Here is a 132709-nt window from a genome sequence, read left to right as displayed (position 1 = left end):
AATGGAGCTTGTAACTCAAAGATCGACAGCTCAACTCTCACACCACCAGGAAATATATGGGTGGGGAAAGTGAAACAGGACTTCCTCCGCAATCATTTCTCTGATTGGGACCCTCGCTCCAGTTACAAACTCATGAGATTGGTGGTCACAGAGCGCAGAGAATTAGTGAAGTAGTACAAGCAGGGTCTTCTGAAAAGGAAGCATTATGCTATGCAAACCTTCTGGGTTTAAAAGGCAAGAGAAAGAGTTTACCTGCTTGTTGAAAGGAAAAAGAAATAATTGTCAACATTAGATTTTCCTGGCTTTCTAGTTCCTTTTCACAGTGCTTGATTTTGCTGTGTGGATGTGTCTGAAGCAGATGTCTGAAGGAGAAAGAGTTCACACATACCACATAGCAAACAATGTGTCATAAATATTGACATCTCATTGTGACAGCTGCAAACTCCTAAGTTCCTGTCTGTATCCCATCAACAAACATAGACAAACAGACACTTGCACACACACAAACACGCTTTTGTGTCAACAGACAATTCTGAGCTGTGTTGAAAGCATGTACAGTAGTAAGAGCAACACTCTGTCATCTAGGGAAAATACTGACTGCCACAAAGAGATGTTGGATTTGCTTTCTGAGACCTGTTTGAGCTATCTGCTACTCCTGGAGCTCACCGTGCCACGCATATGGAGCAAAATATAGTGCAGGATATAAACAGAATGATATTTGCATCATGATGAGAATGTTGTAAAAATATTTTAATAGCACGTAAGGAAGGCAAAAGCTGTTTAATGACACAAAAACTACAGTATCGTGTTTGCTGTTTATAAATGTTTATCTATTCAGTGTCTTGCTACGTAGAGACAAGTAGTAATATTTAACTTAGATGCTGCTTCAACGTGGGTTATTAAAGGTCTGTAACACACAGACAAAGACCGTGTTAAAGGTGAGTGATGCCTGGATGGCAGCTCAGTCTCATTAACAACTGGAATCGGCTTGAAGTTACTGAGAGCATTCGGTACAGCTGTTAGTGGGCCAATCACTTCCTCCACCTCTAATGTAATTAGTGTGGAAATCCTCAGCTTGGCCCGGCCTTTTGTTGTTTGATAAATGTGATTAGATAAAATATACGCTAAGACCTCACCTGGTATAAAAAAAAATGTGACAACAAAGTCATAGTCATTAACTAAATGGCTGACAATGCACTGACCTCTTCTCTTTGAACTGAGGTTAAAATTGCATTAATATTTGTGTACCACTATTATGCTGAGGTATCAGTCATTACCAGACTGTAGTCAGGTAGGAATTTGGCAACATCTAATAGTATTTTCATGATCCCAGCTGTCCTGTATTTGTGTCTAATTGTAACTAGAGGCATGTATTTATCCATTTATTTATTTTTCCATTTGGCTCATCCCGTAAGTTCAGGGTCACCACAGCGGATCATGTTGATTTGGCACATTTTTGTGCAGGATGCCCTTCCTGACACAAACCCTCCCAAATTTCTACCAGTCTTGGGACTGGTACTTGGCACTGCACAGCTGGAGGATGAGGATGGGCAGTGGGGGTTAAGTGTCCTGCCCAGCGACCATTTGACATGTGGTTGGGGAGAGCGGGGTGCGAACCTCCTACCCTATGGTCGGTTGGGCTGCCGCTCTATCTACTGAGCCACTGCCACCCCAACCACAAGCATGTATTTGTTTAGGCTAAAATGACACCATATAATAATATCACATGATAATGACGTACTGAACCCACTAGCATGTGGAGCAGGCAATTTCAATTATCACAGAAAAAGGGGAGTTGTTAGGTGGTGGTATACATAAATACAAGGAAAATATATAACAGATGTAGAAGGTCCTCTGACTTTGACTCTTTTTTTTTTTTAGGAATGACAGTTAAATCTCTGGTTCCAATGGTAGACAGACAGAGCTATTGGGGTGTTTACTTCCATGGGTTAACTGAGCGAGATGAAAGCATAAAATAAAGGGAATGATTACACATTAGATAATTTCAATTTTGAAATGTATGACCATTTACATAAAGGTGTGGGACTGACTCCAAGTCAAGTGGTTAAAACACTATTTATGTAAATAAATGTATGAGTCACCTAAAACATGAGCCAAACTTGTACGGGGAGCAGAACGGTCTAGTCTATACTCTGTATACCATGTAACACCACATGGGTTTGAATGTCTTTTCAGGAAACACATGGAAAACCACACTGGTAGCTAATGTATCTTTTGTCTATAAATGACTGCCAACAAGGGGGGTTATTTTCCTCTGAATGACATTCTTCTTATGTGTATGTGCCAAATCCAGCAGTGATATGATACATTCAAAGCTGTTCCTAAGGATTAATTTGACTGGGTGGATAAACCTGACTGTGCAGTTGCACTGATAGCCAGCAGTGATTTTGGAAGGTGTGTGAGGAATGAACTCAAAATGATCCCCAATGTATGATAGTACAGTTACATTAGATCGGATAAAACGCTGTGCAGGATTAAGCTGGCAAATAGGTTTTTTGTATATATAGGCTTTATTGTACCACTATACAATTGACATGTGTGTCATTTCTTTATTAATGCATTTTTCTATATAGTCCAGATATTTGCTACATGGTGGAATTAGGAAAACAGCATGCAAAGAATCTAAGAGCTGTGGAAAATGTTTTGTTCCAATCAGCCAGCGATCAAAAATTATTGAGTGAGACAGAATTGACCAGATTTGGACCTCAATCCACACCCACTCCAGAACCACCACCATCCAGTCCTTAGAGCAACATGGGCCAGTGGTCTTCCAGTTAAATACACTTGGAGTCCCTAACAACTATTTACAAATTGTTGTCAGTTTAAATTAGTCTGTGACAGTCAAATTCCTCATTTTAACTTAAAATATTTAGTGAGAAATGCCCTCCAATGAATGATGATTAGGGAAAAGTGAAATCATCAAAACACAGATTGAAGTAATTATGGATGAGCGTTAAATCATAAGATAAATTAATGGGTAAACAAATACATTGACTATCAATTGAATCCCAATGGCCACATTAATCAGAGTATTAGTCAAATTGTGTGCAGGAAAATGCTTTATGGAGTCTTTCACTTAAAGCTGAAATTATGCGTTTAATAATGTGATATAGTGGCAGGCAGCCCGGTGCTGGACTGGTTAGGTCCCTGGGTCAAATGCTCTAGCTTGCTGTGGCCTTTCTGTGTGGAGGTTGCATGTTCTCCCCGTGCTTACGTCGGCTTCCTACTCCACTTTCCTCCCACAATGCAAAGACTTGCATGTTAGGTTAATTGGTGACTCTAAATTACCCACAGGTGTGAATGTTAGTGTGAATGGTTGTCTGTCTGTGTCTCTGTGTTTTGGCCCTGAGATTGACTGGAGACCCTGCCCAGCCTCTTGCCCAATGACAACTGGGAAAGGCTCCAGCCCCCCACAACCCTGAACAGGATACAATAATAGATGGATGGATGGATAGTGGCTTACACACTTATTGTAGGTGGACGCAGGAGTGCAATGCAGTCCAGTTTGCTGGTTTCCTTCTCACTCTCTGATGGAGGGCGATAGCAAAGAGGTCTGATCATTTTCTAGTTGTAGTGTTTTTTAATTTAACTTGGACTTGGTTCACTTGCTCGTGGGTTAAGCCACTGACTAAACCGTTGTAGATGATCTCGTTTAAGCAGGGTTAACAGTAAACCTTTGCACGGAGATATTGGGATTAGTCTCAGCCCTAATGGAACTAGCTTGTCAGGCAAAACACTGAAACTTAAAGATATACAGAGTAAAAAATAATCAGAGCGTATGACCAAATCTTCGAGAGCACAAAGTCAAACATTATTTCCTTTAAAAATCAATTTGTGTTCTTTTTTTCAATGATGTTCATCAGCAGACATAAATTACACTGGGTACTAGGAACGTGGGCTCTTCATAAATTCCTGCTTTTGCAGTTTTGAAAAGAGAGAATTGCACACCCATTTTCCTTAGACATTTAGCATTCTGCAAAGTAACACTCAAGGATGCCAACACCGTCGGCATCAAAAGACTGAGACTGGGAATGTTGAATAGTCTCATATGAGACACATCATTTCAATTCTCCACGAATAATGTGCATAACAAGAGTGATGGATAATTCTCCTTCTCCTGGAAATCTTTCACAGGAAGATACTAAGTCAGACCTAGGATTTAACCAATCCAGCAGCAAGAAGATGAAAGAGGAGGAGACAGAAGGACAAAACATCATAACAGAGTTGTAACGCTTTACAAATTTGGAATTTATATAAATATAAATTCATGATTTTTGTTCAGAGACGTCTCTCTTAAAAAGAGACGTAACAAATAAACAAAAAAACTGATTAGATTTGATCAATGAGTGTGGTACTGTTTATCCAAATCAGCATTTTACTGCCCACATTGTATTTAATGCTTGAGAAAGGAGTAGTTAAAGGAATATGTCAACTTTAAATGTCATTCATCTTTAATCAAACATTTAGTACAGACAAGTGTATTAACTATAATCCTCATCTTCACTGTAAAGTCTGTAAATCCCTAAAGCATTTGTACTACAAAGCAAACATCCCACCATTTCTATACCGTTTTACACACTTAAAAGTAAAACAGTACCTTTTGTGAAGAGTTGAAGGTAAAGCTGGAGTCATGAAATACTGAAAATCAGGTTGGGAGGTATTTGACACAAATATTTCGCAGATGTATTTAGCCTCTTCACATTTTGGTCAATAAGATTCTCTGAGTCCGAAACTCAAGCCACAAACTTCTACTGATTGATTTTAGCAAAGAGTGACTGTCTTTCCTCATACCAGACCTACGGTATGTGGGCGTAAATGGTTGGAGGAATTACTTGTATCGAAACATATTTTTTAAATCAGAGGTTTGTCCATTTTAGAGAATGCACGTTTCCTCTGTCCAGTGAGCAGTAATAAATTCTTTTTTTTAACTTATCCATTACTTTCCAACAGACTTTTCAAACAGGCTCCAAACAGATATTTCAGCACCTTATTCACTAAAGGCCAAGGCAGTTTTTCCAGATAACCTTGTGGGTTTACTACACATTTGCATATCAGATTATTTGTCCCTTTGTTAGTCAAGGCACTCGCACAAATTAAAAAAATAGTTCTGTTACTGCTGCTTAAAGAATATTTCAAATTATGATTAACTGCATGAAGTCTTTTCATCCCATAATTTGATAAGCTGTTATGGGTGGTTTTATATCAAAAACAAATTAAACTCACTTTTTTGAACTCTGTTGGCCTCCCACACACTGTGATATCTGACCAGGTAGCAGAATCAATCTCTATTGACAGCTTTGGAATAATATTGGCCCCGAATCCTTATTTTTAACTTTAATGAGACACGTCTGCAGCCACATTTCCTCTGGCGCACACATCATGATTTCATGCAAGTACAATATTATGTTTGCTCATTCCATTCTCTCCGTGTCATATTTCTGCTCTTGAGTTAGTAAAAGTTACAACGAAGAGACTTGGTGTACATGGTGTCTAATTCCAACATTTTCTGTAGACACTCAGCATGGTGTACACCTCAAATCATGTGCAGCTCTCTGTGCCCCCCCCCACCACGACTTTAGTGGCAGTAACAATCGATTTATATGATCCATCCTGCTCACATGCCTCGCTGCAGAACCAGTCTTCATCACCTGGAGGTGTACGTTCTGGGTTTGTGCATGACAGATGAAAGCCAGGGACCTCCACAGAAATTGCTGCAGCATTGCACCATAACCACCGACTCTCTTCGAAATTAGAAAATTGCAGAGGTGATTTACGAGACAAACTAATTGTTGTTTCATTACTTAAATTACATGTTTCATCACTGAGAAGCATCTTCATTTGATCGCTTTTGTTTTCAACTCCAAAATCTACAATTGTTAAAAATGAAATAGATTGCTCCTCGTGGTTTTGCTGCTGCAGATTTGATGTCATGTATTTCTGAAGTCTTACATTGCAGTTGCAGGCCACTTTTCAGTGTTCTTACCGGAATGTTCTTGTGTTCATTGATTGGAAGGTACACACAGCAAATTTTCACAGAATCAAAAGTGATTTAAATTCTCTGAAGTCCCAGTCATGTTGGATGCTATCCTCAATGTCAAGTGAATTATGGTAGCAATATCATTTTGGAGTACTTAAAAGTGTTTTTATCCCAGGTGATTTTTCTATCCCCAGCCATCAGCGAGACTGTGTGTCTGTGTGTGCACAAGTGCTTGAAGGTAGTAATAATTTATCTGTTTACCCGCTGGAGGATAATTTCTTTCTGGAGCTCCACTAGAAGATCCAAAAGCCTCTCCAAATGAGGAACAGGAGTTGCACTGTTGCATCTGGCATGAAAACAGTGGACCATGTGCTCAACGCTCACGCCATCTCCACAGCAGAGGACAGGTTGCTGAACATTATGGACGACCAGCATGAATCTCTGGCGTCCATCAGTGATTTCCAGGACTCCGGCTGTGCTACTAGGGTTTGACAAGACCACACTGAAGCTGTTCTGTTCTCAGTTTTCTCAAGGTTGATTCACCTACTGTAGGGTATGTTGTCAGGGTGAATGGCTTTTTCCAATGGATGCATCTACTGTAGCTCAGCCATTATTTACGTTTTAAATTTAAACCACAAAACAGACTGTGAGTAGGTTACATAACTTCACAGACCAAAATGAATTAAAAACTGGATGCAATAATGGCTCTGGAGTGGCAGATGAATTGATTAATAAAAGTGAAAGCAAACAGCTGATTGGCCAAAAAGCATCAATATCTGGCAAAGAGCTGTGGTCGCTACTGCAGTCTGATAGAACCACACCAATTTAGTCCCAATGATGAAAGCAGTGGAGTTTTTGACTGTGCATTCATAACTTGTCTTCCTAAGACTTAACTTTGATTAATATGTATTTAAGTGTGAATTCCAAATGTTTTTGTAGAAATTCTTTAAATCTTTATGCTAATCAAATTGTTTTGGCAACAAAGCCATGCTGCCTCCACACATGTCCTTAAGGCCCATAGGTAGCGTGTCCCTACCTTCTACAGAACGGTTTGTTGAAAAAGCCCCCCACATGAGGAAGAAGACATCTAAACCCAACAAATCCCCCTTGAGCAAGCCATTGGCAACAGATGAGAGGAAAAACTCCCTTTAATGGAAGAAACCTCCAGCAGAACCAGGCTCAGGGTGGGCGGCCATCTGCCTTGACCGTTCGGGTGACTGGAAAGTAGAGACAGATATTTGTCACATGATTTATTGCAACAAAGCCACAAAAAGTTGGTTTGCACTGGTCCTCAACTCACATGTGGGAAGGTCCTCTGCCCTGTTGAGCCATCCATGCATCCCAACCACTTCCAAGGTGACTGTGTGATGGTTACTACAGCTGCTAAATGACTTAGCTAGTTATATTTTACAGGACAGGCTCCAGAATTGCCTTGATGACATTATTTGCACAAACACTAAGAGTTCTCATGTGGTTGAACCTGTTCTAAAGCCAATCTCCAGTAACTTTAACCATTTTTAATTTGCAAGTAAGCCATTCTCACAGATTCTTTGACTGCCTGTTTCGTTATAAGACAAAAAAAGCCTTTCACCTCAGTATATTACAATTTTGAAACACTTAGTGACACAGTATTATCCTGAAACTGAGAGACAGTTTTTATTGTGTTGCATAAGCCCATTAGGTAACTAAATGGCTTGTTTGTTTTACACCTAAAACCCAATAACTGAGGCATGAAACTAAGCAGTAATATCTGAATTTCACTGCCCACAATAGATCTAACACTGCAGTATTAATTTGTTTAAATGTTCAATTAAAATGCATGTTTTGCTTTTGTTGTTGCATTTGGAACCCACACAAACATACACCATGCAGTGTCTGTGTAAAACCTGAGTCAATAAAATTGGAGAGAAAATGCAAATAGATGAGAGTAAGATTGTACAAAGCAAATCTGTTCTGCAGACCCAGCTGCATGGATGCTTTGCAACATAGGACAGAACGTATTTATTGCCACAATTGTGTTTTTTATGAGAATGTCAGTGCTTAGAGCAAAAAAAAAACAAAAAACGATTCCTATGCTTTTATTGCATGTGTGGATACATTTTGGTGGATGCAGGGCGACATACAGTAAATATGCATGGGCAAACCTGTCTCTGAATAAAAGGTAGTGTAAGGGTAAACATTTGGGTGCAGGCAACAGGAAAGAATGTAAGCTGACAATTGTGAAAGCTAGGGCTACTCTCGTTAGGTATTCCCTGCAACACTCAGGAGAACTTAGATGGTCTAAGCTCAGAGCGGTAGTGCATTTTCAAGAGAAGCATCTGTCATAAGCTTTACATCTTTGTGCCACTGTGGCCCACTGAGCAACATCTCTGCACCACAGTTTGATCCATGGTCATCCGTCCCCCTCCTTTCAACTCCCAGTCCATTTTCCCCCTCCTCCTTTGCGCACCTGCCCCTCCAATCATGAATGATCCTGGTTGAATGTGACTTCACCAAGGCCAGTATCAAATGCATTACTCCTAGGGTCAGAGCCAGGGGAGTTTTGGTTGGACAGATATCGGCTTCAAGTAATATAGTGTGTTTTTCACAGCACAGCAGCTTCTTGAAAATAAGAAGACCTTGCAGTTGTTCGTGGAAGATAGCAGATTTTTAAAACTGAAAGGCAATGTAAGTCATGGATCCACTGTGACATTTAATTATCCCTTTGAAAAATATCACAGTAAGTAAAGCACTTTGTCCTCATAGAATGACATGACTGGTGTATTTTTATATTTCACATTTTGAACACATATACCATATGCTTGGTTTTAAGACCACATTCCTATTCTGCATAATTGTCAGGTGTACCCTTTAGATAATACTGTATGACCTTTAGCACACTGGCATGCCTTACTGTCTGGGTAATCTAACTCATCAACATTAAAATAATTTCCAGGTGGGGGGCTGATAAAGTTTACCTAGCTTTGATGATACCACAAGGGCAGCAGCAATTTGCAGATACAAATCGGAAAATGATTTTTCATTCACAGTCATCTCTGGGTATTTGCAAATGCCTGAGGGGATGCGGAGGAAAAATATGATCATATGCCATATTCTGCACTTCAGTCAGTTTTTAATTGAGGGAAAACTGGCATTTAATTAACAATTGACCAAAAGGAAATGAGTTTTATTGATTTGTTTGCTAAGGGACAACATTCATCTATGCATGTGCAGCTCACTAGTTCAGTCCTTGGAGGGAACAGACAGAGACTGTGTTGTTTATCAGCAAATATTGTATCAAACACTTTGAATTCTATGGTGAACATTCAGTATGCAAACGGGTGCATTGAGGGAGGGGAATGAGGGGTCTAAAGAATTGGTAAAATTACATTTAATTTAGAGTCTTAATATTGTGACATCTACTTGGAAAACCATGTCCCACAAATTCAAATAGTGCTGTTATTGAAAATGCATCAGAAATGCATTCAGAGTTGACTATGTGAAGGCCCTTTGCCCTATTTAAAAAGTGCATCTGAGTTATATAGATGTCCTCAAATTGCAGTGCAATTTCAAATTAACCAGATGAAACACCCTTTCTTAAAAAATGTAATTATTATCTGATAGAGAAGCATGATCACATTCTCCTAATTTTTAAATTATCTGTGTCTGATAGCATTTCTCAAACCATATGGTCAGCAATAGCTGCGAGGATTCAAGGTCACAGATGTCCCAATAAGCTTGGGACTTGTCTTGGACAGTTTAGACTGGTTCCATGTTGACTGCAGCCACAGCTATGATATGGTAATGTATTATGATGGGAATTAGATTCATTTTATTTGTTTTTCTTTTTAACCTGGAACTAAATGAATGCATTTTAAGTAGGACTGAGAGGAAACCTAGCAACAGTGGGAGAGAGAAACAGAAATTGTTTGAGCAAATAAAGCAATGAAAATGTTTTCTTTAATAGACCTCTGTCTCCCCCATTAGGAGCTTGTAGGCTCATTTTTCATTTTATTGCATATGAAGTTGTGTTTTGAATGAAAAAGACTATTTAATGTAAAACGGCTAAAACTGTATTGTATAAAAATGTATTGTATTACTCAAATGATGTTTAATTAAGTGTTTTAGGTTTAAATACCTCTTTTAATAAATGTTCAACTCCTGTGTATATTGTAGTGCATAACAAATATAGATTTAATGTAGTTTATGTGTGTCTAGGTGAAGGTGAAGCCGCACAGCTGCAACAGTGTGAAAGCACAGGGCAAAGCTGCAGACCATAAACATTTGGTAAAACAGCTGCAATTCCAACTGTGTTTTAACTTCTGGGTAAAAGGGTTGAACAGTAGAGAAACCACTTTATTGCTTTTCCTACTGGGTGGGCATGGTGGGCAAATCAACAAATAGATTTTTGATTGCTGAATTTCAACAAACACACACGTGCAGACACACACACACTCACTTCAGAACTTCTTGTTAGAAGGCTGCTGGGTGGGTGGTAGGGATGGTTCATTCCAGATCTCCTCGCTAGCAGAGCTGCGTGGGTGGAGGAGCATGTCTGGAGTATGAAAACAGTGCCAAGGTTGTAGCTCATAACACTGGGTAAACACATGGCAGTGACACACAAGTGCTCATGCTCCTACACACACACATATGCACACATGGGGACAAAAACTGCCCCCCCCAGCATAAACACACACACAATTAGCTCATACACACCTTGCCTTGTTCACCTTTATAACTGCCTTGAACACCTCCATCCCACCTCAGGTCTGATCATCTCTATCAAAATTAACTTACCAGCCCATGGCCCCAAACCTCCTGTTTATCCTTCCTTTAATTTCCTTTATCACCTCTCAATCTCTGCTCTGTCTGAAGTGCTTTGAGCTACAGCTACAAGTAAAAGCGTTGTGTACTAGAATAGACCTGAAGTGATAATAAACCTCTCTTAGTGTTTTTTTCATTTTCCTACTTTGCATTTCGTGACATAATTGTGTTGTCTGTTGCTCAATATTAAGTAGAAACACCCAAAGTAGCACAAGAATAAATACATCAAATTAGAAGCAAGTAAAATGACTGATCTTGTGTCTTTTTCCTGATAGATCTTGAGCTTGTGTTGCCTGCTGATTAGATTGACAGAGATATTCTGACTTGGACTCACTGAACTGGTTTCAAAGCAGCCTGTGTGTGTGTGCACGAGCGCACACAGTGTCTGTCTTTAATGTATGAGTGTGTGTGTTTGCACAAATGAGCAGTTCAGTCATTCATCATGGTTTCATTCCTCAGCACCATAAATAATGTCAGTGCACATGCATCTACATTATGTGTTGTCTCTCAGTGCAGGACTGCAGTGCAGCTTAAGAGATCTCTATCCATTGTGAATGAAAATTAATTAATTAAACTGAATAAATTTGCTGCACCAAATGGTATGCAACTGGATCCAACTAAGGAGGAAATAGATTCCAAGAATGTGAATCTTCTTTAGTCAGTCAGAGTCATAGTTATATGCAAAGCTACAAAACATGTGCATTTCAATTGAATTTTATGTAAAGAATAGTGAAAAAAGTAAAGGGATCAATAGAAACTTTAATTCCAACGATACTGTAGCACTAATAAAAAAACACAGTTAGCATTATTAAAAGAAGACCTCGCTATTTTCCCCTCAAATGCAGGTGTTTGTCACTGAGACCAGACAAAGATTGGAAGCAAGGATGCAGAGTTCCTATATTTTCTTAACAAAGAGCAACCTGTATCTGAAATCTGAAAGCAGTTGGAGTTCAGTGTGAACATCATTTGCTCCAAAGGCTTCAAACAAGACAACCAGTGTTGCTGTAAAATCGGGATAAAGAAAGGGCAGGCAGATGATTTCACATTACACTATTCTGACATGTTTGGTTTTAATTTAAAGAAAAGGGACAAAAAAAATATGGTTGGAGTTCAAGAATGCCCAACAGATGGACATTAGCGATGCGGCTCTAGCCCCTAGCAATCGTAATTAAGTTGCGTAATTGCACAGATAATGATTCAGACTGCCTTCAAGTCAAAACAGTCCGTGACACACAGCAGACAGCAGGAGACTTTGTCATCTGCCTGGCCTAGTGCAAATGTCATTCTGCTAAAAAATAAAAAAAATATGTTTAGTGGTGTCTGCAACTAATGATTCAAGACTTTAAAGAAGTCGGGGCAGATTTAGTTGTTAGGCTGGTGGATGATACAGTCCTCACAGTTAGTATTGCAGCTTTTCACCAGAGAAAGCCATCCGCATAAATCTGAAAGTTTATACCTCTGTATGCAACTCTGAGTTAGTATTACAGATCAGAGATACCAGTGTAACAAAACTTACTGAGAGCAGTCAAGGAGGGTAACAGCTACTTTATGGACACTTGGCTTGTACAAAACAACAAAATAGTCACGGTACCAAAGAGCCAAGACCCTAAAACCACTTTAGAGATGAGGACTTAGTACTTGTAGAGCTGTCAAATAGAGATTTGTTTACTGCAGTTCAATTTGCTGGCAGTTTAAAATAAATATATTGCAGTGCATTGAGAAACTGTGCAGTTTAGACTTACTTTACTTCACTTTGGTTCCCTTTTTGATTCCACCATAGATGTCAAGGCAGCTGCAACCTGTTCTGGCAAAAGATCCAGTAAATCTTTGCCTGGATCTGACATTTGTTAAACAGACAGAGTGGCACAGATAAAACATCTGAACTCCTGATTTAATTATTGATGATGTCAAATTTGAAATGTGTGTGGTGGAGAGTGGTGCGGGGAGGTCACCAGCACATTGGCTGCAACTTCGAGGCTGCAGAATAACCACAAATCCATCAAAGGCAACCACCAAGATAACTTGGAAAATAACTCTTCAAATCGAAACGGGATTTTGGTTTACAGTAAAACTCCGGTCAAAGAGTTGATGTACTGCGGATGGAGAGATTCCCAAAAGGCTGGTTGCTCACAGCTTACACCCTCATCTTTGTGATGGAAATATCCATTGAAATATGCAAGCACTCATTCTTAGCTCTTAAAATAATTTGGCTGCGATCACCACGTTACATGTGGCTCAGAACACATCCAGCCAAAAAGCCACTCAAAACCTAAAGCTAAACAATAAATGGACGATGCAATGCCCAGAAACGTAGCCCACGGCTTTGCTGGTGCAGGGAGCAGGAACTCATGTGTTCGTGTGTGTGTGTGTGTGTGTGTGTATATCTCTGTTTACTAATATACATTAATTTTCTGATGGGTTCCGTGTAGGCTGTTTGTTGTTAATGGCATTACTATATCTCATTTGCAAGTACACCTGTTGTGGTGCCAGACTCTTGTCAGTGTAGGCGTAAAATCTTTTACTTTCCTGCCCACCAGTCATCAGTCGAAGTGCATATGATTGCTGTACAATTTGTTCAATCATCAAACCAGGATCTGTTGCCATCTCAGCCAAATGTTTCCTGGTGTGAGTCATATCCCATCTTGATGAGTTCAGCCTAACTCGTTGTTATGGAACTTGACTATTGAACAGTGATTATGTGATGAACAAGAAAAACGACAGTATGTTATTCTGATGTTAACTCAGTGTTGAGGAAAAACAGAACACACCCTGCCATCCAGAATATCTTAGTATCCACAATGCATGCAGCAAATGGTGCTATTCTTATGTTTTCTAGCAAGCACTAAATCAGTGACCGTACATCCTGTCTTTGGAGACTCCACTGAGTACACATTTGTTGTGTTGGCTTCAGACAGAGGGCGTATCAGGACACCGATGACAGAAATTCCTCATAATGAAACTCATGCAAGACGTTCTATGTGTGTTCGCCATACTGTATACAGGAGGGGGACAGACGCCACCAGGATTCCAACTTCTTCTATGTTCCTGGCTATTTAAGTTTTTCTAGATTCATATTTTTTACATGAATTTCGAAGCTTCATAACTGTTAACAACTTTATTACAGCTCCAAAAACAGTCTCATCAGTGTTTTTATCACTAAAAGTTAGGAATTCATTAAATATGTTCCAGTTTAGTCATGAAGTAAGACAACAAATGGTGTGTGGTGTGTGGACAGATTCGTTAATCAGTTTTTATTCTAATTAGGTTTTATTCTAATAAGTAATTAGTCAGGTTTAAAGTTAAGAATACAACATTGCTTACCTATTTCTGTAGTTATACATTTACTTGTATCCTTAATATTCTTTATTCAAAAGGTAAAAAAAAAAAAAGAAATGGTCTTTGCTTTTGTGCATCATTTTGCAATTACGCAGTATAAATGCAAAATGTTGCACAAAAACAAAGAGTATTTCATTGAGGCATAAGATGATCTCAATTTATCAGTAATTGTTTTTCACTCTTCTCTGTTAAATGGAAATCTTTTCTTTAAGTGTATAGTGTTAAATTTAAGTTATGTGTGGTAATTTTTGGTGAAACAAGTGGATCAGGCAACCAATTCATTAGAGAGGGAGAATACCTAAGTTCTGTGTTTCTGCCGACACAAGACAAATCTTAATTCCAACCGTTCGTTTCATATCTATAGGTGAATGAAAAGATGGAGTTTGCACACAGATATCATTTAATACTCTTTGTGAACAAAAACAGTGGGTATTGGGCTACAACATAAGTGAGCGCTGACATGGGGTTATACTAATGATGCAGTGCCTGCGGCATACTGACAGGTTTGCTGTAGGGGGCCAGGCCTGAACACCAGGCTGTTGATGCTTGCTGCTGACAGATATTGACTTCATCTGAAGCGAGGTCTTGTGTGGCTGTGTTGGTGATTACCATGTACCGCTCGTTGACATGTGGAGTGTGTAGGCATATTTAGGGGTTTGAGGCCCCACACCACGACACTCTGAAGTAGTCTTACGAGGTAAATATGTCTTAGTTAGAATTTCCTCCATCTACATGCTATGTCTGGATTATATCTTCTCATTTCTTTCAGAGCTGTCTGTCTGCAATTTATTGCCCATCCCCTACACTTTTCTACTCCCACTCATGCTAAGCTTGCATGAGCGTACTCCCTGTTTTTTTGCTTTCCTTGACTATCCAATTAGTGAACAACCTCTCACCAACTGTTAGTAATTGCGTGAGTAATTGCAGTCCAATACTGTAACAGGGCTCTCCTACACAATTAACCATCATACTGAAATTGAGCTTCTCTGGACCAAAGTGCTGTACATTCACACTCATATATATATATACACACACATAGCAGCCAGCAACCTGTAGTGTGGTTGTCTAACCAATGGGAACAATTTGGTGAAGTGTCATACTCAAAGACTCTCCATGGACAGCAAGAAATGGCCTTTCAGGTTAGCCCTGCAGTTAGAGGACATACAGGGTAATACACTAGCAGCTGAACCACAGCAGCTTTACACACCTTTACACAGAGCATATGTGTAAAGCATGCTCTGTCAACATTGCAGACATCCTGTCTTTCCACACAGACTTTGATATAAATAAAGCACTTGTCTGAAAGTCTGGCAGTCATTCAGATGATGCTGCACAAATAGATGTTGTAACTGTTTGACAATCTAAAGCCAGAGTGCCAGTCAGAGACATGTCTAACAACTAGGTAATGTTATTAGCAGAGTCACATCCCCACAAGAGATTCATTGATTTGAGACGTATACGTTTCACACACCTACCATTTCATCCAACCAACAGAAATACTTGCAAATACTCACTAGGAAAATACTGCATGTCCCAGCAGTGGTAAATGGACTGCACTTATTTAGCACTTTTCTTCCATAACAGACAAAGTGCTTTGCAGTAAAATTTGCCTCTCATTCAACCATTTACACATACGCACGCCCACACACACACACATACACGGCCATGCAAGACGCTGCCCTGCTCACTAAGAGCAACTTAGGGGTTCAGTGTCTTGCCCAAGGACACTTCAATGTCTCCTGCTTGTTCATATAACTACAAACATCAGGCATTCTTTTTTTTTTCCCACTTCCACTTCCACTTCTGTTCAGCCAGTCTTTTCACTTAAAAATTGCCCTAATGTGTTCAAAATGAATAACCTAAATGTATTTCTTTATTTTATTGCAGATAATCTCAGGACCTAAAATAATTTAGATGAAAAAGGTTTGTAACTATTTTTGCCGTGCCTGCATGTTGTATACATAGCTGCTGTGCTGAATAAAGTAAATAGCCTAAATGAGGTGTTTAGTTCAATTAATGAGAGGACGTGCAATGTTACTGATTGAAAGATAGGGAAGAATGTCCTCCAAGTAACAATTTCCATTATTGTTATAGACATTTAATTCACTATTGAGTTCGGTCGTGTTATTAGGTAGGAATGACATGTAGCTAACTAACTACTGCACAATTGTTTATAGTGCTCTGATATCAAAATGATCAGAGTGAATACATACAGTAAATGCAACATACAAACTTTGAGTCTGCTGTGGATCTACTGAGGTCATTCTCCATCTCTTCCCTTAAACTGTACTTCTTGTCTGCTCAGTACATCCACATGTCCAAAAAAATAAATTAATAAATGTTGCTTCCTGATGAAGCAAATCAGATACAGTATGTTATGCTGAAGTTAGGGTCTGTTGAGGAGAGACATCAATAAATACAATACGATATCACAGAGAAAATATGTCTGTTCCGTGTCCGTACACGCATGTTAAAATGTAAACAGCTAACAGGTTACATAACATGACCAATCCAATCCAAAAAGTAAATGACTAAAAAAGTAGGGTTGTGTAGTCTTGTTAACTTCCAGGTCCACGCTTCCTGCTGTGGGACAGCTCTTTATTTAATTCCAAAGGTAAAGTCAGGACTTGTGATAACGACTTCTTCTCCATATAGAATAGCTTTGGGGCCTCTCAACATTGATGCTTCCTTGACACTGACAAGTTTGCATAATAAATGCATGCTAGTTTTTCCAAAGTGAACACTGTAACATCAGTAATAACACCTTTTCTCTCAGTTTAGTAGAGTGGAGTTGTCATAAAAAAGCCATAGAGCTAGGAGCTAAGTATTGTCTTCATTATCAATTATTACATTACTGCAGCTATTAATCTATTAAAGATATTCTCTGTAATCTCAGTTAGTTTGTGAAACATTAGCTTTGGCTCATTTCTTGAAAGAACTGTCATTCTAATAACTGTTTGCACATTTGTCAGAACACTTCATGCAAACAGCACAACACCAAAATTCATTAGCAGAAAGACTTTTAGCTTTTTTAAAAGTAAATCGTTAACTCAACTAATAAGTCAGCCCTGTCAAAATGAACTGTTCCATTAACACTGTCAAAGTTTGAGTTCTCAAAATGTTTGTCAGAAAGACAATGGATCTCTCGCATTTCCTTTGTTGTGTGGAGACTCTTAAATACATAAATTTAACACCGTACACATGAATACAACAGAGAGAAAAACAGAACAGTAATGCAGCACTTTAATATTACAGTAAATGTACTGTCTGTCAATTAAAGACATGCACATCGCATAGAAACTCAAAATCACAATATACAAAATTACAGAGCTACATCAAACTCTCAAGTCTCAAAGCATCAGCTCCCTCCTGACTGTTTTTTATCCACCTCACACCTGATATTCTCCCTGGTAATACAACAAGGGAAGATTTGTCTGGGGTGCCATATGTGGTGAACAACTGCTTTTTGTAGGAAAATAATAAGCAATGTTGTTATGCTGTTTGGAACAAGCTAAATATTGTGGAGAATGTCAATATTGGTTTGGAAACATCGTCATTTGAAAATTGAATCCAAACTATGAAAAAAAAAACTTCAGTTGGTGTCTGAGTGTTAATAAGACGCAGTTCAGTCCACTGATTTCTTTCTTTGTAATCCACCAAGGAATATTTATAATATTACCCATTATATCTGTCATCATAAACACAGTCTCTACAGTGACCATAAAGTTGGATTACAGTAACACATCTAACACATTATCATAAAAAAACCTAAGTAAGGGCCGTGACACCTGGCTGATGAGGGGTGAGTGTCTGTCAGACGACTTTTTAAAATGTGTCACATCGTCGACACTAGCCTCTCGTTTTGGCGAGAGAGATCAGTCGTTGTTCCGCTTTAGCGAATCAGTGCACGAGAAGAGACCACAGTGTTAACAATGGCGGTAAAATCTGTAAGTTTACTGCTAACGAATAACAGAAAATGTAGCCATATGTATTTGGTGAACAACAGAATCCAAAAGATCAATATAAATATTGTGAGGAGAATGGTTGTTTTTTTTTCTGATTTTTATTCCATTTCCTGCACAATCTCTCCTGCACAACAATAGAAAGATAATATAAATATGCTTATTATGTGATGAACCTGCCTCAGATCTCATGCCTCCACAACGTACCCAGCGATAACAAAATAGAGAAATTAATGGGATTTTTATGCAAATGAGGCACGAGAGATATCATTTCGGAGACATACACAAAGGGTATTAAATGATAAGAGGTCAGATACTGGGGCCAAATATCATACGCAGCAAAGCTCTCTAAGGATTCAGTCTGTGATCTGAGCTCCACTCCCAGCTGTGGCTAAATGACAGTTGTGAACCAATACTGGGGTGGTGAACCATGAATGAAAGGTGCCCTGTGTAACTGTGAAAATTCCAGCCTTTGTCACATGAGGAAGTGTCCTGACAACATATATTCATGGCCACGGTGCTGTGGATTAATGACTTACAACAACTATATATTCATGCACAATGATGACAGTGACAAGATAATTGCAAAGATGTAATTGAAAGTTCAATTATTAAAAGAAAAGAACAGTAAAAAGCTCAAATCAGGCCAAAAAGAACATATAGTCAGTGCTGATGGTAAAGGTCAGCTGAGGCAGAGATTCAATTACTCTGCAGGAAAACCTTTAAAGTGGAACCAATGTATTGCGCAGTACGTGACTGTACTGCTCACTGTAGACCAGCATGATCTTGAATGAAATAAGAACTGCAAATATACTCGAAAACACTCAAAACACACAAACTCAAGAGTTTTTCTTTCCAGTTCCCACTTCAGAGAGAATTTTGTGTCTAGCATCTCAGCTCACCTCGGGGATTACAATAGTGTGCAGTCAAAGTAAACAAGTGCACTGTAGCATCTTAGATCCCAGGCAGACAGTAAGGAAGACAGACAGACAGACAGACAGACAGACAGACAGACAGACAGACAGACAGACAGACAGACAGACAGACAGACAGACAGACAGACAGACAGATAGATAGATAGATAGATAGATAGATAGATAGATAGATAGATAGATAGATAGATAGATAGATAGATAGATAGATAGATAGATAGATAGTGCTGGAGTTTGTATGTGACAAAGTAAGCAACTAAAACAAATAATAAAAGTCCTTTAAAAATCAAACTGAAAAACTGTCTGAGATTGCCATGATTACAATTTTATATCTCAACCTCAACACAAAATAAAGGATTTTTGAAGGGTAAATACAGAACTGTATGTGGGACTGCAGATAGGAAGAAATGACAGATAATCTGCTTGCAAAGGAAACCGAGTTGACATATTTATCTGGAGTTCATAAATAAATAGAAGTAGTGGCTGAAATGAAATAAGCAGATACAAAGGTGTAAAACTGTGTGAGTGGAAAAATGAATTTACTGTTTTGATTAGTTTTTACTGTTAGGATTGAAGGTGGTGCAAAAACCTCAACGGTGGCAGGTTGTGAAACATATACAAGGCCTTTGTCATCATATCATTCATCTGTTTAGAAGTCCTGATCTGGAGCAGTGTCACGTCCCACCAGTATGCCCTGATTTTATCACTTACCACTGCTTGAGGACAATACACAACAGTGCAGATTAGCAGAGTTAAAAAAAAAATCCAATTAATCAGGAGTTTAGTGGGAAAGAGTTTCAATTTAATCTCCCAGAGGAGGATGCTTCATGTACCTCAGTGAAGCATGTCAGAGTTCGGGGGTTTAAGGGATTGTGGCACAGGCTTACTGCGTCTGGACAGGGACAGTTATTGAGTGCAGTCGTCCTTGGGGTCGGACAAGGGCTTACGTGCTAGTGATGAGAGTGACAATGGCAGTTGTCCCTGATTGTCTCCTACGCTGTATGTTTTGTGAGAGAAATTAAAGGAAGCAAAATGACGGTAAGGAAGAGTATGGAAGAACGCATTCAACTAATGCTGAAACTAGTAGTATCCATTGAATTCAATTAGTGCTTTGAAGGGATTAATCAAATAATCAGTCAACAGAAAATGAATAGAGATTTTTTTTTTAATGTAATAATTAACTGTTTAACCATCAGACTTGCATTTCTCTTCATGTGGGAGACTTCTTTGCTTTTCATAATTTCATATTTTGGGGCTTCGGTCTGTTGGTCGGTCAGACAAAAGAAGCAGGAAAATGTTGACTCAGCAATGGAAATTGTCATCTGGCTTTTTATTTGTTTTAAGTATGATCAGTCTCTCTGAAAGTCAATGGCATCAAACCTAGAATAAGACCAAAGTCTTCATCCACATAAAAGGCGGATTGCTCCCCCCCATTGCCCAGCTGGGAATTAATTGTTCCCCCTTATGAGGAATTTAAGTATCATGCTCGTGGGTAAGACTGATCGATAGCAGACCTTATTTTTTCCTTGCAGTCAGCAAACAACTGCTTGGCTGGACTCCTGGTAGTGCTGATTAAGATGCTATATCCATGCATATTTTTGTCATTATATGCTTAAAATCTTTACTGCACAATTCACTTCTGCACTGTGGCTGCGAAGGGCACAGTCATGAATTTTTGTTACACAAGTTATCAAAATTCTGCTCGTGTCAGTCCATCAGGTTAATTAATTCATGGCTGATGAAAGGACCATACCCATATGTTCACCTGTAGAAGCAAATCTATCCAAATGCAGATCAGATTGGACTCCACAGATTCTTTCCTGCTGTTGAATTTATAATCAATAGGTGACATCATGTGACACTTAATGTGCTACTTCAGTAGCATGTATAAGTAACATATTGAATTGTGTATATCCTGTGCATTAGAGGGGATTTCATTCTTGACCATTTATAAAAATCATTCAAGATATATTTGGAATATTTGGCATTGCAAAACATATTTTCCCTGGCCTTTTAAAAACTGAAGAAACATATTATGCCCTGTTGCAAATCAGTTATAAAAGCATTGATCACTGTGCTTGGGCACATGGGCAGGTGCGGGGGGCACACAAGGGGGCGCTCAAGCTCCCTTTGCAAAGGCCTGAGCTCCCCCCTAAGCACCCCTTGATATATTCTTTTCATTGTATAAGAAAATGTAATTTATTTTTAAATTATTTCAAATTTCACATTTTATAAAAGCAACTCTAACTACTTAATTCCTGTGAAAATAAACGCACAGTTCAGTAATGTAAAACAGAATCAACCCCAAACGAGTCACCGTGTCTCGATTGGTTGCTTCCCGCCTGGCCGTTTGTAATGGATAATAAGCTGCGCTCTTGGTTAGTGCAGTTTGATCCCTCTGTGTCTGCCTGTCATTCGGGGATGTGCACCGGTGGCAGCAGCGGTTGAATTGTCCCGTGACATCACCACACAGCCAGAGCTGCTCGGATTCTTTCAGCACTGGAGCACTCGCAGCTCTCGCTCCTGTGGTTTGTAGCTAATTTATGACGTTATTTCTGCACGGTGAATAAACTTTTCTGTACACAGATCCACGGTTTCTACAGAAAAGAAAAAGCAGCCTTGCCATACTGTCTGGCAGTACGGCATTAGTAGAATCACTGTTGCTAAAAGTTGTCATATTTAGTTGTTTTTGGGGGGGGAAATGTTGAGCTCCTGTTTTTACTAATTAAGCTCCCCCTTAAATCCCCCCCAGTCACTGTTTTGTGGTGCCGCCACTGCTGCGACAGACACATACCAAACTAGCCTGATCTTACTGACAGCGTTCGTAAAACTCTCGGCTCAGACCCTCTCTCCTTTTCGAGAGAGCGTCTGAGCCGAGAGTTTTACTTTTTCACCATCAAAATTCCTCTTTGTACTTTTTTGCAGCTGAATGTTTTGCTTAATTGCTTTTCTCCTCTCACCATTGTGTTTGTTATTAGCTCTTTTTCTTTTACACTTGAGACTGAGATCTTTGACTCAGACATTTCTAACTTGGATGCACAAACACAATTACTCGTGAGTAAAAGCAACTGAACCAACCAATGTATATTTCCTGTGTGAGTGCAACTATAGTTGATAACCTTTAAATAATATTGTTTTACATTTTTCCTTGTACCATCATAGTATAACTGTACTTATTGTTACTTACTCGTTTTTACTTTCTTTTACTTTGAGGCCAGTGGGTGAATAATGTCTGTCTTCATGCCATGCATACAATGCTCTTTTGAGCCTGTTCAGGATTCAGAGGGTCTGAGCCTGCCCCCAACGCACCGCCCAGCTGTGAATGGAAATTCTGGACAGATGTTGGACAAGTCAACTCAGGTCTACAAATACATATACATGAACATCACTGTAGTGTAGACTGGAATGGAGTTGTGGGTGTAGAAAATAGGGTAAGGAAATGATTTGAAATGGTCTTCAACAATGCATTGTGATTTTTTATTTGCTTCAGTATATTTGCTTTTTGCTTATTGAAAATTCTTCCAGACAAATTCTAACACATGCAAATTGAACAAATCTAAATGCACACGCACACACACACATATGTGTGTGTGTGTGTGTGTGTGTGTGTGTGTGTGCATTTAGACTTTTTTCCTGTGCTATATCTATGTCTGTTTGTGCTTGGAAACCTTAACAGGGCAGCTCCTTGGAGCCCTGCATTTCAGGCAAGGGATTTTCGCTGGCTCTGCAGCAGGCACACAGTCATGATTGAGTGGTTTTTCTTGGATCAATAATCCTGGACTATGCAATATCAAGGACAACAACAGATTCCTAGATCTCTGCCATCCTTCAACAACTGCATCAAGCATTTTATTGTGGAGACAGGGTCCCACGGTTAAGCAACGGACACGATGCACAGTCACGATTAAGCACTACACCCAGAGAGTCGAGGCAGCAGTGGTAAAACAAGTTCTCATTAGTCACCCATTCCCTATTCTGCTATCGCGCCCGGAGCTGCTCTCCATGCACATGCTTTGAATATATCCACACACCACGTACACAACCGTGCAGAAGTTAAAACACCAATTCGAATTCTAATTCAAAAAATATATTTGAATTGTATTTGATTTCATTTTAATGCCGTGTTTTATGAGACCACTGGACATATTCGGAATAATTAGACAGAGCTCTTAATACTTTGTATGTTTGCAATCTGCTTTGTTGTAGCCTTGTAGCTGGTCTTTCTGACTACCTAACTGGCTGGTTGGGATGGATTTTATGCAAGGAGCGTGGGAGGTTTACATATTATCAAACTGCCGTCATGGCCTCCAGTTCATCTACTTGCTTGTTTATCTGTTTTTCCCTTGCCATTACTGTAATTAGGTCTTTGTACTGAAAGCCACAGCAGTCATAACAGGAGTGCAGAACAGCATGTGGAGACAGAATGATGGTAAATAGGACAAAAGCAAAACGGATTATGTGTACAGTTAGGGCTGGAGAGATCATAATTTTTCAGATCAATTGCAATTCTCTTTTGAACAATTCAAAATCGATACATTTAGACATTAATCTTTACTGCGCCAGTTCTCAATAAAAGTGTTTTATCTGAATATTGCGTGCGTAAAGTTGTTATGCAGTGCAGTCAGGGCTGTATGGTGTGTAAAATGGCGACTTTGTGGAAAGCTAGTTAATACAAACTGTATAAAAGCATAAGTTTAAACCTAAAAGTATAGTAGATGATGTATTACAGCAGTGCTTTAAACTGTTATGTCCTGTCAACGCTAACACTGCAGACGAATTAACAGTGGTGAGCAGACCCAGTTACTGTCCTGCCTGGGCTCAAAGTGATCATTAAAGTCGATATGCTGACCGTCGCTGAAGCATCTTCCACTGATAGTTCATGTGTAAGTGTATGGGAGAGAATTTATTCATATAAATATTTAACATTTTCTATATGTAGGCCAAAAAACATATGCAATGTTTTGGTCATTTGCATTTGAAATCAAATCCATATTCCTCAGGTTTTTACCCAGAAAATGTTTACTATTTAGTCTGTAATGTGAACCAAACATCATTTTTCTATTGAAGAAAACAACAGCACTTGATGAAAGGAGAAAAAAACTAATTCTGAGATTCTGAGAAGTGCTTAATGCGATGTAGGTATTTATCTGATGTAAGTAAATCATCATGAATCAAGTGAAATCGAATAGCGACTCACTCTCAAATCGGGAGATCAGTGCCAATATCCAGCCCCATGTACAGCACAGTCTCTAAAGAGAAATAAGTCAGGGCTCTGGCAGCAGTGAATGCTGTAATTGTTCCTTTCAAAGAGCCTCTGCCTTGCCAGGACACAATGGAATGACCTTTTTGTGATTGCAAACCTCTATTAGAGGTGATCCACTGTGGTCAAAGCCACGGCCTTCTCCTTTATGCTGCAATGCCCTGGTGTAGTTCTAATTATGTAATTCAAGAGTTTTTTACAGCACTGATATTTTCTTGTTTATTGTAGGGGGCAGCAATCTACGTTATTTCAACTGGTACAAGACTCAGTTTTGTTTTTTGCTGTTCATGCTGTGTCCTTGTATGAGTCATTTTTTTTGGTGTGGAAGAACACACTCCCTTGGCCGTCAGCTCGGATATTCACCATCTGGCTGTTCTTTGAAAGAGTGACAGTTTTTCGACACGGTTGTTTGAATTACTAATTTGCTGTGGAAGTCATTCTGTGATGTCGGGGTCCAAAGGAAATGCAATTTTAATGCATAACTGCGGCACTAAATGTGTGAATCTTTGCCACTATGTGTTTTGGGGGCTGTGCACATGAGTTATTGTCTGAGCTGTGTTTACAACTCGCAAATTAATGAACCATTTGACAGATCAACTTTACCAGCAGATTATGAGGCTTAAAATACATTTACTGAGTATATCTGCGACACTGTAATCAGTTTAACCCTAAAATGTTGTTACAAGAAAGTGCAGCACCTCAATCATCCAAAAGTATAAAAATAATGCCTACATTTTTATTATCTATAGGTACAACACACACAGTACAGTACCAGACAACACTCTAGCAAGGTTGAGACAGTGTTGCACATTCACTTTCACTTTTCCCAGCCAGTGAAAGCATTCGTGAGCCAATATGCTAAGGATGTTGAGCTGTTAAGTTTGCCAACACGTCTTGGCCTACACCGAACACCAGATGCCACCTACAGAAACTGCTAAATCAATGACATGGTGCAGTTAACTGAAGGTAGATATGGAGAGAAAAGTATTGTTTGCGCAAAGCTATGACTAACTTCACCGGACAGACCGTGTCCAACAACATGTCCAACAAGGCCCTGTCGAATGTGGTGCCACCTCTGTCAAAGTCTACACGCTATGAGAATGAATGCATTGCGATGAGTCAACGAGGCTGTTCGAGAGGCTCCTCCTTCTGCAGCAGTGAAATGCATCCTTTGTTGCCAAACTCTGAAGGGCACAAATGATGTTTCATTCTCAGGCCTGAATAGTCCGTTCTTCACTGGTCACTTCGGTGATTTTCTACGCAGTAGACTAGAAGTAGAAGTAGAAATATAATGCAAAAAATGTGGAGAATAAGAGGAATCTCAGGGAGCCTCAATAGCTTTATAAACCATGTGAGGACATTTTAGATAAAACCTTGAATCCAAATGGATGGATAGCAATTAAATGGTGCAGAGCATTTCTTTAGAGGTCTTGAGATTTTATTTATTTATTTCATGTCACTGACACAATCCATTTAATAAAAAATATGTAAAAATACGTGACAGTAATAATGATATATTTGTCTTCTAAAATTACATCTTCTGAAATGCATGTTGGTGTGTCCTGGCACAGCAAAATGCTGTATTCTGAGGCTTATCTGAGGTTTTACTTGAATTCAATGTGACCATTACAAATGCTGTGTTCAGAACTGCAGAAACTGACAACCCCAAATAATAATCCATTTACACGACATAAGTGCTTATTTTGGTTATGCAGATAAAAGTGCTGAAAGTAAACTGTTGGCAGACTGATGCCAAGCAACGAGCTATAAACGGAGCAGCAACAGATCCTGTGTGGAGCAAACAAGTCTAATTATAAATGAGCATAAGCTTCTGCTTCCATAGGATAAAATAACTCCACAACCTTTTTGCCCACAGAAAATAAGCTGGTTTGCATGACTAACATTGAAACATATGATATTTTATAACAATGTATAAATGTTGATGCAATGTAAATCTGTATGGCAGAGCTTGAAAACGGAGCATACTGTACCTGTCTGCTAATCACACAGTCAATCAAACTGTCAGTGTCTCAGCCCACTCCAGGATGAGTCCAGCTGTTGCTGCTTTCTGAGCCAGCGAAAACTTACTCTCCATTTCAACAATCAGGAGGTGCTTCGATTTCACAGCTACATACTGAACGTCATGAAAGGTCACAGAAGCTGTTACATTCGAACAGCTCCTCCTTGCAGCTGAGAAATGTGGATGAATCAACACCAGCCTAGATGACTGATGGAGTGAAGTGCAGTAGTGACAGTGATAACCTATGCTGTATGCCAATAAGTAGTTTCTCTCATAATGTGAAAAATTATTTGACCATCCCTGACCAAGCCAGGGCTCTTCAGTATGGTAGCCAACCTGAAACTGTTCAAAGGAAAGCTAGCTGCCTCCAGCTGCTTATATATATATATATATACACCAAGAAAACTGTTGATTTGTTAGGAAGCTTTGACACAGTCCCTCTGTTTGGGACGGTCCTGTTGAAGTCTCAGTTGTACAGGTTCTTTACAATCAGTATAGGCCTTGTATCTACTGTGTAACTATTTACATTCCCAGTGGCCGCCCTTACTGAGGTAAAGGTGCAGCAATATGCATAATTCACAAGGAAGTGGGGGTGGAGCCCATCACAGAAGGTTTTTATGAATAATGCAAATTTTATATAAAAACGGCTTGCTGGAGGACAGAGAGGGATCTGGACTTTTTGCGAAGTGGATTTAAAAAAAGTCAACAACTTCTGATGAATTAAATGTCACAGACTTGTTTTTAATGGACTCAATATTTCTAAAACTCAGTCAAAAGGTTTTAATATCAACAATTTGATAAAACATGTTCATCTGATATTCTTGTGGAGAAGCCTGCTTTAGTTGAATAGCCATTTGTCAGCGACATAGACGTGTAAAACTGTATCCGTACATGATTAAATGTAGTTTTCGTGTGCTGACAAACACCCATAAATTTCACGATCTGCGTTTGTTCTTACTGAATTGGAAATCGCATAAAATATTGTAATGCACTTTTCATTCGAAGCCATGAGTCTGCCACATTTATGAAACCTGAATTACAAGCTGTCACAGCCGCACACACGGTAAAATACACACCCGCTGGTCAGCAAACCATTGATTTTAGTCAAGACTGTTCTCAGGGCCAAAGCATTAACACACAATTCAAAATCAGAGCTTTGAGCACATGTTTTTTATGTGACACAGGTTAAGAAGAACTACTCAGCTTCTTTTATCAATACTGTCACTACGACATCTCTGTGAACACAGGGGGACGCTCACTTGAATGTATCACCAAATCCAGGAACCATAACGTTCTGTGAACAGGATAAAGGACTGAAATTTACAATTAAGACGCTACATACAAAAAGCAGAAAAAAAAGACACTGAGCTCTTGCATTTGGCTTCACAGTAGCCAGACATTAATATTGCTGATTATGTGTGGTTATATCTCAAATGTGCAGTGCATAAAAATGACCTATGAATATTTCTGAACCACAGACTTAAGAGAGCTGCAGGGAAATGTGGGAGAAATAAAACCCTGAAGCAAAACTGGATAGGCGGCTACAAGAAACTACAAGGCTGTGCTGTCTGAAGGTGTTTCCACATCTGCTGTGTGCAAGAGTCTTTTCACTTACAAATCAAATCAAATAAAAAATCAACAAATTATACTATTTATACAAGGTGGTCAGATATTCTATTTCCCGAGCTCCTATGTATTTGTATTGTGTGTGTATTCTTTGTATACTGTTGCTGCTTATGTGTGAACTCAGTGAATTGTACATCAGTGGATTTGCTGCAAATAGCACGGCTCCCCCCTACTGGCAGTCACCCCTTCTGTTTTCTGCATGTTACGTGAGGAGCATTGATGTAACATTTGCAGACATTGCCCTGGGTTTCTTATTCAGTAGGTATGGGGCCTCTGTAAGTAGCCATCTATCAGAAAATCAGTGCTCCAAAACCAGTTCTAATTGCGCCCAGCATCTCTGGTGGCCTCTGCCAATGCTGCATCAGATTAAGTGTGTATGACCAACCCATTACACTCCAATCCATTGTTTTGTGAGTGCTGGACACCCAGCGAACGTGAGTGTGTTGTTTGTTTTCTACCTTTCACCCCCACTTTGTTTCTTTTTCTCTTTTGTTTGCTCTCTAACTTTGTCAGTCTCCCCACTCTAACTTTTTTCTCCATCCCTTTTTTACTTCAGCTTTGAGCTTGCATACATGAAAGCAGGGCAGCTAGCCAGTCCTGGCTATGCTGAGGGACATGCTTGTTTGTCATGCATGATTCTCAATGGGTGAAGTGAAGAGCAGACAGTGTTGCTGTGGGCAACACAGCCCTTCTTGGGTACGGTGACTTGAGTCACTGGTTACATCTGTATTTAAGTCTGTCATAAGTGCTTTCAAGTGCCATTAGAGATGCTCATTACCACACCGGCAGATTAATTGAGTGTAACTCTTAAACTGCATTAAACTCATTACACAAAACATGTTGAGTGACCAGCCATTGTTCAGACCAACATAATGTCACTTGAAATTACGAGGTCAGACAGTCAATTCTGATGAATTCTGATGAAAATGTATTGAAAATTACGCTCAAGACATTTTTTCTCTTCCTTCTTCTGTAGTCCAACTACTACTGTAAACTATATTGGACCTGTTGTATTTATTTAAAAGTATTGGTAAAAATTCTTTATTATCAGAAAAGAAATTGGAGAGAGAGACTTACAAACTGTCACAGCAGCTTATTCAGTTTCAGCTTCTCAAGGTTTATTTCACTGATAATAACAAACACACAGGCGACAGAAACAACAACATTGAGAAGGTGGGGTTTGCTTCAGCAGCACAAGAGAAAAAATCTTTTGGTTTTTAGCTTTTTTTTCTTTCATCTGCCATTTTGGACTGCAGGGAAAGTAGTATACACTTGGCTTGTCTGGGCGCCTTTGTTGGAAATGGGTGCCTGTATACAGGGTCGATAAGAGCCAATAGGGAAGAACCATACAGTTTGAATAATGACTGGAGAATCCAAACAATTAGCTACAAACTACAGTGGGTTGATTCTCAGTGGGTTCTGCAGTTCCCTACAAATAACATTTCAGTATTACACCGACAGGTAATTACGCAGACATTTATTGACATGTATTTAATGTTAATATCGCTTAATGGATCTTTAATTACACCTCGCCTCCACTAGTCAATCTTCATGTGCAGAAGGTTGTAGCTACCTTCCCTCTGTTCCTATACTTTGATGTCTTTCTGTCACTTTGCCCTTCTTCCCTTCCCTTCTTTGCAGTCCACCCCTCTCTCTCCCCCTCTCTCTATCCCTCCAGCAATATTCCACATCTTTGTAACTCTCACTTTGCATCTTTTAGCGCTCCCTTTGCCCCAGCTTTTCTATCCCCTCTCCTTCTCTTTCTTTGAGCTGTGGCTGTCATGAGATGAAAAGCTAATTTTTTTGTGTGTCTCCCTTTCTCCCTTTTTCCCTTTGCTCGCTACATCACCCTGTCTTTTTGACTGCTTTTCTTCCTTCAGCTCCCTCTGCCCCCTCCCACTTCCACCCTGAATCAAGCAGAGATACAGCCAGGAGCTGTTCAAACAAAATACTAATGGTCTGCTAATGGATCCACACTTTCCATAGCTTTACCTCGTACCTTGCAAATTATAGAGTCTGCTCAGGAGTTTAGACTATGTGGTGAGACAAAGGGGCAGCGGAGAGATATATGCACACATTATAGTTACACCCATTTTTCACAGATTGAACAGGTGCTTTTACCACTGAACTAGACATTAAATGTCAATGAAGACATGTCATAAGAATCTTTGGGTCCTGTTGCTGTTGCCATTCTCCAATAATGGTCCAAAATCTCACCTTGGTGATGGGTTTATGTCCTCAGTTCAGTCATCCCTCTTTATCTGTGTTATTCATTTTGTTTCCCTATTCGATTTTCTTAGACTTTTCCTTTGGCAGATAAAACATCACACAGGAAAGTACTAGTGAACCTGGTTTGGCTGTGTGACACCAGCACATTTCACTTGTTACCAGTTTGGTTTTGTTTTTTACAGTGTACACTGTACCGTGAAGCAAGCTTAAAGTAATGTAAAGCTTTCTCTAGAAAGGAAAGAAAATGAATGAAGAGGCATAAAATGTGAAGAGAGTACTGTGTACTTTTAAATTTTGTGTGCTTTCGGGTATCAGGACTTTCCAAGGTTCTCTGCTAGGCCAGGAAAAGCCCCTGATGATTGAGTGATCTATGCATCCCGATATTCATTTTTAAAACCCAAGTGTAAGTAAGCACTACCTGGGCACAGGCATCATCTAGTTTGTACAATAGTATCTAAGAGTGCTCTTATACCGTCAGTCCCTCCAGCAGCTGCTGAGCCTGCACTGGGGGTGTCCTTTCACTCTCTATATCCTGGAACTCTTGCAAAAAAGATGCACTCTGGGAGCCACTTTCTCGTCGCGGAGCAGCTATGGCATGATTTAAAATCACTCGAGATCACTGTGGTTGTTGTAAAATCAAATATTTATACTGCTAAATGTGGCATAATTTCATGAAAAATACTATTAAAATTACAGCCACATAATCAATGTTCTTTTGATACAGTATGAAAGTCAAGTGCTACTTAATTATTTGATTTGATTTGATTTGATTTAATTGGCATTCAAGAAGAAAAAACACGATGAATTTGTTTAGTATGCATACACATGGTTATGCAGTGTGCAGTTATGCAGCTGCACTCAGTAAAGTTTCATCCAGCTGTATACACAGGACAGTACAGTATAAGGCATTCATGTGTACAAGTACACAAACATTGTTGCTTGTAAGGAATTTGATGCAGCTGAGAGTAAATACAAACCATGCCAATTTGTTTGCTCAGCGATATTCAGTGAATACATTACACAAAGATGAGAATGCAAATCGGGAGTCAATGGAAAAACCATTCAAACCAACCTATCACACTTGAAAATACAAATAGGCAAGACATGTCTCGAAGTGCTGTACGGTCAACATCACAAGAAGAGATGTCAGGAAAAACGCAGTGGGTACAGTGATTCTTGATTAACCTGTCGTAAAATACAGAAGTGTGTGAGCCCAGGTTGTGCTGTGAACAGAAGAAACCTCTTAACCAAGGTGGGTACGCAGTCCTTCGAAAGCCATTTCTCAGCATTATCGATTCATTCCCTGCTTGGTGAACTGAATTAAATTCGATCCAATTTGGTTTCCCACCTTTTCTCCTCAGCAGGACAGGAGACTAATTTGCATGAAGTTGCAATTGAATATAGCGGGCAGAGATGGGGGAAACAGGCGGTTAGACAGGGCAACAAAGCCAAAAAACTAAATCAGGGATGTTTTAATGTCAATCTGTATATAACCTTGTCAAAAAAAAATGTAATTTGTGTTTCAAATTTCCATAATTTTGCAAACATAAATTATACAGCATACGTGCAGCATAATGCTGGTTAGAGCCTTATAACTGGAGGAACTGCAACAGAACCTGATATCAAACGTGAATGGTTGTCCTTGGTAGTCTCATACTGTATGACAGAGGGTTGTCTTGGTAACCTTTGAATTAGCAACATTCCTGTGCCATGGAAAAAGTTCTTTGGCATCCGGTTTCTCAGTCAAACAGAACCTGTCCTAAATTGCACTTCAGCTTTGCTGTTAGGACAGCCTCGGTGTATTATAATGATTTGTGGACACTCCTGCCACATTTCCCTACTTTCAGTAGCACACATCTGGTAAAGCCAGGGGCTCCTGACAGGACAGCAGGCTTATTAATGATTACCTTCAGCAGGTGTCCCATCATACTGTATCCTCTGACCTTTTCCTCTGAAGAAAACAGTCGATGGACTGCAACTGCGCCCAGTCAGACGCCCTTCCTCCTCCTCCTTATGTCCTGCCAACCACGTTAGAAATCCAAACAAAATTAGCGTTGGTCCGCTTTCTTCATTTATATATGGGTTTCAAAAAGTTGGCTGTTAGTCGAGTTGAAGTGCATCATTACTTTCTGGAAAGAGCTGGTTGTTGAGGGTGTAGCTGTGAGAGTGAATTTGTGCTTTTGTTGCTCTCTGAATCTTTTTTTCTCTCTTCTCCTGCAAAGAAAGAAAGACAGATGCTTTTTCAAAATGCTGCATTCTCTGTTTTATGCCATACAATTATGCACAAACATGGGTCAACATATCCCAGGGATGAAAACTCTGAATTGATTACACATCTTGACAAGCACTCCAGCTATGCCATTATCAAATATTGCCTGGAATCCCTCAGCAGTGCTTCAGGGAGAATGAGTAAATTCTCCCTTCATTTTTTAAGACAGTCAACTGGGTTAGCTATCCCCACATCACCTTTATTTTATGCTGACAAAAACAAATTAGTGACAGGTCTTAACGATGCCTCATCTGTTTTGTACCTGTGTGAAAACTGAGGTGTTATCTAACACCTCAGCTCCCTACTGAAGAGCAACACATTACCACAAGAGTTTTTTTTTTTTTTCATTTCTTGTGCTGTGTGTTCAGAAGAGATATCATGGCGTGCCACTAGCCCTATACTGTTTCTGTCTTTGCTCCTGTTTGAAGCTCCTGACAGGCTATAGCCTGAATCTTCCTTCTGGGAAACCAGCAGGACATGCCTCAGACAGAGACCCTTTAAAGGGTTTCAGTGGTTACTGCTCAGAATTAGAGCAGAAGCTCCTACTAGTGTTTCCATTTCAATTATCCAGTCTAACTGAGCTGAGAGTAATTAAGAGGCTTTTACATTCAGATGAAAGGACAATTCTTGTCTTGCTAATTGTGTAAACATCTTATTTGGTTTGATTGATGCATTTTCTTATTACCACCTTACACGCACAATTATACAAAATAAGAACGTGTTCTGTAGTAGTTTACCCTTCTTTGACTAACCTAATATCCAAAAGTGTTGCATTGCATGAATGTATTTTTTGGGATTTTATGTGCTAGACCAACATAAAGGGCTCCATAATTGTGAAGTGGAAGGAAAATGGTTGTTTACAAATAAATATCTAAAAAGTGTGATGTGCACTTGTACTCAGCCCCCTTGAATCAGTAATTTGTAGAACCACCTTTTGCTGCAATTACAGCTGCAAGTCTTTTGGGGTGTGTCTCTACCAGCTTTGCACATCTAGAGAATGAAACTGTTGCCTATTCTTCTTTGCAAAATAGCTCAAGCTCAGTCAGATTGGATGAAGAGGGTCTGCAACAGCATTTTTCAAGTCTTGCCACAGATTCTCAATTGGATTTTGGTCTGACTGGGTCATTCTAACACACGAATATGCTTGTAGCTCTGGCTTGGTGTTTATGGTCCTTGTCATGGTGGAAGGGGAACCTCCTCCCCAGGCTCAAGGCTTTTGCAAACTCTAACAGGTTTTGTTCTAAGATTGCCCTGTATTTGGCTCCATCCATCTACCCATCAACTCTGACCAGCTTCCCTGTGCCCGCTGAAGAAAAGCATCCCCAGAACATGATGCTGCCACCACCATATTTCATGGTGGGGATGATGCGCTCAGGGTGATGTGCAGTGTTAGGCTTCTGTTTCAGGGCCTTGATATTGTTTTTTAGTCAGTGAATGTAATAGGTAACTCTAGAAGAGTGGTAGCAATCTTAGTGTAGGCCTGGGCTTTATCTTTCTCCCAGAGATAGATGACTGCATTGAAAAGTCACTGCTGTAAAAAACACCTATTGTTTTACATATGTAATATACAGCTCTGACAATATTATACTCATATATATTAGAATTATTGGTTAAAACCTGCACAAAATTATGCAATGGGTCAAGTGCCAAACATGGGAATTATGCACTGGCAAACATAGACAGACAATTAGACCCACGCCAACACTGACTGAATGACACTTACTGGTGCATTTGCTTAACAGCTCCACAAACTATGGCCTTTTTGCGGTGTTGAAACAACATCTCCCTGACAATGCATCCACAGCAACTTGTACCTTTTAAGTTTCACAGCAGTTTGTATTTGTTGTAGTGTTATTGCATGGTCATTAAATTATGCTGTAACATGCTCTTGTTATTATATCCAGCCCATGTATGTGCATCTCTGTCCTGAGGGAGTCCACACACAGAAGCTGTCATCTAATTAGGACTAAATCTGATTTCACTAAAAGGCTCCATCATTTAGAAGGTCTTTTAGGGAGCAGGCACTGAGATGCATTACATCTGGGAGACTGTTTGCATTCATTTTCACAGCAGTTAGCACATTCTGCTTCAGCTCTTAAGCAAATCACTTACTGCCTCATATTTGCTTTAGGCAGCTGGCAGATATGGGTAGATGTGGTCTAAAGTCAGAACATTATGAGAGGGGGGTGGACAAAAAAAGGTACAACTCACAGAATAATAGCATTAAAATGTATTTTGAATGGATATTGTGATGACTGTGAACCTAAAGTGCTATGCACTATGTTACACCATTAAGTGACAAAAAGTATTGGTAGGAGGTGTGAATAGTGTTGGGTTAGAGGATGAGATGGTGGATGGACATTTACTTGTATTCTAGACTGGCACTGTAACAAATGCTTTTATCCTGGCTCATGCTATTGGTCCGCATTGATATTTAAATATGTTCCTAACCAAGTTATGTAAATATGCTTAACCATGACTTGAGCCAGCATGTGTTCATTTCCATTACTAGTCCTGCAGATATAGTTTGGGACAGAAGAGATGTATGTCAAATAAATTATGCTGCCGAAACATGCTTAATATTCTACAGCCTTGCTAATATAAGTAACTGCTTTAAAATGAATTAAAAAAAAAAAACACGGTAGTGCAGTCAGCTACATTATGTGCAGCTGTTTAACAGCAATAATTTCCTCTTGGGGATAAATAAATTAATTCTTATTATTATTCATGGAATAATGATGATTGTTTTCCTGTAGTTTATGGAGAAAAACTGCACAAGTTTTTATACCTTTTTAAACAACAAAGCAGCTACAGTCTGAATAACACAATCCTAAATAGATTATTTCCTTGAGCATGCATGTTAGAGCATGTAGTCAGTACATGAGGTGGAAAATTCCGGGCTACTTGTAGTGGAGTAACTTTTCAGGCTTTGTCCAACCCCATTGTATCAAAAAAAGAAATTTTAGAATATCTGAAGAAATCAGTGAAAAGTTATATGAAATTATATAATGGCAGCCTGCTTCCAGTTGTCTCTCTCGCTCTTTTCTTCTCTGTATCCGTCTCTCTTGGTTGTCTCATTTTGACATGAGCCACCGGCCCAATTTATGTAGAGGCCCATCGGGAAAAGTCCCGACCCTCCCGATTGGCCACTTCATCATTGGTTTGAGCCCAGGATGTTTCATTGGGTGCCAGCTGAGCTGAGCCACAGCATCTGTCAGGGAAACTGTTTTGCACAAGGTTTTCTGAGGATAGGTCTAATGAACCAACACCTGTGTGCGCTGGATAGTCTTCTGAAAGTAAAAAGTTGTGTAACATCAACTGTTGGTGATACCATGATGGTGCTTTGCCAAGGAGTGATTTCAGAAGTATCTTTAATTAAGCACAGTCAAGGTAGGCATACTAAGGACCAACCATCGACCTGTTTGTAGCGAGGTACCAGTGCTAACTAGCCACCTGACATCCCTCCCAGACAGACTGACCTGTCCACACTTTTCTGAGACTAATCAGCTTTATGCCACATGTGTGTGTGGGTGAATATTGTAAAAGCAGAAAGTACTAAGAAAAACATGGAAACAAAACAACTCACAGCTCTTCAGTTCTAACACAATGATCAGCAATGAGAAAAGGATGTTCAAATTAAGTCAGATTCTTTACAAAATGTATAATTGGTTTTGCTAATTTGTTCATTTGTTTTATGTCAATTCTGACAGTCTTCACCAAAACAGCAACACCCAGATGTATAATTTGTGTGTCGATGTTAACAAGGCTTCTTTATTTGATCTCACAGTCTCACGTACATGTAGACTAGAAAACGAAATTAATCATTAAACAAAATAAAGTAAAGGAAAATAAATCAATCATTAAATGAACAGGTAACACTACTTTATTCACACTTCAACTAGACGAACAGCCAACGTTTGAAACCCATATATAAATGAAAAAGGCTGAGCAATAAAATGCATGGAGGTACCCATGAACTCTCCAAGATGCTGGAATGTTTTGGGTTAATTTTGCAGAATAATTTCACTACTTATTGCTGATGCAACTTCACCCTGCAGCAACTGCCATGTTTTCATGTTGGGAGGGTAATAGAACTTATGAAACATCACTTGTGCCAGAGAAAATCTGTATCATTTGTAATATTTATATTTTCCTTAATTACTTCTACTTAATACAACACTATCCAGTTTAGGTCCAAACACCTCACTTTGTTTGAGCGGAGAATGGAGTGACAACCTGCTATAAAGTCCGTGAGAGTTTATAATTTAACAATGCTGGTATTCTTAAAAGTCTTTTGACCAGCAGGTGCCTACACCAAAAGAAAAACTGGTGAAGTGAACCTGTTCTACATGTAACTGGCCGGGCTGTTTTAATTTGATCGTGAAAGCTTTTTTTTTCCAATGAACATAAATGCCAAATATCACTACAGGACTATTACTTGCATAAAAAAAAGCTCCTCAAATTATACACTGTATTTATTATGTATATATCAGATATTGCAGTATGCTGTTATTGTGCTTGTCAGTCTCTGTCGGAAAAAGCTTAAAGGTCAATGGTTGAAGGTTTTAGTTTATTATGTCCATTACACTGCAAGTTGGTTTAGATACAGTACCACTCAATTTTAGAATGACTACTGTGTCCACCATTTGAAAGAGAAGCCATAAAATATTACCATCCATCCATTATCTATACAGCTTATAATGCTAAATGTCAAAGCATTGCTGGAGTCTATCAACGTGCACCCTGAACAGGTCACCCGTCTATGACATTGCCAAACATAGAGACACATCCATTCATTTTTATGTTTCAAACATAACAAAATACAAAATAAAAGTGATTAAATAAAGAATCCACACAGCTACAGGAATAGTTTTTTGAAGCTTTGTATTATAATTTCTTTTTCTTTCCACAATTTTGCCCATTAAACTGCACTGACTTGAGTTTTGATTAATGGCAGCAAACATATTCATTCTTTCTCAACATTGACATATTTGTCTATACTTCCATCAATCTTATTTTGACAGTGTTTGGATCTGTTGATGACAGTTTAAAGAAAAAAAACACTGATTTTATTTTTTGACCTTCAAAAAGATGGTTGTGATGAGAGACTGTTTTAGATGCTATGAACAATTAAACTGATTGACTTGGAGCTCAAAAAGGTCAAAATGTCAACGTAGATCAGCTACAAGAAGGTGAATTTATAAAACGTTTTGAGAGGATCAAAGAAAGAAATCAATGTGATTCAGTTTAATAGTAAAATATGAAAAAACATTTTTTTTTTTTGGTATCAGGAGCTGGAAGCCCAGGTATAAATCTGAAACTGTCAAAGGACTGAATTTCTCCAGTGTTATAAAAGATGAACTACCTGTATCAACTGTTACTATCGCAGGTTCTCTGTGAACAGGAAATTTAAAACATGATATTTTATTTTGACTTGCAGAACAAATGCAGATGTTTGTTAATAGCCACAAGAGCATTGTCCATTGTGTGTGTGTATGTGCTTAGATAAAACAGCATGAAGGAAAAAAAAAACAACATGCAGAACTTCTCCTGAGTATCTCAGGGTGAAGGCTGTACAAAGATGGGTAAATCTGTAATATGTAAAAAAAAAATAAATTACAAACATGGTCTGTTATGGTCATTCTGACTCGATACCACTGGAGCAAGTTGTTGCAGTGTTGGCAGTTTCAGGAAAAGACAGGCAGAGAAAAGAGGCTTGGGCAAATTTTCTGAAAGTGAAGTGTACCAGACTCCCATTATGCTCTCAAAAATGTACTTTAAGATATTTTTGTGTTGCTAGTTTGGTTGATTTGGTAACACTTGCAGCGCGTGATGGTTGCATCAATATTTCACACTTTCAACTGGAACAAAATAGGGGGCAGTGGACAGCAATCTGTCTGGAGATTCATTAGAAGCAGAAAATATATAAATATATTCATGCTTGTACAAAAAACACCTCCAACAAAGCAGTTAATGGTAGATCACACTTCAGCTACTGTCTCATTAGCCCCTAATGCAGGCTCCACCATTTGCTCATCTTTAGTGCAGAGACAATTCATTGCATGTAAAGGACCTTTTGGCTGGAGTCCACTAGCACCCACAACAACTAAACAATATGTAGCACTTACACAATATAATAGTATAGGCCAAGCTTCGTTATGACTCATTATAATATAGAAAGATGCTGAACATTTTCGTGCACGTGCGCACGTGCACACATTTTAAAATAAATGTAAAAAATGGCAAACAGACAAGCATCCTGTGTGTGTTATATGTGTAAATTGAGTTGTTTATCAGATTTACTCTTCACTGTGCAGCCCATTTCTAAGAGAACCAGGGATTCAGCTGTTTGTTGATTTTCAAAGCTCTCAGCTGAATACCGGCTCTGGTGGATGGTGTTCTTCATTCTATTTTTTTTTCTCACAAACACTCACACAGTCTCCTATCAAGCTCTTGGAGACAGCTGGTTTTGGGGCCACAGAGAGATTTCCTCTGACTGGATTTTTAAGACTGTCTTTAAGGATTTGCCATCTTCTAACATGACGTTCTCTGACAGCATATTTTTTGGCCGGACCATATCTCTGGTGAGGATGTCGAGAGACACTTTCTACTTCTTGGGGATTCTAGACAAAGCGTTGACTTTGGAGTAGCAGTTGCGAAACACAGGCTGAATCTCTTGCTTTATTTTGCCATGTTGCAGCTGTATGGTCACATGCCAAAAACTATGTACAGTTCAGCAGTTTGACATCACAGTGTTTCTGGTTTATAGTGAAAGAATTTCCTCACATAGAGATTGTAATATCAATGATTTCTAATATGTAATTTAATGTGTCACATTCCTTTGGAGACATTCTGTTTGTAAGAGATCAATAGGAGTGAAAGCATCAGATCTTTTGGTTTGGCTACCATGGTGAAGCTGGTGCTTGAAGACCTGCCAGCACCATAGGATGAGGCCTGACTTATGCCCTCATATTTTATTACCTCTTGATGAGCAGGCCTCTGGTGCTATTAATCAAATGCGACACGGCAGACATATCGTCTTAAGCCTGGGCTCAGTCTCAGCTCCATCATCCATCCCTCAGGCACCAAGCTCCACTCTGCATTTTACCTTGCAAATGATTCTGCAGAAATGCAAAGCAATTTCTGCATTAAACTACTTTTTCATGTTGGCTTATTAACAAGGATGTGCTACCAAGGCCGACACCAAGCATGGCCCATCAATGCCGTGGTACAAGTTATATTTATTGACGTGTTCCTTGAAAGCTGCTCATACGCAGAACTGAAAAGCATATAATTCCATTCAGTGTAAAAGAAGAAACTATGAATTGAGAAGCAGTATCCTACATGAAAAATCCTGTGCAGCTACTTTATAGAGTATCAGAAAAGGGATGAATTTTCTCTAACTGGAATGAAGGACATGAATTTATATTGGAATTCATGTGAATGTATTGTTGTTGCCTTACCTGTACCGTACAGGAAAGGTCAGTGTTCAAGGTGTGCATGGCTCAGATGATGCATGGCCACCTTACATCCCATTCAATGCACCCAAACTGTTGGCCTTCATTGGGCAACTTAATAAGTCGGGCCTTAATTTAGACTTTAATTAATTCTTTTTTATATAGCATTTTCGTCATAGCTCATCCTTTGATTGCTCTTCTCAATACATCTCGCTAACCTCCAAATTACTGACACTTCACCCCTATCTCATTAAGGACCTCCATTCCTCTCTTTTACAATCCAGCATTCAAAAATAATACTTTAATACTTCGAGATTTTAGCTCAAAACTAGTCAAACATTTAAAAGACATTCCTGTGCCAATTGCTGTGTGAAAAATCTCTAAAGTCACATATTAAAAACAACTACACTGTCCTCATTTACCATTAATAACAACCTTTTTAAAAAGGGTAAATGACAAAGCAAATAACAAAAAGGCCTGATGAGTAACAGGTGCTGCCTGCGTAGATACAGTAATTTTATGAAACCAATGTGGTTGTAGCCACTGATATGTAACATTCATGTAGAGTCACCAGGAACCTATCATTTGTTTGATTGCCTTGTTTGATTTATGTTGTATCTCAAAATGCTGTGTTGGACCAGGGGTCTACAAAGGCATTCTGGCATGTGGACAAGAGCTGAAAGCTGCCTGTAATGGGGGGAGTATGTTGTCATAATGAATAGTCATGGAACAGTCACTCAGACATCGACCAGCCCTGACCTGCATGTCACCCCTGACTTCTCTAATTTGTTCCAGCTTAGGAAGATGCTAAGCACTTTGAATCCGTCCCTTACAGGGTACTGTCCCTATGAACCTAAGCATGGTAATTAAAAAAAATGTAATCCAAAAATAGATGACTAATAGTCATAGTGTATTTTTCATACAGTCAAATTTGACATACAGTCAAATTATATGAACTATACTGTACAGAGTAAATCAACAGTGAAATATTAATGTTTCACACTGGCAATACGGATATTTTGCCATTGTGGATTTAAACCCAGTGGCCATGGTATTATTCCTCATGCCAAGATTAAGAATGCTGAGCTTTGTTGTGCATAGATTTCAAAATCCGCTTAATCTCTAACTAGACACATCTAAAACAGACACTGTCTCCCAACCTCACCTCAAACATCATAAAGACATTGCGAATCTAGATTTGATCTGTTTATGTGCTACCTGTAGACAGTTTCTTATAGACTCCACGTCATGAATACATCCCAGTTTTTGCGGTCAGCAACATAAAGTGCAAATTGAAGGCAAACACAAATCACTTCAGGTTTCATCACCTACATCACCCCCTGTCATCCTGCTGCATTAGTTGGTGTGAGAATCGAAAGAATAATGGCTCTATGTTTTATCGCATACAGCTGCCACTACCCGTCAAATGCAAACAGCTGTGGTTGTGTTGGGCTTAAGATAAATGTTTGATTATGGACCAAAGTTCATATTATTGCTTCAAAAGCTGTGGCAGCAAGCCTTTAGTGGTCAATGTTAGCTGAGTATTATGACCCTTAATAATTTGTACATCTGCACACAAAACATGTTCTGTGCTGCTGGATAACACAGAAGCTAAACACGAGATGATAGTTTCAATAAACACTCGAATATGAAACAAAGCCTCCTCTTCATTGACAGTTACTTCCATCAGTAATTATACACATGTTGCTGGGGGTTTAACGTTTAAACATTTAACCTTTACAAATCTAAAATTCATGTGTACTTTTGTTACTTTCTTACCGTTTTATACTTTATTGGAAACAATATCAAATTTGTGCCAACACATTTTTTCAATTGCGCCAGGTCAATTATTTAGTGACATTCAAGTCGGACTGACTGGATACTGTGTATCCTTGTCAGTGTGTAATTATGAAAATATTCATACTATAATTTCCATTTATTTATTTATTTCCAGGTTTTCAAATGTCTTTCCTAAAATGTAGACACATGTGTTTTACAGTTGCTGCACTCCTCCGTTCAGTAAACCAGATTTTTACATACACTTATAATCTATGTCTCCCTTAGCTGACATACTTGTTATATGGCTGTCACTCAGTTTTAAAGTTATGTTTTTTTTGCATTGCTGTGTTATGCTCCTTAGTGGAGTTACGGTAAACCTTAACGTTAGGGTGAAAGAGCATGACTTTAAAAGCAGCCAGAGAGCACCATTGTGGAGTCGAAGAGTTGTAAATGCGTGACATGATGAATGCCTGGTGCCAGTGTTGTGGAAAACGTGATTCCACTTCACACCTAATGGACTGGCAAGTTATTCCCCAGACTGTTAGAGTTCCTAAATGAGTGCCCAGACATTTGGCCGGGCCGACAACACTGCTAACATCAAATTAAAGCTTTAGTATCTATCTGCACTGGCATGGTCCAACAAAGCCTACCAGTATGTTGTCTAACAAAAGTACAAAGTCAACATGTGTTGAAATCAGAATCCCTTGGTTGAGAAAATCTGAAACGTGTAATCTCATACAAACCAAGTAGAAATATGTCTGAATTTGGCAAAGTAGCAGAATTGCTCCAGTTATGCAATAGTTGCAAACCAAATGACAGCAAATACAGTGTGGAGTCTCTCTCCTGTTTGAGGATGATAATATCTCAAAGCTTTAAGCTTCAAACAGAGCCACATTTCATATCTTATCTCTGTGCAATGTGCTTTAAACAAGTAAACATGAACACATGGACAGAGTGAAAAACAGACATTGTAGGAGAGACAGTGAGGAAAAAAACGAAGAGTGGATTCTAACCTTTTCTAAATGCTCTCAAACCTCGAGTATTTAGGCATCACAAACATAGAAGAGAGCATTGGGAAAACAGGGAGGCTGACCTAGTCTGACCTTGCTGGAAATGGGATGACTTTGATATTCCCTGGGCACACAACACAAGGTACTCAGATTAAAAGCCTTTTATTCACCATGACCTTTCCCTTTGCCGTCTTTCCTCTGAGAAATCTTCCCTCCTTCTACCGTCATAGCAGTGACAGGCCATCCCCACCAAAACAAAAGGCCAAGTGCTAGGGTGACACAAAGTCAATAGGAGCCACTCGTTTGCGTTTGAACACATCACACTGTGACCTGTGCGTTACTGTTATTTATACACAGCCACAAGATTAAATCCACCTGGTGGTTTTAATGCTGAGGGGAACAGGGGTCAGCAGGGAAAAATGTTACTGCTGGTTGTGATCGTCAGGCGTCAGAACACAGGCGGTTCATCACAGCTTGCCGCATATGGGGCTGCATAGCTGTGCCCATGCTGACCCCTGTCCACCACAACATTAATAAAAACAGGTGGTTTTATTGTTGTGGTTGATCAGTGCATACAGAACATAGAGGGGGTGGGACGCAGCTTCAGATGGTACATTAAACATTATTGTTTAGTTCATGTTGCATTTACAATTGAATGTAGTTTAGCTGGTTTCATACAGCATATGTGTGTGTGTGTGCACGTGTGTGTGTGCGTATGTGCCTTCATCATGTATTCCTGTGGTGCAAATTGTGCTGATTACATTTTTACATAACTTTAATTAATCAGTTAAACCAGTGATGGTAAATCAGTTTATTCTAAATAAATTACAGCATCTACATTTAACAGTAAATTGTCTATCATCTACAGCGGTGTTCCACTGTTGACACGTCTCATTGTGACATGTAGCTGATTGGGTTCCTGTCTCCATCTTTGTCCCCAGCATTGGTCATTTTCACCTTCTCTTTGTGCACATGACCTCGCACCCTCTATGTGTCATGTCTATGGATGGACTTTTAACTGATGGATTCCTTAATCATATGTTTTGACATTTTATGGTGCTTCTACAACTCCTTTGATGTCAAAGATCTCTGAGACATGTAAAGAGATATGTGGCTGAATGTTGGCTCAAAAAGGTCACATTTCAGAAGCATGATACTATAGGTGTAATTTAATTGCATTACATTATTGCATAATAAAAATATAAACAAGTATGAGACTGTCAAGGAGGTCTTGTCACAATTTTCCTCCATACCAAGGGCACTAATTAACGGATCCAGTCTTTGTGTACAGGCAAATATTTTAGGGTGTATAATTTACAAAGAAAGATGGCAAATAAAAGGAAACTGAGATAAAATAAATATAAGAAACTGCTTTCATTGCTCAGGATTTTTTTTTAATGAAAACGTTAAATGCCAGTCCAGTATCGTTTAGCAGCTTTCGTTTAAAATACATAGAGATTTGACAGTATTTAACAGACTTTTGTTCACTGCCTGGAAACGTCACTGTGTAATGGGTAATTTTCCTTTTATATTGTAATCTCTGTTACCATGGTGTTAAAACATATGAGCAACAATCTGTTCCATTTGCTGCAATACATATGGTGAAGCGTCGCAGCAGGACTTAAATGCTAAATATTGGTCTTCAGAAACAAATCACAAGCAGAGATGCACTCACAAACACATAAAACTGTCATTTCTCTCTTTAGCACAAACACAGGCTTCATCTCTCTTTGGAGTGCAGATAACACATGGACTAAAATCATAATAATTCAATTTGAACGCACATTAACATGTATGTTGTTCCCCCGAATTCATTGCGGCTTTGCTTTTGGCTGGAGGCTTTGTTTGTCATTGTCCAATTGGTTCGTGCCACCCGCTAGTAACTTTATCTCTCAGCCCAGCTTTCCATCCACCATGGCCAATTCCTCTCTCCCTCCACCCACAAAAAACTGTCCTCTTTGCACAAGGGCCCCTCATTCATTCTAATTAAGCCAACTGAAACTAAATAGCAGAAGCTTTGTTTACAAGGGGCTAGCTGTGCTCAGCATTCTGTGCACGCAGGCACTTGTCTTTACAGCCAGTCAGGGGTTTATCTAGAGCTACACTTACTGCTTACACTAATTTACATTTGTGTTTTCCTTTCCACTTATTTCCATATCTGCCACTGTGGGGAGAGGTTGGCTTCACAGAAGAAATTTATCAATTGCATTTAAGCTATAACTAACACTAACACTGTTTCAGCTTCACATGGACACACACTCAGTTCTCAGAGCCTGAATACTGATGCAATAATATCATCACCGGCAAGGAAAACAGACAGAAGAGGTCAATAATGATTCTGGTCTTAACGAAAATAAGTAAAATAACATTGCTGTGGGGGAAAAAAGGCAAGTTCAAAGGAAACATGAAATTATGAAAATCTGCTTGATGACTTTAACCACAAACCGCATGCCACAGTGCATTATGTTCCGGTTTATTTGGATCAAGTCACAGGACTTGATCTGCTAAACTGCAAAGTTTTGTCATCGTCTTCAGCATCATTTCACTTCTGTCAAAAATTTAAATGTGTTCACCTCTGGTTTAAGTGATGCATGATTGAATTCTCTAACAACTCTGTTTCAAGCACTTCTGAACAAGTCTGTATTTCTATGGTATCTAATACTCTATTTCCCCTGTGTGAACATGCTAATGTTGTAACTGCTACTGACAGGTACCGCAAGTGGATTTAGTACAGCTGAATGCAATGTTTTCTTAAACCTATTTATTGTATTGTTACTTTTATCATCATTTTGAGTGGTTAACATATGAAGTCCATGACATGATGCCACAGCATGGCAGGTTTGAGATGATTTACTATTATTCCTCTACCCAACACGATACAATGCAAAGTGTACGTCTGCTGCTCAGCCCTTTTTCAGCAAAAGTGGTGAAGATAAAAAGTGCCTCTTTGAGAGGACAGCACTAGCAGTTAAAGGAGAGAGCTACAGAAGGAGCAGGCTATATTCTATTGTGGCATTTTGTAGAAAGCCAGCCTGGAAAAGAAACAAAACCCAATAGCATTTAACTGTGGCCAATTACACATTTGCTGGATAACCAGGCAAGAAGCTCTAGGAGAAATTATTCAGTGCCCTCAGTGTTACATCAACACTCGATTTTTAAAGGAAAAACATTACTCTTCTAAAATATTAAAAATGAAGGTGAGTTGTGTTGGAGTGGGACTGTGGAACAGCAAAATAAGGATGCAGTCAGCTAACGGTGAGCGGGGTAGCAAATGAGCTACTAAAACCCTTTTTCAGCTTCTGCAAGTGAGACGGTTGCTTACAATATTACCCATTTCTTCAAGAAACAAATGTCAAAGGAACAGGCTATAATAGACTCGGTTTCTCCTAATTAACTAGTGATTAGGTAACTGATTGTGGCTCAATGGGAACAAAGGCGTTATCTTCTTTCCCTCTTTTGGAAAATATTTCTGCACGTTGTTCCCTGTGTAAGAGATAGAACCATTTCCTGTTCCACGACTACATTAAATCAATCAATACATGCAGCAGGCTTGCTTCAGCTCTCACACGAGTGTATCTGTCAGAGCGATAGACCTACCTTTATGGCAGTTTAAAATGCATTGCTTCAGGCACTGCTTTTGGGTAGATCATTTGAGAGAAGAATGTGAAACATTGAGAGGAGCCCCTGAAAACCTGAAACTTTAAGTGAGAGACAAGCAAAGATATGTGGAAATACACCTGCTGTCCATCCACTTCCAGGTGAGGCTCTTTAAGCTTCTGGTAAGTATTTCCCTGATGGCAACCTGTTGGGGGGTTCTTCTTGGGGCCATGCTGGGGGGGGTTGATATCTCTCTCAGCTGGTGCAGAACGCATTCAACAGCTTCAACTGCATTCGGCTTGTCCCTTCAGGGGACGCCACCCAGCCCTTTTACCGAGACAGGCACCAAGGTGGCCCTTGGTGGCTCTGCGGGGCCACCCCTGGTGGGGTGGGATTTGAACCTGCGGCCTTCTGCACCACTGATCCATCAGGCCCCCAAACCATTCATCCACTTGTTAACACAAATATCTATCAGCCAATCATATGACGGCATAAATATTGATAGGTAATTGATAGGGTTTACAGAGGTTCTGAAATTACTGTACATTTGATGCTAGAGGGCAGAGGAGAATGGCCAGACTGATTGGACTTGAAAGGCGAGAGTGACTCAAACAACCACTCCTTACAGTAGAGGGATGCAGAAGATCATCTTTGAATACACAACATGTCAAACCTTGAAGCAGATGGACTACTGCAGCAAATGACCACAACAGGTGAGACATCTGTCAGATGAATCCGAATGAATTCACCAACATTTGACAGCAGAAACCAGTACTCTGATGAGTATTGGTTTCTGCTGCAACAGGCAGATGGTAGTGTCAGAATGTGGAGAACAGCTTAAAGCATGGATCCTTCTTAATGTTTCAGGCTGCTGGTGGTGTAATGCTGTGGTGGTTATTTTCTTAGCACACGTTGGCCCCTGAACATTGTTTAAATGCCAACCTACATGAGCATTGCTGTTGACCATGTCCATTGTTTTATCAAAACAGTGTACCAATCTTCTGATGGCCACTTACAGCAGGATAACATGCCGTGTCACAAAGCTAAAATAATTTCAAACTGTTTGTTTTTTTTAATCATGACAATGAGTTTACTGTACACGACTGGCCTCCACAGTCACCAGATTCCAATCTAATAGAGCGCCTGTGGGATGGGGTGGCAGATGGGGTGAAGATTTGCATTATGGATGTGCAGCCACAAATTTGCCTCAACTGTGGGATGCTATCATGTCAATGTGGATCAAAATCTATAATAAATGTTTCCAGCACCTGTATGCCACAAAAAATTAAAGTAATTCTGAAGGCAGAGGATAGATATTATGTATCTACTAAAGTGGTGAGTGAATGAATTATTATATTTTTGGAAAGAAATTGCCGTCAGAAATATTGCCATTAAAGAACTGCACCTGGACAGAGATACAAATGTACACGTGTAAGACTGTCCCCTGTATCCCCCTATCTATTGAACCTGGCCAGTGTTGATGTACTGTAAAGCTACGTGTTCACACTACAGGCCTCCACTTGTTTTCCACCAATGGATCTTTTTGTGTTAGTTGTTCACATTCATGTTTGCAAGTGAAATGCATCAATTTCCAGTCTGCAGTCCCAAAGAAAAAGACACATGGACACATCTAAATGAAATCTGAGCCCACCTGTGCACAGTGACGACAACAACATCATGTGTGCCACAGTCAAATCAGGCAGTTTCCTCGAAAGCTGCTTGTTTCTGAAATGTTCTTTCTGGTTTGGTTTGACCAGAAGCCTCTTCTGCAATATGCAAGAAAATTTTAACTCCTTCTCTTTGTTTACCGCCATCTCTGTAGTGGAGCTGTTTTCTGTTTTCTGGTTTTCTTTACCAGCATCAAGGACCATCAAGGACCGCAAAAGTGGCCCAGATCGGACTTGAAAGTTTCAACTGGGTTTGTCCACATCTTCATGGATAAAAAGATCAGATCAGAGCAAAAAGACTTTGATAGTGTAGATTATGCCAAAACACACAAACTGGAATACAAAGAGACATCATCTGTGTTTCTTTATTTCCACAAAAGTGACGCTTTAAAAGAGCAATACTTAAGCAATTATTATACTAATAGTACCTGGATGCTTTTTCTATACATATGTCCACTGGCTACTTGCATGTAGTAGAGTGGTACAGGAGCCAAAAGAACAAACATAAAAGAAGAAAAAGCTACGTTATATCACCTCTGAGGTGTTTGAGTCACATGTCAGCTCTAGAGGAGCCTGCATTTTGAAGGAATGGGATTTGCTTTGAGCACACAGCACTGCCTATAAGTTAGAGGATTACCCTGGTCCAGGCTGTGGAAAGTCAGTGAGGTGTGGGCAAGTATATGGGTGCTTGTGAGAGAATGAATGTCTGTGTGTGGGTAAGAGATGGGGAGAGAGGCTGAGCCTGTACACAGTCTTGAAGTGTGTAAACAACCTTGTGTGCAGCACAGCGCCTCAGGGTGTGAATGTCTAAGGGAGCCACGGCTTATTCCGAGTAACTTCAGTTATGCTCACATGTAGCTTTGTGAATTCAACATGCCCTCAAGGCTTCATAGGTACCAGTCACAGATTTGTTAACCTGATTCTAAGAAAACTATTTAAATATAAATGATAATGCAAAATACAAACACTGTGCAAAAATATGAAAGTGGATGAAAACAGTAGAACTGTTTATATGTAGTGAAAACAAGCTACAGGTTTCTGCAGAGCATTGATTCATTAGCTGATTACTGATTGTATTTCTCAGCAAATGTTCTTGATACTTGTCCTTACAATGAGGCTCTTTGTCTTCTTCTGTTCAAAGGCAAGACAATCTGTGCATCCAGAGACAAATTTAAAAAACAAAAAATGTAGCACCATCTGGTGGTGGCCAACAGAAATCCATCAATCACGGTAATTAAATGTAATGGGACATTTCCCCGTAGCCACTCATTATGGAGTGTTACCAGCAAATCTAACACTATAATGAAAGCTATACTGGTACAGTTTATCTTTTTAATTTCATCAGAGTAACTGGTCAACTCCACACTAATGACAGTTTGCTAAGTGTTCATACAGTGCCTCGGGACGTATGAATAAACACACGACCTTCACATAATCAGAGGTTAAGGGTTTGTCGCTCTTTTTAGGGGAGGGTGTGTCCAGCAAAACATCTCATTGTATTAACAGGACAACGGAAGGTGCACTGTACTGTAACACATGAGTAAACCAAAACTACTGTACACAACATGATGACACTGTCTGAGAGGTCAAAGAGGGTAAATGAGGGAGAATGCTAAAAATATAATCACTCACCACATAGTTTCTAGTAGCCTTGGATTCTGTATGGAACATCAGGTCTTTTAATCTTTATCTGAAGTCGCAAAGAAAACAGAAAGTAAGAAATGAGCATGTTTAGTATGTGGACAGATATTGCGATTTTCTACATTGCATCTCATATAGTGATCTCAGTCAAAGTTTCTCATTTTTGGGCAAGCATATAAGCTATCCAAGGCCTTTAACAATGACCATCTGCAGTACATTACTTATTAAACTTATCTTTGTGTGCTGAACAATAAGTTTTTTATTTGTAATGGTCTGGTAACCACTAATATCTTACCGACTCTGCTGCCCTTGAAAGCCTAGCAACACACTATGATGTATACTGTTACGAGACAACTCCTAGGCAACAATAATATACTTTTCCCCAGTTTTCCTTCTGCGTAATACATATTTTACATTGTAGGAAAAAAAATAGAAAGAAATATGAAGCAATAACAACATAGGTCTGATTTCTGTATTTATTCACTTATACACCTAGACTGGGTGAGACCATCAAGAGAAAAAGAAAACATTTCTCCTATACCTACTTACACCTTAGATTTTATAGACCAGGGTTGTGAAGGGGTGTACTTTTGCCCTGAGGTCACTGTTGTATGCTTAATGCACAGGTAACAAACACAGGTAACAAGTGCATATATATATATATATATATATATATATATATATATATATATATATATATAGTCACATGAAGTATTCTGTGCAAGGCCAAATGGTTCCATCATCATTGTTGGAGATGAAGGCAGTTCACAAACATGTATTGTGTTCCTTGGCTCCAGTCCTCAAAACATGATTGCATTTTTTTTTTTTCATATAAAAAGGAAGACTTGAAACCTCAGCAAAGGCTGTGGATTAAGAAAAGCACCATTATTTCCATGATTTCCCCCAACAATAAAGGTTATATATGACTCAGAACATCATTATAGTGTGATGTTTTTGCTTCTATGCGCTCATTGTGTTTCAGGTCAGTATTAAGTCAAGCTCTACTGAATCAGATGAAAATCATAATAAGAACGAATGTTGCATTATCTAACAATTTGAATGGACACAATTTCACAAGAAAGAACAGAAGGCATAAGAAAATTATGACATTAAAAAATTGCTGACATAAAAGTGCACTTCCAGAATATAGCAAATACATTGCTCAAGGACTCCACCTGCAGTATAAGTACCATTCTGAGGTATTTGTACAACACAATCTTTTTACTTACAAACTGTTATTTATTTAACTGTTGCCATTATCATAATTAACTTGCAGATTACAATATATACAACACTATGATGATCTAACCATTACATAGATATACAGGTTCATTCAGGTTCATTTATTCAAGGGTACTGTATATACGTTAAGCTTCTGTTACCCAACCATGCTGCAACATAAAATGCTGCTTAAACATCATGTGGCAACATTTACTCATAATTGCCATAATTATGAACTCACTCATTTAGAAGTAAAAAGGTATTTTACATTGTGGTGTTTCTACCTGCACTCGAGTAAAATAGCTGAACACTTCCACCAGCGATAAAATGTGAGAAGCTCAAGCTGTGTGCAGTTGCCAATCTATGATTTATAAAGATGTAAGCAAGGTAATGATTAATATGGTTATTTAAGCAAATAAAAATGTTTTATTCTTTTTTACTACTTCTTTACCAAGATGCAAAGTGTTAACTTTGACTTTGACACACCGGACTTGATCCAGTTTTTAAATCAGGTTTTAATCCTTTCTCCTATATTGTGATCACCCACTGACAGAGGGATGCATTCCTATGACATACACTTTAACTTTGAGATCCATTGTTATGCTAAACCATGTCTGCCACTTATGTGAAACTTATCTTTGAAGTGAGTGATGCTCTTAGTTGCTAATTTTATGAAAGCTCTCTTTATAATGTCAAACCTAATCAGAGAAGTCGACAGAAAAAGCTGTTACCTTTATGTGACCAGTCAAGTTTTAAAATGTCACAGCGATTTTACATGTAGTAGACTAGACAAAAAATCTGCAGCATGTTTAGAAATATTTTACCAAACCCTTGCAAAACTTGGTATGGTCTTCATTCTCCTACTTTATTCTGATGGGTGTATTATTTCTGGCTCATCACCCTGTGTCAGTGCCCTGCTGCTGTGTTTTTTACTTGGAATATCGCTTGTACTGTGAGATCCTGGTTGTCCCAACACTACTTAATGTTTTATATTTATCCAATATGATGACACAGAGCTTCAAGAAAGACAACAGAAAAACACAAAAATGGTTTGTCATATTCAATTTATTAAGATAAATTCCGACAAAACATATATTTCTGCAGAGACAACACAAATATAAATGACATTGCTACAGTCTCAACAAATGGCCCATTTGAAATGGTAAAAGGCTGCTCACTCTACCACAAAAAATAAAACAGCATTTTATACTTCATAAAATCAAAGCAGACATTCTGACATGTTGTTCAGGCTTCATATTTTTCAGTAAGAATTTGGACACTGTTAATAAACTGAAGGAAGAATCCGCTCACATAAATGCAGGCATACTTTCTATTGTACACCCACACACACAGACACACATATACACTATACATATACTGTGTATATGCTCACAGAGACACAGACACATTTCGTTAACTGTGTGAGAGTCTGAGGAGGAGGAAGCGGTTGTCAGAGATAACGAAGGGGATCTGCAGGGTTAACAAGTGAATAAACTGACAGCCTGTCTGATTTTACTGTCAGTGCTCAGATAGTCACAGGAGCCGGTTTAACAGAGGTACAGAACACCTAACTTTTGAAAAATGTCCAATATTGCAGCTATTTTCCAAAATTAAATAAAAAAAAGTTCACTACTTGCTGCATTTCCACTTTGTTAAGTTGGAAAAACTGCCAGAGTGTTGCATATTTTAGTGGGATGCTTTCCTACGAGACAGTCTTTCAGAATGCACTTCCCCATCACACCCACTGAAGAGAGTACAGTGAATACGATACAATGTCAGGATGTCAGTACTAGCAGAGATATGCTGTGTTTCTGGACTGCAGAGGAATCTTGAGGGAAAAGCAAGAGTCAAACAGGGTTAAAACCAACAATGTACTGTGTATGACAGGTGATGTGACACATTCTGTCTGTGACTACAATGCAATCAAGACTGAGATCTATCTGATAAGTGCCTCGATTAGTAATTGTCCCAGTTCTTCAAATACATAAAAGAATAAAGCAGATTTAAAAATGGTTCAAAGTAAGAATTTAATACAAAACAGTAAAAAAAAAAATATTTACAAGTTTACCTCATCATATTGCACAAATACTCAAGTGGGAATTTGTACTGGCCCTCCTTGTTTTCTGTCTACACAAATACACAAAGAATATCAGACATGCACAGAAAGACGTGCATGTATGCACAGACAGGGAGAAAGAGCGAGAATCAGATATACAACTCATTTTCATACAATGAGGAGAAATTTCACTAATGTAATAGGTCAAAAAACACCATGTTTTTAAGATTAGGTTTGTAGATTAATAAATTATTTAACAATCCAAATTAAAAGGTGAGTTACTATAGAGAATGTGAATATTGTGTTTATGTATTAGTAATACTACATCAAATGCATACAAAGAAAGGTTTTAATATCGTAATGTTCATGCTTGTGTCCATGTAATTAACTATTTACTATGGATCCATATTGATGTTCTGATTGCCCGCTTACATACAGAATTTGACATATGACGGGGTTATTTAAAACAGGTAAAAGAGTGGCAATAAAAACATTAAATACATTTATATTTGTACATTGACACACATAGTGGATTTACGGATCAACCGTCATTTTACAGTTGTAGCCCTCATGGATGTCCCCACCATGCATTTATGCATGTTGGGGACTGTCTAGCATTAGCACTGCAGCGGCTGATGCAGCCTTTCAAATATAGTAAGCAGGAGTTAATGGTTTTAATAACAAATTCATTTCTCTGACTGACACTTGAACTGACACTTTCCATATCATTATCAATGCTGTGTGCCAGCTGAAAATAAACCTAAATATACATTTTTAAAGTTCAGAGCTTTCATGGGATTAAAGCACAAATCATTGACTAAAGCATATTGGATATGGCACATAAAAAAGCAATATTATAGAATTATGAAATATTATAATGTTAAGTCCAAATTAGATGTATTCAGAGCTGGTGATGCAAATGTGTAGGTTCATTTTTTTAAACTGGTGAAAGTTTCGGAAGTTTGCAACTCAGTTTTGGAAAGAAAATTTCTATTATCAAAATTACCATGACTTTGTCAAGATTCACTTATATTCATCTTTCTGATGCATTTTTTCATAAATACAAAGATTACATTTCCTTGGCATTAACAATACTGTTCAATATATAAAATGTATTGCAGAAAATTACAGCCTAACATCAAGATGGCAATTTTTTAAGCACGAGTACGAATCAAGGAAGGTTGTCAAAGTGAATGAATGGGTCTGTGATTCATGACATTCTTTACTAAAAATGTGTAAGCAGGTCATTCAAAGGGAAAATAGTGGAATTCAGCCTCTAGACAGATTATTTTGGGGAAACTCCACCCTTTGGGTAAATCTGTATGAGTTGGGCTTAAGTTTATGTATGAGTATGAGGTCTAAAATGACACATTACTCCAGCTCTGAATACAGCTATACATCTCTGCATACACTACTGTAGATTAATCATACAAATAAACATACTTTTTCTTCTTCTTGATTGGTTTTGCTGTGTAATTAGGAAATAAAGTATATAATATTTCTTGACTGCCAACAAACACTGTAGGAAAACTCTTGAAATGAAAGCCGTGACACAATTGTTGAATATCATTAAAATGGCACCGTAACTTTGTTCCATGAGCTACAAACGACCTAGTGGGTCAGCTACTGTATACAATTCAATTAAAGTGACACAGAGTAAAAAATTACAAAGCCAAAAAAATACATTTATTCACAAGCGAAATCTAGTTTTAAGGTTAAACTTAGTCCCAGACTTCTAAACAATCGGAGGTAGCTGTTAACCATTGACCTTTAACTCCAATTAAGACAAATATCCCTTGAAGTGAGCATTTCTTTGACTTGCTTGAGATTCTAACATGTTGAGCTTTTCAGTCTCAGAGGGGCTTTTGATAACTTTTTGTACTGACCGAGCCAAAAGCCTTTAGTATTTCTGAAGCTTAGATGTGAATACAAAACAGCTTTTCATCTGTTTTTCAAAGTCAGCCTTTTGAGTGATTTGTCTCCTGTCTAACTATTATTGTACTGCCATCACACAAGCACAATTCAGAGAGGAATGTAGTGAATTTCCTGTTAGCTCTTGGGGGATATGGTTTGTTTTTCCTGTCGCTGGGAGCCAATTTTTTTTTCTTGCCCTCTTTAACTTCCTGTCTAGGAGCTTGACGGTACAGAGAGTCGGCAGAGGTTAGCATCATTGATTAGACTTCTGTTATTCATCACCCTGTCCCACCTCCACCCTCACCATTAACAACTCCCAGATCACATCCCTTTCTGCCTTAGTGTGTCAAAGACATGTGTTGTGATTTGCAAATCAGCTTTCAAGAGGACAGTGAGTGGATACATGCTTTTTGTGCATAATTAAAGAAACCAAGGGCCCATAATCCCTACTGATGACTGTGAAGAGGTATGGTGGCCCTGCTGGTGTTGGCAGTTACCATAATCTTATGCCATGCTGCTGGTTGGTGTGCTTTGGGTGCTTCCAATGCTAGCATTGGCGCTGCTGTTCTCAGAGGGGGAAGGGATGGTAGAAACTGGTTGTCGCTTTCCTCCTGAGCAGGGACATCCTAGGGAAAGTGGAGAGCCGTTAAGATGAATACATTAAAGAGTGAAAAAAAAAAAAAAATACAGTAGGGATGTCCTGATGCCACTTTTTCCCCAGAATAAGTACAAGTATTTATACTTGAGTACTTTCCACTACCAAGTACCAATACATTTACTAAACTCTTGTGCTTCTAAAATTAATTGCTGGACACTAAAGCTGATTAGAGACACGTACACACATCAAATAGTAGGGGGGAACCCACCTGAGGACTGACACTAAGATTTTCAAAGGTTGGACAGCTTACACTTAAACACTGTTTCCACCAGCTGTCACAGATTTCTATCTACTACTGAATCAACTTGAGGTTAACCTGGTATCGGTTGTGGTGTCGGAGAATTTTTTAGAGTACACTTACAAAAGGACACTATCAAACCCGTTACCGATGCTAGTATCGGGACATCCCTAGAAAAAATAAAAAAGAAAGAGAACAATTCTTACCAGGAAGACTTGTTGCAGTTGAGCTTATGTCCACTCCAGTTGGGTATCCTGGTTATACAAAATGAGACAATTTCAAATCCAGATAAATCTAAATTTAGGCCTCAGATTCAACCATGAACACTACATTGTTAACTATATATATATATATATGTACCTGTTTTAATTTTTATAAACCACAGTGCTCCAATAAGTAATACTCCAATCAGGAACCCTCCAAATGCAATGCCGAGAACACCGGGTAGGCCAAAATTAAAGCACGGTGGGGCTGGAACACACACATGAAAAACAAAACAAAACAAAAATGTATACAAGCTTCTGGTAAACAACAGCAAACTGCAACAACCACAAGAAGAAATTGATGGCTACCACTCGTACCCAGCACAGTAAGATTATATAATTGTAAAGCAATAAAAACTCTTTCACAGGTAAACTTCTGAAATATTGTGTATGTTGCCAAAATGACACGAGACAGCTGAAATATTATGGTATGTTTCAAATATTTATGTTACAGGTTATGGTGCTATATTGTGTAACAGGGCATCATAGTTCTAGTGCTGAATCTTTTTCCATTTGTTAACTGAAGCAGTACCAGTGTGTTCAGCGATTACAATGCTTTTCGCAGCTTAGTCTCAAGTTCAGGGTCAAGGAACTTTCCTTAAATGCACAAATAAAGTATCTGCTTTCTGTTGTAAAATGACAATAAATATTTTATGAAAAAGAGACATCTCAATGTTCATTGTGATGGACCGTTACTAGCATGTACTTAAATTTCTAGATTTATAATACATTTCTAGATGGACTTGTTGGTACAAAGTCAGGAGTCAATTTAAAGACTGGGTTACTATAGTAATGTAAACAATTTTTTGTTTTTTCATTTTTGCAAGCCTTAGCCTAACTGAAGTAAAAAAGTAAATTCTTTACCCTGTAAATTTTTGTGTTTCAAATTTAATGACACAAATTCTACTTAACGGTCAAGTTTGATGTTCCATTGGCAAGTTCGGTGCTGTTTTGCTGCTTATAAACTGAATAGAAAATATAAAACTCTGAGCCAGCAGCAATAAAATATCACTCTCCTTCAAAGCAGGTCTGAAGGAGTGAGAGAACAGGCAAACACTAAAACTTGCTCAAGGCTCAGACATACAGTACTGTGGCACAAACACACTGTATTAGCCTAGCAAGGACTGGGTCTGGCAAGGCCATTGATGGTATCCTTGAGACAGATGTCAATTCCGCAGAGGCTGTACAATGGATTTTTGACAGTTTTCCCCTTCACTCTGACACCATCAACTCTTCCATCATTTGGAAGGTTCTCCTACAATCTTTAGAGATCCTCCAAGTATCCACAACATTTGGAAAACCTTTGCACGAGTTTTTCTCACTTGCCTGCAAGATCATACGGAAAAGGTGTAAAGCAGCATATTAGTGCCATCCTGCTAAAAAATATTTTCTCACTATCTCGTAAAACTTATAATAACTTTTGTTATTATAATGAGATACATTTTTGATTTTTGCAATATACTTTCACATTATAAAGGGATATTTTTCATGGTATTACATACAACACTTGATTGCCAGATAAAGCAGTGTCTCGTTATTACGAGATACCGAGGCAATATGTTACAGTCACTATGACGTCACGGTGACATCTTGTGGGCGCTGGAGCCAACTGCATTCCAGACAGTCAACGTTGTGTGTTGATCTGTTGGTGAGGAATGTTTCTTAGCCCAAATGGGCCAGAAACATCACAGCAGTTCGAGCAGCCTTTCATTTGAGAGTATTTTTTTCCCCCTGTAATCAGCTGCTGTGTTACTTTGTATAAGTGAGGCTTTGAAAGCAAAGCTGAATAAACAGGAGCGGGAAGGAGAAGATCCAGTGCAGGTGGAAAAGGGGAGACAGACAGGAGGCCTGTGCTGTGACTCCCTGGAGCCATTTCTATGAAAACTATCAAACAGGAAGGACGGCTGAATGGAGCACTCAGTCTAGTGCAGGGAAGACCTGCAATAGAATGCAGTTTGCTAATCCTGCTGATATAACCCTTGTATCTCTGACACTGGCTAACCACATAAACAGAGCTGCCAAACCACAATGTTCCTGTACAAATATTTCCATGGGTGAATGAATGAATGATTTGATGAATAATAAATAAATAAATAACTTGCAAATGATTTAAGTCAAAGCAAAACAGCAAAGGGGAGGGCAAACAGGACACAGAGTCACATGGATATGTATTTTAGTCATCTTCATCTCCACATACTCTAAACAGCAAGGAATAAACTAATGCGTTATAAATTTAACAAAGTCTGGGAAACTTTAGGTGTTTCTCAAGGAATCCACATCTACCTCTGAATTTTCATAGAAATGAATCATCTCTCCAGAGACTTCTTTCGTTTTTATAGACGATATCGTCTCTGCTTGAGTCAGCTGTGTTGAATGGTTCAACATCAGACTCAGTGTTTGGACAGCAACATAGTCAGACTCTCTTGGAAACACAAAGGACTTCACCACCCTCCCCTGAGGGCCATTGCTTCTGATTGTGGCCACAAGGTCACCCTGCAGACCTTCCTAAAGGACGAGGCCCTGCCCCTCAAGTCTTTACTGGCTTCGCAGCATATCCTGAGCTCAGTGCTATGACAACCACCCGCCAGCATTTGCTGTGCACTGAAAGCAACAATAGGTATGGAAATTATAGCAGCAAGCAGCCATTCTTTACAGTACCATGATCCAGTATAGCAATTAAGTCCTGAAGGCATAATGTAAATAGCAATTTAAAGTTTTTGTTTTTCTACTGGGTTTATTGTTATAAACCCAGTATTAACAGTTATCTTCATGGTAAGGGTTGGTCAAAAAAGAAATTTCAAACTCAAGGTCACCATCAAAGTCAGAAAGGTAACAGAAAGGCTGTATAAAAAAATAAAACTATTTCATTCATTTAAAATTGGTCCAATATACATTGTGCTTCAAACCCAAGCCAAGTGAACAATTAAAACGATTAATTGATTAAAAATGAACTCACTTGGTGTTTGCGTACAGGGCTGTATAATTTCCAGATTCTTCTTTACGCTTCCTCCATCCCCACATTGCTATTGAGGTGATATGAATAACTCATCAACACCAACAACAAGAAAACAACATATCAACATAACCGAAAGCTGTTATAAACTGCATTTACAGTACACTTCAGTTTTTCTGATCATGCTGGGAATCAAGGGAAGCCAGGACACATAAAGTGATGATTAAAATGTAATAATCTGTATTTATGACTAACAGTGTGCCATTTATTTTAAGCCCTGTCAAAAACATTTAATGAATTCTTACCTCATTGTGGCAGAGTTGGACAGAGCATTCTAGATCCCACGTGGTGGGTGTCAGCTCCTGGAGCTTATCTAAGAGGAAGATGACTCGAGTGCTGTTGGGACAAGAATTTGGGGAGCAGGCATCTGGAATAAAGGGCAGGTCTTTTTTTACAGGGCATGAGCCCTTGGAGCGCACAGAACAGCTGATCACCTTGATGGTCAAGGCAATAAATCCTAAAGTGTTTCCTGAAATCTATGGGAAACACAAAAACCAATGTTATACATTAACTGCTGGTAGATTCTACTGCTAATCCACATTATCCACCATATATTTAACAATTACTTACCTCTGCATAAATTCTCTTGTTACTCTGCACCTTAGCGTTCAGGGGAAAACGGTAATCTGGAGAGATGTATAGCTGCATGAACAGAGGCATCTGATGAGGTGGATTAGTTGTAATGGGAAAGGGATCTTCTTTGGTTGTTTCTGTAACTGAGAGACAAATAGCTAAATCAATCAATAAATAAATAAACTATCACTTTTAAAATATTTAAAATTGCAGGACAATTGCACAATGTAAATGTAAAATTCTCTGCTCTATAATAGGGCTAACATAGATGGTGAAAAAAGTAATAGTTATTATTATTATTATTATTATTATTATTATTATTATTATTATTATTATTATTATTATTATTATTATCTTCCTTATGCATCCCAATACTCCCATTGTATAACATGTATTATATGTGAACTGTATGACTTATCCTATTGTGTCTGCCAAAAAACAAACTTGTATCTTCCACCATCTTACCTGCAAAGGTGTCTGTTATTTCAAGATCCAGAAATGTAGAGTTCTTTGATACAACTTCAGTGTAACTGGTGAAAGTACTGGCTTTAAGATTTTCCAAAGCCTTCTGTTGCACATCCTCTGCATTGTCACTCTTCAGTGGTACTGTAGGTGGGATTGTGTGTAGGAACAATTTGATGTCATTGTTGGACTGTGGAAATAGGTTAGATTTAATAAATCAGTCAGGAATTAATAAGGGCCATGTAGGGCTCAATAATAAGCAGCATTTACACATAGGAAATGCTATTTGTATGCTATGTATAAAAGCCAATGGTGTTATTTATTAAGCTACTGAATAACACACACTATTGATAATGCAATGCATAGTTGAATCTTTGTTCTCTTAATAAATCCCATATTGTGGAATGAAAAATATTCAAACGTGTGTCTATGTAAATCTGTAAGCTTACAGCCATTCCGATGTGATTTGAACTGACGATGTTCCATGTGGTGCCCTGAGGGCCTCTCAGGAACAGCTGGGTTTTGGCCTCTGTTTTCACATGAAGTGAAACATTTCTGCAGTATGGAGAATAAGAAAAAATGACAAGATCAATTTTGCCAACAAAGATAGCAAAAACAAATCCTATGTACCTATGTGAATCTCAAGGTTTACCGAATGGTATCATTCTCTGGGATGTTTATGATGTGGATGTAAGGTCCATCGCTGGTGTTCTTTTGCTGTGGTGAGCAAGATTTGGGCAAATATTTGCTTGGAGGAATGGGATCACTTTCAATCACCATAAAGCTCTTCTCTGATGGATCTTCATTTGCAAGTATGCAGTCATCAGAGCCAGGTTTGGTTCCTGTAAAACAACAGATTCTTTTTCCATTGTTGTTCATTCATTGCTTGTTAAACAAAAACAACATTACATTAGAACAGTAATAAAATAATAATTTACAATAAAATGTATTTAAAAAGGTCCAAAAATGGACTGGTAGCATTTCTGCCCCTAAGGTGGCATTGGGAAAGCTGCTGAAATAAACAATAGGCAATTACAAAGTATCTTTTAATATGTACTCCGAAGGTATTTTCATTGAGGGTGGTGCTCTGAGAGAATATTTACACCAACAAACTTGAAATTTTAGTTTACAGTATTTTAAATGGTTACCAGCACTGCGTAGCTGTAGCCAAGGGTACAACAGAAGGTAAAATAAATGTGGCAGACACATAAGCACTTTAAATTTCCTTTATAAAAAGGTTTCTGGCACAGAATTGTGGATGTACTTTATGCTCAGCCTTTGACCAAATAATGCAACGCACATTTTCTTTCAAAACACAATACAAGCATGTGATAAATTCTCATCAAAGCCATAGAAACAGGCTAAGTGATGAGAAAGTACTAAGGTCAGTCAAGAATATAGTTCATGGAACACATGGATTTACAGTGGAGAAGAAGTGCAGTATGCCACAAGAGTCATGTGAAAATTATAAAACGTGTTAGAATTTCAGAATTTTTAGAATGTAATGGAAGCAGGTTTAATTTAGGATGACCATTACAGCCCTTGTTGCACAAAGAAAACAAACAGCTACTACAGCTACTTCCAACTCACTCTGTTCTGCAAAAGCAATTCCATGACATACAGTAAATATCACATCACACTGAGACATTAAAGAAACAGCAAGGACATAATTTCTACTCAGCTAGTCAGCACACTTTCAACTTGGCAACACACAATTGCATAGTCATTGAACAGACCTTTCAATCGCCTATGACAAAGCCCACACAAGTACACTTGACATCCAAATACAGGCCAAGGGATACAATGAAATAGTGATACAAACTGTTCTTCTGAGCGAGTAATTTTAATGCCCTTGTGGACTAAGAGTCAATGAAACAAAAGAGTGGAAACACAGGAGATTTAAACAACAAATAATAACAAAAGAGCAAAATGCCACTGACAGACAGAGAAGTTGACCTGTAGCCTACAGAAGGTTCCTATAATTAAAAGACCTCTTGAAGGACAGCCAATCATAATGACAGATTGAACCTTAATTCTTCCAAAATACTGTGAAAGACACTGGACATAAACATTTCTCCATTTCAGCTCACAACAGTTCACTTTTATCTGAATCCATGTCAAAGCTCTGCTTTGGCTCAGATTGCCTTAAGGAGGCTTTGTTAGAAAATAATTGTGCTTGCATCAAGCATCCTGCTGCTACTGAATGCTCACTTTAAATCAAAGCATTTTTATGCTTCTATCTGCAGCATCGTTGACCATGTGTACACGGCCTCCTTTTGCAAATGTTTTATCACATTCAATGACGTTACTGTGTACAATATCGTGAGAGATTGACCGAGCTTTAAAATCAGCAGTAGTGTTTTAACGCAATGTATTTGATATATTTTTACTTATTTCTTTATTTATATGTGTGCATGTCTGTGTTTGAAACTTCTATACATCTTCTAGACATTTTTTTTATCTTGTTATAGAGGATCACGATGTGGTTCCGTGCTTATTTGGCTTGTATCTCACAAATCAATATGGATACACTGGATATCAATCTATGGATGACATGCAGTAATAGAAATCTTTTCTATGAAAATTAAAATGTAAATCTAAGAAAGCAAGGTAGAACATGCAGGCACTGAAAAGGGCTTTTCAGAGTACCATCTTTTCCCTGTGATATCAGATTTTTATGCACATCTTAGATAAGAATAGGCTAGTTATACATTTTCATCGAGTGTTCTGGAAACAACACTGCATCCATTCTTCATTACTGTACTGCAGAGTAACTGCTGAGTTATGTAAGTGGAAGCTGTATGTTGTGCTGGCTGTAATCACCTTCTCTTTTTTAGCACTGAGCTAAGAGGCGATTTCGATTAGGTTAATAAAATATAAGCCAGATTAGACGAGCAATTCTCACCTTCTGTCAGTGAGATGGTTTTCGCATTTTGGATTGTGGTGAATGAAGTCACACCCCCAAACTTTTTTCTTGCCCAATCGACCAGCTGTTCATCTTGAGTGGGAATGTCTTTCATGTTGAACATTTTGTTGTTATCATAATTATAGAGGGTTACTGCGGAGTCTGGAATCTGGAATGAAAAAAATGTATTCCATTAATTGCAAATTGCAAATGAACAGAGTGATGTCCTAAAAATGAGTTATGAAGCATCATTCATTTCTACAATAACACAAAACTAATTGAGTCATCTTTATGCCTATTTATATTTACTTCATGTCTGCTCTGATTTTTTCATATTGTTTGCCCACCCCTCTCATTTGCCTTTAATAGATTTTTTAACCCTCCACTCAAATCTCCCTCAATCTCCCTCTATTCTCTTAGCAGGGTTCTGTTAAAAAAGAAATGTTTATTATGGTTAAGTGTCCACGAGCCCAGTTGCACAACCCCGTTGGAGCCAAGGTCTTTCCTTCACTTCCTGACTGGGGCCAGGAAATGGGACCTTTTTTAGCTTTGTGCGTCACCGCAGTCGGCTGGAATCTGGCTCCATACAAGGTATAAATATATACATCCATGCCATCGACTAGACACTGCTGTTTCCTTGTCTGAGAAATAATAGAGTTTACATCAAGCTTTGCATGAATTTGTAAGGCAGGGGAAAGTTTTAGGAAAACAAGGGCACAAATCTACAGTAGGCTTTGAGACAGACATGTGATGTGATCAATAACCATTTAGGAAAGAAAATGTGTTGCTGTTTTATTTTGGTCTTAACCTTCAGTTGATTTGAATTTACTCTGATTTGTTCTTCTCTTCTACTGCGTTCTAAAGGCTGAAAAGGAAAACAAAGTGAAGTACGAGCACTGCACCTCTTCATTTTGTAAATACTTATGCCCACTGACAGTCAAGAGAGGCTCATTTTGGTGAGGGATACTTTTGTTGCACATTACTGTTAGATCTTCAAAGAAATATATTTATATTTCAGAAATGTTTTCTTTCAAGTAACATGGTAAAGTCAAATCTTTTAAATGCCATGTGTTCTTGTGTTATGATTTTATTATTTCATGTATTTATTTTAAGCTTTTAAATGCATAACACATGGACAGTGTGATACATCCTTACTGGATTCTGACTCAACATCTACTCAGTTTTCTTTTGTCTTTTGTTTCTGTTCATCATTGTGTACGTCAATAGGGATTTTGGACTAGAGGTGAAGCCAGTTCATAGCATATTACCCAACACAAAAGCAGAAAGTAGTGGGATGAGTAATTTTAGAAAAAAAAAACAATTTTATGATGTTTATCAAATATGAATGCATATGTTTAAATTATGAAAATCTCCCTTATTGACTTGACTTATATGTGTCACTATTTGTGAGGCAGAAAAAAAAGGTGAAAGCCAAGGAAGACTGGGGGAGTCAACAGTCTTTCAACATGAATATTTGATTGACGGCAGATCAAAAATAGCGTGGATGGAAAACTACAAAAATAAAAGAAGAAAAAACTGTCACGTCAGAGGCAGGCAGACAGGGGAAGGCCTAAAAAGCAGGACGGGAAGAACAAGGGAAATAACAGGGGTAATCACTTTAATGATTACCATAGAGTTTGACTCAGATTAGTCTCAGTGGAATCAGTTTGATATTCTGCAGGCTCACTGATAAGTTCAAGGAATTCAAGGATGTTTTGAGGGAAAAAGGAATGTCTATGTACTGCAGATTACAGAATGTTGTGATGATGCCTTTTTTCCCCATCCACCTGATGGAAAGAATGTATGAGCTTCAGATGCTAGGCTTCATCTTTTAACTTCAATGATCAATAACAATCGATTATCAGGAAATATAAGTCCATTAAGTATATTGCTATATAATATATACAAACTGCATATGTGACCTGTAATGTAACTGTTCTTGCAACTAACGATCTGCTATAAGATATACTGAAAAGTAAAAAGAACTTTTTTAATGCTTTAAAGACACCAATTTTGCTGTCGCTATGTTTTTAAGCAACTCTGTGTACTCTGATCAGCTGCAGGAGGCCAACAAGTGCTGTGATAACGCGCCAAGCTGTCAAGCTAGTGACGTACTTTGTCAGACATAGAACAGATGCTGTTCCTCTTACACTGCAATCTGCGGTAAAACACTATTATCCCCAAGTGATACTGCTCATCCCACAAAAACATCCTGTAGTCACAGGCAATGCTGTCCAGGCTCTTGACAGGACATGATACAGGATGTGGTACCACACTGCTGTCAGCATATCAGTAACATGACATTCCTGTAAACATGTCATCACTGTGATTGGTCAGCTGTGCTATTTCTTTTTTATGAATTAGCCTGTTAACTCTATCTGCAAATCATTTAGACCACTGCTGACAAGACACTTTGAACTTCTGGACCAGTAGTTTCAGTACATTTTGCAGTATGAGAGTATTATGCAGTATGTCGTACTGTTTTACTTATAACAGTATTTTTCCTCTATTTGATGTGATACTCAAGAAGCTGAATACAAGCCGTTTGAACAGTTTGTGAAAGTTAGAATTTTCAATTTCATGCGATCATTAATTTTCAAGTGCATTCCATCTGACCCCTTCATTGCTGAAAACAAATTTCTCAGATTTTATAGTGTAAATCATAGAAACACACACAAAAAAATTCCCTCATACAAAACTAACTGGGAGGCATCTATAGGAAACGTTGATGCTCTCTAAACATGATTAAAGAACTTCACAGCTGAGGCTGTCCATAATGCAGTTGGCTGTAGACAAGAGCTAAGTAAATTTGGAGAAACTACACAAATGTATTGCATAATATAGACACATGAAAATGCAGTAGATCAGTAAAACTTTACAGCCAGTGTAGCACATCTATCCATCCTGCCCCAGAAAAATACTAAGTGTAACTCTATAAATAAAGAAACAGTACTTACATAAAAGTTTACATTAGTGCTGCCGTTGTATAAACAAAAAGCCTTTTTTGACGATGTGATGATGAGATTCATTTGCCTGGAACTGACCACCTGAAGAGAGAGTATTGCGTCCTAAGAAGAAACACAAGCAAAGCACTTTTTATTAAAAATGTTCACATCAGAACATAAATTGAAAATGACAAATTGTAGCTTAGTTACTTTTGATGTTATCCTAAATATATACAGTTTTACATCAGCAGTGCTTTTATGCGCACCCTCCATTTCTATTGTTCAGTGTTTTAAGTGATTGAGTTGAAGGAGGAGAAGTTAGGCATTGATGTAAATCTCTAAATGTAACGCTGAGATTGATTAGGAAGACAAACAAATGAAGTAATATAAATGTCCATTCACACTATGAAGCTATAGTGTGAGTGGATATTTATCTTGGTTAGTGTTACCACAAACGGCAAAATTGAAAAGAGAAACCCTAAATCATAAAAGGTCGGATAATATCAACTTTTTGTTTGTTTGGACAATAAGTTAGCCCCAAAATAGTTACAATAAATAGTATTATCAGAGATGGATTGTTACATGTAACATAATTATTGGGACAGGCCTATTGATATTACCTATCTTTCTTTAGAATCAGTAAATGTTGACAGTAAAAATATTGTGTCATTATGTCATGTGAAGAAAAATAAGTAACGACTGAATTGATAATAATAAAATAATAACTACAATAAAGAATAAGCCCAATAAAAATATTCTGCTAATATTTGTCACTTTACTGCAGAGATAAAAAAATTAAAAACATCATGAATATGTTATTTATGCATTTAAAGTGTGACAAAAAAATATGACATCTTTGTAACCTTTGTAAACCTACATACGCATATAGAGCCAACAAAATTAATAATTACAGTACTATAATGTTTCCAAATCTGAAAAGAAATTTGACCTTAAGTCAGCATTTTTTTTCTACACCGTTCCCAAATTGCAAGGCTCCCAATCTGCCATGGAGTTTCATTAGATATACCTTCAATTGATGGAGTAGGGTGACAGGTTGCTAGCAGCACACAGTTTAAAAATAATCCCAACTGTAGTTCAATTCTGCACAAGTTTGATACCATTTCTCCCCAATTCCAGAAATCAGCAGGGAATATGACAATTATCCTTGCATTTGCACCTATGAAATGTCAACACATGCATCTCTGCAGAAAAAGAAGTGCCAGTCTTTTGAGGAAGGTTCATATATAGACAGAATGGAGGCTGTCTTAGCTGTCTGTCTCAATTCTGATACAGATATTAATGAGGTCATGCAGTTTTGAGTGTTATTACATCTTTTTGCAGTCAAAAACAAGTTTAAATGGTGAAAAACAGATAAAGGCCATCAAATTGTATAATTACATATTTGCAAGATCTGCATACTGTACTTCAATTTATGATTAATGTCTTATGGTAAATGTAGCATTAAAACTTTAGTATAAAAATAGGTAGTAATAAAAATAACACCAAAAAATCTACTGTGCTCCATCGTGTACAGTACAGTGTTTTTACTATCACTTTATTTATTTCTTATAAATTACAATCTGCTGCTCCTGAGGGTTATAAAGTATGCCGCATATAAGAACTTACTAACATAATTTATCACATAATGTAATACTTCATTAAGCATATTTTCAGCTGAGGGGAACACAATGCTGATATGATTTGCTAATCACCACTACAGTCAGTCTGCAAATCAGCTTTAATTACCCTGCTCCACATTTGTGTGGGGTAACGCTAGTAACAGTGAGTTTGAAGGATGGAAGTGGTGGCAAGTAAACCTTTCCCGTAGAAGCCTGAATTTTACAACATTTATTCTAGACTGATTTAATGCTAATAAATCTGAGTTGTAATTACTTTTACTTCTGTAATAGCCCCAGAACATCTGAGTTTAGAAAGTGAAAGAGTCATGAAATCAGTTCAATTGTATGACTCAATGCATTTGAAATATACAACAGTTTTTAAAAAGCGTAGAAATATCTCTCCAGCGTGAGGATTCTGAGGGAATTTCAGATTCATAAATATACATTTCTGGGTTCATCCATTTGTGATGCCATTTGATGGCAAATACTTTATTCTCTTATGTCATGTTTATTTGAAGCGTTTTCAATTGTTTTCAGAGCAGGGCTTGTTGAGGAGACAATGATCATGGTGGGAAAACATTGTGAATCTTTAATATTAAATTCATTTATTTTCAACCTGATGTTGCAGAACGAGAGACAGGGAATTGTGATGAGCTGAGGCCTGAGCTATGAACATTCTCAGATCCATTCTGAACAAATTAGGTCTAAAGAGACCACCAACAAACTGTCTATAAGTAAAACATAAAATGATTTGAAATAGAGACTTGCATGCAAAGTGCAAAGAAATGAGAAATCTGTTTTGCACACGCATATATACATGCACCATGTCATTAGGGTCTTGTACACTGTAAGTTTTTCATAATGGCTGCTGCACCTTATAAATGTGTTCACAAACTTTTTGAAACGCTGCAACTCACACATTGTTGGAAAACAAAAAAGAAGTAAATATGATACAATCAGACGGACTGATGAAAATTACAATAGATTGGAAATCACATTTCTCATCCTTTTAAATAAACACTGCGTATTACGCATATGACCTGTGCTGACAAAGATGGAAAAGGTTGCACATTATTGGAAAAAACATTACATTGCAATATTTTGTGTTTCTGTAATATACATTTTCACCAAATGACTTGAATAGCTCAATTTGGAAACAGTTGATCATTCAGGATGATCAACGTGATGTTTGTAGTTAATGTGAAATGACCCGCGCTTTGCAGGGTCCTTGAATGCCTCACTACAGTGGTACAACAGGAGAGTCGGTGCCTACCATAGTCATGGGAAAAAACAACAGGTAAACAAAGTATTCGCCTCTCACGTGTGATTACGATACTTATGTTCACTTTCTTTATTTTCAAATGGATACATTTTATTGACTGACCATTCACTGGAAAATTGCACTTTTGTAGCACGTCCATGCACAACATTGGGTATGCAACTCATTAGAGTTTACCAAACACATAAGCAGGTGAGCACCATGACTCCTCTTCTGAGTTGATTTTGGAGCGAAAAATAAGGTAGATTAATACATTAGTTAACAAATCATCAGCACTGCTTATATGTGTCCCTTTTATTGCTTGTGTTTAGTTTGATAAACTGGTCAGTGTGATGGTTGTTCACTGAGCATCCAGTATCAGCATCATGTATCAAACATCCCCAAAACTGGTTAGACCGATTTCTCTTGTTGATAACTTAGAGAAAAAGAGAAATAAACAAGGAATCTCTGACTTTTGTTTGTTTTCATTTCTTGTTTCCTGTTTTGTACTTTTATTTGGTAGCACCTTTGTCCCATTGCCTGTCTGTCCATTGGGCAATTTACTCACTAATTAGGTTTGATTGTTTTCACCTAGTCCTGTTTATTTAAACTCAGTTCTCCCCACACTTGGCTGTCAGTTTGTCTGTTATGTTAGGGAACCTAGCCGCTGTTTGTTTGTCCCCGTGTGTTGGTCTAAGGTTTTGTGTTATTTTCCGTCATACCTTGGTTTGTAGTTTTTCAGTTAAAGAAACCCTGTTATTATTTATCCCTCCTTTGCCATCACTGCGTCCTGGGTCTTATAAACCACACCCTTTTACAACCAATGAAAGTGGTGGACTCAAAAGTCCCAAAGCAAAAACATTTCTCAAAAGCAGCACTGCTTTAGTTTTATGCATAATACAGTGGATTATTCCTAAAATGTACAGCAGTTATACAGTACAACCTCGTATCGAGTCAGGTAGGCACTTCACTACATGTCATACTGCACATGGTGGTGTATGTGACAAATGAAATTTGAATTTGCAGTAAGCATATTGTAAATGTTAATTCATGTTGTTTGCAGAGAGTAAAAGTGGATCAAATGCTACATTAATTAGTCTGAGTATTTTCAATGCCTGTGAATATTCCACAGAAAATATAACAGCATGGACAGCGGGAAGGAGTGTAAAATAATAAGAGAGAAATGTGTTTAATGGAAAGGGTGATTAATGGGCTGACAGATGGGTGTTCGCTGGGACATGGGAAAAGGTGATCAAGAAATATGAGATACTGCTGTATGTATAGTCTCCGTGTGTGTGTCTATGCATATATATATGTGAACTTTCCATTTTCAGCAATAGTTATGATAGTAGGAATATGGCTGGATAACATGAGGTACACGGTTTCTTCCCAGAAGTACCACTGTGTTTTTACCTGATGTACTTTTACTTTTAGTAAATTAATGAATGGCATTTCCTGTGAAGTTCACCTTGCTTCATACAGAGATAACTTAGAATAAATAGCGTTTTCCTTAAAGAATCATTTTAATGAACTTCATTGTCTCTCTGTCCCTCTCTCTTTTCCTCCCTTCATCCTTTTTGACTTACATTCTTTCATTTTGAACTCTGAATCGTGACTAGTGTTGACCCTGATCACTCACCTTTGCTTCTTTTGTTCCTGAGCTTTCAAGATACAATTGTTTCCCTCTTCAGATATTTTTTTTCTCGAGAGCTTTTTTTGAAGGGCCTTTGCTGCTGGAGTTTCCAGTTATTCTTTTGGCTCTCTCCCTTAACTTCAGTTGGCTCCGTTGGTCTTGTCTCGGCCTCGTGCCAAGACCCAGACTACCCAAGCAAATGTGTGACATCAATAGACCCTGTACAAGCAGCTCCTCCTTATGAATTCTCTTGGCCTGAGCAGCCCCTTGATGCTCCCTTTCTGTCAAACTGTGAGACTCAACTGTCTCTGGCAGGTTGTAAATCAGTATGAAAACAAAGGGATGAGGAAGAAGGTGATAAAATTTAAAGGACAAATGGGACACAGGAGGCAAACATCCCTTCTGACTGGACAATTTGGCAAGAGACGAAGACGCTCCTATTCCACTGTGTTTACGAGTCAAGAGCAGTTACAGGGTCTGTTTTAAGATGCCCACTTTCTTTCATTTGATAAAACAATCACTCATAGTTCGAGGGACATGATATTCTAACTCTGTATAGTGTCCACTTCATCACAGACCCCAAAACAAATTTCCCTACAATTAACAACAATTTTCAGTAAATTGTTAAAATGTTAAATTTTTCTGACATAAATTATTCCCACATAGCATAAAATAGTATGTCTGGTTTTACTCTTCAGGCCTAATAAAGATGACTGAGAGGAGCAATTCCCTCCTAATATAGTTTAAATCTGTTCTATCATCAAAAAGCGTTCTGATTTTCAGTCCATTAAATATACTGTAACACTTCAGTCCATTAAATGAGACTAAAGACTTGGCAAAAGAGTTCAACTACATTTATGCCAGTAACTCAGGCAACCTTCTGCTTGTACAATGTATGGAAAAGCATCTTGTCTCGGCATCTGTCATGGTAACCAGCCTTGCAGCTAAGACAGCGATGTTAATGTGCCTTTATGTTTGATAAAAAATTTCAATCCTGACAAGTCTAAAACATGGTGAAAGTTTCCTTTAAGAAAATACATCTGAGAGGCTTCTAAGACATTAAACATTTCCACAAAACAAGCTATTTGAAAAGTACAGTACAAAGAAAAGCAAGAACTAACAGAAAAAGCAAACAAACAGAATTTACTGATAAAGAAATAAGTAATGTAAGCTGACCAGCAGTGTTGGACAGTTAAAAATGGAAGCTGGTACAGCAATAACAACATAAAGATTAAAAGTTTTCTGGAGTTACTTCTCAGTGTCCTTTCCTAAAGCTAAAAGTTTTAAAATCGAAATGACCCACTACACTTTCTGCAATTATGGTTTGTGTTTGTTTTGCTGAAAAATGATTTTTTTAAATACACAGCCAAACTTGCAGCCCTGGGTTGTGATAAAAGCCTGTTTAGTGTAAAGAAAATTGTGACATGTCACATGTTGGGAAAACCCTGTTGGTCTGCTATATCTGGCATCCGTTAATGGTTAGCTGGTTACTTTGCTGATAAAAGCTGGACATTAATTATGTGTGTGTTTATATTTTTTACTGTGGGAACAAAGTTTTGGGGCTTATTTATTTCAGGATCAGGGTTAGAGTTTGTACGATACTGAACAAGAGGTTTTTTAAATTATTAATGAGTCCAGCCAACTAACCAACTGTGATACCCTTCCTGCTTCACCGGCCTACTTAGTCACTCCTCATTTGCAGTTAGCTTCAGTACATATAGACAGTCAAGCCTTTACATTTCTTTGCTTCACCACAGCAAACTGTGGTCAAAGGGAAGAGCCAGCTTGACTCTTTATAAATGAAATCACTATCCCTACCCACACTCCTAAAACCGATTAATTACCTTCTGTATGTTGTTTGTTTGCCTGTACACACACAGAAATGTAAAGCAATGTCATCCATTTGGCATAGGTCAGCCTTATCGTTTGGCTTCTTTTACAATTGCTGTGTTGCACCTGTACAAATAATGGAAAAATCGAATTCACTGTTCCAATCTGGGTGACAAATTTAATCACCAGAGAAGCTTGTAATGCATACAACCAGAGCATGTGTGCATCGCATAGACTGTCATAAGCCTTGTTTATTATCGGCGTGACTACAAATAATGTACTGTCAACTGATAAAGGATAAAGAATTCTTAGATGAGAAGAGAGGCATGAACAGGTCATGATATGCACTGGTTTTAAATGAGCAGTAAGCTGTGATGTCAAGGGAAACAGCTCAGTTTTCATTTGCCATATGTCTCCATCTCTATGAAATTATCAAATATATTTAACCCCTTTACATTTACATAATCAGGTGTAGTTGCTAAACATCTAAATTGTATATCCTTACCGTCGAAGGAAAGTTCAAGTTAAGGATGTGAACCTCTGCATTGTCCTTTGTGGTGAAGTTGGTCCAACAGCCACTTAGCTTCTCTCTCACAACTACATATGAGTTTTTATTCTTCTCCTCAGGAACGCATGTCTGACTTGGGTCTAAAAGAAAACCAAGTAGAAATTGTTAAATGGTGTCAACAGTATACAGTACAGTCAGGTCACTGTAAAAGGCATTAATGGTAATAACAGCATTAATATGAAGCTTCATTCACTAGTTTTATGTGTCAAATGCACAATCCTTTGGTTGGTCCTTTCCATAAAGTCAGGTTCCAACCTCAGCTGCCTCTTTTGCCCCCCAAATTTTTATTCGCAACAATCCTGTTATATTTAAGCATGAGCAGCACATGAATGAAGACCTACTGCATATATGTGAAAGACAAAAAGCAATTATTTAACAGATAGATGACCCCAGCAATGTTACAGATTCCTTGTCTGAAACGGGCAAAATTTGTTATTAGTCATTGTGAAAGCTTCTCCCTGGTCTCAGAGTATGGATGTTAAATGTGTGGGTAAGACTACATTGCTGGTTCACGTTTATCAGACGTGTCAGGGAACCGGGCTACATTCATCCATCAAGCCCGCTCACTCTGCTCTCTCCTATGAGCCTGCTGTTTAACCTGGGGATCCATGTCTCAGGAGGCTGAATTAATTGAGCTGAGGCTGTGCGGTCATGAATGAGGTGAGGTATAAATGCCTGGAGTTTGACCTGGGCTGTGTGTGTGTGTGTGTGTTCTATTGTGTTATATTAGAGTGAGTAGGCATGTGCACATGCTCACTTAAATCTGCCTGAAGGTATTGAAAAACAATTCTCCACCAAAGGTCATCTTTCCTGAGGAAGAACAGTGAAGACAGAATGTAATGCAGAGGGCCAGATGTGTTTTCCAACTCGCCCAGGCACCTCTGTCCCGGCCTATCTCTCACATTTTGCTGACTTGCTGTCTGACTGGGGCATTATGGAAGTTCTCTGGCTTTTCAGTCTTGATTCAAACTAACATGGCTGATAGAGTCTGTAATCTGGATCTACTCCTCAGGACAAAGTATCAAAGGAACCTATCTTTACTATGGAGTTGGTTCTCATGGAATCAGTCTGAAATCCTCCATGCTATCCATAATCACTATATAAGCAAGATGAATATAACTAATATATGCCATATGCTTTAGCATGCACTTCACATGCACAAGTCATTCCCACATCATCAGGTGCTGATGCCTGTTAGCCAGCAAGTGCAATAGTACAACAGAAAAAACAAATTTAGTAAGCAATGCTGCGTGACATATGATTCCACAGACTTGTATGATGCATTTGGTCCATTTGCCCAACAGACCATAATCCCTCAGAGAGAGAGGATGTGGAGTAAAACAAGTACAAAGAGAAAGAAAGACGAAGGGTTAATAGGAAATTGCAAAGTTTGGAAGGTCATCAGGATGTGCCTCATTTAGAAGTAGCACTAATCAAAGACCTTGGTACTAGCAGTGGAGGGGAATGGACAGACACATAGATAAAATGGGATAGAAAGTGATGACTGCAGTGAACAGCAAAAATTGGAAAATGTCACGTAATCACCTATTTTTCTTGTTGTTGTTGTCACCCCAATGGATTTTCGTTGCTATTATGGACTCAGTCATTTCTTCAATTCATTTGTTTGCTCATATCATCTGTGACCCACATAACTAATAGAAAAACATCCACTTTCAAGATGATCACACTTGCTTTATTTTTTAGAATAATTTTGTTATGCACAATATCTCATAATTGTGTCCCATGGAAAAAAAACATATTAACAAAGTCATAAGTAGTATTTCTACAGTCAAAGACACAATGGGCAGGCTGCATCATTTATTAAACATCACCTTTAATGTTTCTTAGTGTCCTCAGCTCTAGACTGGAGGAACCCTAGAGGTCAGGGCTGGTTTCCTGTTGTTTTGGCCTTTGTGTTACTGTTGTTGCTCAGTATCCACATCCATAAAGTTATGTCTCTCTTGTTCTGCCGTGACAGAGTCAACAGCCCATGACTGTCGCCTGAGAGGTCTCAGTATAAATCACACTCACTGTTGTGTAAGACTGTGTGTGTCTGTGTGTGTGTGTATGTGTGTGTGTGCGTATGCATGTGTCACTAGTCTCTTTTTTTTACGAGTCACCATTAAATATGAAGAACATTTATTTTGTCCTCTTGGCCCTGGAAATGCCAATGGCCTCACTAAGCAGTTTGCCGGTAAATGAGGTATAGAAGAACCATTCCATCTGCTTATAACAGCCCCCCCCTAATTCCTATTCCATGAGCGGACATGTTTATTGATGTTAGTGGCTTCAGTTTAAAAGTTGGCTATGAGAGTAAGAAACCATTACAGAAGCAGAAGCATTCATTTGAATTAATTTTGACAAAGGCAAATATTAAGATCCGATCTTTAGGTTTGCCTTCATTCTTAATGCAAATTAGGGTTAGTATAGTTACAAATGCCATATTAAATGGATATAGGTGAATTTTGTATACCTGAATAGAGTACTGCTAATTACAGTTTTAAAGGCTCAATATGGCCAGATTAAAAGACTGAATAGGCACTTGTATTTAACTGGCAACTTATTTGATGCTTATAAAATTAGGATCAGCAGCCAGAGTATGTAGCAAAAATCAATAATGGTCTTTGTAGAAGCACATTATAGATGTTTGTGCCAATATCTGGAAGCATTCAATAAGTTGATGGAACAAGTTAACATTAACTTATCAAGAATTAGAATCCTGAGCATGTTGAGAAAAATTTAACGAAGCAGTTGTATTTATTGTTATTTTCTGTTGTGCTGCATCAACTTCTATCAACTTATTATTTTTACGTCATTAAAGTATAGCTTATACTGATGAAACAGAGTTTACTCTACAGCTAATTCTGACCAGATAAGCTTTTTTTTTTATTTTTTTTTTTACTGTAGCGGTAATTGTAGTCATTCCAATATTTTGCTGAACAGAGTGAACTAAAAGATTTATGGCCTACAGCTAGCCTGACCTATGACATGCCAGTAATGGGCTGTCTGCAGCATATGTGCATCCAAGTGTTATCTCCATTGTTTCAAGATTTAAATTAAAACACTCTGTAAGGATGTGCAGTAATTAATTCAGGATGCCAACCTGAACCTCCTAAATAAAGTTTCATTGTCCAGAAGGGACTCACATAAATATGCAGAGTGCATTACAGCTAAACTGGGGCCTGTGGCTGTGCTCAGGCATTACTGGAAACTTGTGTGATTTATCATTATCAGTGATCAAAGTAGCTCTACACAGTCCTGACACCTTGTACTTCTGTACTTTGTCTTCTGCCTATTCTCAAAATAGTAACACAAAGGTAGCAAGTCCCTGACATCAACTGTTGTGACCTGCTAATGGGATCATCGATAAATAAAACTTCTCTGAACGACCAAAATGGTGAAACACCACCAACACTACATTATACTAACAGTCTCTAATCCAACTTCAGGGCAGCATTTACCACATTGCTAGACACAATGTTAATATGGTGATAAAAAATGTTCAGTTTCAGCCCATGAAATGTGTTTAAAGCACCTGGTAGAGTTTAATCCTCTTTAGTCCCCTTCATATGGAAACCAAAATTCTCCTGCCAGACTCCCGACTGTCCATCACCATACAAGAAGCAGAAGTACTGTACGTGTAGAAGCACTGTTCAGTTTTCAATGCTATGGCCTTACTTCTTGTTTTAGACTTCTTCTGCAATGTCAGCATCAGAAAAAAAATAAATTAAATAAAATGACCTTTACTAAATGTAACATTGGCAGTAATATGCAGGAAGACTGGAAATCCCCCAATTAGATATTACTTCATGGAAAACCTGCATTTCTTTAATAAGCTACTTAACACCTTAGTGAGCAGAATTTTATACTTGGGTGTAATTTCTATTCCTTTTACAGCTGCTGAATATAATTCCCTTTAACATTTGTCGTAAAGTTACATTTACATTTAGTCATTTAGCAGATGCTTTTATCCAAAAGAAATTACAAGTAAGGTAAAAAAACAAGTCACAATTCAACTTCTCCTCAACTGTGGACCTGGACAATGTTTGTTTGCATAAAACTTTTCCTCATTTAAGGGTTATTTCATTCTTTCATTCATTCATTTCATTCTTTCTTTAGGAGAGGACTCAAAGGTACATTGTAAAGTACTCTGGCCATCCAGGCCCGCTGTCGCATCAGCAGAGATGCCATCGGCCCAAAGTCCATGTACCAACAAAGTGATATTCATGGTCATGATATTCAGGGTCATGGGGTTGCTGTAGCTGATGTCCCTGGGTAAGAAGCAGCGTACACCTTGGACGCATCACCCATCTATTTCAGGGATAACACAGAGAGACGTACAGAGACAGACAACCAATCACACCAACAGTTCGGGCTACTTAGAGTCACCAAATAACCTAAATGTATGCCAGAATTCTCTCTTCTCTCACGTTCTCTCTGTGGTAGCGCACTATATGCAAGCACAGAGAGAACATGTAAACTCCACACAGTACCAGCCAGCCCAGATTCAAACCAGGGACCTTCTAGCTGTGAGGCGGCAACGAAAACAAAAACTTTGTAAAATTGTGATACATTCTATTTTACTTCAATGAAAATGAAAGATCCATTACTAGCAGCCTTTTCACTTACCTCAGGCAAGCAAACATGCAGGCTTCATTTCAAGCCCTGTCTTTCTTGCCCTCAATCATTGTAAGTCACAGTGGAAATAAGCATCATCTGTTTGCCTCTTGTTAGGATAAAAAATAAAGATTTGCAGATAAAGATTTGTGATAAAGAGAATGTCTAGGTTTCAAAGAGCAAGAGACAGAAAAAAGATCGGGGGGGGGGGTGATACTGAAGGAGATTGAAATCGGTCTGAGGCAGCGACAAGGGGGGAAACCGTTACAGCAGACAACGCAAGACCAACTGTCTCCCCTGGTCCCTCGGGGTAAACTGTTTGTGTCCTGGGTCGGGAGCAGGAGTCACGTTGGAAAAGAAGAGGGAGGGGTCAGCAGTCCTATCTGAGTTAGTCGAAAAGGGAAAGGGGAGCTTCAAGCCTGGCTCAAGCTTCTCTTTCGACCCCACACCTATTGTCCCGATGTTTCCGCAACTGCAGATTGAGGCCTGACCATCCACAGGAAGGTAAACAAGCTCTTATCAGTGCTCTGCAGGGGCCTGCACTGTCCCCTGGCCTCTCACCCCTGCGTGCTACACATTACACAGTCATACGACACACAAGCTTCCTGACCATCTCACCTCACTTGTTAGTCCTAAGATTCAAGCAAAAAAAAAAAAAAGGCTGATTATCCTTGTCAGTTTAACGGCATAAGACTTTTCATGTGTGTGCTTGTGTGCCAAATCCTGCTTCCAGTGTTTGCTGGAGAGGAACTGAGGATGTGATAGCGGGCTTGGAGACAGCCTGTCTTCACACTAGCTCTGTTTACACCTTTGGGAGCCATTCGTCCGTCATCTCATCGTTGTCGGAAGCAAGCGGAAAAAGTCCAACAGTGGTGTATAGAAGGCCTATGGCTCACTTCCCCAGTTGGTTACTCACTCACTTCATACCTTGTCTACTGCTAGTTATTAATAATTTCATATTCTTTGATGCAGATTAACTTGATTGGGCTGTGGCTCTCTATTCAAGAGTTATTGGGTAGATAATATAATGCATCTTTTCTATTCACAAATATGGTTGGATTTTTCCGCAATATGCCAAATAGCACTAGCAAAACACAATTAATCATCTCAGTGTTAATTGGTTGGTAGACAGACTAATGCAGAAAGTTTTATGCTACCTGCATGTAACCAAAGTGGACTGAAGCATTACAGATTAATTGCATATTGGTTGCTCCCAATCATTCAAGATTGATGTAGCTCTGCACAACATATGCTATACCAAACAGAGATTAGCTTGTTTTTGATAACTGATTGCACTGATTATTAATGCTTTCCAACATGAGGGTCGCATATGAATTAAAAATGTATATTGAAGTGTATCTATCTATCTATCTATCTATCTATCTATCTATATGGTATGATCAGAGTGTAAAGAATAGTATACAGGACTGGAGAGGCTTTAGGCTCCCAGATTAACTGACAGCTCTTTTGAAGCTACTTATACACTATTCACCAACCAAATATTACTTTTTGATGCAGCCTACTTTCTGATATAATATGTTGAGAAACTCAAATGTAAATTGTATCCCTCTGTGGATAAATATACTCAAAAATAAACCCATTGAAAAAAAGTGCATCATTTCTTTTTCACTGTTTAACTAATGGAAGTGTTGAAAATCGGGAGAGATGTTTGACAACTGTAACTTTACCTCCTCTATCATCTGTGAAGAGATTAGGTATTAGGCCTGACTTTTTGATTTGTTGTAGTTACACTATATGAGCAGATTAAATCTGTCAGCTGTCTTAAGGCTTTTTGTTTGAGTCGCATATTCTGCTTTCTGACATATCATAGAAATGTGAAAAAATAGAAAATCCAGTATCTAATACAGGATTCTCTTGTCATATCAAACATACATACATAGTGTGAACACACCCACAGTCATGAATCAGAGAGAGATATCAGTTCTTGAAACAGATTGACCAGTGTGGTCAACAGGAAAACTAAACAGCCAGTACTTGAGTCAAGAGGCTCTACTACTATACAACACTCAACTCCACTCTGTACATGTAGAAACAGCACTGACCACTTTGAAAACCATTTTTTAGAAAGCCAGTGTGCTCTCTTAGTGCAAAACTACTGCATAAACATTCGACAAATGATTAAAAGGCTCATATTAATTTGTTTGTTAGAAGTTTTTTTAGGCCAAGAGAAAAGTTCAAAGCAAAAGCTCTTAATTTGGCAGAAAGGATTTTAGAATATGTTGGCTAGGAATATTTTGATAGTGAGTATTCAGCTGGGGGGACATTAAGGAACTAAACCTGTTCTGCATAATAGTGCCATCAATAATTGAAGCCACTAGTGAAAGAAGACATGTGTAAAATAATGGTTTTGAGACAGAAAGATGAAGATTCTGTAACCCTGCTATTAACACTTTTGACTTGAAGTCATTGGTAAGTCAGGTAACCAGTATTACCCCCACATTCTGCCCTAATATACTGGTACATTTCCTATGTTTGTGCGGATCCCGGGGTTAACCATGGACAGACAAACTTTCAGATAAGCGTATAAGCTCCATGACTTATCAGCACGGACAGCTGGAATGTTGACATAGGCACAAGTGGTCGCCTTGCTGACAAGGCATTTATCTTGCCTGCTACTAATGAGTCATTCTGCACTGATGTAACATAATGAAAGTGATGGGCCAGAAGGCACAAAACCCTAAAATCACACAATGATTCGGGAGAGATTCTGTCATGATTTGGCAAAAAAAAAAACAAATGATGATATACTAAACTCTCCCTGTACTTAAGCTATTCATGATCCAGTATGTTGTCTGTGTTTAGGATAAATTTTAAAGCAATGCTGGACCACAATTTACAATATGAGATACCCCATTATGTAACACAGCAAGTATTAATTGCAAAGGCCCGACACAATATTCAGTATGTAAGTAAACTTTCAAACCAAATACTTGTACTTATTTCATTACTCAATGTCTGCACTAGGTGCGTATATAATACGTTTTACAGACAACAGGGCTTTGTCATGCAAGGACAGCTTAAATGAGGTTTCCGGTAATAGACAGGGGAAGGAAAAATGGGAAGATAACACAAAAGAGTTGCTGAATATGCTGCAGATATGTCAGAACCCTTCCAAGAAATAAAACAATAATAACACTGAAACTACTGATTGCACGCTTAGGTATTTTTATGTTACATTTGTTTTATAATAAATGGCAAATACTAATTAGTTAGACTACGTACAGAGTACTTTCTTTTAGAATGCCACAAATACCATGATTTACATTACATGCCACACTGCATGGTAGAGCCATCCTTGTGACTAGTGAAGTGTTAACTAGTGAAAATCATGTGGGAACAGACTAAAGAAAGGAAACTTAGCGTTAGTGAGGCTCCCCCAGACTGCATTCTGTATTCAAACAGAGGAAAAGCAAAGCAGTCAGAAATGGATTGTTATTTGGGAGGGGCATAATACTGAAGGAGATTGAAATCGGTCTGAGGCAGCGACAAGTGGTCGCGTCTCCCTGCCACCCAGTCTGACGGCAGGCAGAGCTGGCTCACTTCAGTAAAACAGGGGAAGTAGACTGTTTTGACTCCCAATGCCATTTTTAACCTCAGTGCTTTTTTGCATCTTTTTTGGCTTGTTCGGCAGCATGCCTTCCAAGAACCTTTGTCATCTCTTTTCATCTTAAATTTTCTGTTCAAATCCATGATAACCTATGTATGTCAACAAAGAAATTCCTCTTTTACCATTTTTACTAAGGTCGTTTTGCTTCCCATTTTTCTAATTACTCATAGTCTGCTATTTTCACTTCTTACAATTTACCTCATTTTCCATATCTCCCAAATTTTTATCCCTGTCCTGTTCTTCCCATCTCTGTGTGTAATCCCCTACTTATTTCTCTTTCCACACATCTTCTAAACCATTTATCTGCTCTTTGACAGTCACATAAATTTGACCCCCACTCCCTCTCATTCTCTATGAGTCAGTCTTTATGAATTCTGTTATCTCTATTTGTCTGTCTTTCTGTCTGCCTTTCTGTCTGTCCGTCTGACTGTCTGGCTCTATTTCCCTGTTTGAGATCCATTTTCAGACTGCCTCCCTCTTTCTTCAGTGCCTTGCTAATCACTTTTGTACTTTTCCTTTAGCCCATGGAGGGAGACTCTGGGGTAGGCAGAAATCCAGCAGGAGGTCTGGCAGTTAACATCATGATGCCTGGCTCCCAGTGGGAAAGTTTTTGCAACAGGGGGCATATTCAACACGACTTCCCTGCCAGGAAATGCCACGCACACAGTGGATAAAAATCACTAAATACAAAGACTTCAGTCAGACGCATAGATAATTGTTTATGTGTCCAACTGCTACAGTTGGCTTAAGTGGTTATTGCGCTTGCAATTATAAATTGTTCTGAAAATACAAAAAAGGCTTTGTGAAATTGATCTCAAATATAGGTGCTATAAAACTACTATACATCCCACGTAACAAGCAGGTGGGAAGAGAGAGTCTTAGAATCTAAGGCTAATGTCTTATAAGATTTTTTTAAATTGCCCTAAAAGGGGCACGCTACCAACATCATACATGAAAATCAGTTTACCCATCAAGGGGAGTTCTAATTAGGCTGTGGATAACAGTTGGATAATAGCTTCTGTGTCCCTTGAGGTACTTTATGAAGTCTGACAAAATAAGCCGGATGATGCCATCCGGTGTCTAAACTTGGGCTTGGAAGCTGCAAATATATAACAGTAGGCTTTTTTATAAACTGAGAAAGTGAGGTCTACAAAACATGGCTGCTTACAATAAACGATGGATGCTTACTCATGAAACACTACCTGAGTACCATGGGAAATGCATGCATTTTTGGGAGCTTCACCCATACATCTAACCTAAAGTCAAGGTATAGTGACTTTAGTGTTGAGCGTTTGTTTTGTAATCCCCAACCAAGTTAATACGCCAGCTTTATAGAAAAATAACTCCAAATCAGTGCTACACCCATTTAAGATGCATACATAACTGCACTTACACACCTGCTTGAAGTATCAGTGAAAAAGAAAAAAGTATCAAAACATTATTAAAAGAATAACATTAGCAAATTCTGGCAACACAGTTAAACTCCTGTAAGAAAAGGCTCTAGCATGTCTTAATAAATGACGCAGCTGATCTCATGAAAATTTTTTAAAAAAGCCACTTTTGCAAAGGTATCATCACCACCTCTACAATCTTGGCACCAAAATTAACCCAGGCATATGCGCAAAAGCATTTTCACAAATTGTGCAATGTGGCCAAATTGTGCACCACAGGTTGTCCAACATAAAGCTGTAGGCAGGACAATGTAAGTCCTTCAACATAGCAACATTTAAAACACAATTAACTTCACAGTGTGGTGAGTTTAAGGCCTGTGTAATGTTGTCTGTTCTATTGGACCCTGACAGCAGCCTGCGGAGACAATACAGATAAGCTACAAGGGAAGATGGGCTATTCCTAAACATGGGAGTTTAGTTAATGTTGGGATATGTTTAATTCAGGTTTAAAAGACAAGGGTTGATTTTATAAATGATGCAGAGCTGATTAAAACAACATCTCATGACAGAATGTAACCATGTTCATCTAAATTCAGGTTAAGATTAAGAGCTAAGCTGTGTTCCTTTGCCTGGAGCTCAGGAAATGCAGAGGGAAAGTCCAAACTAGAAAACAGACCTGGAGACTGGTGGGGGCTAACGGGATACCTGCTGATTTACTCTAACTTACCCAGAGAAGCCAATTGGTTAGATTACAATGTGCAACGTAAACTACTCTTCAAACTGCTCCTCTTCACCGAGCCCCTCTTTCACTGCTCAGACACCCAGTGTGTTACAAGAAATGAGAGTGTTCTAAAACTTACAAATCTGATTGGCTAGAAGGGTGAGCCAGGTTTAAAAACATTTACAAGCAATTATTCCTCCACTGCTGCCAGTTCTTTTTACTTAGTCTGGGTCACAGGAAGCTTCGATAGCGCCTCTCAACATTAAGATAAGCTTTAGAGTATATTTCCAGAAAAAGAAAATTCTAAAAAAGTTACATACTGTACATTTAATTTTAATTAAAAAACATCCAACTCAATACTGTATTTATATTCAGGGGGAACATTTACAAACAAGCAACAATGTATAATTGTTATGTATATTGTATCAATTATGTCTACCATATCTATTGATATACAGTAGACCTGAACATAGAGGGTTTGGGTTGCTTTGATCTAATAATTTAACCATCATTTAGACATCTCAAGAAGGTTCATACAAAAGAAGGGTCAAGGAAAAATGTAAAATTTTCAAATTTGATTTCTTAAATTTTAAATAAAGCTGAAGTAAGACTGAGCAGAGATAGAACACAATAAATGGTCAAGAGTGTCATGGGTGTTGCTTTACTTGTACTTTTTTGTACTTCTTCTTTTAATGAACTTTTATGTTATGTATCCTCCCACAGTGAACTGCAGCTGGCAAATATGATGTAATGACGTAAAAACAGAACTCAAATCACACTGACAATATGGGTGTCGTATTTTTTGACAGTACCATATTCAAACTAGGAATGTGCAAGTTTAGATTTATATACAGTATGTATGTTGCCAGCCTTAGTGTGCATCACCTGAAGTTTGTGCTTCATTTGTTCGACAGAACTAAGGCCCAGTGACAATGTCAGAAAAAAAGGACAAATCATTTTGACAATGCTGGACTATATAGTGGCGAACAAACAATAAAGACAGAAAGGCCCTCATATGTGTCACAGCAATGTTTTGATTAATGCGTCAACACTCAGTACACAGGGTCAGAGTACCCTGATATCTAAGAGAAGTGTCACAGCTCCTTCTGGGTCTGCTGTAGCACATGAAAAATAAGAGAAAACAATTCTTGGAAACCTCTATAAGAAAGAACAAATTACCAGTGAGCAAGACTATGTGTCATGGAGGCAATTAAGAATGAGCTAAACAGCCTCTTACCGACTTCAACAGCAGGCAGTGAGACCGATCCCCTGTGGTTGAAGCTACATGAGGTCAACCCTCCACAGGTGTGCCAGTTGGCCAAAAAATACCTCTGTATCTGTGCCACCAGCACCCATGCTGAGAGGGTGTTTAGCACTTGTGGCAATATTGTGATTTGTCATATAGTAGGTCAGCAGTAAAGCCAAATTTAGTGAACAGCCTTGGGTTTTTTTTTGGCTCATAATCTTAACAGTGCTGTATGTTTACGAGGACCATTTTGCCTTAACTAAAAAGGAAGTTAGAAATGCAGTTTATCTTGTCTGGTCTGTTTTTATGAACCCAAAGAATGAAATGCATTATTTGTTACTATAGTATTTATTCACCTTCAAGCAGAGCAAAATGAAAATAAATGAAAACTAGCTTGTTGCTGACAGTTAATGTAAGAGCAGTGTGCATATTTCTTTTATTTGTGGCATTTAGAATCTGAGCCAAATTTTACTTTACATTAATCCATTGTTAGTAAGGTTTTTGTTGTTGTTGTTGTTTCATGTTTTGTTTTAACAAATTGCATCTACAGTGGGCCTTCTAAGAGAGAGGGCATATTTTGTATAAACTATGTTACTGGACCAGCAGATTTGCAGTGTTAAAGAGATCAGTCAGAAGAGACTTCTAACTGATTTCCAAATATATCTTTTATGTTAAAAATTAAATAAATAAATATTTGTAACTGAAGTACCCAATATATTGTACCTTTAATATCTCAGCGTTAGTGGGCCATTACATTCAGGATAATTGCACAAAAAGGGAATATCAATTAAATAATAGACTATGTTTTATTAGAAAGTCATGTGGCCACCCAAATACCAGATTGCTGCAGGCAAGTGACACCCAGACACCCTAAAGCAGCACTGCAGAGGACTAAGAGCTCGGTCTGGATTATGGCCTGAGGGCACAGGGAGAGTTTCAGATCCCTTGCCACCTTGTAGGGATTACATGTTTGAATTTGATATGGGCAGCCACAGGCAGCTAGTGGAAAGAGCCAACAAAGGAAGCCCACACATTTTCTTGTTTCTTTTACTGTCTTTTTTGAAAGTATTATTTTAACTACACAAACAAAAGCTTCCAACGGTGACTAAATGGTTTAATATACTGAAATACCATGTGGAGCTTCATGGGTTTAGTTTGTGTGTCATCATTTGTGTCCCTGCTTTGATAAAATATTGAACACCACAGCATAATCTCTTCTGAGTTGTTCTAAGGATGAACCATCCTTTTAAGCCAAAACTATTTTGCTCATAACCTCACACTATGGGCCAGTTGTAAAATCATGATTTAGCGTGCAAAAAAAACATACTTTAAATAACATACTTTTTTGTCTTGTGAATGCAACAACACCAGAACACAGGTCAATTATATGCCTTTAAAACTGAGGTTGACAGAAATATGCCATAAAGTCCTTTTTAAGGTTAGATGCTTTAAAATGATCTTAGCATTAAAGCCATTTGGCCGTAAATACTAAATATCATTGGTAGGCTTACCATAAGCTGCAACAGTGATGCACAGAAGCAGGGCAAATGGCACCATGTGACCCTCCATCTCTGCTAACTTTCAGTTTGAAGACTTGCTTGGAGCTGGGTCTCAGGGGTCTGGCGAAACTCGGGCAGTGGGTGATGTGTCCTTGTCTAATGGCAGAGCAGCAATGATTGTGGCAGCAGAGGAGGTGACAATTGCAGTCTTTAGGTGTAAAGATTACTGGGGGGGGAAAATAGTTAGGAAATCAGTAAGGAGATGTGATGGCAAGTAAGGATGTGGTCAAATATCAATCTCATGCACTTCACCCGCAAGGTCATGTACAATGCTAACTATATCTGACTGTAAAATGAAATCTGTATAATAATTTTACCTTACACTGATTAAGCATACATATGGTCATAATTATTGATGCGTAATTAATATTAATAGCGATGTTTGGGCCTTAAAACACTGATTAATTCAATAGGACATGTAAGTAAAAATCACATAAAAGACCAGTCATTTAGCCTACACAAACGAAAAGGTGACCATTAGGTTACTGAACTGCGTTTAAATACTTCAGGAAGATGACAGGATTTTTCCTGAGACAATCCCACTATATTTTTCACCATGTTCCTGGTGTACATGGAGGGTCTGAACCCAAGGGCGATCTGCTGGTCACTAGCTTCTGGCCGAATGTTTCAGGAAACACTACGGCATCGCTTTCTTTAAATAATACCACAATGCCGGGATCAGATAAGCAGGAAGTCTCTCCTGTTATGTGATTCATATAGATGGAAAGGAAGAGCCTGTGTAAACTGTTTACGCACTTCTAATGAAAAACACAGTCACGGTATTTCACTGAAACTAAAAGTCTAACTTGTTATCCTACTTTAGCCAAAGTATTGGCTTAAATGATGAACCAAGAATTGAACCGATACACAATGTTATTGTTGTCATTTAATGTATTAAACGCGATAAACTAATATCCGCCTTCTTTGGCTTCAAATTGTTGTTTTGTTCACTTGTTCAAGAACATCAGTATAGCATAAGGTTAATCATTTCCAGACCGATATAAATCGGACCGACAGTGGTCCACGATCAAAGAAAGTGGTACGTCTCACAGTTAACTTCAGAGCAGCGAAATAAAACAAGCTACACACCCCTGAGATGTCAAAGTGAAAACAAATATATGAATCACAAAACTTACTTTTTAAGTATGCTGGCTTCCTTGAACAGTGTCAGTTAGGCTTTAGTCCAGCGGATTGTATGGAAGTGGATGTGACTGCATTCAGCAATATAACGGTGGTCGTTTTCCAAACTTTTTGTGCAGCATGGGCGGTACAGATGTGGCCTTGTGACCCCTCCCACCGCCGGAGCTCTTCTTCTAAGTGCTGGACGACGTGCTTATCTGAGCGGAGGCTGTTAAAACACATGTTTTACTTAAAATCTTTTACGTATTTATAGTTTAAAAGCAAAGGAATAACCCTGTTTAGGAAAGGGACATCATACCTTTCAGAAAGTATCATTTGAATCTTAATATTGCAATGAAAATGTATTTAACACTAATATATATGTCCATATGTCCAAACTGGTTTATGCTCTGAAAAATGGCCCATAATTATCTAAAGAAATGTGTGGGAGCTCAGATAATACATTTCTTATATACTTGAGTGTCTACTATTTATGACATGACATAAAGTGAATGGTAAATTAAAATCAAAATATGTGAGTATTGTGAGGGTTGAAAGTGCCTGTCTCTCTGGGGATATTGACTCTCATATAATTTGCACGTGTATTTTTTTCTTATTTGGAAAAAATATATATATTTGGACGCAGTTTTTTGCTTGCATGTTATTGCACCCACACCTAGCTATTGGACACACTGGATTATATAGGTATGATTGAATTATTATTTTAAATATTATTTGAAAATATCAAGATGACAGGGTGGATGAGCACTCGACGGGGTGGACACATAAAGCAGAACACAAAAAGCATGACAAAATATGGCAATGAAACATTTATTCCACTTAAAAAAATAAATTAAAAAATTAAATTCTCAATCATATTGATATAACCAAACATTTAGAACGGCCTGCTGTAGGGTCATGTCGTTGACTTGGAGAAATGGAGCAGAAGGCGAGAGGTGACTGGTCTTCAGCAGTGTAACGTACCCCTGTATGGAGAGTTGCCTGTTGGTGCGATCCTCCAAAGTGGACTGCTTGAATTTCTTGGCTGTATTTGCACAAGTAATTTTGACTAAAATCAATATGCAGCATGCACTCATCTGGTTTTAAGGTCTCCCTGATTTGCCTGTAGGCTGTGTATTGCCATCTGATGTTGAAGATGTGTTGCTTAAATCTGCTGAGCCTTTCTTAAAATTGGCTAACCAGGTCATACTCGGTTGTTACGAGATCTCTTTTGACTGTAATCATAGAGGATTTGTCTTCTTTATAGATCCTTTCTGTGGTCCATTGGTTTACATAAACCTCTTCTTCCCCAGGTTGTTTAAGGGTTTGATATGCATTGAGCAGGCTCCCTACACTCACTGTAAGCACATGCCTTTCCCTTTGCATCACACAAGACTGAATCTGCCATTTCTTCTATACTTTTGGTAGACAATATATCACGACTGTGGAGGACATTTGCCATGAGTTGTGTGTTCTCATGTGTTTTGCACAAACACGTGTTGCGGTCAGCCTCTGTGGGTGTAACAACCCAAAATGGCCTAAGCCGGCAAAACGTGCTGTATGACAGTTGGCCATGCTGCTCAGACAAACATTTTCTGTGTAGATTTTTCCATGTATCTGTGAGTAAGCTTTTTTGCATTTTTTTTTCTTTTGTCGTGTGATTGTTTGTTTGCACCCTGGTGTCATACGGTAACATCATCACGGAGATAAAAAGACCTCATTTTCCTCCTAATCTCCGGAGCTGCACCACTTTCTTTCTCTTCACGGTTGCACAAAGATCCACACTGAGGGTTGCATTTCTTTTTTTGGAGTAGCCAAATGCCATTTGTGTGTACATCTGGAGTTGGTATTTTTTTTAAATAATTCCAGAAGTCACCCTGGCAATCAGTTGTCTGTCTCTCTCAGTTTTTGCGTTTCTGTATTTTTGCCTTATGTTCTCAACCACGGTGGTAATGCAACCGCAAGGGGGCACAAGCCAGTGTCTTCTTGTGCCAGTCCCAAGTCTGGATAAATGCAGAGGGTTGTGGCAGGAAGGGCATCCGACGTAAAACACATGCCAAATCAAACATGCGAATCGTGACAAAGACTTCCATACCGGATCGGTCGGGGCCCGGGTTAACAAAGACCGCCACCGGTGCTGTTGACCTACAGGGTACCGGTGGAAATTGGACTACTGTTGGTCGAAGACGAAGAAGAAGAGGAGGAAGGTGTGTTCGTAGGCAGAGAGAGAAGAGGAAATCTAAGAATGTAGGACTGACAGTAGGGACTTTGAATGTTGGTACTATGACAGGGAAGGCTAGGGAGTTGATCGACATAATGCAGAGAAGGAAGGTGGACATACTGTGTGTCCAGGAGACCAGGTGGAAAGGTAGCAAGGCTAGAAGCTTAGGAGCAGGGTTCAAGTTGTTTTACCATGGGTCAGATAGGAAGAGAAATGGAGTAGGAGTTATATTGAAAGAGGATTTTGTGAGGAATGTTCTAGAGGTGAAAAGAGTATCAGACAGGTTGATGAGTCTGAAGCTGGAAGTTGAAGGGGTGATGTTCAATGTTGTGAGTGGTTATGCCCCACAGGTAGGATGTGAGTTAGAAGAGAAGGAGAAATTCTGGAGTGAGTTAGATGAAGTGATGCAGAGCATCCCCAGAGGTGAGAGAGTTGTCATTGGTGCAGATTTCAATGGGCATGTAGGTGAAGGGAACAGAGGTGATGAGACTGTTATGGGCAGGTTTGGTGTTCAGGACAGGAACGCAGAAGGTCAGATGGTGGTTGACTTTGCAAAGAGGATGGAAATGGCTGTAGTAAACACTTTCTTTCAGAAGAGGCAGGAACATAGGGTGACGTACAAGAGCGGAGGGAGAAGCACTCAGGTAGACTACATCTTGTGTAGACGTTGTAATCTGAAAGAGATCAGTGACTGTAAAGCATTGGTAGGGGAGAGTGTAGCCAGACAACACAGGATGGTGGTGTGTAAAATGATGCTGGTGGTGAGGAAGATAAGGAGGACTAAAGCAGAGCAGAGGACGAAGTGGTGGAAGTTGAAAAAGGAAGAATGTCGTTTAGTTTTCAGGGAGGAGCTGAGACAGACTCTGGGTGGTTTGGAGGTGCTTCCAGATGACTGGACTACTACAGCTAATTTGATCAGGGAGACAGGTAGGAGGGTACTCGGTGTGTCATCTGGAAAGAGGAAAGCGGACAAGGAGACTTGGTGGTGGAACGAGGAAGTTCAGGAGTGTATACAGAGAAAGAGGTTAGCTAAGAAGAAGTGGGACACTGAGAGGACTGAAGAGAGTAGACAGGAGTACAGGGAGATACAGCGTAAGGTGAAGATAGAGGTGGCAAAGGCCAAACAAAGAGCATATGAGGACTTGTATACTAGGTTGGACACTAAAGAGGGAGAGGTGGATTTGTACAGGTTGGCCAGACAAAGAGATAGAGATGGAAAGGATGTGCAGCAGGTTAGGGTGATTAAAGATAAGGATGGAAATGTATTGACAGGTGCCAGGAGTGTGATGGGAAGATGGCAGGAGGACTTTGAAGAGTTGATGAACGAGGAAAATGAAAGGGAACGAAGAGTAGAAGAGGTGACTGTTGTGGAGCAGGAAGTAGCAAAGATTAGTAAGAGTGAAGTGAGGAGGACATTGAAGAGGATGAAGAGTGGAAAGGCAGTTGGTCCTGATGACATACCTGTTGAGGTATGGAAGTGTCTAGGAGAGGTGGCAGTAGAGTTTTTGACTAGTTTGTTTAACAAGATCTTGGAGAGTGAGAGGATGCCAGAGGACTGGAGGAAAAGTGTACTGGTACCAATTTTTAAGAACAAGGGAGATGTGCAGAGCTGTGGCAACTACAGAGGAATAAAGCTGATGAGTCACACAATGAAGTTGTGGGAAAGAGTAGTGGAAGCTCGGTTAAGGGCAGAGGTGAGTATTTGTGAGCAGCAATATGGTTTCATGCCTAGAAAGAGTACAACAGATGCAGTATTTGCTTTGAGGACGCTGATGGAGAAGTACAGAGAGGGTAAAAGGGAGTTGCATTGTGTCTTTGTAGATTTAGAGAAACCAGATTACAGGGTGCCGAGAGAGGAGCTGTGGTATTGTATGACGACGTCCGGAGTGGCAGAGAAGTATGTTAGACTGGTGCAGGACATGTATGAGAGCTGTAAGACAGTGGTGGGGGGTGCTGTAGGTGTGACAGAGGAGTTCAAGGTGGAGGTGGGTCTGCATCAAGGATCGGCTTGATCTTGAGGATGGACAGACTGACTTATGAGGTTAGACAAGAATCTCCCTGGACTATGATGTTTGCAGATGACATTGTTATTTGTAGTGAGAGCAGGTGGAGGAAAATCTAGAGAGGTGGAGGTCTGCTCTGGAAAACAGAGGAATGAAGCTTAGACGCAGCAAGACAGAATACATGTGTGTCAATGAGAGGGACCCAGGTGGAATGGTGAGGTTACAGGGAGCAGAGGTGAAGAAGGTGCAGGACTTTAAGTATTTAGGGTCAACGGTTCAGAGCAACGGTGAGTGTGGAAAAGAGGTGAAGAGGCGAGTGCAGGCAGGTTGGAACGGGTGGAGAAAAGTGTCAGGTGTGTTGTGTGATAAAAGAGTATCAGCAAGAATGAAAGGAAAGGTGTTCAAGACGGTGGTGAGACCAGCAATGTTGTTCGGCTTAGAGACAGTGGCACTGAAGAAAAGACAGGAGGCAGAGCTGGAGGTAGCAGAGCTTAAGATGTTGAGGTTCTCTTTGGGAGTGACGAGGATGGACAGGATCAGGAATGAGTACATCAGAGGGACAGCTCTTGTTAGATGTTTTGGAGATAAAGTCAGAGAGGCCAGATTGAGGTGGTTTGGACATGTTCAGAGGAGAAACTGTGAATATATCGGTAGAAGGATGCTGAGGTTGGAGCTGCCAGGCAGGAGGTCTAGAGGAAGAGCAAAGAGGAGATTTATGGATGTAGTGAGAGAGGACATGAAGTTAGTTGGTGTGAGTGAAGAGGATGCAGAGGATAGAGTTAGATGGAGGCACATGATTCGCTGTGGCGACCCCTGAAAGGGAGCAGCCGAAAGGAAAAGAAGAAGAAGTTCTCAACCACGGTGGTGTGAAATAGCAGGGCTCTCGTAATGGGTGACCTCACTTTTTGGCCTCTACCCAATTCACTTACATCCTCTTATACAAAACCCTAACCCACAAAAAAATTCATGAAAATGTATCTAAAGAGCCAAGTAATGCTTCAGTTATGAATAAAAAAACTTACCCTAATACAACACACCCTTTCATAGTCATTTGTATGTTAAGTTATCATGGCAAATTAGTTATTTATGTTCAGGACACCAAAAGGCTCCCTACAGTGATATTGACCCGAATAGGCCACGTGTAAATCTAAACACAATCATCGTATTTTGATGGCACTGATTTTTAAAGTAGCTGAAAGTAATAAGGAGTTTCATATTTATAGCTTTTATGCTGTACTTTTCTCTGATTGTTTTGCCTTTTATGTAATGAAATCCTCTACTGAGTTATACAAATTACAGTGTACTCTTGTAAAGTACAAGCTGTAATGCATTCTAAGTTAATTTAATGGATTATTTAACATTTGGGGCCGACAATAATGTTATAAAAAACTAAAGGCTTGCTTAACCTAGGAGAGAAAATCGTTATTTACCAATTGGCTCTACTGTAAGTGATAAGGCTAGCTAGCAACCGTTAGCTAACTTAGCTCAAAGACTGACAGCAGGTGGAAACGATTAGCCTGCTACCATTGAAAGGTAAAATAAAACCCATTTCCAAGCACCTCAATGCATTTGTTTTATTAAAACGCAATTTTGTAATTTGGTTATCTGTGCTCACTTGTACAAAACCCACAAAGCAAGTTGTAGTTTAAAAACCACAATTTGTCTTTTTACAAATGTTGCTTTTGTCTGGAAATTACTAAGGTAAAGTAAACTGAGTTTGGGCTTTTGTTTGTTTTGTGTTTTTTGCTTGTTTTTGTTTTGTTTGTTTGTTTGTTTTTGGTCAGCACAGTTATGCAGATTTAGTTCCCAATGTCTTGACATGGTTACACTAGGAAACAAAAAATAAATGTCGAAAGTTTTATATTGCTGTTATCATATATTTGTACTGTACTTGCAGAGCAACACTTTTATAGGGTTGATACAAATATCAAGGTTTAACCCAAAAGGATGTACATTTTTAGATGCAGTAAATGAGTCATAAGTCACAGGTTTATCTGGCCTCTGACATTTTCTAAACAAAATTCAGTCGCAAACATTAGTAATATCCTATCATTGTTGTCAGAAATTCTTTAATCTTTTTAATAATTATGCAGGCTTCGACGTGTCTTTGGTACATGTACAAAAAAGTAGAAAACTGTTATGATGCTACAGTGAGGCATAACAGAAAAATGTCCCCAAAAAATATACACTGCAAGAGAGATGTTTTCAGAGATTAAAAATAGATTTCATATACTGTGTCAGTGAGGCTATAGTTTATTTAAATTCCACACTAGCAATTGTAGTCCTTAATAGTGAAGGGGGAACTCAGTTTAAGGGTCACTTCAGGGGAAATACAATCTTTTTAAAGAAGCAGTATTGTACCGAAGGATAGTTCAGTCAGTGCCCTTGAATGTGTGTCACACTCAAAACTATCATAATATAAAAAAGTGAAATAACTTGTGATGCTATAGTTTGCACTGGACCAACTATGTTTTTATGTTTTTGTTGTTGTTGTTGTTTTCCTTTCTCTTCCTTATTTACGTCACCATTATCTGTTGAAATGCAAGCTTAATGTAGTTAGATGACGCTGAACACAAAAGTACAACAATAGTGTGAAAATTTAGCCCCGTGCTGAACACAATGTCACCACAGATGTTGCTAATAACTTTAACAATGGCCTTGTTCTCTGCAAGTATTCCACGACAGCAATCCAAACGTAATGCAAATTCCAACTATAATATTTGAAAAAGTAAAATGCAACTTAATATGCAGCAATGTCAATATAAGAGTTGAAGCAGCCTGAATTATCCTGCCATTCTTTTTCAAGTCAACCTATTTTGCTCTGTCTGTAGATTCCCACACTGCCAAATAGCTATAGACACCTGGTTAGTTATAGTATGTGTTGTGAACTGTAGCTTACAATCTGCCTAACAGAAATAAGATTTAAAATTTGACTTTCTCATACTTTGTATCCAACTTTATTATTCGTTAATGTTTTTATTTTGAGAAAAAGCGAATGGTATTTTTTTAAACGCAAAAGCTCTTCCTCAAGAAACAACGTTAATTTTCGACTGTCGCCACACTGCTTTTCTTTGAGGAAAAATAGACTGGAGCAAAGAGTAGACACAACATCCTCTCTGCCCAGAACAGACTCAGAAGAGTCATCATCCTGTCAAATCAACTCGTCACACAAAGTCTATTGGCAGAGCACAGGAGCGGCAGAAAAATAGACATAGGCTACTCTAGACCAGATGTCAACAATGTTACAAAAGCATTTAAGATGATTACACAACTCCCAATAGCAAACAACATTCGACAAGCAGTGACGGTGCCAGTCTCTTTCTGCTTCTGTGTGTGTGTGTGTGTGTGTGTGGAATACTTGTACTTTCGAACTTAAAGTAGATTTTAGAGCATATTCCTCTTGAGTAAATAACTTGAAGGGGTGCTGTTTTTATGCAGTACTTTTTATGCAAGTCCTTGCACTTTTACTTGAGTACTTAATTTAGGCACTTTGCTTCTGGTCACGTGTTGTACATTGTGGGTCTAAAAGCTAATGAAGCTAAAGTCAAAGTTGTTTCTAGTCCTGATTTTCCTCTTTTTTTTTTTTAGTGATATCCATTACCTGTAACCACTTTTCAGGGTCGCGGGGGGCGGGAGCCTATCCCAGCTGTCATTGGGCGACAGACGGGGTACACCCTGCGCAAGACTCTAGTCTATCTTAAGGCCAACACAGAGAGATATACACAGACAGTAATATAGGATACACTGGAGAACCCAGAGAAAATCCACGCACAGGGAGAACGCAGATAGATATCAGCTATTTGAGCTGCATTTGCACTGGAACTGTGGATTCATCCCTAATCAAGTTATTCCTTGATTGCACTTGACCAGTGTTTAATGACTAATTGGAGTAATTGACATGATAGAGTATTAAAAACCCACTGTGCTCTCACAACAGTCATACAGAGAGCCCTGCTTTCTAAGACTAGTTGATATTCTGCTTATTGACTGTGAACTTGTCTTGACCTCATTCCTCGAGGCAGTATGAACAAAGAAAATGCTCATGGAGCACAACAGTGAGTAAAAACAGCTTTACACTGCTGGTATTTTTTTTTGTTTATTTGTTTCTTAGAATTCTTGCAACCCCGTAACTGAAGTGTATGTCACAGTCGGCATTCATTTAAAGTACTCCATCCGAACCGAGGCTGGCCAAAGGACACTTCTGCAGTAGCACTCTCCTTCAATAGCTTTCTGTTTTTTTATTGGAGCTTACCCCTAACTCTCCACCCCCACCCATGAGTAGTGTTTCAATAACAGGAAACAATCGGCCATCGTCTTTCATCACGAGTTGACGTTGGTTCCCGCACGGTGCCGCTGGGTCTCTGTGGTGCCAGCCAGCCAGCCCACGGCAGCGCGTAGCCGGAGAGAGAGAGTGTGTGAGAGTGTGAGAATAAAGAGTATGGGCCAGCCTGCTTGTTTCCTTATTGTGGTCCAAGAGGGGACCTTACACAAGGCTTTGCGGCGGTAATATCTGAGACGGACCCAAGATGACTGTCTGGATTACAAATTCACTTAATGCGATCATATCAAAGTCACTTAATGTAATCATATCTCACTTTTTATTATATTTTAGGGATTTTGCTGAAAATCAGCTAAGTTAGTGGCCATTGTTACATTTTATAGAGTCATAAAACTGCATGAGGTGGGGTGACTGTAGTTCAGTTGGTAAGGAAGTTTTCCACGGACCACAGGGTCAGTGGTTCGATCCCCAGTCCCTGCTATATGTTGAAGTGTCTCTGGGCAAGACACTGAACCCCCAAAAAAGCCCAGCAGTGCTAGTCCAAGCCAAATTGGGGAGGGTTGCATCAGGAAGGGCGTAAAAAAAAAATTGTGCCAAATCAACATGCGGACAATGATCTGCTGTGGTGACCCTGAACTTACAGGATAAGCTGAAAGTATAAAAAACAAAAATAAAACGACATCAGGATTCCCATAAGGTTACATTTAGCTTGCCAGCATCTCTTTGGAAATCATGGGCTATTTATGTAGTTCATTTCTGAGATTCTAACTTTTTTATTTAACACAGTCGCCCGACAGCAGAAGCAAAAGCTTGATGTATTCATTCATATATTATGCAGTATTTCTGAAACATGTTTTGATATTCTTTTACCTACCACATCTTTAGAGTGGTGTAATGTACTGTCTCTTCCATCCATTAGCTATACTGGCTTATCCTTGAGGGTTGCGGTGGCGCTGGAACTATTCCCAGGAGACTGTGGGCATGAAGCACGGTACACTGTGGACAGGCTGGCAGTCAATCACAAGGACTGACAGCGCTAACATCAGAGGAGACAGTTCTAACAACCGCACCACCGTGCCGCCCTGCGCAGCACATTTTCCATCTGACTCATCTTTGCATTACCAGCCTAATGGATAAACTTACACAGAAGGTTACATGTCAAAATCTGTAATCTGTCTAATTATTGTTACCCACCTACCTATTTCAAGAGTTTAACCATTACTTCAACAGGTGGGTATGATTCAAAATCTTGTCTATGTGAATCTATATACAGAAGCCTGACTTTTTTGTCCTGACTCTGGACTTCACTTGGGACTTTCTTGGCACTTGCAAAATTATGACTTTCCCTCACCTCTGTTTATATCTGTAGAGCTTCTAGCTTAAAGGTCAAAAAGGTACGGTATGTATTGGTCTCATCAGACCATCAAACCTGCTTAGCTTGACTTCCGGGCCTCCCACATGTCTTCTGACAAACTCGGGCTGAGATTAAATTTGACATTTTACTCTTTCCCACTCTCTCATAAAACTTTGACTGGTGAAGAACCCAGACAGCAGCTGTTGTCTGTACAGTTTCTTCAATCTCAGCCACAGAAGGTCGTGACCCTTTCAGATGATCCATAGCTTACCAGTACTCCACTTGAGTAATGCTTGAAAATACTTTTGCATCCATCCACTGACTTCTGTTTTTTACTGACCTTTGTTGAGGTTGTGTGTTGAGTTGTTTTGAATGTTTTTCGTGGTTTTAGCCGGGATACTAATTCAACAGTAACTGGTCCTTCCAGATACATTGTAATAATGCCATATACCACGCTGAGGTACATTTAACTAACTCTATTTACCAGTGTGACATTTGATCACAGCTGACTGCAGCAGTGATAATATATGTGGGTTACTTTAAACTTTGATTATTTTCTGTTAGATTTTTGATTTATATTTTGTAAGAGATCTGATTTCACTTTGACTGCTCTCACTTTGACATAAGTCCATTACTTATTTTTATTTTTGTACTTTTTTTTTGTCAAAAAACTATTATTTTCAATTAATCACACAACTTAGTTGCTTGTGGTGGCCAGTGTGGCTGTGTGCTATACTGCCATTATTGGTACAATCACAGGGGTGCTCCTAAGTTAGACATTTTTAATTCTAAAGTAAATGTGTGTGCGCATGTTCTCTACTAGGCAAAGGGTTGTTCCTCAAACAGTCCTCACTTAGACTGTTGTGAACCTTAAACACCAGCGCACACTGACACAAAGGTTCATTGTGTCGTCATACCCCACGCTCACAGACATTTCTCTTTTATTCTCTATCTTTTGTACGTGAAAACATTCACTGTCACCTCCCCTTTGTTTTTTTACCTTTGTGAGGTAAAAGCAACATTCCTAGCATTCACGCAACGTCCCTGATGACTTTATGAATGTGCTTACAGATGCCTTTTCTTGATTGACTTTCCGACGGGCACATCCTGTCCCCCTTCAGAGGCTGTTCCTCTTCCTCATCCATACAGCGCAGACTCATGATCAGAGTTGTCCTTGGAGCCTAGTCCGGATACCTGCTGCAGTGTTTGCTTGGCCAGGTGCAATTGTTTTTTTGTGCGGAAGGTGTGAGGCAAAGGAAGACAAAGTGTTCATCACAAGCTCAAAGGAAAAGTTGTAATTTGTGAACTATGGCTGTAGCAGCGTGTCCTGTATCCTGTTGTGTCTACATGCTCGAGCACCGAAACCATGTTTTTTTGAAAACAAAAGCATTTCCTATTTTTAACTTGGAGTGTGTTGCATGTTTAGTTACTCAGATTTTAGTCTGCATACTATTAAAAAGTACTAATACACATTGTAAAATTCATATGCTAAATGTCCAAACATAATCACCACTGACAAACTAATTTAAAATATTTCGTATACTTTAATCTTCTTTTTTTTTCTTTATAGACATCCATGTTACACGTGTACATCTTAATGAAAATGTGCTTTAAATTTAGTTGTAAAATGATTCACATAAATGAATATTGTCGATAATAGAGGATATCTGCCATTGTTTAATGGCAAATTCTTAAAGTCTATTAGTTTCCATGGCAGTGTTAAAAAGGAAAAAAGAGACAGAAAGAGAGAGGTTGAGTAAAGTGCAGATTTCCCCCAGAGTGAGCAATACTGAATGTAGTACCTTTTGAAATGTCACCTGGATTCACACAGTATGTTAAGCACAGAATGTAACCAAGGCCATATGAACAAACAAAGTGGATTCCAGACGCTGCTTTAAGCAGAGTCCTTTCTGCATGAGCCTAAAATTGTAGAATCTTATTGCTGAGTTAGGAGTTGACTTAAGGCATTTAATGGCCTTTTAATCAACATGGCTGGGATGGGTATGATTTCTGCTGTGGTTCATGTTTTTCCTTATGAAAATTATACAGAGAAAATAAATATAAAACAAGACACAGCTCAAATGGTTATCTTGATTTACTACAGTACATCAATTTCCTTGGAGACTTGGCTGAAGACGTCATCCACTGACAGCTCTGAGTCAATCTAGGAAAGGAAAGGTGACAGCAGAAATGTCAAATGCCAAGCAATATTCAGGTTTTAATATTCACCAGTACAGCAGTCATACGCGTACCTTCCTTACAATACCACGACTCTCATAAAAGGCAATGACTGGCTCGGTTGCTTTGTAATACAGATCCAGGCGCTTCTTGATGGTCTCCTCATTGTCATCTGAACGGCCACTGGTTTCACCACGCTTCAAAAGCCTCTTGACCATGGTCTCAGCTTTTGCATCAATGTACAGCAGCAAGCAGGGTTTGCCAATCTGGAATTAATACGAGTTTCATAATTCAAGCTTTTTTTCCCCAGCTGTTCTGTTGTACATTCATTACACACCCCACATCTCCCATGGCCTCTCCTACCTTCTTCTCAAACTCCTCACCCTGCTTCACCTCACGGGGATAGCCATCAATAAGGAAGCCCTTGGAGACATCAGCCTTGGCGATCATGGCATCCTTAATCATGTCTAAGACGGTGTCCTGCAAGTTGCTCACATACATTATGATCAAACTTCACAATGTCTGATAAAAAATCTTTAATAGTACATATTCTAACCTCAAATATGTGCACATATTTTATATTGCACAGGCAGATGCAGACAGTTCTCTATTTAATCAGTACAATTAGCTATGAAAAAAGATTAAATTAAATTAGAAGCCCCACAACTCTCTTACCAGGGGCACAAGCTCTCCTTTCTGCATGATGGCCTGGAGCTGTTTGCCCCTCTCAGAGCCAGAAGCCACCTCAGCACGGAGCAGATCCCCAGATGACAGGTGTGTGTAGCCATACTTTTGAACTATTTTCTCACACTGGGTGCCCTTTCCAGAGCCAGGCCCACCTGGAAAGAGACAGACAATATTAGCATGAAGGACAAACTTTAGCTAGCTCTCAGCGGCCAAATGTGTTGCTGCCAAAAAGTGTACTCACCCACAACAAAGATGATCTTAGCATCTTTAATTTTGTCTGAAACAGGCATTAATGAAACAGATTGAGTCCAAATATGTGACTAGGCAAAAAGGTTAATTTAACAAAGAAGGGTGTTTATAACAAACCATTTCGACGGGAAAACTTGAACTCATGAGAAGACTTGTTTCCCATTTCTTTAAGCTGCAGGGCAGAGTGTCACCTGGTCCACTAGACTGCTTTGACTGAGCTTGCTTTTGTGTGTTATTATTGCTAGCGCTCAAACAGTGTTGCCATGGCAATAGTTGCCACCTAAAAATGTAATGTAGCTAGACAACTATTCACATTGACTACTGACTACTTTGATCTACGAATTGAATAAATCAGCAAAAGAATGAAAGAAACATTATGAAAAAATTAAGACAAAATGTGAAATGTGTTCTTTTTCTTAGTTGTATTATATTAATCATCTTAAATGTATAGTATTTCATTTAGGCGCAATTATTAGTAGCCTCCACTGTAATCTCAAGAATTACCAAAAGAGGGCAGTAGAGTACAATAAAACACAAGCCTGCCTCTGCCTTATATGATTAATGAACATATTTACCTGCCATTGTGTTGTGTTAAAAGTTCCTTCAACTACAAGAAAGAAAAGGAGACAGAAATTATTCATTTGGCAAAAGCACAAAGCCAAAAATCCTTTAAACATAGATATGCACATACAATAAAGGTAATATATCGTTGTATAAACACTGTTGTCTGAAAAGTGTAGTAATGCTAGTAAATAGTAAAAACAATTTATTTTACAGTTAGAAAATACAGATGATACTTATTGTTATAGATGTTTTAATAATTCTCAAAAAGTGTTTCCTTGAAGTGTTGTAATGTTGTACTGCACCTACTGAGAAAAACAATGTTTTATTGATGTTGTGAAAATTGTGGAATACTGAATTTGTGTTATATTACTGATACACTAGCTGCTGTTTCCCAGACACAAATTTGTTTGTTTTTGGGACTGTAGCCTGCTACTTGTAGATTGGGTAATGTATTTTAAAATGAATATAGGGCTTCATTCACCAAACACAGAACTAATGGTCCTGGTGGCAATGTTGCAATAGAAGAAGATTGCAATAGAATAGATTTTGAAAAACAACAAGAGCCTGTGTGTGTGACTGTCTTGATGGTTTGCAGATGATTAGACACTTTAGAAGCTAGTGACTGTGTCAAGACCACAGCAGGTCTAGTTTAACACCATGAGATTGTCACCAGAAGTGCCTGTTAGTTCCGTATTCCATAAACTGAACTGACTGAAAGTACAGAGTATATCTAATACAAACAGCCCGCATAATTTCCTGTTCAACCTCTTTTTTAGCTCGCAGACAAATGAGGAATTGGTTTGGGTGGGTCCTTGCTGTTGGCATGTGTAGACAGATATCTTCAGCAGCTGCTCGCCTGTCTTGTGTCTTTGTTAAAAAATGGGTGTGTTTGAAAGAACCCACTTTAAATAACTTTACGTTTTAGCAGCAACAGGTGCTGTCGCTGCTAAAATATATAACCTCGTTTTGCACCTTTTTTGACTATAACAAACAACAGGCCAAATATATATTATGTATGTCTACAGTTATATCATTATGAGTTTTGGCAATTCTATTTGCTTATCACCTGGTCAGTAAGATCTCCCACACACTGTGGTCCTCAAGTAACCTGAGAGGGAGCTGCTGGTTTGAGTTTTGTGAAACCAGATTTGTGATACAAGGCATTGCGCTAATTTATTAGGTTACTTGGCAAAGTCCAAGCTTGGCCTTACAACACATATCTCAGCATGCTCACCTTCGAGGCAGAGACATAATGTGCAAAAACAATTATAAATAAAATATATTTGTATGGGGATTTTACACAGACAACAAAGACTGAATTAAAACGTAGATGTGTAATATGGACTTCTTTTTTTTCTTAGCCCTGCTTTACAGTAAAGTATAAATAGCGGGAGTGTCATTGGATAAAATATGGATGAAGTGACTGTTTGCACATTCGCATATTCAAACAGATCTGGCTGATTGTTAAATGAGCTTCAAGGAAAGTAGAGAAATAGAAAGGTGATAGCTTGTTCTCCTGTTCTCACTTGCAGTACTCCTCAGTACTAGTGGTGCTTGTTTCTCTGGTGTCCAGTTTTATTTCAGCGACCATTAACTCTGTGGTCGCTGTAAATGTCACTTGAAGGCTGCTATCTGAGTCAGCACAGAGCCTGTTTGGGAATACCACTATGGCCTATTATGGAGCCACCTTCTAGGTCCTCTGCCTTTTTGGCATTTTGCTTTGCTCCTTCAGTCAGACATGTTCTGATTGTAATGTAGTGCAAAAAGTATTACTTTGGTCTTGGTGTGGGCATTGCACTCAGCACTGAATGGGAGAATAGGGAAACTATAGGCAGTTAAATGTAATACGGCTTTATTGCAGTGCAATGTTGGTAATACCTTCATACGCAATACAACAGTATTGTGTTTGAGATAAACATCTCAAACAATGGGTAAAGCCTAGCTATCTATCTATAAGCGTATTAATCTATGATTGTCTCCATATTGTTTCCCTTCCCTATGAATATAATATTAATTATGCAATACTATGGAGATGTTATATGCACATATTAGGGTGAAAAACCCAAACAGGATCTTCATGAATCTATCCTTGAATTCAAATAGAGATACTGGACTCACCACAATCCCCCACCCCAGTGTCAGTCCATCTCATGTCTTATTGCTAGTTTTTAACATGCAGCCCGGCTAAAAAAAGACTCAGGGAGTTTGCAGCTGTTAAGGGATAGCGTGTCAACCCGTTTCAGAAAGGGCATGATGATGCTTCTACTGACTGCCCCTGGATGCAACAGGAGGGAAAACAAAGTACAGAGAACAGTTTCCCTGCTACTCTTCATTGAATTAGCCGTACTGTCCCTTTAAGGAAGACCAGGAGACCCTTTGACGTCAGTGCAGTGGAAGATATTCCATGTTGTTTGTTAAAAAGATGAAGCAGGAATAATTCAGCATTCACTGTGGCTGTTGAGGACATGTTTGTGTTCTCAGTTGCAAGCTTTGGCTCACTTTAATGTTAGGCGTCCACTTACCAGAGTCAATAATTCTAATCAGCTGTTAAAGACCATTAAAGGAGCTAAAGCATGGAAATCACACATGGCTTGTATGTAAATGTCCTTTAACGGGTGCACTGTAATTGAAGGACATTGTTCACACAATATTAGAGCCATTTCCAAAGCAATGCCGAAGCAAATATCCGGAGGGAAAAAAATCATGGTTATTGAGCATGTTATTTTGTATTCACTCAGTGCCATCACTGTACCTTTGCACCACCCAGGAATGAAACTGCCTTTAAAACTTAGAATTTTCATCAGTGTCACTAACTCTCTTAACAAATGACAGATGATAGTTCACCATTACAGACTTCTGTTATTCTCATTCTCCATCCCATTAAACAGACCTGCCCACCCTGCCTGCCCACACTCTTCCTTTCTGACATCTCTCTTATCGTCACTCCCGCTGACAGAGTTAGACCATTGCCATTTCCTGAAAGCTCTTCCTCTATGGAGCCTTTGTCCTCTGTACTGACCTCTCTTTCGTGCTGTGGCTCTAGATCCCAGTGCAAGGGGCTGCCGTCCCTAGATCCCCGTGTGTGTGTGTCTGCACAGTTCCTACTGCACGGCAGCCCTCCCTCCCCCATGCTATGCCTTTTTATAGCTCAGCTGAGCCTGCTCAGCCTGCATTGCATTCTGGGTATAAGAGAGGAAGAACTGACAAGGAGAGAGAGGGAATGGAGAGATGTCAGACATGGGGGAGGACTGTGGCAGAGTGTTCGGCATTAAGTATTGTTTAGCTCACTTGTATGCATACAAATGTGTGTTGAAGCTTTATTGCTAAATGCTAAATGCCATTTTTTATAAGGAGGCAGTGTATTACAGTAGGTAGTGACTTATGGGACTTATGGACTTTATGGGAATGTAAGCTACTGTAAAGCAGGATGTTTATGGGCTATGAGCACTCTGCAACTGTAAAAAGTAAATGTACAGTGCATAGTGGTGTGACCCATCAGGACACTAGAAACTGAAAAACCTAAGGCATGTGACACATGTTCCCTTTATCATTACATTTTGTGAATGAATCTAAAAAGAGTGTGCTGTATCTACATCCAGTGCAGTAGTAAAAATAATTGTTTTAATCAATTCTTTACTTTCCCTGTTGATCTTGGTTATGCAACCATTACAGACGTGAACCAACACAATGCTTTTTGGGCCTTTTGGGTTTTATTCAAACAAGCTTTTAGCAACTATTGTTCTCAGCAGGTGCACATTTTGGAATTTACTAAATGTGATATTTCTGTAATATTTCTGTTTCTGTAAAGGTCAGGCTTACACTTTTTGCTAAGCCTAAAATGAGCAACTGATGTGTGTGCAACACATTTCCAGCAGCCTCTCCGTATGTTTAAGCAAACCTAAATAAAAATAGAGCCCAAAGAAACATCTGAAACATTTTATTAAAAGCATGAGGGCACATATTCATGTCCTCAAATGGAACATAAATACAAAATATATTCATATGTACAAATTATGGCAGAGACAAATAGAAGCATATTGGGTAATTTCTAAAAATGTTAATTCTCCAAAAAAAAAAAAAAAAAAAAACATCACATGTAGCTCCCAATGTGCAGTTTACAGAGGCGGATCCAACATAACCACCTTGAACTTGTACATGACCCATCCTTAATGAGAACTCAATATCTCTAAGGTTCATATATATGCATAAGGTTTCAGGTACAAAAATGAGGTACTACTTTTGATTGAAAAGCAAGCCCATAGATAAGGTTTCAAACACTTTGTACCATTAAACAAGATGCTCTGCACAGTAAAATGTTTCAAACCCTTAGCCAATTAACATTTGCTTTCTGAGGTTTTGCATCTCACTCTGATTTAGATGACACACTTTTGAGTCCATTCACAAGATTAACTTAAATATAAAGTTTTGACCACAGAGTGGCAGTATTCCAGCAGCACAACCTACTCTAACTATATTCAATTCTTTTACGTGTACAGATCTAAGAAAACAGTTATATATGTGAAGTAATGGAGATGGCAGTAAGCAGTAGTCTGTTGTCAGCGGTTTAAAACATTATGGAAAGCAGATAGCACCACTTAACAAGCCGGGCAGAAATGTTTTATCACGCAACTATAAAATTACATAGGCTTTGCTCAGTAACAAGTTACTGCATAGTAGGTGAAGTGATGCATTTTGTTTATAAATGCACATAGAGCACATTCATGCAGAAAACCTTTTTTCAGTAACTGTGTCAATTCAAATAAATATTGGGTTTGAAACTTTTTTTTAAAAATTTAGAAAATTTAAACTGACCAGTCGGTTTAACACCGGTTGGTCATCTCAAATACTGTTACTGCAGAAATGGCACCAGTTTTCTATGAGTGCAGGGAACCACAAAATAAATTATGATAAAAGCAGCATTGATGAGAGTAGAATTGAATTCATGTTTTTTTTTTTTTTTAAGTGTCTTTAGAAAACTGATTACGATTTCAGTGCTAAGCCTCTCTCTCTTTTTTCCCCCACCAAGACTCACGCTCCACAGTAATTATACATATTACACTGTATGTCCACTGTGTGCTTCTAAAAAACACATCTGACACGAGGGAATACAATCTTAAGTCTGAAAGAAAAATGCTGATTAAGGCATTAGATTGACAGTTTTTATATTTTTATGATGTTTATACCTTCTTGTTCCTCAAACCAAAGAGGGAAAGTTTAGCTTTGTTTCACGTCATATTTACACACATTTCAGACATAATACATTGAGCAACATTTGACAGAGCACCACCTATTGCACATTGAATTTATTATCTTATTAAAAACCATGTTAGTCGTGTTAGCCTTCAGTGCTGTCTTTACATGCTGGCTCATCCTTCTTTAATTTCTTCTGCTTTTATTTCCACAAAGTTGTGAAGTATTATTCATCAGGTCCTAGCTGGAAAATCCACCAGGTGGTTCGGGATCAGGGGACTGCGGGCTGTCCTGGTCATCTGTGGGCAGCTGGACGCGCTGCTCATCCATACGCTTGGCCTGCACCCTCTGGATTAGACTGAAGAAGTCTTCATCAGGCACTGTGGGAGCATGGGGGCCTGCTTCTGGTGGCGAGCACCGCTGATCATCTATCCTGGATGACTACAGTCAGAGAGATGAAGAGATTTAGAGAGTGGAGACAAATGCCTTAAAATAAATAACCCTGATTAATTTAACACACATTCAACTCCGCTCCTCAGTCTATAGGGCTAATAATAAGCAATCTGAGAGGATTCACCCCTTTTTGTCCTACAAGACTGTGACCTTACCTGGCACTTGATAAGCATGTTGAAGAAGTCATCGCTGGGTTCTTGATGATCTCCGTCCCCCACCAGGTGTCCAAGGTTGTTATGGGTTATCCTCAGTCCTGGAAGGTTCCCAACATTAACCCGTTGATCATCAAGACGGCGGCTCTGAGAGCTAGCAATCAAATCAAACAGCTCCTCAGTCTGGGGTGAAGTGGTAATTGCAGGATCTAAGAGAAGAGAGAAGAGCACAGTGATTGCAAATGTATTTTAAGTAAAATACTGCAGAGATTCTTGTCTTTTTGAATTTTACACATCCAGAATATTAAAAAGGGGTTAAGATGTTCATTAAATAGCCCACATAGGTAAAACAAAAAATATCGGCTACCTATCATCTCGTTCAGAGAGTTTGCGGCACCTTCTCCGTTGTCTCCGTTCTGTGGTTCATCAAGATGGCAGCGCTGGTCATCCATGCGGCTGCTCTGAAATTTGCTGAGAAGGTCAAAGAAGCAGTCTTCATCTGAGGGATCACGACCCAACTTCTAAAACAACAGAAGACATATTCGTGCAACACTCACGAATTCTTGTTTTGCAAAAACCTTACTTTATATACTGACTTGTTTTTTTTTTTTTAAACATTTTTATTGAACTCTAGAGTCAAATATTGTCTACAAATAAGGAGAAATTCTGAGCATAAAATCAAGTTTATGAAAAAAAAATGTAGTTCACTTAAGTTTTTCCTAGCCTACCTGATTCTGCAAACAAAATAATAAAACCCATGCTATTATGAGTTACATAATGAGGATTTTCAAGATGACCAGCTTGTGGAGGAGAACACTAATCTGATTAACCCACAAGGGATGGCATTCCTAGTGAGAGTACCTTGGCCCAGATACTGAAGGTGGTAAAATATAAAATGTCATTTTAAAATAAACACACCATTTATGTTCAAGTACAGTGGCCCAGATAATGGTAACTTGTAAAATAATTTGGAAACATTAGCATATATAGATGTAACCACCACAGAAATCTTTTGAGGTGTTCAATTCAGATATGTTGATCAGTTTATCAGTTATCACAATAGGTTATTAATATAGCTATGTTGTATCGAATTGTACAAGTTTATTATTATTATAAGTCTATTTTTTTTAACCAAATAAGGTCGAAATTACACATATTATTTTTATTATTATTTTGACACATTTTTAAACACCAGCTGCTGTAGCACTCATCACCTGATCAATGACTATAAAACCAATCCCGGTTGAAGTGCTCCAAATGTGCTCAGTCCACTGTTGATGTACTGTAGAAGTGCCCTCTAACATTGTTCTTCTCTCTGACGCAGTGCCACGGTCTAGATAATGTATTGAAGCTTTGCAACTGGTGGATAATTTATTTATGAAACACTTTCAGCTACAAAAAATAGCAATGCAAATTTGAATTCATTACGTTTCATAAGTGCTTCTGAAATATTTCATTGAATAATCTAATCGGCTGGATCGCTACATTAAAATAAGCACAATAACTCTGAGCCAAAATTAAAATTATGCTACTGGCCCACTGAGTACAGATCAAACTGGCAACACACTCTTAACTATCTTTTTACTATCAATCTAGCAAAAATAAGCTGTAACTTTAAATTACATGATAAATGTAAATGTACAGTAAGCGTCATTAAAGGTCCTCATCTGATCCTACATATTTCAGGCTTTTTCATAGAAATGCCTTTAAATAAAACTGTTTCTGTGAACTTGTCACAGATTAAAAAAAAAAAAGAAAAAGAAAAAAAAAGTAAAATATAAAAACCATTTAAACAAGATTCTAAAGCATTTGACGCTTTAAAATCCCCTTACATCTTAGTGGGAAAAACATAAATGGTCAATAAGGTTAAAGGAAGCAACAAAGATCGTAACAGGCTGATTGTCTTCTAATTACAAAAGCTTTCTGACTGTACTTCCATTGCCCACCTTAACTACAGCTAAAAACAACCTGCTGGACAAAATTCCCTATTAAAACCTGTACAGTCAAGACGGAAAAAATTAACATGAAAACTCTACCACCAACTAGTGGATTGAGTTAAAACAATTCTGCCTTTCGGCAAATGTGAACTAGGACAACATCAGCACCTGATTTCGGTCAGCTCTATTCTAGGAATGTATTTTTGTATTTTCTATTGGATCTTTTGTATTGGAAAATGAAACCATTCTTCAACAACCAACAGTTTTACCACTGGAACAAAAAGGGTAACATTTCTATAGATACAAACACACAAACTGCAAATGTCTACACACTTCCATGTGCCAGAAATGTAAAAGAAAGTGTTAGTAAGCTCTGGTATCCTTTCCACCATGTTGTTATTGAAGCTGTAAAACAAATGAAACATCTTACCAGTGGCACGTCTTTGTCCTCTATTTATCCTTCTCTCTCACTCATTTTTCTCTGAGCTCTTTCTCCCTCTCACTCTGTCCACATGCCTGGCTCACACCTTCTTCTCCCCTACTTTCACACACCACTTTTACATCACCCTCTCGCTCTCTTTCTGCACCCCTGCTTTACTAAACCACCTCCTTCTAATTTCCTCTTCTCCTTTTCCTCCTCATTTCAGCAGTCTTTTCATCTCTATCATGACCCTCCCTCCTCCTCCTCCTCCTCCTCCTCTTCCTCCTCCTCTTCTAGCTGTCTGTCTCTCTCTCTCTTTCTGTCTTACTTTCTCCCTCTGGCTGTCTCTCTTTCTGCAGCTCTCCTGCAGGCCATTTTGTCCCGTTCACGCTCTGTGGGAAAACAACTCATTATGGAAAGCGGGAGGGATGACCCTGTGGCGAGGGTAGTGGTTCTGTGATCAAGGTCACATTATCAGCAGAGAGGGAGAGCTGGGCCAGGGGGGACAAAGGGGAGGAGGAGAGAAAAGAGGTGGAAAGATGGGTGCAGGGATACAGCTATGAGTAAATTGCATGCAAGCTCTGGTAGCCAGCAGAGATCATCTCACCCCAATTTCATCATTTAAATCTTCAAAAAGACAAAACGTCTTTAATGTTCATACTTGAGGATTGTTTTTCTAACACGCCTCTTAAAAAGCCGTATCATGTGATTGCTATTTACTTGCTCTTTGCACACTAATCGGCTGTGACTTATAGCAGTTTCTGTCCTCTGCACAGTCTTCGCTGCATGGATCGCCTCACTTCCCCTTTTGATTGTTCTATTAATCAGGCTGAAGGCCAAAGGGCCTGACCAAGAGAGAAAGGGACATGTGGTGATGATAAGAAAGACAGAGAGAGAAAGAGAGACACAAGTGGAAAATCAAGTCATGTGTGTGTAAAAGAGAAGGAAAACAGAAGGAAATCAATGTGAAAGGAGGAGAAGACAAGTATTGCTTTCCTAAATCAAACCATCATGGTACTTTCTAACTTCAAGTTGTTTTAGATGATGTATTGAATACTTTTGAGAAATAAAAGGCAACTACACAGTAAATAAAGATAGTAAACAACATACATAACAAGCACTCAATCAATTGACTATCTAACCTCTAATCCTAACAGGAGATATCATCCTAGCTTCCCCCCCCCCCTTTTAATGTTTGTAATACTAAGACTAATCAGTTCTCCACTGTAATAAAAGCACAAACCTGTGTCAGCATTTCCCCGTTTTTAGCATGAATCATCTAGTGAGGACCTTACTTTCTGCCTAGGATAGGCAGCTTAAGCCTCAATCTTTTACTGCATAATAAGTAGCCACTGTGCGTTCATTAGACCATTTTTAAAAGTTTTTCATTTGAAAACCAGTCAACTGGAAACTATTAGATTTCAGTTCAGAAAACTGCATCTTTAAGCTGCTAATGGAGCTGATAACATCTGCTAGCCCACTGTTGTCACGTATATAAATAAATCAACAATTCCTTCGGTTCCTTGTCTACATCTGTGTTAAATGTTAATCAATTGTAGTTTCTTTCGTTTTGATTTTTTTTTTTGCCTCAACTTGGTTCGTGTCATTATCTGCTGTTTTTGAAAATCATGAATTAGGGAATCACTAACTTCACTTTTTAAACCAACATCGATGGGTTGATACGGTTAGTGGTCCTTGTGCTGAGCTAGAGTAGTTTTTACAACTCCTTTATTTGGTAATTTTATTACAGTTCAGTCAGTCCTCATGTCCTTGATTGAAACTGTGGTGCTCAACTGATAAAATAAGACAATGACTCTAGAATGTGAATTAATGTTTATTAATCTTTGTATCTGATACTTCCTTAAAGCTCACTGACATCAAGCCTTATAAGCATTAGACTTTGACTTCAACAGACTTGCTGATGTGAACAACAGTATGCTTCAGTGTCATAGGATCACCAACATTTTGTTTTGGATGCTATTTCCAGTCCCTATTATCATGCAGCCCAGTAATTTTCACACTTTTCTACAATGTCAGCCTCCTGATTACAACAATTAGCACTGTCACCGAAACAATATGTATGATTATGTGCTGCGGGGAATTTTAAGGGTACAACAGCTGTGAGGCACATTCATTAGGAATCTAGTTCACAGCAAATGAAGCGCTGTTGGCACTTAATAAGACGACAAGACACCTTTACACTGTAGCTGACTTCTTACATCTTACTGTACAACCTCATGGGAAATTAAAAGAAGCATTTCCAATTTAATCTCTCTAATTTCGCTCATCTTCTCTTTAGAGCGGAAGCCCTAAAGACATGTTGGACAGGGGATGAAGAGAAAGTGAAACTTAACTCAGCAGTCAGCATTTCAGAGCCTCTTGATGTTTTGTGGGAGGAAATTTAAACCCAGCTTTTCTCAGGTGGCTTTTCAGTGATTTTCAGTCAAAAGCTGCCATATCTTACACTGAATGCAATGTGAACTGGGGAAAGTTTTTACACGTTTCAGTGTGCTGCATAATACGCTTAAGGAATATAATGAAATTTACAGCTTGAGTAGTTACAATCTGCACAGATACGTAAACATTAAGGGGACAATCACATTTTAAGCCTTTTTCTTTAGGCTTTGTGTCAACTAAAAACGCAGTACTCCGCAGAATTATGAAACTTGCTTTACTGTACAAGCAGTAATGTGTAGCAGGGCGCCGTAAGAGTGTAGGCATATATCTCACACAACGGCGCACTGGTTGAGAGTAAAATCTAAAAAGACTGTAAGATAAAGCCACTTACTGGCACAGGAGGGGGGACTTGCACAGTGATGTCATCAGTTTCAATAGGAGAGTCCAACCACGGCCTTTCATCTGATGACTGACTGTCAGCATAGCCTTTCCTCTTACCGGGCTGTGACAACTGACTCTTGGATCTCCTGGGTACGCTTTCCAACTCTTGGTTCTCACCATTCTGCAGTTAAAGAGAATATTGTGAAAGAGGAATTGATAACAGCTTGGGGAGAGGCGTGTGGATAACATTTACAGAAACCTTTCCCTCTGGAGTCTCATATTGAAATGTGAGAAAGAGAAATCACCTTATCTGAAGAGTACTTCCACAGTTCTACACTGTCCATGCTGTTTCTCTTGGTGAATTTGGGTCTTGCTCCTACAGAAGAGCATACAAGCAAAGAAATATAATATCTCATAAGATTAAACAAATTTAGGATCTCTCATAGAGTGTACATTTGTTTGTTGAGCTTATTCAAGCACAAAAGCACCCTGTGTGATTTTTTTTCTGCAGCAGACTGCAATGTTAGTAGTGGTCACATGATGTGCAGTGTGGATGTGGGGTTTAGGCAGACAACCAGGCAAACAGTCTGAATAAGAGTCTGTTTGCCAGCTCTGCACCAGTGAGGGAAATGTAGGGCATGGGTGTGAGTTTCTGCCCCAAGGAGAGTTCATGAAAGCAAACATCACACAAAAGCCAGACTGAGTGAGCAGATAAACTTGATAAAGATAAACTTCTTCTATGCTTCATTAAACCAAGAGTATACAACATTTTCCCATGTTTTTTTTTCTTGGGAGAGATATGCTCCATACCATATCTTTACTCCTAAGACACATACTCAGAACTGCACTGACGGTGAGACACACATATTCCCCCTTTAGTCAATCAGGGGAGGCCAAAACCATGCATCATATGCAGATGCAAAAGGGTTATGAGACACCACTGGCCTTGACACAGCGACCGTGTTTGATGTCATGAGTGGATTTATTTTGAGTCTCATGCTGCAGCTAGCCCAATTCCCCAAAGCAGCATATTGTAGCTTTAAATGAGTTTCAAATGTTTTTATTTTAAGTTTTGGCGGTAAGCTATAATTATCAAGTTCATTATTTGAGAATAATGTTAAAAACTTGCTGTGTTTTAGAAACAAAACATCTTCTTGAACCTAGAGGTCCTGTAAAACTAAAATCCTCATCCTACCTCAATACACACACTCTCCTTGCTTTCTGTCATATTTAGCTCAGACATAACACAAATTACTGCTTCTGTTAAGTCTGCCTCCTCTTAAATTATTCTTATAACACTGGACGTTGTGGGAGCAGAATCTAGAATTTTAAGGCAGATTAAAAGCCTATTATCTGTTGCAGGGAGGCAATGAATAAGTCCCATTTACTAAATCCTAGAGTTAATATTCTGTACTTCTTAAATCTATTTCTAAGGTTGTTTCAATTTCTTTGAGACAGATGGGCAGTTTCCCCTAACCACAGTTTGTAGAGCGCAAACACACAGCTCTTTGATTTAAATATGCATTCAAACACAGACACAAACACACACAGAGAACTGGATTTTTAATCTGCACTGTGATTAAGAAACTGAGTAAGCTGCATACGTGGCGTTAAATCCAATTACATAAGCGTAAAACCCAGAGGGAGAAGACAATAGTAGGTGAAAGTGATCAAAGTCAGTTCACCAGGTAACTGTTTAATACCACAGTCAGAGTCATGATTGATGGCATTGTTTTATCGAACAAATGGATATTTTTGGTCTTTGTTTGAATATGAATCGCAACTTTTGTACTGTAACATCACCTGGTTGTATAACGTTCAGGTGGACAGAGTCATCATGGTCTGTGGCTACACAGCGAGCTACAATGCACTGTGTTCTGACAAATGTCGACTGTGGCCAGAGTTAGTTTTCTCATGCTGACCCTGTCCACCATAACATTAAAACCACCAGGTGTTTTTATTGTTATGGCTGATCTGTTGGGCTGAACGATTCATCACGTTTAAATCGATACCACAACTTAAAAATAAATAAATAAATAGATAAATAAATCACAAGAGCTCCAATCGAACACGTTTTTGAACACTACGATGTTATTATACATGATAATACAATAAGTGTTCCTGCAGGCTTCACATACAGAAATCTGACCGCCTTCAGAGAAAGCCAGTGAGAATGGATAAGGAAAGTTTGAGACACAAACACGTTTATCTGCAGTGCTGCTAAATGTATTGAAAATTTCCTTGGCCAAAGGAAACCCCCATGTTAAAAACCCAAAAGTCTACCCTAACAGGAAAAAAAAAAAGTATGTCTGATAGGTTTTGGTCTTAAACGACAGGGTAACAAACAAAAAACACACATTAAATTGCGATCGAAATATTTCTCTACAAAATTAAAACAAAAAAAGCTAAATTCACAATTATTTTCCCATATCGTTCACCCCTACTGATCAGTAAGCTGATTTAAAGTCAGTCAGTTCCAAAAAATATTTGGCAATTTTTCTCAAATTCAAAGCAGCTGACCTTTGATACTTTATGTGAGCAGCTTAACCTATTACCACATTCTAACCAGGAGGTTCTTAATTTGATGTCGTATTTGTACAGTGGTTGAAAAATAGGTTAAAATCTGAGGAAATGTTACTTTTTTTGTCAAATGACAAAGTATCTCATTAATGGTTTTGATGGATATTAGTTTTATTGTTAAAAAGCTCTTTAAAATATGCACTTTTCAGTAACACCGAAAGGACAAACACATCATGACTCTGTTACAATTAGACTGATACTGTATGTGGGAATTAAACTCACACTGCCTGAGTGTCTCACTAAAGGATCTATAATTAGAGGGAGGGGGTGTCCGGTGTCATCCCATTTCTAACATCTGATTTTGTGCATTTGTGTGTATGTGTACTTTTGATTTAAGGAAAAGACATTTTGGAAAACCTGCTTATACATTTTCTGTCAGTAACTCTGAAATATGAAGCTATGGCCAGCAGCTGGTTAGTTTGGTTTAGCATAAAGGATAGGCAGAAATGGGAAGCATGCAACTGTTCATCGGTAACAATTCCTGTCTGTACTTCTAAAGGTCACTAATTACCACATTATATTTAGCCTAAAAACCTTTTAGTGTCACCTTGCATTTCAAACTCTGAACTGGAGGGTGAAAGGTCACTCTCATCGACCCCTAGAGCCTCCATCAGCTGCTCCACATTCATTCTAGCTGTCAGTTCGCCATTTCTGTCTCCAATCTGAGGAAGGAATAAAGACACAGGGACAAAAAGAACAAGAAAGGTCAAATTAGGTTGAATCCAAAAAGCCTACACTTTACCAAACTTTTTTAGGCATTACTGTGTTTGTAAAAATGTGGTCCAGTGGTCCAAAACATATGCACTCCAGGGATCATTGTATATTAATGTTCCATAGTTCCTGTCTGAGTGAAGGCAAAAAAGGGCAACGAAGTAATGAGCATGGTAGCACAGCCATGTTTTGGACAGAAAAACTTCTCAATGACCGAATCTACATGGGAAAAAAATCTTAACCATCTCCTTACAACTATGGGGGAAAACAAGTTCATGACTAGTAACATGGTAACAGAGTTGGAAGTAAGCCACTTTGGAAGCAAATAACTTAGAGCTAAATAAAGTTTTGTTCTTAGAGAGGTATTCCAGTGAGTAAAGACAAGAGGATGTGGAAAAGTGGCCGCATCTTAAAGGGGTGCAAAGACCTCTCATCAAGACAGGTATAGGACTGTTGATTGGAACTAATGTTGTCCAGGCAATGGAACCAGAGTAGGTCATCTTTAGGATCAACAATGGGCCTTATGGAGTAACAATTATGCTGGGATGGACAGTTAATGGGCCACTAAAATAAGGTGGTTGCAACAGAACCAAAGATGGAATAACACAGGTTGTGTCAAATCGTATAATCTGTTGCCAAGCTGGAGGGCCTGTTGAGTCAGCAGTTTGAATATGACTTTACGAAGGGTGGTCAAGAGGGGGAGCAGGAGATGTCTAAGGCAGATTGTCTATTTATGGATAGTGTCACAGTCTGCTAGATTGGTAAACAGACACTACTGCATTAATCTTCCATTAAAGGAGTTGGACATTAAAATGCCAAACAGACGTGCCTTGGCAGTATGTGTGGACGGAATGGTAAGGAAGGAGTTGGAGCTACCACTGAAGGACTCCACATATTGGACTGATAATCCAGCAGTGCTAAAATACATTAGCAATAAGACGTCAAGGTTTCGCACAGTCGTAGCTAATAGGGTGTCAGCGATACAGCAGACCTCAACAGTCTCAGAGTGGCACTATATAGATTCTCAGCTTAATCCTGCAGACTGTGCATGAAGGAGGTCAGAACATGGACAACTTTCTGCGAAACAAACTGGATATTTTGTGCCTGACTTCCTCACACAGGAAGTCAAGAAATGGCTAAAGAATCCAGACCTGCAAGGGCTTGAAACAGTTGAAGAAATGTCACAGTGAATGTTCTTGTGGCTGAAGAAAGCCCAGACACAATGCAAAGGTTGACAGAGTACTACTCCTCATGGACATAAACGGGCTGTAGCTTGGCTCCTCAGATTGAAGGATAAGCGTCAAAGTTTGTCCAGAAAGAGAAAGGAGCCATTTTAAAGTATTGCCAAAAATGAAAGGGACAAAAACAAGCAGTCTTCAACTGCAAAGATAAAAAACTGAACTAAAAACAAGAAAGAACAATTTACGTGTGGGTGAGCTCCAGGAAGCAGAGGCGGAAATTCATCACTGCCAGGTGCTCCAGTGCTTCAAGATGGAATTCTCTATGTAGGTGGTAGGCTCAGCCAAGCTGCCATGCCTGACGAATCCAAGCGACGAATTTTTAGCACAAGAATAGGTCCGGTTTTGGAAATACGTTCAGAAAATGGAACGAACTTTGTTGGTGCCAAGCGAGAGCTCAAAAGGACTGTAGAAGAACGGAACATGTCCAAAATATAAAATAAGCTGATCCAGCACGGCATCAAGAAGGGGGTGAAGGGGTATGAGAGCGATTCGTTCCATTAGTAAAATATTCTGTACTACATTGAAAGATCAATGTTTGGATGAAGAAACTCTGCAGAAATTATTCTGTGAAGCAGAAGCCATCATAAACAGTACCCCAATAACTAGACCTTCCAATGATCCTGGACTTGGAGGCACTGACGTCAAATCACCTTCTTCTCCTAAAAACCCCCAACCATCTATGCCTCTAGGAATTTTGCAGTATGATGATCTTTAGGCCCACCGTGGATGGAGACAAGTCCAGTCTATGGCAGACCTCTATTGGAAACCTTGAACAAAGGAATATCTGCCAGAGCTTGAAAGGGAGCAGAATTGGCACAAGCAAACCGAAATGTGTTCCTGGGGACATTGTGTTGATTGTTGATGGGTCAGCACCTTGAAACTCGTCTGTGATTGGCAAAATCATCCATACAATGGAATATGAACATCGTCTAGTCCACCAGGTTTTGCTGTTAGTTATTTGGTAAGTTATTTGGTAATTGTTTCCAATATTATTAGTAATTGCTTCTAATATTTTAGCACAATTAGGGACAGGTATGTATGAACCAACCAGAGTTTGCTCTATTTTTTTGTTCATGTTGTGTGTTGTAAGGTTAGTTAGAGAGAAGTTAATGTATAAATGTACTGATGATGTCATCAATGACATCACATGGCTGCCTTTGAAGCGTTAGCCCTTGAGTTTGGCCTTTTGCCTAACGAGTTGTTAAGGAAACTATGTTTTCTGAACAGATTGGGGCTTCAAGGTATTGGCGCTACAAGATAGCGGGCGAGCACCAAAAAGTAGTAGTGGAAAGTTGAGTGTGTAGCTGTGGAGGTACACGGTTTCTTACCATGTTCTGTGGATTTAGGAATAACTTTGAGAAACTTGTTCTTTCAAATTGATTTGAGGAACTTGTCCTGTGTTACTTTTATTATTGGCTCCATTGGAACGTGGGTCTCCATAAATGTTCAGTGTTTGTCATACAGCAATCTCTGGGGTTGATACGTTTTGGACCACCGGACATGAGTAAGCCTGCCTCTACAGTCTCACTTCCTTAGAGATGTCCAGGTGCTTGCGGGCATAGTGGAGAGCTTGCTTGTGGTTTCCTAACGACACGTATGCATTTCCCAGACTCCAGCAGGCACGACCTTCACCTACCCTATTGATGAACATCAACACCATTTTTGAATAAATAGCGCTTTGCTCATGCACGTATCTATTAGCCATTGTTCATGCTCACTCTACCTGTCGTTAAGCTCTTGTGCTATATGCAGGTGCTTCAGGTGGTAGTCTATGGCCCTCTCATACTGCTGCAAAAGAGTGTAGGTGTTTCCCAGGCTGTAACAGGCCTGGGCCTCCATCACCTGGTCCCTCAGCTGCCTGGACAGTTGCAAAGTTTTCCTGGAGGAAGAGGAACAGAGGGATTTATGAGGTGACATTTAAGATGTGGGTAACAAAGGGAGATTATTTCATTTAGTGAATATAAGTTAAACCTTTATTTTTCCCACAGTGGGGAAATTTCTGAGTGAATAGAATATGAATAGAATAATAGAGTGAATTGATATAGCCAAACATTGTTAAAAAAATTCATATTCATTTATATTTTATGTTTTACATCTCAAGAATTTCATAGGCCACTTGTGCTTTATTCACATTTTGTCTAAAGTTGATGAGTTTCACTTTGTCTTCTCTCCACTAGGTGTCAGACTGCCCCCTTTTCTCACCTGTAGTACTCTGTGGCTGTGTTGAACTGGCCCAGGAATATTAGGGCATTGCCTAGATTACTATAGGCTCGACGTTCCGCCGCTTTATCCCCAAATTCTTTGGCAATGGATAATCGCTGTGAATGACAGAGCAACAACGCCATATATTAATCCTAAATTTGAACCTCATTTTTCTTTATCACATTTCTGTTTAAATTCAGAGCTCTGTTGGACACACTTCCATATAAGCCGAGCTCAGCGCATCAAATCAGCTGTACTGATGTGGTTTAAAAACAGCGTGCTCCACACCGTAGCACACTGATAGATTTGTAATAGGGAAGAGATGACAGACCGTATTCTCCCATGAGGGAACAAGTGGTTTACAATGGAGAGTGACAGGAAACATGTTGAGAGAGAGCCTAAAGCCATACTTACCACTGATTCACCAAGAAACCAATTTCCTCCTTTTCTCTCTATGAGAAGCTATCAACCTCTGCACACTATGTGGATACAGTGAGAGATGGCTCTTGATCCACTGAAAAACTCATTGAAGGTAAATCTGCTAGCAAAACACTGGAATAGGTAGGAGCACTAACTACAGTATCTTACATTAGCACTGCAGTAGATAATACACATTTCATTTAAAAAAAAAAATGGCATTATCCCTCTATCCCTGTCCTTGTACTCAATGCCAGACATGATCTCCATCTTCTGTTTTTATACAAAAACAGATTCAGTGAAATGAAATCAGTACCTTTTGAACAATAGGCCAGGCCTTTATTGGGTTTTAAACTGACTTTAAAAGTTTGGCCAGATTGAAATGTTCATAAGCAAATGAGGTTGGATCTTTTCTCCAGAATGAGCACTGAAATTAACCATGTACTGTAGCATTCCCTACACTTTCTGACCGAAGGTAACGTTATGGAGAACAGCTGCACACGAAAGCCAAATTGTTCTGTCCTGGCACGGGGCTCATCACTCAGATCGATGCACTCTGCAGTACTGTGAACGTGATGCTTGTAATCATTCTGAATTACTAACCTGGCGGTGGAACTTGATAGCTTCGACAAAGTTTCCTAGCAGGTAGTGAGTGTTGCCCAGGTTCCCATAGGCCCTGCCCTGAGCAGCTCGGTCACCAAGTTCTTTGACTAAACACAGGTTCATCCTACACAGGATAAAGTACACATCATTATTCAAAAATAGGTGTGAAATATTTCTTTGGTGATAAGGCAGAGCAATATTCTTTACAAAGGATTGTTTTCCAACCAAACTCAGCAACTCAAGGACAAAATTGCAGAAATATTTAGCTACAGTACAACAAAATAACAACAATCTGGTCTGCATTTCACAAAAATGGACTATGATACAGATGAGGAAACCCCTTTTAAGCCTTAAGTTTACCTGAAGGTGCATGCAACACAACATATAGGGGGAAATTATTCTCTAGTCTGATGAAAATAAATTGAAATATTCACAAACAAAGCAACACTGTGTTAAAAAGTAAGCAGAACTCATCATTAATCCCTGCAGCAGCCCAGTAGTGAAGCATCACAGAAGCAGCATGCAGTGGAGTTGGGTGAAGTTGTGTCAGGGATGGAAGTAAGAGAAACTATGTAAAAGAATGTGCAATATCTTAGTTTTAATCCAAAATACTGGGCATAAAACTAAATCAAGTCTGGGCTGCCCCTTAAACCATAGTTTATAATCAGAAGGTAAAAATAACAGGAAAAAAAAGCAAATCCAGATGTGCCACGCAGGCACAGAGGTATTTAAGAACAGCTGTAAGTGCAATAACTGCCAGAAGTGCTTCTGGATCAAAGTGGAGATGAAAGTAGCAAATTGTGGCAATTTAAAACATAACACACGATATACGCAGCATACCAGTAGCAGTGGAAGTTTTCTGCAGTGAATCAACATGAAATGCATCAAGAAACCCACTTGTCTGGGCTCCTGGGATATTGATATTGATATCCTTTGATATTGTGTTGTGTGCATCCTTCTGTTTTATGTGTTCATTACACTGTCACTGCTTTACGTACTCGTAAAAGCCAGTAGCCCTTTGCAGTGTGTCTCTGACATCAATAGGCAGTTCCCCTGGCTCCTGGGTGCAGCCCCATAACTGCTGTTTTCCTTTGGCATGAAACACGTTTCCTATGTTATACAGTGCTCTGGCCTCTCCGACCTATGAAAATTAAACAAAGGTCCTGAAGTACAGTTGTTATGTTGCATAAGAAGCAAATAAACACAGAGGGGCAAAGGTTTCACTCTATTGTTGCTTTTGTTACCTTATCGCCCTGCTCTTGAGAAATATCCAGATGTCTCTGACAGCACACAACAGCTTCGTCAAATCGTCCCAACACTTTTAATGTGTTACCAAGGTTTCCGCTGGCTTTCCCTTCACCAATTCGGTCTCCTATCGTTCTGAAAGAGCAAATGAGCAACAATAAAAAATTAAAATTTACACAAAGGTTATTTAGGTCTGTAACATTAGCCATTACAGTACAAGGACAGTAATCAATTGAGAGATGCTGTATTGTATGGTTTAATTGTTGCTTACATATTAGGACCAGGTCCCAGTGGCCCTGGTGAGACTGTAATGTAACAAGGTAAATCTCTCTTGGGGCTTTAATCACTTCCCTGCTGAAATACCAGATGCACCCACTGTAGGGGACCAGATTAGTCATACAGTATAAGCTAAATATCCATGGTCGTTGTTAATTGTTGCTATATGAAAGTCCCCTCACTTTTTCTTGGAATTTGCAATTTCTAACTCAAAGTCAACATAATAAAATCACTGGGGTTTTTCATCTAATAAAGTAAATACAATCAGTAGAAGACTGGAAATAGGCTGTTCCTGTATCAAATAGCAGGATCACCAGAATGTCATTCCTGCATACTGTTAAAACAGCTCAAACACTGAGGAGGGATCATGTGGCATAAGTGACCTGACTATAGTGAATAATCATTATACAGCTGCACTGCCTATTTCATAAGCCTACATTATAAACCATAATAAGCATACAATTAAGATATTTTCTTTATAATTTCATTTTAAATTAATTTCTGTATTTACATTTGTTATAAAGAAAAGCCTTTTGCTACAGTCATGTATCAGAAACACTGGAAACAGTGCACAATGTCCTCAGTTAAGTTGAATGGAAACTCAGGAAACACAATGGAGAACGGGGGTAAAAGTGTACAGATAAAAGACTGTTTCCCAAATTTTACAAAAGTTAGAGGGCGGCAATTAGAGACCATGATTTGCTCTGCAGTAGGTAGCAGTTAGTGAAGCATTCAGTAATCACCTGACCAAGGTAAGGTCATGTTTGTGGAATTCCAGGGCTTTGCCATACTCCTTTAGGTAGAAGTAGGCATTGCCCAGCTGGCTGTAGATGGCACTGAGGGTCTTCAGGTCTTCTGTACCGACCTGTACAGCTGCCTCAAAAAACGCTGTTCCTCCTTTAAAGTCTCCTGCTTTGCACAGCCGCTCTCCTTCCAAGGCCAACTCCAAGCAAGAGGCCTCCATCCTGCAAGTTCCCAGCATGGGTTTACACACACAAACAGGAAAAGACAGAAGACAGTATCAATATGTGAGCACCATCACACTACAGTAGTAAGCGGTTTAACATCTTCACAGTGGGAAGAACAAATTGGCAGCATCACCATGACAACAAGGTCTGATTCCGTATCTGCGGACTGTTGCCCTAGAAACAGAGTCGAAGCTGTAAGATGAGCACCTTGAAAAAGGTGCTGTACTTTTCACTACTTACTGCTTATATGAGTCTGTTTTTTAAAAGACACATTTATTACAACACAGTTTATTGCTATATCAGTCGGTCTATCAAGCAGATGAAACTGGTTGTTTTCCTTCAATTTTAGTAGCTGGTAGATCAATGATGCTTACTCAGAGACTGTAAAAGAAAAACTTGTGTATTGACAAGTTCCTAAAAAAAAACAAAAACAACTTTTGATCGAACTTATTTTAGTAACGTTGAAGTGATCACCTAGGAACTTCAGTATACCAAATTTTATGCAAGAAAAGTAGACTTACCTAGCCGAATCTGTGCATGTACAAATAAGTTGGATTGTACTTCAGAAAGTATACACCCCACATTCAATGTATAATCCAGGATAAACTAAAGACCAGCCATCCAGATCTAAATTCCAGATAAAGTACTAGAATGTAGAGTTAAGCCAGGATTATCTTTAAATTAATCTGTTTAACAAAAGGCACATTGCAAAAGATATAAGTTGAGTGTAATACCAATGGCATTGTTCAGAGCCAAACTGAATTACTATAACAGACAACCATCCTTAGTTGACAATATCAACATCTTCTCAAAATGTGTGTCCTGATCTAGAATTCAGTGTTTCACTTTGGTCATTTGGTTTGCAAAACCTTGCATGTCAACAACATAAACGCAGGGCTAATTATTTCAGTGTACTAGCAGTACCTGTGTTTTTGCTTGCTTCGGGTTTTGTCCACATACACCTGCAGCTCCAAGTGTAAAGGCCTTAGCATAGCCTGAGGTCGGGGTCCGTGGTGGACTAGTCTACAAACAGCTCTCTCAGCTCCGGTCAGAGGGCAAGGCTCCAATGCCATGAGGGTAACAGTTCACAAGACTCCGAAAATGTCAACGAGCAACTTTTTACACAGAGATCGCAATTCATTCAGGCAGTACACTTATCATTAACTCATTCAGATGGAATTTCCAGCAGTCATTTTCTCCAGATTGTGCTGTTTTTATGGTGTCCATATTGTCCACCGAATAGCTCCCAAAAGAATACGCAATTTCAGCAAGGTTGTTATAGCTCTGGACGCACACCAACTGGACATTCTACACACAGTCCAAGATCAGCCAACAATCACATCTGGCTTTCAAAAACTTAATGGTGGACGCTCTACTCACGTAGGTGAGACCGTCGGGAAGAAATTGTAGAAAAGTCCAGTTACAAATGTATTTCTTAGCCAAACATGCTGAGTAAATGTCTAAAGAGTGCCTGTTTCATTAAACTAAAACTGGATTTTACCGAGAGGTGTCCGTTGCTGTTAATGTCATTCAGTTCTTAAGGTCCTTGATAAAAATCCTTGCTCCCTCTCTTGATCCCTTTCAACCTGTCCTCAGCTGTGAAAGCAAGATCCATTGTTCTGCCTTTCCATTATACACCACAATTTAAAAAGAGGTACGGCAAAATGTGGGGAACATTCTGGGTGACAGCAGCAGGGGGGAGAGCCGGCGATGACATAGCGATTGCAATACTTCTAAGCTTCACCAATGCCCCAATGAGAGCTCGAGGGTAAGGATGAGAGAGAGAATAGTTAATCCAGTGACCTACACCTTCTTGGTAGAGACCACACAGTGCAGTGAGTGGCCCAGACTAATCCCACCATCAGCTGATATCAGCAGAAACATTATTAGGTCACCAGCCAAGACCATTAGTAAAGAGGACGTAAGGGACACACACACACACACACACACACACACCTAATTAATAGCTCACATTTTTTATTTGTTTGGTATGTTTTGTATCCTGAATCTAATGCCTTATACAACACAAAATGTACACATAATACTTTAGTGACAGAAGAGGAGGAGGACAATGAGGACTCCAGCTGTAAATGGGTGATGGGGCCTCTTTAAAACACCACTGAATTGTAAAGTCCCGACTTGTAAAACAGATTGTGGAAAAAAGGGTGTAGTCTAGAAACGCCTGAAGAAATAGTCAAAAATCTTTAGCTGCACAGTTGTAAAGTTAGTAAGTATGTATCATCTTGATAAAAGTCTGTGATGTAAATGTAAACTGTCTGATTTGAAGAATAAGTACCACAGAGAAAGAAAGATAAAATAAAAAGACGCATAAGAGCAAAATTGTGAGAAAAAGACATTTGTAGACACGTTAAAAACAGATATAACAATGGCTTTAAAGGGGGTTGTCTCCATGAGGGGACTTTCACAGTTACTTTCATTCTTGCCATCTTTGTGGTTAGTGAAAGAATGGGTCTGTGTGATACAGTCTGTCACTCTCTTCTCTGATTACGACTAATTGGTCTGTTTCTGAGACACTCATCCCATAATAGCCTGCCTGTGGTCTAAGGGAGAGTGTCGCCCAGTGCTGTTGCCATAGCAGCACAGAGAACATGTAACATATTGGACAGGTTTCAGAGAGTAAATTAGGGAGGTCATGGTGAGGTTTGTGTGCATGCCGAACTATGGCCTGTCTAAGGTTCTTCCTTATAGTGGAAAAAAGGATCATTTCAACAATGACCCATTGTCAGAGCATGAATCATAATGTATCATTGTTGATCTAGACGAACAATGGCAAACTTAGGGTAAGGGGTAGGTTTGGGTATCTGAACATTTACTAAGGCCAGCTGTGGCTCAATCGGTAGAGCAACCATCCACAAACAACAGGGTCAGTGGTTCAACTCCCAGTTCCGCCTAGTTCCATGGCAAAGACTCCTTGCACAAGACACTGAACCCCCAAGTTGCTCCTGGTGTGTCACACAAGCAACTTGTATGGCAGATGGAATCATGGGTGTGTGTGTGTGTGTGTGTGTGTGTGTGTGTGAATAGTTGAATAGGTGAAGCAGATGATTTATTACCTACAATTAGGGAACAGTGTGGTAGCAATTTACAACCGTGATTTAGCTTTTCAGAACAAACTGTAAAAAATTATTGTCCAACTGAGATTAAAAATAAAAGCTATAGCTCACATGTAGTATAGGTAACTTTGATGCACTAACAGAGCTGCTTAGCCAAATGCAGCATGACAAAGTTAAATTAAAAAGTCAAGTTAATTTTACGTTAATTACATATTATGTATTCTTTTCTACCTTGTTCATTAAAGGCAATGAAGTGAAATTGTACACGGCTGTAAACCACCTAAATGTGAATGAACATCCAATGAAAATGAAAGTTAAAACCTTACCGGATGGCAGTGTAGCAACTTTGACTCCTATTGAACCAAATAATGCCAACACAAACTTGTTTCTAGTTCAGGCACATTTAAAAAGTCACAATATGATCAAAACAATGTTACAGGAATAACATCCCAATAACCAGAACTGCAAAAACTTCAATCGATATTAGTTTCTGGTTTGTTTTTCAGCTAAACGTCAGCCTCTACTGTGGCTTGTGTTACAATAAAAGTGTGCCTATGCAAACACCAAACACCACAGATTATGGTCATCATTGTTGCTGGTTAGAATTACTGATAAAGGTTATGAGATTAAAAGCACTAAATGTTCTGATACTTATAACCACAACCTGCATATGATATATTCTAGTACACCATAAACAATTAAAACGTCACAATTAAATCCCATGATTCAAAATTTGTACGTCATTTTTGACAGTTTTTGTTCTATTTAAATTATATTTCTCTTTTTTACTTCATATTCCATATTTAAGGAAGTTCACTGCTGAGAGTGTTGGCTTAGCAAAGAAAGTGGGTGCTCTGAGTACTATCCAGCCATAATTACAGAGTGCCACAGCTAGTTGTCTGGGAAACCAAAGAGAAACTCTCCAGGAATGTTTTTTCCTCTTTTAGTACATGCCACTTTCAGTTAGAGCAGAGCTGACTTATTTCATTTTTTGCCTGATTCACTGGCAAAACCACATTTTGTTTCTCTATAATTTTGTTAGCCTTAGCCCCTGCTTTCTGCAGGGTTTCTTATGGAGAGAAAAATAAAACAATCAATTAAGAAAGAATCACTTTAATTTAAACTTGGGGCTTTGCAATTTAAAAAGTAACTGTGTTATTTGTGTACATGAGGTCATTTGCAGAATTTGGTTCATAAACTATTGTCTATTAAGTTGTTTTTCATAAGCATCTGAATGTAAACAACAGTTATACTTTCACGATGAGTTGAATAACATTTTCCCCATGATAGGACACAGTAGAAATGGTCTATCGGGAGAAAAAGCTTAAAGTGCTTAGTAGAATGCTCCTATTACTCGGGTTGTCAACCACCATTTAAAAAAAAAAAAAAAACATGAGGAAGAAGGAACAGAAGAAGCACAGCAGCTCGGCAGAGCAAGTCAGGCATTGGAGGAGCTTGATGCAGGTGGTGAAAATGGCCGATTAGAGAAAAGGTGACTGACTGGTGTTAAAACAGGTAAGTGTACATGTATGAAACGTGTGTTTAGTGGACTACAAAAGTGGGCTATTGTTTTGTTTTTATAACACATTTCTTAGCATGCTAGCTATGATGTTGTTTGGTCTACTGGGTACCTAAGACAGAAGCTCAGGTATAGAAATAGATGTGGATACCTTTCTACTTGTTAGCATGAAATAGCTGAAGGTGCCTGGTGGGTTGCTCCATATGTTTTTAAAAGTGTCCCGGAGTAGCTTGACATGGACGTGCCTGGTTGTAGCTACTTAGCATGCTAGCGGGTTATGGGCTTTAACTTATGATATACAGATGCTGGTAAATCCTAATGTCATGTCGCCAACTCAAGGATACAGCCTGTAGAGTCAAACACACTTTAACACTCACACACATTCAGGTAAGCACCCATGTTCTTCTAATTAGTAAGACAGGTACTTGATACAGAGGGATCCCAAACTTACATTATTTAGGGGAGATATTACTAGTATCCTGTGGTCCAACAATTATCCACTCCAGAGATCATTATATGACAAACACTGAACATTTACTGAATTCCACGTTTCACAACTTGGCGGATAAGTCATTAATTCTACAGTACACGTTTACGAATAGTAATTTCAAACACATTCACAAATCAATTCCAACTCCTTTTCAACTCCTATAGCTGTCTCTGTTCTTTCCAAAGGCTGAGCTGAACTACCTCTCTTGTACAAACTTTAAAACAAAAAAAAAATCTTTAAAAAAAAAAAAAAAAAAAAAAAAAAAACTTAAAAGCAAAAACTTAAAAGGTAAACTTCACAGGCAAGTTATATGGCGTCACTAATGACATCATCAGCACACTTAATACATAGGCTTCTTAATCTAACCAACCTTACAATACACAATATAACAAAAACAGAGGAAACCCTGGTTGACTCATACCGATGGTTTTCTTACAATAGTGCTTTTGCTTCTCAGTCACACTTACACATGGATGACGGCGCCTGCCAATCAGGGGCTCACCGGACCAGCTGTAAGGAACTAGGGGTTGAACGTCTTCCCCAAGAGCACTTCGACACATAGCCGGTCGAACCGCTGACGGTGAGTGGATGACTGCCTTATCAACGGAGCTTCAGCCGCTCTATGACCAGCCAAGATATGAGGTGGGGTCAAGCTGCTTAGGTGAGGGTGGCGGGTTAAAAGAAGCTTTAAAAGGTAGGTTTAGTTCAGTCTAAAAGTATAGCAGGTTAGGTCTAGTGGATAGTATTGCCTGATATTGGGCCCAGCAGCTTGGCCTGACACCATCCAAAGGGCCCAGATTAAGGTCCAGAACACTTAATTTCAAATAACTAATACTAAACTAATGGCCTCCATTCAAAGTAGTCATGGCTATATGTTCATAACCAACACTGCACCTTAATCTATGTATTTATCTGTGTGTGAGCATGTCTGTGTGAGTGTGCGTGAGTGTCAGGGACATGGCAACCTTGCAGGGCTTATGAATGTCACCTCACAACTCAACAGTTATTAACATTCCCAGCAGCCCTCTCTCTGTATCACAGACACTAGCCTGAAACAATGCATCTTAATGTTTTGTTAAAACATTGTTATTTAGTGTCACAAATGTGTTTGCTTAATAATAACTTTTATATCCCCCCCAGCTTTGAGTTTGCATTACACTGTCTGGATTTGCCTTGCAGCAGTCCCATTAAATAACCTTCTCTTTGAAATATTAACTAATAATTAGCAGATACACCATGTCCTTAGGTTATCATGACAGTAAACTGAATCTCTTTTAGTTTTGGAGATGTAGGGTGCATCAAGCACATGAATGATGAGCGTTGTGTTTTTCTGTGAAACCACTGGTTTGCTCTAACATCTGTGTTTTTGCCAAAGCCACCGCAGTAAACTGGGACTGAAAGTTCAAACTGTTTTATGCCATGCAGATGGCACAAAACACAGGTTGTGCTGAGACAAGGAAAGAGAGAAAATGTGCAAATGAGTGGGAACAAGGTTATCACACAACATTAAGCATGCAAATATCCTGGGTAACATTTTGACCCACAGAGTCTCTGCATCGGCGTTCACATTTTAATCACGTGTTCTCCTTTGCCTCCATATGGTGCGTCTCCGCACCCACATGGCACGTTTAAACCACAGCCACGAGTGACGATCCCGTCGGTGTGTCCAAACCTACACCCCTTTCCCTGCTACGTCCACATCTTCTGAGGCTCCTCACAGTCTGTACATTCCAGCCACAGCAGCTCAATGACCCGAGCCAGGAATGAGACTTGGAACCAGGCTTTGGCTGCCACAGTGGGCTTTAAATCAGTGAAAGCTGCCTGGTCATGTCCCCCCTGTCGGTCTCTCCCTTAACAGGCAACACCCCCCCCCCCCTGACCTGTGAGTGTTTTTACTCCTTTTCCCTTCTGCCGCTCCCTTTTTTCTTTTCCCAAAAGACACGCTACAAGTCTGAACCCCTGTGTGCCGATATTCTCCCCCGTGGGCTCCTACCTTGAGTGCAGCCTCTTGCTCGCCAGATCGTGGTCCACACCGTTGGCAGCCGACTGAGCCATGGAATACCGCAGCAGATCTGTCCTCTCTTCTCGCCTGCTTCCCCCCGCTGCGATAGCCTCCCTGCTTCTTTCTTGAGCCGTTTAGCGTCTCTGACCCTCACTCACTCCCTCTCCGTTCTCTCTCCCTCTCTTCTTTCCTCATTCACTACAGCAATGGCAGCCGCTGAGGAAGTGAGGTATTGCGCAAACACATCATAAAAACACACAGCCCCGCCCCCGAGGGCGCGTCACGGACTGGAAGAGCTTGAACGCGCTGCTGGCGCGCAGGAGGGCAACATTGTTCACGGTTCAATATTGTCAAAAATCAATGCAGTGCTGTGGCTATCACACAGATGCCTATACTGAAATATATACATGTTTTGTGTTTAGTTATTTGGAGGAGGTAACTGCTGTTTCACTGTTCCCTTACACACGGTCGTCCAGTATTCAGGACACCTGCGCTTTAACGTTTTTTTTAATGCCTTGAGCACAAATTAATAAAATCCAAGTTGCAGACTGATCCACGCTAAACGCGAGTAGAGACAGATCTTAGTGTCTGTATGGGGATTTTGGAAAATAGAAAAAATTCAGAAAATGACTAAAGACATCAGGAACATAAGAGGTTTTATTACAGCCAGTAATGCAAAGTATAAAACACTATCATAATAATAAATTACTCTAAAGCTCCTTGTTTCCCTCCACTGTCCTGTAAGGGCGCTGTTGCTTTTACGTAAAGTTAGAAGTTAATAATTTTACATGATTTTACTGTACTAACAACAACTGTAAATTGTAAACCAATCAAATTTGTTCTGCACATGCAGATCTGAATGGGATGTTTTAATGTCTTTCCATACTGCCATCAGTATGCCACCTGAATTATTATTTTCGAAACTAAGAATGTACTGAAATATATTGAAATATACTGGAATCTTCCTATAAATAAGATCATAACAAGCTTAGTTTGATCATATTGTCAGTGCAAACAAAGAGCTCCACAATTGAGATCATATTTTTGGTTATTTATAACGTTCCTAAATCCTCATTAGTTCACAAAGGAGCATGACATTACTGAAAAACAAGAGAAGAGCAAAGACAAGGAAACAAAACCCATTTCCCTCAACATTGTGGAATAACTTTCTAACCTTAGCAATAACTAAAATAGGTTTTAAACAAAATGGGAATGTGTACGTAGTACATTTAATCCCGCTCAGCATCTGCCACCCAGCTCCGTGGTGCTCTCAGTTTGCACCCTTTGTCTCATCTATCAGAGTTCTCCTTCCCTTGTGCATGCTGCTCCCGGCTCAAATAAACAAATCAGCTGTACACTCCCTGTCAGTCAGTTAACAACTAGCAGTGAAGGAAGTCTCCTCTCGAGCTTACCTCCTTTATACTGGACAGAATGTATTTGCACTCAGCAATAGATGTCCAAGTGACACTATTGCTGACGTGTAACTAGGAAGCTGCCGTACATGAGCTACAAACAAAGTTGCTGTCATCATGTGGTAAATAATTGCATTCAAGCCACATATACAGATGTGCAGATTAACATTTTTCCCCTGTGCCACATATACTATGAGTATTCAGCTACTGTCATCAATCATATTAGCAATGCCAACTGAGCCTGCAAGCCCAGCAACTTTAAATTTGCCCAGTAAAACTGCCCTTCCTTGTTATGCCTCCAGCTGTCCGCATCTGCATATCATGATTATGTTGAATGAATGAATTTATCTGATTATATCAAGGTGCATGCACATCTCTTACACCTTCACCTCGCCTCGTTTGTCGTCATGTTAGTTACTTACTTCCACCAGCATCGAAATTCTAAAGAAGCTGTTGTGCTGTCTAAAATATGTCCTACATAACTGCATCACAACATTTTGGATTTGTAACCCTTTAAAATAAAGCAATGTCCCATGACCCACTGCAAGTACACAGGTCCGTGGGTTTGACGTTTGAGCAAGTCAGCTTCGATGTTAAAGAATTATTTGAGTTCATTTTGTAGGCCTGAAAATGAACATGCCATAGTATCCAGCATTTTACAAGACGTTTGTTTTTGTTCACTGAAGGTGACTTGGTCAGTGCCACGTGTTTGCTTAAATTTGATTATTGACCTAGAAGTAGTGCAGAGTCTGAGATTAAACTAATCTGCAAATGACTAAATGAAAACATGATTCTAAATGTTTCATATTATTCTAGATTTACACAAAAATATCAGATTTTTGAGGTCAGGTCAATTTTATATATTTAAAACCTTTAATAAATAATTGGCAATTCAAGGTGCTTAATGTCAGCAGAAAAGCAAATTGATGAACAATACAAAATCAAATCAACTTTAGTCAGTGTCACACAGGGTCAAGGTGAACTTTAGTGGTTTTTACAATCGGGTAGTTCATTCCAGACAGCAGGACCAAAGTAACTGAAAGTCTCCATCTAAAGACCTGTATCTTATTCTGGGTACAGTTAGATCACTGCTAGATGATCTGAGGGGTGTAATCAGCTCCGTAATATACCAGGTAGTTAGATAATTGTTAGATATTTAGATAGTTTTTAGATAATTTTATCTCAGGTGTTTGGACCCTGCTGTAAAACCAGTTTCTTATCATGCTGTGTTGACTCATAATAAGAAGTCTCTGCAGTACCTAGAGTTTACCATAAGAGAGCAGTGTCACACTAGGGAAGGACTGGATAAAGGAACGTCCTTAGTCTACACAGGATAACCTCACCAACACATGACCAGACTTCAAGGGGTGCACACTAGCACTTCCAATGAAATACAATTCAAATTATTAGCCATGCAAAACTACTACCATCGCAGTTATTCTGTTTTTTCAGACTTTTATTTTTATATTGACTTTGTCATAATACACAGAATAAAATAAGCATTAAGTTATGCTCATTTGATTAATACTTTGGCTACATAACCTCGAAAAGATTCTAAATTATTAAAAGTGCAGTCAAAAATAATCTTACCTTGATACTTTTGTCGGATACTTAGCATATCATCACTGTAATGTATATGTGTGTGTGTGTGTGTGTGTTTATGTGGGTTTGGGGGGGGGGGGGGGGGGTTAAGCTGAAATGATACTATTATTTTCTTGTACTTTTCCCAATATTGGCACCAGACTGTTGTGCTGTGGTGTTTACGACCTTGTTGTTGTGGTTGCATTGCATCAGGTTTTAGAGCTTACCAGCACTCCTTAATGCTTCCACGCTATGATATTTATACATGAAAGTGCTACTAAAGTGCAGAGCCACGCATCTGGGCACATCCCACCTCCTTCATCCACACACAACAGGAACCCAACTGGTTATCTAAAAATGGCAGATAAGGCAGAATTTATTGCTTAATTTATAATCTCTTCACTGAAGTGATGAGTGAAAACAGCTGCTATAGTGAATCACACTGTTCCAAAGGTTTATATAGATATAGATTTAGACATATAGATATCTAGTGTTAATTCAATGCTAATATTACTTTTTATTGTTAGTGTGAAACATATTTTATTAATTATTAAGAAATCTTAAGAATTATTATTAGTTATTTATTTAAGAGCTCCTGGTTTAACAAACTGAGTTTAATAAGAAAATGTGCCTTCAGGACAAAATGCCACTAATCTTTATAGTATGTTTATACTTTGTTTTTGTATGATGTGAACTGAGTTCTTTGGAAACCACTTATTTTGATGAAATGCCATTTGTGCAATCAGAATAAGAAGCTCTAATATGAAGCTACTTTATACTCCTGATTATTTTTTTTTTCCTTGTCATACACTTTGTGTTGTGTTTTTGCAAAAATCCTTGAGCCATATATCAGTTGGATCTTGTGCAAAGGCAGCAATAGCAACTGCTCATTACAGACA

At 38.9% G+C, this 132709-nt stretch overlaps 3 protein-coding genes across 5 annotated transcripts; all 3 read right to left on the bottom strand.

The window, feature by feature from the left end:
* Window positions 1-51854: 51854 nt before the first annotated feature.
* Window positions 51855-87186, bottom strand: eng (endoglin). 3 transcript variants are annotated; one of them, XM_067483822.1, is made up of 14 exons: window positions 87041-87186; window positions 85857-86070; window positions 72680-72822; window positions 65847-65957; window positions 62890-63058; window positions 60637-60826; window positions 60434-60539; window positions 59988-60174; window positions 59520-59665; window positions 59195-59425; window positions 58893-58959; window positions 56034-56144; window positions 55880-55927; window positions 51855-55403 (listed from the first exon to the last, which is right to left on the bottom strand). In XM_067483822.1, exons 2-14 carry the CDS (start codon window positions 85912-85914, stop codon window positions 55282-55284), a joined length of 1689 nt encoding a protein of 562 aa, XP_067339923.1. In that variant the 5' UTR covers window positions 85915-86070; window positions 87041-87186; the 3' UTR covers window positions 51855-55281. The 3 variants fall into 3 exon arrangements, with proteins under 3 accessions (XP_067339923.1, XP_067339924.1, XP_067339925.1); XM_067483823.1 differs by having other exon boundaries at window positions 59520-59659; XM_067483824.1 differs by lacking the exon at window positions 85857-86070 and having other exon boundaries at window positions 87041-87155.
* Window positions 87187-98957: 11771 nt separating this feature from the next.
* On the bottom strand, window positions 98958-103690 carry ak1 (adenylate kinase 1). Its single transcript, XM_067483972.1, has 7 exons — window positions 103578-103690; window positions 100570-100601; window positions 99987-100022; window positions 99734-99897; window positions 99422-99538; window positions 99133-99324; window positions 98958-99044 (listed from the first exon to the last, which is right to left on the bottom strand). The coding sequence occupies exons 2-7, from the start codon at window positions 100574-100576 to the stop codon at window positions 98979-98981; spliced, it is 582 nt and encodes a 193-aa protein (XP_067340073.1). The 5' UTR covers window positions 100577-100601; window positions 103578-103690; the 3' UTR covers window positions 98958-98978.
* A 790-nt stretch (window positions 103691-104480) lies between these two features.
* On the bottom strand, window positions 104481-129050 carry gpsm1b (G protein signaling modulator 1b). The gene is made up of 14 exons (XM_067483971.1): window positions 128809-129050; window positions 121508-121729; window positions 120488-120623; window positions 120242-120384; window positions 119244-119367; window positions 118224-118339; window positions 117745-117900; window positions 117550-117658; window positions 114617-114731; window positions 111795-111865; window positions 111500-111670; window positions 106721-106874; window positions 106357-106562; window positions 104481-106189 (listed from the first exon to the last, which is right to left on the bottom strand). Exons 1-14 carry the CDS (start codon window positions 128868-128870, stop codon window positions 105989-105991), a joined length of 1986 nt encoding a protein of 661 aa, XP_067340072.1. The 5' UTR covers window positions 128871-129050; the 3' UTR covers window positions 104481-105988.
* Between the last annotated feature and the right edge of the window lie 3659 nt (window positions 129051-132709).

Source organism: Channa argus, chromosome 18, assembly GCF_033026475.1.
Source record: "Channa argus isolate prfri chromosome 18, Channa argus male v1.0, whole genome shotgun sequence".
Taxonomy (NCBI): Eukaryota; Metazoa; Chordata; class Actinopteri; order Anabantiformes; family Channidae; genus Channa; species Channa argus.
Note: the sequence above shows the minus strand (reverse complement) of the source record. Positions and strands in the feature narration are given on the sequence as shown.

Excerpts from the sequence above, each read along its gene's own strand:
- eng (XM_067483822.1), bottom strand. The coding sequence starts at position 85,914 with ATGGAGGGTCACATGGTGCCATTTGCCCTGCTTCTGTGCATCACTGTT. Across the intron at positions 63,059-65,846 it reads GCACTAATGTAAACTTTTAT|ATTCCAGACTCCGCAGTAAC; the intron begins GTAAGTACTGTT and ends TTTTCATTCCAG. Across the intron at positions 56,145-58,892 it reads GCCCTGTACGCAAACACCAA|CCCCACCGTGCTTTAATTTT; the intron begins GTGAGTTCATTT and ends TGTGTGTTCCAG.
- ak1 (XM_067483972.1), bottom strand. Across the intron at positions 99,539-99,733 it reads AAGGAGAGCTTGTGCCCCTG|GACACCGTCTTAGACATGAT; the intron begins GTAAGAGAGTTG and ends AGCAACTTGCAG. Across the intron at positions 99,325-99,421 it reads GTGAGGAGTTTGAGAAGAAG|ATTGGCAAACCCTGCTTGCT; the intron begins GTAGGAGAGGCC and ends TATTAATTCCAG.
- gpsm1b (XM_067483971.1), bottom strand. The coding sequence starts at position 128,870 with ATGGCTCAGTCGGCTGCCAACGGTGTGGACCACGATCTGGCGAGCAAG. Across the intron at positions 120,624-121,507 it reads CATGACCTTACCTTGGTCAG|AACGATAGGAGACCGAATTG; the intron begins GTGATTACTGAA and ends TTGCTCTTTCAG. Across the intron at positions 118,340-119,243 it reads CTATCAAGTTCCACCGCCAG|CGATTATCCATTGCCAAAGA; the intron begins GTTAGTAATTCA and ends TGTCATTCACAG.